At 35.5% G+C, this 144,179-nt stretch overlaps 1 protein-coding gene across 1 annotated transcript; it reads left to right on the forward strand.

The window, feature by feature from the left end:
• Window positions 1-25,479: 25,479 nt before the first annotated feature.
• On the forward strand, window positions 25,480-97,648 carry LOC150097998 (xibalbin-1-like). Its single transcript, XM_090406297.1, has 4 exons — window positions 25,480-25,660; window positions 84,277-84,368; window positions 85,936-85,993; window positions 95,884-97,648. Exons 2-4 carry the CDS (start codon window positions 84,296-84,298, stop codon window positions 96,020-96,022), a joined length of 270 nt encoding a protein of 89 aa, XP_090262423.1. The 5' UTR covers window positions 25,480-25,660; window positions 84,277-84,295; the 3' UTR covers window positions 96,023-97,648.
• The last annotated feature ends 46,531 nt before the right edge of the window (window positions 97,649-144,179 follow it).

Here is a 144,179-nt window from a genome sequence, read left to right on the forward strand (position 1 = left end):
ATAGTCTGATACCTTCTTAGTTTTCAGATTTCCCTTAAATACGCGGGAAAAAGTGTTACAGATACTTTAAACACTGAAACTAAATCTCCATCTCAGAGTCAAAAATACACCCATAAGCCAAAAAGGCTATATTATGACTACCTATCTAAGTGTATTAGCGTATTGGCAGCCTTTAGAGAAGATAACCGCTTGTACCAGTCTTGCATTAACCACTAGACCAGGGAAGCATCCTTCAGTATTCTGGAACAAACTTTAGTTGGGAGATGGATTTTATCACCTGGCGTGAGACCACCGTCCTGCTTATTGGAGGCCTGACGTGGCTTGAGCAAGTTTCATGTTTGGTTTAGAGCAGGATTTCACGACTATGTAAGTATTAAATTACAAAAATATATAAAAAATGATAACAAAATAGAAAAAAATATCCTTTACCCACAGATTTGCAATAACTTTCGTGGGCGTGAGCATCATAAAAAACAAAACAAAACAGAATAACATCATGGAGGTCATCGCCCAAGTAAGGCGATGGAATCGATAGCGTATGCTGTGTTGCACATGATCACAAAAATGTTCGATGAATTCAAATGAGAACAATTAGGTGACCAGGGGAACAGAGAATGTTTGGATGGTCTTCAAGTCGTGCTTTCACAAAGTTAGCTTTGTGACTATGGGCGTTGTTTACCTGGAAGAATCCAGACCCATCGAGCCACATTGTTACGTGGAGGATAATACCTGGTCCTAAGCGATAAGATCCACACGTAAGATTTAATGATCAAGATGTGTTCCATGGGGATGAGAGGACTCAGGATAATGCCACCATTACCGGCCCGTTTCTTGCCAACCGTGTGGCCTGGTAGGCCGGAAACACCCTGAGTGGTCACTTTAGCTGATAAGTGCATTCGGAGAAGAAAAAATAATCAAAAATAATAATTCTATACACAAGTTGTAGATTTATTTTCCGATTTATATTACAGTGACTAGTCTTCTCTATTTTAGCGAATCTTACCTGAAACGGTGTAAAAGACATCTATTCCGCATTTAGTATGTGTATGAACCATCTAATGTTAGCCCGTAGCTCTTATACCAAATGTGGAAGAGGTGTTTTTACAGGCCTGAACGACTTTCTTAACTAACTGAAACTAGACTGTCGTTCTCATTAACTAGGCCACCAAACAACTACCCAAATTCATTGTTAGATGTAAAAAAAAAACCTAAACTACTCTGTAATATATGATGAGGATATTAATTATCTGTTATAATTTTAAAACCAAAAAATTAATCATAGACGTTTCAAATTTTACTAGAGGGTTTATATGAATTAGCCTTCTGCATAGGAGTTGCTTTGGTTTGCTCAACTTATTCTGCCTAAAAATCTGTATATTCGCCTTCATTATTAGGGCACTGACGCAGTTTCAATGGCTTGACAGCTATTTCCAACTATTAGTTCTCATGAGAGATCAGGCAATTCATTCAGTTTGTTGGGAAAACATCATAGGTCTATAACCGACAAGCGACGTAGGTTCATTGCAGCCTCTTGGTATCTGATTTACCACGTGCTGCAGTGCTGCTCCTGAAACCTGAAAGAAAGAGTGAAAGGGTAGGCAGTCCATATTTGGGTTTGAGCTCCCTAGAGGCTAGCCCCACTTAAGTTTTTTTCTTCTCTATCCAGGGTTTCATAGGATTTTCGACCCCCCACCCTCTAGGGACATTACATTATTCACTGGATTACTCTGGTTCTGAAGTAACTTCAAGTGAAAAAAAAAAACAGCAGCATTAGACAAATTTCAATTGTGTAAGCGCTTAGTCTGCACAGTACTGATGACATGCACCAATAATTTCTGAAGCGAGATTTCCCCAAAAGCTGTTCTAACGCAGAAATTTCGAGATAAACTTGCAGAAGACTCTGATTATTGTGAAGTTTAAAGTATCTGCTGGGTTTTGTGCATTTCCTTTTCGAATTTTCCATAAATGCTACTTCAATTTTGTAATATTTTGTAATTAGAAAGATGGTGATTTTGGTTTTGCTAGTGACTGAAGGAGAAAACTGAAGGAATACACCTGTGAACATGAAAAAACGTAGGACCATAATAATATAAAACTGGATACATCTTATTATAGGACAGTAGTAAAAGAAGTGATTAACTGTTTCAAACTATCTACGTATGGAGCAAGTTGGGTTGTCTGTCTGAAATGTACTGTTTTTTTTTTAATCCCCATTCACTGGGAAATTCCTGTGTGCTACCCTTCAGGGCATGTCTTACCAGTAGCGGACTTAGGATTTAATCTTGGGGGGGCGAGTTGAGTAGACGATTTAGGAATGCACACTACGCATTGCATACGACCTATGACTGAGCATCTGCAATCATCGCTAATTCATGAGTAGTATAGAAATAGAAGACACAACATAAATTAAAAAAAAAATATTTTTAATTAGGAAAAGATTTTAGAAAATTTTCTAGTGTTCTTTTCCTTTTTCTTTGGGGCCCATCGGCCCTACTCTCTGGGTGCGCCACTGTGTCTTACCTGGAGAGATAGCAGCAAAGTTGGTGGAGAATACTTGAAAAAATTCCAACATCCATATTGAAATTCGGTTTCGAACTGTTGGTTCGCATGAGAGCTCAGGCACTTGGCAAATAGATGGTATTTCCGCTTTAGAATCAACTAGTTGTGAGTTTAATCTCTTTATGGCATCGACGCTAAAATATATAGTATAGGCTAAATGTTATCATGTGGATAAAATTCAAGTTTTATTAGTCTGCTTTTGTAATTTTTTTATTTTTAAATAGGAATCGTCATTGTGATAACACAAAGTTGATTGGCTGATTAAAAGTTTTAAGCAAACTCATCTCTGGCATTATGTTACATCTTCACTATTATGTCTACAAATGGCTCGTTTCCTAAAATGAATCAATTTGATTATTGACTGTGATTGACGTGTTGACGTTTAAAATGGTTCCTTGTAATACTTTGTCTCAAGGAGTGCTCGAGTAATGCTTGCTATTTAAGGAGATAAAGATTCCAGGCATCCCGCTATTCAATCAGGACACATCTATAGTGACGCATGCATACGTCAGACGCTGTTCGCTCGTATTCGTTATTTTTAGTTCGTAGTATCGCATAGCAACAGCAACTCTCTTTGATGTGGTGTTCGTTTGTCTGAAAGGACAATCACGTGATCTTCGACGTAAAAAGAAATTCACATAAAGATGTCATCGAAAACAGGTGCTTGTCACTGAATGAAGAAATAAATCGCAATAGAAGATGCGTGCCGTGAAACTTTGCTGTTCGGACACAAGAAAGAAGGAACGCTTTAAGGGAACAAAGATCTCGAAATGCCTGCTGTCATCACGCCCACGTGTTATTCGGTGATACAAATAAAAGAAAAAGAGACTTAGGGATATAAATTGCGAAACTACCTTCTAATACGAAGATCAGAGAGAGAGAGAGAGAGTTAGAACACGTTATAGGAATAAGTTTATATAAGGAAATCCTATCGCACGTATACATCCCTATATAACAGATACATCGGTAGCAGAATATGTGCAATTAGCAGGCATAACATCCGAGTCGGGCATTATCCAGCCAGATAACATCAGCCACTATCCAATCTGTGGTCCTTTCCCAATTGTCGAAGCTGTTTACCTTTGATGACATTCGTTCTGAATGTTCTCATTAATCTAATCAAAATACTATAATACTCTAAACTTACGCGAATCTTGGATATAAATATACAATTCATTTCAACTTGAGGTATGAATTTAGTTCAATGGCCGTCTATACTTTGGGGGAATGGATTCGTAATCCATGCGATAATCTGACAAACTTCCTGCTTGGCAAATAGATATTATTTCCGCTTTATAATCAACTAGCAGTGAGTTTGAATCCCTTTATGGCATGAATGTTTGAAAGTCTTTAGTTAGTGAACAGTTTTTGTTGTCTGATGGGAGGCATTTAAGTTACATAATGGAGGTATGAAGTGGCTTGAAAAGTGCAATTTTTTGGTTATTATAGCAGAGGAGCGGGATTGTCTGACTCTTAATCTTACCCACGGTAGTATATGCGTGATACGTTTACAACCTTTCGTAAGTGGAACTCACATTAAGATGAAACAAACAAACTACGATCTAAATTCTAATACATAAACTAATTGCTGATGCTGTGAATATTAAAATAGCAGATTAAAATGCTTATACTCAGATCCACTCATTCGACTTGAACTGATCATATAAAGTTATCGTAACAGAAAAAGTCCAGCTATCCAACGAGCATAATACCAATTTAAAAAAATAAAAAAGAAATAACTTTAAAAATGACGAATTTCTTGTTTTTATCATTTAATAGATTCAAAATGCTTACAAAAACATTTTCTACTTTATAGCTAAATAAAATGCATTACAGAACGTTGTCATGAAAAGCACTTTTTATGTCCAAAATTCTCAAAATATGCGTGCAAAATTAAAAAAAAAAATAAGAAAGAATGAAAACCGATACATTTAAGATGTGCGCACAGAAACATATACACATATATGGATACCGACTCACTTATCGCTAAAGTTAAAGAGGAGTGGTATATAATCAGCGTATCTAGATTGCCGCTTCAGCTTATCCTAATTTCTATTTTAGTCTCATTCAGTGGGACACTCATGGCGTCTTCTGCATGGATGAGGAACATGGATGAGGAAGCCAATCATTTAATCTAACACGTGATCTTACTTCTGTCTCTTGTTTAGTTACAAATTAGTTAATAATGTGTAGAGAAAAACTTATTTTCATTACTTCACCTGATTAACACAGTCAAAAGGCTTTTCAGTGTCCATAAAGGTACATTACCAATGAAAGTTTAAACTTCTCATGCTTCTCAGTGATCTACTTAAGCACAGAATTTGATCTCTGGTACTCTTGCATTTCCCGAAACCTTCCTGAAGAAGAAGCAGATTACAGCAAGAAAAACAAGTCAAGAAAAACCTTGACTTTTTAAAAAAACCTCATTCCTATTTAGAATAATCTCTTATAGAATTTGCTTGCATGAGAGATCTCTCTTTCTGAACAACTGCAGTCATCCATTTTGCACAATAAGAGAGAGAAGGGATAAGCAGGACTGTAATAGAGCTATTGGTTTCGAGCGTCTATGACACACGCCACTGTCTTCCGTCTCATTACATTCGATAAATTGAATATAACGATAATTACATTACATCCAGATGCAGATGGAATTCTTCTGCTTGAATTCCATCTGCATTTAGGGTCCTACTGATATCAAGCTCCTCAACTGGTCTCTCAACTTCGTGTCTAAATGGAGGTAGTTTTCAATCAAGATTCTCTGGGAAGCGGTGCTTCAAAATTTTTCCCTCTCTCTCTCTCTCTCTCTCTCTCTCTCCCTCTCCCCCTATATACAATTCCTCATGGTACGATTTCTATCTTTTATGGTTATTATCTGTTCTTACGTTAGTACTGCTGCATTCCTCTCTTTGATAACATTCAATTTGGGCTTAAACATGTGCTCATGCTCATGAAGTAGCCCAACACATTCATTCTGTTGTAGTTGTGCCTCATCATCTGATCCCTATATTTGTATTTATGCTGTCTGATGTGTTTCGTGAGTTCACTATACATTTTATTATATTCTTTGGTTCAAGTGTCTCTTGGTTGCTTTTTCCTATCTTTCTCGTGGTTACATTTCATGTTGGCTTTGAGATTCAAAATTTTTTATATTTCTTGAAGCCTATATATTTCTTGGGTTTGCATCCTGTTGTGTTTTGGACCATCCTTCTCATCACCCTCCAAAAGAGCATCCAATAGTTTTGTTGTTTCTTCTGCGAACCCTCTGGAGGTCACTATGATTATTCCTGGATAGGATTATCTTGGGCGGTTATGGAGTCTTACTTCAACTGTTGCTAGATGATGTTTGAGCCACAGCTGCTACCTGCATGCTGTGGCTCAACTGCTACCGTTGCATGTAACAAGTATGGTGCCTTGATCTACTTTTGATGTCCAAGCATAGGTACATCATGAGTGCTTCTGGAAGTAAGTATTAGTAATAAGTAATCTTGTTTAACAAGATTAATTATTAGTAATTAGTAATTTAGTAAATTAGTAATAACACTTTAACAAAATGTTAAAGCTGTTAAACAAATTTCTGCAGTATCGTTTATAAGAATTAACGAATATGAGAAATAATAGTCTAAGTAAAGGAGTTAAGAAAAGATTTAAATATATTTTCAATTATATTCTCTCCCTCTTCTTCTCTCTCTCTCTCTCACACACACACACACACACACACACACACACACACACACACACACACACACACACACACACACACACACACACACACACACACACACACACACACACACACACACACACACACACACACACACACACACACACACACACACACACACACGCACGCACGCACACACACACACACACACAAATGTTTCAAAGTCCGTTAACGAGAAATGGTTTTAGAAAAGAGCATCCACATATTACGAAGTTGGAACACTCATCTCTCACTGCATCTGTCCTGCACAACTATATTGTAGAGGTAGGAAATACGATGTAATACTGAGTACCCCGTTATCCTACCACACACTGATTCTTTCTGGATCGAGAAAGTTTTGTTCATTTGCCAGGTTATTTCTAGATGCGTTGTGCGCATTTGGGTTTGCTTTCCGGAATCACATTTGATTTCGTTCTGCGATGAAATTCGCCCCAAGATGCCCAAGAGTGAACAGAAATTGAATCCTGTGCTTTCCAATTTCCTCAAAACTTTATGTGAGATGCAACCGGAAAGCCCTCTGGGTAAGACAGAGAGCCGTGCGGTCACATCACTTTAATGTCAAACGCGTGTCTACTCTGTCTTGAAGATGCTTTGCTGTCGTTGGTTTCTTGTTGACTTGACAGAGATGATATCGCAAATGAGAAAGATATCCTGTTTCCAACGAGCATATCGCGAAGCTGTTGTCCTTTTCCAAGAATGTTTTGCTCTTCGATAAATTAAGAGTTACATTTTTACATATTACTTAACGAATTTCGTTAAGTAGGAAGTCGAGGGAAAGCCTTTAATTTTTAACTGAAATGACAAAGAAAATACGCTTATCTTTGATTTAGTGATCGCTAGAAGAGGATGTGAGTTAAGGAGATTAACGGATTGAAGAGATTCCATTCACGATTGACATCCGTTCTTGATTCCGGATGTCAATCGTGAATGGAAGTGCATTTCTATTCAGGCTTGCTCGTACGTACGTTAACATATTAATGTGCTGCGACATCTTAGACGGCTAAGCATGCCATTAATGTATTGATGCAAGACTGGTTAAGAAACAAGTGGCTTTGCTCCAGCTTAATATTATTATTATCTTAGATGCAAAATGATTAACGTCCCCAACACATACTGTCAGCAGAAAGAATCTACCGACGGTCCTGAACTATTCGGCTATCCTTCTTAAGTGAGTAAATATGCTTATCTTGTTTTCTTTTCTTACACAGATCTTCTTGTCAGAGCCGTCTACTACCATTGGAGCTTTAAAATGACGTCATTATATGATGAAAATTACAGGATTACTTTAATAATGAATTTATCACAAGGAAGCCGTTATGCTGACAACCGTTATCAGATATTGTAAATGCTTATCGTATATGGTTTCGACCGCACACCTGTCGGTTTAAAAGATAATAACCTATCTGCTTTCAAACATATTGACTCGAAACTACACTAGAAGACCGAAGTAATTAATAATTTTGTTGTGCTTTGGAAATTAATAATCATGTTGTTAATTTCCAAAGCGTTCCATTATTTGTTTCTAATTACAACTGAGTGGTATGAGAAATGATGAATTATTATCTGCTTGATGAGCGAAGCATCTCTGGCGCTCCTGTAACTTATCTAGAAAATATTTTCCACCTGATGGTTACAGCAGTTTAACATTCAGAAGTGATCGTAATTACGTTTTTACTATCGATGAAGAGGATACAACAAAAATATTTTAAATTCATTTATAAGCAGTTGTGGTATTTTTGGAAGAGAATAATTATATTATATAATCTATTCTATATATATATATATAAAGATAAGCCGAAATTCGAAACGTTTTTATGTCACGTTGTTTGTCTCTTCATTGTTTTGAAACGTCCAACAATGTGTTTGCCTCCATGAGACAAACACATTGTTGTCTCAAAACAATGAAGGAGAACCGGCTTACCAGCCCGGAACTCGGGGGATTGGGCGCCGTAGGCACCAGGGAGGAAGAGCCCCCCCCCTAATTATAATAGTTAATCCTCTTTTTCAACTGTGTGCATAACCAACCATATTTCTTCTGGTATATGTTTAAGAGAATATTCTAGCTTTTGAAATAAAATTGATCCTTTAACAGCGTTCTATAAACCAGTACACTAAAATATAGTTTACTTAAGATTAATATCTTAATCTTCTGTTTATGTCTCATTTATGCAACGAAGAAGGTGCATTAAGTACCCACTTGGATAAAACTTCATTGATACTACGCCAGAATTTAAGATAATGCAGCACAGAACTGAAATGCTCTATTCAGTTTCCCAACAGCATGTTTAAGAGATAGCTTAGACATAAAAAAGAGGAAGTATTACTTTAAAATCGGAATGAGAACAAGAAGTAAAAATAAAATGTAAAATTCTGCGCCAGTGAAGTTATTTGCAAAAATCCATGCCCCAGTCTGTTGGTTGGAAAGCGAGTATGCTGCCCATTCGGCTAACCAGGCTGATTATCGTTGTTGTTGTAGCTGTTGTTTGCGATTGAATATTTCTTGTCGACCTTCCTACAGAAACAAAGATCGTATTTGATGCTTATGCATAAATTTCATGAGTATTAATAACATAATATGTGTTATAAGTTGAAGAAGTAACGGGTTTATTAACATGTGGTACATTTCTATACATCTACGCTCATGAATCAAAACGTTAAGGTCGCTTACTTAGTAGCGTTTTGAATCTTTTTGGCTGAGATAACCGCTTACATTGTCTTGGCATTGACTATATTAGACCATGGAAGGTGTCATGAGGTATTATGAACCAACTAGACAGAACAGCATTAGGAGGTCAGCTACAGAGGGAAGCATGGCGTTGATCGGCGTATATATACTGTGTTTCACATGATTGCAGATATGTTCATCAGTGTTTCAACCATGCCTGCATAATGCGAGCCTTGTGACACGAGGAGTTCGTCGTCTGGATAGAATAGCCCATATTTATTATTATTACTACATTTATTATTGTTATTGCTCTTAGCATTTGGAGCAATACTTGGTCCAAAACAATTACGTAATCAAGGTATATTCAATGGAGAGTTAGGAGCCGATGATGCTCATGAGAACAATCCTCATACCACGGAATCTCGACAAGCGACTTGTTTCTGATCAACCGTACAGTCTGATTGCAGCAGTGGTTATAATGTTTTGGGTTACGTTATAGTGTACTACTAGAAATACTCGTATAATAGTAGTATTAGCAGTAGTAATAGTAATAATAATACTAAAGTAATATAATTTTACTATTTATTATAGTACTGATGGCACACTAATTTCATTTATAGAGACATTAAAAGCGTCAGTAAAAAATTGCATTCATGGTAAATGAAATTTTTTAACATTGTGATATTAAGTGTAATTTGTAAAAGAAAATCTCTTAATACATGCATTACTATGTATGTGTGGTTTCCAGCCAAGTCTCTACCAATTTTATTTTAGATAAGTAAAGGCATAAATATTTTCAATCTCTATGAACTACGCAAACTTCCAGAATTTAGTAATTTAGTTAACGTCATCGCACACAATTTTAGTGCAAGTTATCGAATTAAAATATGGACAATTGCAAGCATATTATAAACACCATAAATTAAATTACTCGTACAACTGAGTTGCAAGAAACTAATAATTTGAATTTATTCTGCATTTATGTTCAGGCTGCAAAGAGTCCTCTATGAATGCATTCTTAAAAGACAACTAATGATTACTTCTGACTATATTACATAGTAATTAAATGTATCTAAACGTATTGTTTTGTAACCAAGCACTTAACAACGGTTGAGTTCTTTCACCTGCACCTACTGGATGAAGATGCAGTCATCATCCATGATTTGAGTGCTCGCAGAAATTATGAAAGACGTTTGGTTAATCCAAATTGCATGACATTCTTCTTTCATCCATTCATTCCAAATTCATCATTCTTCAGTCAAAATTGCATGATATAGTGCTCAGTACATTCTGCGTATGTCAACTATAATTTACATGACCTGGACGTGCAACTAAGATAACAACACAATAACAATACTATACATCGCATTCTCTGCGGATACCTTTTGCACGTTATATGTAGATCAGAGCCACGTTAACTCTTCATGTGATGTATACCCTTACTTTCTTTACTTCACTGTTTGCTTAATGCTCTTGAATGTAGTTCCTGGAGTATACGTGAGCCAACTGCATTGCTTCCTGTGTTCCGGTTTATATCACCTTTGAGAGAGTTCCACGAGGCACATTCGTTTGTGTTTAATTTCCGAACTTTGAAGTTCATGCCTAACACGCTCCAGTTATCATGACCTTTTTTAAAAAGTCTCTTGCAGCAAGTAGCGATCATTAAACACTAGGCTCAATCCTCGTCTACAAGACTGAGATTGCAAATGCATAACTTATACAATGACGCACTATTTCCATGCTCACGAGATACAAGTCCGTAGAATCCATGATTGAAATAAAGTACATTCTAATACCCCTTCATGAAAAATTGAACGTGGTCTCATTTTTCGATTTTTTATGGGTTGCTTCTCTTTTTCTCAAAATATATACTTTCATATTCGTTTCTTATTTTCTTTCCACAATAGTTTTTGTTATTCTTTCAATCTTATTAGATACCCATCTGATTACTCGAATTACAATTAAATGATTTTAAGTGAAGCACGTGAGAGAAGGCATTTAAAACTCGTTTGAAATGTTTCGGATCGAGTTTGCACTTTTCGCCCAACTATGAGGTTTCATCCAGTTAATGTGTTAAGAAATGATTAGTCATCCCCTTCAAGTATTACACCCGATCCATCCAAGCAGTGAACCGCTGACTACGTTCATTCCTTATGATAAATAGTTTTAACGTAAGCACTGCAAAGCCGACTCTCCATTTCATATATCGTACAGCATGAACAGCATGGACACTTATTAATAATTCTGAGAAACCATTGCAGGAGACAGTTTTGTTATTTGTATCTAAATTTCAGATCAAGAAAACAAAGAAAGTTAAGCAATACCTTTAGTTTTGCATCTAGGACGATAGACTAAACTAGAGAATGACATCATTCTTTTTTTAGTTAAAAATTCGTATGTGGGAAGAATTTGTCGATCTAAGCACGTAAAGCCTCCGCGTAAAAGTAGGAAAAACTTTAACGTGTAAGAGCCGCAGTGACGGCAAGAAGTCTTCCCTCGCCTTTTAGTAGAAAGACGTGTTGGCAAATAAATGTCAAATGTATCCCACGAGGATTTTCACATGTGGTCACACACAAAATCAGATTGTTTCGAAAATGTTAGGAGTGGTGAACATTTAACATTATTATTGAAATGCATCGTTAAGCCTTATCTTGATGTAATGGTAATATTTGAAATTAATTTCAAGAATTTTTTTAGTAGTAGTTATACATCATAATGTTTCAAAACAGACAAAAAAACACCCGAAATATGTCACACTTTGAGAATTATTGCACGGTTTCTAAGCAGCACGAATTCAATGAAGGGATAATCTCTCATTTCGGCAACATACTATGACCAACCCGATTCCGAAATCTGTCCCTACTAGAATTTTTTAAAAGCAAGGAAGATGGTTAAATGAAATCCTGAAGATAGTTTTTTAAGGTAGATATTAATAAAGAATAGGCCTTAATGAAGCCATGATGTCTTCAAAGCCATTATGTCTACTAAAGCAACCAGGTATCTTGTGATATTTTGCAAAAAATGCATCAGATGTAGAAGACAACATTTTGAAGTATACAACTTTTAGTTGGTGGATCCGATGTCATTCTCCTGTTTGTACTTTAATATAATACATGCATTTTTGTTCATATCTGCTTGTTTCACACAGAATGTAATCAAAATATGGTTCACGCATGTTTATTACAAAACGTGCGTGATTGAAGCCACCCATTTATATCTGATACAGTGATATAAAGATTTTGTTTGCATTATAAATATTTTGTCTAACAATGCACGGTGGTCAAAGTTTAAATTGTGTTTTGTTCAATATGATATCGCAAGTTCCCCGCTTTTTAATGAATACGACAAGAAGTTATGGTATACAGAACGTGATGAAAAAGAATTCACGAAGCACGCGTGAAGAAATATAAATAAAACGCGTTGTTTTCTCCTTTTTATGAGTTGCTATGAATTGAGTAACCGTGTCTCTTAATCAAAATTAGTTAAATGACTTTTGAATAAAAACTCATTCTAGAGTGAATTCTAACAGTAATGTATTGCAATGTAATATTTACGGACTACATGGTTCACCAGTAAAATAACAATAATAATGATAATAATAATAATAATAATAATTATTATTATTATTATTATCTGAGACCTCCAGGGAGTCAAGGACTGATCGAAGGAGGCTGTAAATTACCCAACACAGCTATCATACCTCTCCTTAAATTCATTTACACTAGATGAACTCACTACCCCTAAGGGCAAATTATTCCACTCACTCACTCACTGCTCTCTGAGAGAAAAACCTAGCTCTTACCCCTTTCTTGGATGAGAACAACCTTAACTTCCATGGATGCCCCCGTGTTCTCTCCCCGCCTTCCATATAACGAAACATTTTATCATTTGAAATGCTATAACACCCATTCAAAAGTCTATAGACCTCTATCATATCACCTCTCTTTCTACTGTTAACCAAAGTCTGTAATCCACATACTAGCAATCTGTCCTCATAATCTAAATCCCATAATCCGGATATAATCTTTGTAACTCTTCTTTGCACCCTTTCCACAGCTTCTTTATCCCCTTGGAACCCGGGAGACCAAATCTGCGCACAGTAATCCAAGTGGTCTTATCAAAGCCTTATAAAGAGGCAAAATTACTTCCTTATCCTTACATGTCAAGGTTTGCTTCAGTATAGAAATTATCCTCTGAGTTGTATTTGTAACTTTTGCTATGTGACCTTTGAAATTAAATTCTTATCCACCAATACACCAAGATCCCTTGCCTCTTCAGTTTCTTGTAGCATAACCCCGCTAATATAATATGCCATTGGATCTCTAATCACGTCAAAGTGCATAACTTTACACTTACTAACATTATACTGAGAGCCATTTTCGCTTGCCCAGATTTCCAGTCTATTTAAATAATTTTGTAATTGCTGAATATCAATAGCATCCCTGATTGCCCTGTCTCTCTTCAAATCATCAGCAAACAATTGCAAATCTGATGGTAAACCCTGCGAAATCATTAATGTATAGATTGAACAATAATGGCCCAAGGACTGAACCCTGAGGTACACCACTGGTTACCTTAAATCTGGTAGATTCACACCCACTGTATACCACTTTTTGATATCTGTCTGTTAACCATCCCCTGATCCAAGTCAATAGATTATGTTCCAATCCCATATTCTCTAGTTTACACAACAACCTATCTTGTGGTATCCTATCAAATGCCTTAGAAAAATCCAACATTATCATAGTGTATCCATTTCCTTTATCCAACTCGGCCGTAACAATTGCTAAAACATGACCTTCCTTTAGTAAACCCATGCTGTTCCCTGCAAAGTATAGAATGATTGTCTACCCATTTTTGTATGCGAGTTCTTACTAACTTCTTTAAAATCGTCTCTAAGAAACTAAGTCGGTAGTTAGACACATCAGTTTTTGTACCACACTTGTGCAATGGAACTATCATACATTCCTTCCATTCCTGTAGTATCATTCCTGAGCTGAGACTCAAGTTATACAAATGTGTGAAAGGCCTAGCTAATTCAGCTGAACATTCCTTTAACAAATGGGTAGATATTCCATCTGTCCCTATTGACAAATTCTTATCCAGGATATGCAAGAGCTCTTCAACCTAATTTTCATGAACCTCTAACTCTTCATCCAACATAGCAGTAGCACTGTGCATCATAACACATACACCTGGTTGATATATCTTAGAAAAGTGAGCACTCATTAACTGAACAATCTCCTTAGCTTCCGACACTCGTGTACCATCTGCATTCAATAAAGTTATTCTTCCACATTCATTCTTTCTTTCTTTTGCTTGCGGCATAACGATAAAATTCTTATGGATTGCCTTTAGATTGCATGGCCAATTTCTTTCATACTCCGTTTTAGCTTTTCTCACAATACTCGTTACATTTCTGGACTGAGCTTTATATATTTCATAACACCTCTCGCTCTTATTCTCACGATATTCTTTCCACATCTTCTTCTTCTTGTGGATTTCTAGCTTAATAAGGCTGCACATCCATTTCACACCCAACCTATTTACTCTTCGAACACTAGGGATATACTCAGATACCGCCTTATTCAAGCACTTTTTCAAAGGTTCCCATCCATTGCTGACATTTTGTCCATTCAGTAACTGATACCATTAGACCAAAGTTAATATTCTTCTAAGTTGATCATAATTTCCAGCTTTGTAATTCTGCATGTAGCCTGATTTAATCGGAGTTTCAATACAAGTAGATATTTCCCAAGAAAAAACAGCATGATCACTGTCACCAATTGGTGGTAAAATAGCTATATTCTTGACAGAGATCCCTTCTGACGCTATGAGCAAATCCAAGACTCTTTGACCTCGAGTTCCTTCTTTCACATGCTTCTTGAGAAAGTTATCATGCAACAATTCAATAAATTCCTGTTCTTTCTGATCATGAGATTTCTCTTCTACCCAATCGATGTTTGGAAAATTAAAGTCACCCATGATGATCATTCGCTTGGTACCCATAAGGCTAAATTGGCGATGCATTTCTTTGTCCCCTACAACTAAGCTGCTAGGTCTGTAGCAACACCTCATCATATATTTCATTCTATTAACCTCCACTTCACACCAAATAGACTCAAACTCATCGCTACATGAGACATTGTTACCATCATTGTTTTCTTGTATTCCTACCCTAACCGGACTTAGGTCATCTGATATCATTAGCAACACTCCTCCTCCTCCTCTCCTATCTCTTCAGTCATTTCTAAAAATAGTATATCCGTTACACTCGATCCAACTTACCATATCTGATTCTGATAGCCAGATTTCACTAATGCCAACAATCTTAGGCCACATCGTATTCAATAAAGCAACAAACGCAACCTCTTTGTTTCTAATGCTCCTGGCATTTGTGTATAGACATAACAAATTACGACCTAGCCTATTCTTATAATTAGATATGCAATGTATTTGGTCTTGTTCTAGAATTTTCTATTTTCCCTCCCCAGACATACTTAAAAGGTCCGAACCCAAAGCATATTTTTCCACTCCTACGCCACATACATAACCATGTTTAAAGGCATTTATATCTTAATCACGTTTGTATACCATAGCTAAACTTTCACACACATTTTTTCCATTCCTCCCTTGATGTTCTAGTTTCCCTGACTCTCTGCATTAAGTCTCATACCAAGAAGTAATTTCTCCAGGCTTCCGATGCCAAATGAATTCAAATGCAGGCCATAATTCTTATACAAATCTTTTCTGCCATCAAACACACCCACACACGTCTAAAAACTCACATCTATATCTTCTACATAGCCTGCACGTGAAATCATTTGCTATCATCGCCCTCCTTCTTAACTCAGTACTATCATATCTAGGTAGTAATCCTACAATTTTTACTCTCTCACATTTCTTTCTCGCTTCTTCCATCAGACCTTTCATATCTTCTCTCATACTATGTTTGTCATCACTTAAATTATTAGTACCTACCAGCACTACCATTTCTTTTATATTTCTTTTTTAGTTTCAATTACGTTTGTCATATTTTTAATTTTCGCTCCAGGGAAACTAGAAATGGCGACTCCCTCGGCAAGCGCAAAATTTAAAATCGAGTTACCATACTATATTATCTCTTTTTTCTTAGATATTAACTGACTTGCCTTGTTGTTATTAATGTTTTGATTACCAAGTTCAGTATTTTCCCACCTGTTCTTGTTCTCATCCTCTCGAAGTTTAAACAAACGTTTTTCCACGTTTTCCAATTCCCTGGTGGATTTCCTAATAACTTCTTTTAACTGAGCTATTTCTAATGTCAGCGTATCCTCAGATAAATTATTATCATCACTGCAGCAGTGTTTTTGTTCAAGACAAACGCTCTCCTCAGTAGCAACTTTAGCTTTAGTCACTGCCTTGTTTCGACGAGTTTTTGGCGCCGTTTTTAAGTAGTAAAAACTAATAATATTTCTGAAATTATGTTACAAAACACTTTAGTATAATAACTACACTAATAAAACTACAATAATATACTAAAACACACAATTAAATATAAGAAAACACTGGTGTCGAGGCTCTCATCTAGCCTCGACACCAGTCCATAATTTATTAAATTAAATTAAATTAAAATATTTATTAAATGGTAATTCAAATAGGAAAGATTATTCAGCCTGTACTAACCTACTACCACGACGGACTGGAAGTTGATGAGAAAGAATAAGACTTGTAGAGTGTACGATTTAGGAAATAGATAAGACATAAAACACTTCAAAAGGACACGCAGCAGAAAGCATGCAGTCAAACTGTGTGTGTGTGTGTGAACGGAGTGAAGAAATGAGTCATTACTCAACCTAATTGGTTTCTTCTGTATCAAATCAAGCTTTTAGGGAATACAATCTAAATGTAAGAATGGTATTCAATGATAATTGGGTGGATTTATGATTTCAGTAGAGTTAACGGCTAAAAATAAACGTAAAAAATCTAATTTATTTATTGTTGAGGAAGAAATATTTAGAATATGTTTATGAAAAGAAAGAATGGAGGTTGGAGTTACCTCAAGAAGAGAAATCTCATCTTTTTCTGAGATTTGGGTGTTTTCAAAAGCAATACTGAAAGAAAATGGTTATTTTTGTGATAAATAGAAGGTAATATCCGAGTTTCTTCTCACACGCAAAATAAAAATTAATTTTTATTACAGGGCAAGACAGGTTCGATAACGGCTGTTCGGAAAGTTCGACTATGTTTTAATTCTTTTCAACACACTGATGTCGATTGGAAGTACTTCGAAGTTTAACCAAAGCCACTGAATGTTAATTGAGTTTATTCTCTTCCTCGTTTGCCTCTTTTGTGGAGATGACGCAACGACAAGTCCTTTTATATACAGCTGACGTTTGAATGGGTAAATAGCTATTCATAGGATGGAAAAAGATATTAATGGTTACAGGCGATCCAAGCATATATTATCACACCTCCGTGAAAATGTTGACAAAGTGAAGTGTTTACTTCGATTGCCTAGAATTAATCCGATGGCTACGAGGCGAGCTCCGCGTCATTTTCGTGTGCCCACTAACAGGTTTTGCCGAGGGAAATACTCGAGTTTCCGAGAGAATGACAAATTTCAGCTATCTTTAGGCAGTAATGGTTTCCATCGCACATTGTGATGCTATCATCTCGTTTAGACTTAAATTGGCTTGAAAAAAAAGTCCAAATTCGGCCTTTACAACAAGGTTTACCGATAATCATATCCTATCCATCTTAGCAATGTACTAAATTTTTATAACCGACACAACTTCACTCGCTCAAACTGAATTCCCTGTAAAGGCGGTTTAACGAACATTAGAAATGATAGTTTAATGATACATTAGAAGTGACAAAAAGGAACATCAATAGAAAGGAAAATTAATATCAATTGTGGAAAGAACAAAATTTCATGAAAAAAAGGATAAAATCTCTCTCCTAGGACATTCATCATCATCTGACCTTTCTGTTTTCAAAACGTTTACATTTACTTCGATTTATGAAAACACTTTATTTAAATCGTATCATCTGTCTTGAAGGATGTGATTGAATTCACTTAGTACACGCTAATGCTTTGAAAACAAAAGGATGTATGCAATTAGTAGAGAGCCATAACAAATTAATTTCTCACTGCATTGATGAAATCAATGTTTTAAGGATCACATTTTCAGCTCTTCAATATAAAAAAAAAAGTAAACATGAGATATCTTTTAATATCCATATTTTCAAAAATTGGAAGTAAAAGACAACAGAAGTAATGCATAAGCTGCAGAAGGGGATCTGAAATTAACATATCAGATTACGAACAATTTATAGGATTTTATCTTAATATTTCATTGTTGGATTTTTTTACAAGTAGAGTGAAATAGCAATAAATAAATAAACTACATGAAAATAATTAATTCGTGGATTTATGGTGATGTGAAACAGTCGCACGATATTTGATGTGGAAGGTGGACAAGTATTTCTAAACTATAGTTGATTGTCGTCTGTCTTGAAGCAAGTGATGAGTTCAAACATATCTCCTTCAATTAAGCGAATATGTGTGTAATGAGTATGGACATATAACAAATTAATTTCACACCGAAGCGATGAAATTAATTCCGTTTACTGGTGTTTATAGAAGTCGTTACATCCATTAAGACTATACTAATAATTAAAATGAGAAAATTAATTGTAATTATTTAAATTAACTATACATAGTTGACTCCTACCAAACGCGTACCGCATGGAAATTATATATTGATATAATTAATAATATTTAACTAATAAGCAGTTTCTGGACTCTGATTAATCAAGACATGCTTCGGAGTTATGCAGTTGTGCACTCTTTACAGGAGCAATGGAAAGCTACTAATTTAATGCATCGCCAATTTCTTAGTCAAAGGAAAAAGAATTGAAGTCCAATTATCTTGGTAACCAAAACTTAATATTATATTTCAATGCATTTAGCTTTCCGTTTATCATTAATATTAATAACTTCGACTCAGGGACAAATATTCATATATTTGAGGTCACCCACACACAATTACTTGATTAAAAGTGGTAGTGAATTCTCATAATTATGTCAGTTATGATATATGCATAAATATCATAAGTCATAAAGTTCTAAGTAACAGTCACAACTCTTCTAATTTTTCCTTATGATATCTCTACATAAATCAAAATAAAGCGACTTTAAAAATGCCAAATAAAATAACCATCTTTCCTCTGTAAAATATTCATTGGCTTTGCAAATCAGACGCCACTGATCTTCACATAATCTAACGAAGAACCATAACTTCCTGATTATCAGTAATCAGAGAAAGCAATGAGTACATGGATAACCTAAACAATATATTGAACTATTTAACTTTTTTCTCATTCCAGAGCAGTTACACCTATCCTTAACAATCCATAAATGCACTGCTATTCAGTAAATGCCTTGAATTCGCCCTTTATTTCGAGCACTTCCTTAAAGTAGTTTGCTTTTTCAAACTGCGAATTCGCTGGTGTTTAAAGACTTTCCCAAATATAGCTTTTCAAACGACTTTTTGACGACTTTCTCCCTAAAACTTCTACACAGCAGTCACCTGTACCAGGTGAATAAGTCTTTATTTTTCACGATCTGTTGCGCGGCGTTTTGGTCCATTTATCTGTGCTAGCAAGTTTGCCGGCCGCCTTACTTCTTTCATATTTTTAACCCATTTTCACATTTTTTTTCATAATGGTTAAAAACGATTAGAGGAACGATAATGTTTTCGACTTCACCTGCGTATTCATAAGCAGATAACTAGAAAACCGGTAAACCATCTAGAAAAAATATAAAATTAATTAATTTTAAATAGAAAAACTTCTTTATTGTTTATATATATTTCTTTCTTTCCCAAGTTACAAAAACGTCTGCTAACTGATATTTACAAATTACTTTTTATCATTGAGAAAGCATTTGACAAAGTTAAAAGAAGCATTTTATTTAACATATAAAATGAAAGACAAACACCAAATAATAATATCCTAAAAGCTATCATAAGTATATATGAAGATAATCAAATACAAATAAGATTAAATCATGAGTTATCATATACAAGAGAGATAAACCAAGGGCTCCGACAGGGATGCTCCCTCTCAGCAACACTTTTTAATATTTACCTAAATGAAATATTAATAAAATGGAATAAAAATTTACATCAAGGTATTAAACTTTCTCCTACTGTGAACTTAAACACCCTCCTTTTTGCCGACGACCAAATAATAATTACAAATTCTGAAGATAACTTACAGAAAGCTATTTTAGATCTAAATGAGATAGCTGCCAAAGATTATGGTATATGATAATATCAACAGAAAAATCAAAAACTATGGCCTTTAAAGGACAAGATCCAACAAGAACTAAGATAGTCATAGATAACAAGATCTTAGAACAGGTGAATTCATTTAACTGCCTAGATGTATGATCACACATGAAAATGAAAAAGATATAAATGTAAAAATTGCAAAATATTTAAAAATAACAGGTGTAATTAACTCTATATTTAAACCAAACGTAGTTCAAAAACAAGCCAGACTAAAAGTATACAATACATTAGCCCTACCAGTCTTAATGTATGGAAGCGAAATCTGGACAATAAAACAAAAAGACAAACAAAGATTTACAACAGCAGAAATGAAGTTTATGAGACAAACTGCAAAGTATACTCTATTTGATCACAAAAGAAACGAAGAAATTATGAAAGAATTAAACCAAGAACCATTAATAGAAAAATTAAAAGATATAAACATAAATGGATGGAACACGTTCAAAGAATGAAAACAGAAAGATTACCAAAACAAGACTTAAAATACAAGTACAAGCCATTAGGAAAAAGAAAACCAGGACCTCCTCTTAAATGATTCAACGATGACTTCTAAGGCTGGAACAGGCCATGCTAGGCCTAAATCCTTGATACGCATGATGATGATGACTTTTTATCATACCGATATGTAAGCAAAAGAACAGCTCTATTTTCAGAAAATCAACAACATGAAACAAAAATTCAAAAGAACGTTTTGTACAAAAAAATTGTAGGATATAAAAAATAGGGAAAAAATGAGCGCGTAAATGTTTAAAAATAGAAATACTAAACAAAACTACTCTCTCTCTCTCTCTCTCTCTCTCTCTCTTTTGAAATTTTCAGTTACATTTCAAAGAAATCTTAAGCTGTTCCTGCTATTTGATGATATACTCGATAATCGTCTGTACTCTCAGTTTTCATCATACGTTTTCGATTGTTTCAATAATTCTGCAGTATCACGATACCACACACACACACACACACACACACACACACACACACACACACACACACACACACACACACACACACACACACACACACACACACACACACACACACACACACACACACACACAACATTTTATTTAAAATCATGTGAAACTAGTACCATTTTGTCGCTTCGTTAACTGAATTCATGGGGGGGGGGGAATTCCCTTGTAACATTTGTAACCTACAAATCAATAAAAGCAACTCGCTTCAGAGACGTTTTGTCCTCCTGCTATACTAGCACCCTCAACCTTATAACCATTTGTCTTCGAAAGCGAATTTATCTTCTGTTTGCTGTATTGGGAGGTGTTCTCATTTATGGACTCTATAAGTTCTTGTTTGTAACTAAAGAAGAGTCTGAAATGATTTTTTATGGCTCCCTAGTAATGTTTATTATTTAGTTTTAAGAAGTCCACCTTCATTTCAGGAATTGCACTTTTTGCTTTTGTTTAAAAGGAAACTGCTAATATTAAATGCTCTCTTAGTTTCCAAACATAACACAATTATAGAAGTTGAATACAAAAGAATCCAAGATATCAAAGGATACACACCGAATACCGAAATAGCATTCTTATAATCGTATGTTAGATCATTACATATTATTTTATAAAATAAAAGATACATTTTCAAACTCGTTTCTATTCCTTCAAAGGAAATAGTTAGAGCCCTGTTAGCCCTACTTCTGGAAATCGGTCGAACTTACCTTAACCTTACACTAACCTTGATCTCTTACCTTAGCCTTCAACGATAGCTGATCACAGGCCTATCGATTGTTTTGCAGGCATCGAGAGAGTAAAGTAGAAAACTGCTGCCATTTTATGATCTTTTAATGTAAGTTATAACGGTCTAGAGGTTCAAGCATTCAGGCCACTTGGCCTATAAGCCTGGAAAGGAAGAAGAAGAAGAAGAAGAATTTATAGATAATAAAGCAGGATAGTAATAATTGGATCTGGATTGAACTCGACTGGATTGCATTGGATTGGTTCATTAGAACAAACCTCTTACCTAAGAGGTTGGTTCCTGAGGTCAGTGTACATGTCTGCCAACCACGTGTGCTCTCCTGATGTTTCTGTTTTGTGGGGTGAAAACGAAACCTTCAGAGGAAAGTCAGCAGCCATTTCCATGTGAGACAAGTGACTTTCATTTCGGAAGTACACATAAATGCTCGTTACTCCTAAAGTGGATTCTCAGTTTTTGTAACACCAGTTGCTAAGGTGGATTTCTCAGTCTTTCCAACCAAAGGGACGTCTTCTTTACAGATACCAACTATGAAGTTCTTAGCAAGCACTTCCAATGAGACTAAAATGGGGGAGTATATATCCTGAATGACGAATGCTTGCGTGTGTTCTATCCGATTCGACCCTTTTTAGGAAGGAGAAAAAAATCTGTCTTGGACGCGAAGAAAAAAGGTTTTCTTCGCGTCCAAGACAGATTCGAATAAAAGCCATATGTTGCTCTTCTGAATACACCATGGAGGCGCTAAAATAGGGGACCAGCTGTTGCAGATCTTTTAATATCGCATCTTTAATTTATCTTTTCTGTCTTATACACGCAGATTTACGAGTAGATGGTTCGCTGAAATTTGCATGTTAACACTTTTTATTAAGAAAATTCTCGACCTGACTTTTATAAATGAAATGTCACGTAAGCACTACGGAATAAATACTAGTCCTCTGGAAGGAATCGTTTTCGTATTGATAGTTGGACTTTTTTGTATCTTCTAACTATCCGAATGATGATTAATTTACTATTAGAAAGTTCAAATTGAAATTAAAAATTGAAACGCTAAAGACTCTGCAGATCAAAAGATGTTTTCTTTTTGTTGAAAAATTTAACAGATGAATTAAGCACAGAACGATAATTTTAAACGATACGAGTGCGTTTTGCATGACTAAATGAAGCAAAGTTACGTTAAGCTAACTAAAGAAAGAAACTTTGGAAATCAACTGAACTTTGCACGTTGATTAAACATTTTTGAAGCTCTTTCTAATACTCTGGCTTAAATTCATACTCGTAACTCTAATTTTTATTTTTTTAAACTACATGTACCTTTTATTAGAAAACTTTTCATAATATTACTTTGAATTTTCTAAATGCTTAATAGAAATTGGGAAATAGGATTAAAACCAAGTTTATAAAAATTGCAATCATCTAGGAGATGCAATCATCTTGGAATCATCTAGGAGAATCTTCGTTTTTTTTAGAGGTCGTAGGTTTGATGAACAATTTCGAGAAGTAGCTTAAGAGATCAATAGATATTCGCTCAAAGGCGCGAACTTCGATAAATTCACTCCAAATCACGGAGAGTGAAGTTTAGAAAGAACTATGAACCGCAAATATAGAAAAACAGTAACATCACAGTATTAAGTATTAGGGGAAAATATTAAGGAAAGTGATCGGAACTTACCCCACCTTTACCACGAGTTGCCTCAGACTTGAACTATGTTCAGGAACAAACTTGACTTATTGTCTGTTTGCTTACTTAGGAAAAAGGATTAAAACCAAGTTTATAAAATTGCTTGGTATATTTAACACACACACACATATATATAATTGGATGCATAATGAAATATGTGAAGAACAACTATTTCTCGTCCCATTTGTTAAGTCCATCGTTTCCATTTTGATTCGGTGTCGATGTAGCAGGGTCTCACAACTCTCTTTGTATAAACGTTCCAATAGATTATTATTTTTATGAAGACCCTTAATTTTCTTCCAAAGAATTCGGTGTCTGGTGGTGACAGCTGCTCCTAACCCTGCAGATCTACCTGTTTCGCCAAATTAAGACAATCTGCACTGGCAAGGAATTTGATAAACTCCAGGGGTGAGGGAGGGGCAAAAGGCAGACGTTTATCTTTAGCTGAGCCTAGAAAAGTATATATCATGTTGATAGGACGGAGGGACACTTGTGAGCCAATGATTATACACATTGTTTAAAAAATATTCTTCAGAAGACTCACCAGAAGTAGAGATTACATGCCATTTCAAATTTCAAGTACGTCGTGTCATGACCCATAAAATCTCTACGAACCGGAAGCCTGGAAGCAAAGCTAGCTATTTAACGGATGGCTTTTCAAAATACTTCAATAGGAAAAGGGAGGAGATTCCTATTCAAAAAGTTAGCTGTTACTGATTCATTGCTCACTCGGTATAGATGAAGTCGTTTGGATGGAAAGAACTAGGTTCGAATTCTGTCTATGAAGGAAGAACCTTATCAGGGCTTTTTAACTGAGGGCGAGTTAGCAGTCTCATATAAAGTGGGAAAGTTTTTCTCCCAGGAGTTCTGTTTTTTAAATAAGAAAAACAGACTCCGTGAACAGACAAGAGCATACTTTTTAGCAAAGAAGGAACTGAAAACTACTTGTTCTGTTATAGTAAAGCAGTATTACTACCCATCAATGCAGGCTGTGGAAAGAAGAAGGAAACTGATCAACAGAAAAGTTTCTAGGGAGTGTGAACTAAAAGAAATGGAATGGTAAACGCCAAAAGTTTTAAGTTGGCAGACCAAGTTAAAGAATCATTTTGGTGTATCAGAAGCATTCGAGCGAATCCAGTTTAGATTGTTGCTCCTCTTTTCAGCAGTTTTCACTTGCCATCGGCAATATGTCCATGCCACGTTCTGTTTTAAGATGCGTCTGTGCTTAGAGATGGAGTTCTTGTATAAGTTTCCAAGAAGACCCTTATTTCTTCCAGAAAAGCGATGAAGTGACCGTTCAAAGTAAATTCCCAGGTAGTCTTTTAATATATGAATTATGCTCAAGTCTAGAAGAAAGGAATCTGATTTTCAAAATGAAATGTTTTATTTTTTACAATGATAATTTGCAGTTTTATTCAAAGTGTCCTACTTTGTGTGTGTGTGTGTGTGTGTGTGTGTGTGTGTGTGTGTGTGTGTGTGTGTGTGTGCGTGCGTGCGTGCGTGCGTGCGTGCGTGCGTGCGTGCGTGCGTGTGTGTGTGTGTGTGTGTGTGTGTGTGTGTGTGTGTGTGTGTGTGTGTGTGTGTGTGTGTGTGTGTGTGTGTGTGTGTTGCCTTCAACAGATGGTTACAGATGTTTCTGCATTATAAGACTCTGGGAGGCGACTGAAAGGGCAGTACCGCATTAAATACCTACACCTTGGTTAAGACACTGACCTATGTCATATGTTTGTTAAACGACTAAGAAAGGAGTCATAAACTTGAGCTTCCTTAATTTAAGAACATAAAGTTGCATTTGGTCAAAAGCAGAGTAAACGTACCGTAAAGCAAGATATCTGGAGGTCTATCGATTCCGCGGAGTACGCATGAGCAGATAGATAGAAACTGTAACGGAGATCTATAAGAGGACATCCAGTGGTCTGCCTTTTGGACTGTTCACACGGCCTCCTTAAGAAATACTGCTTATCCAGCCAGCTTTACGTCCTCTTTCCCATCTGGTAAGTGTTTTAAGATGTATACGCTCATTCCAATCCTCTAACCCGCAATGAAAAGGCTTTTACAGGTGTACAGTTTATTATATTGCGAACAGCATAAAGAAATCATTCCTGGCTCTGCAGAAAGAGCTTTCCATAGTGTCACTATATTAAAACGTGACTATGTCATTACGAGCGTTCTGTTTACTAAGATATAGATGTTTGTCTATTTGCATGTTTACTGTCTATATGTTAAAGGCTGTCTTTGTATCTCAGATGTTTTTATGTTAAAGGTTATCATTATGTCGCTTTGTTTAGTCGTAATGTTTTCAGTTGCAAGATTGTACTGTTCATATCGTCCTTTTACTTTCCTTTTAAGTTTAAAGAAAGCTGGATATGTTTATAGAAGATCTTTGGATCTCAAATGGATTCCATGTCCTGTTAATTACACATTTACTCTACAAGCGTTCAGAAGGCAGACTATATCTGGGTTAACGTTATAGACATTTAATGTTTAATTATTTTATGCAAACGATAAGGTGGTTAATGGTTAGATATTCTACTCTCTACACCAAAAGTCGATTTTGAACCAACGTCATGCCTTCGATAAAAATCATGAAAGTATCATGGAATATGAAATCCATAAAATCATTCAAAATCAAGTGAACGCAGAATACTATTTGCGGAATATTAACATAAAACAACTAATATTCGACTTATTAATAATAAGAAAGAAAAGAGACTACTGTTATCTTCTTACAATATTGTTCATTGTTTCTCCGTAAGTGGTGTCAGACATACGGCCTACTGCCACACATCACCATACTGATGGTTTTAACTGATGATCAGATTATGTTAATTAATGTTTGGTATACTCCACCAGGCATTAGTTAATGTTCCGTGATAACAGCTAATAAGAAAAAAATAAACAGACAGTAATTAATAAGAAATTTGAAATATACTAGTAGTCGCATATTTTAAGCAATTAAAAATGAATTCTTTCTTTAGTCAAATTATCTAAAAATACTGAAAGTTGAGCATCTACAGATGATTTCACTAAAAAAATAATTAATTTTTAATTGCTTAAAATATGCGACTACTAGTACCGTATTTCAAATTTCTTATTAATTTTGAATAAAAGGAATATCATTTATTACCATCACTGCATCGCGTGTCTGTAATATCGAGCATTTTTAACGTTTGGCTTGCCATTATATGATTATGTAGCTTTTTATTGTTGATATTGTTTAGGATCATAATCAGACAGAAAGAATTGAGGCACTGAAGTGAGTGCATCTTGTTTGAAAAATGCATGTGATGTTCCGCAAGTTAGTCCGTTTCTTAGAAGAAACAACCATCTTGTCAAGGAGTGGGGAAATCTGTTACCCTCTGCTAAATCACCTTCATTTGTCCCACACGTAGTCTTTATATGGTGAGTTTTTAACGTGTAGTATCGATTAGTTTCCGTAAGAATCGTGGCATAGTTGGTCGGGCTTCACAATCTAATATTTTGTTCCTCAATGCTTTGGATCAAAACTGACGGAAGCAAGGGTATTTGTAATGACCTCAACAACGTAGTGACTTCTACTATAGGGCTGTTTATTTCGTGCGACATTATATAGTCTCTGTTGTTAAATGAATTGTTAGCCTATCTCAAGAAAGTTTCAGTCAGGAAACCTGACACGAGAATAGCTAATGATATGAAAAAATAACATCGCACCTGAATGTAAACTGTAAAACAATTTCTGAGTAAGTTTAATCACATAATCGTAATCAATAATCATAGTGTGTTCAAGAATGAATAGGGGCATGTGAACACTAACACGCATATAACAAAAATCAATGATATAGTAAATGAAGGTGAATCAAGTTGCTCAGCTATTTGTTATCTGTTAAATGACACGTGGTTCATGAGTCTCATCTTCTAAAAGAATTTTATTTATACATTGACACAATTGTTTTTTTTTCCTTCCTTTTCTTCTTCTGGTTGCATTAGCCAGCCTGTAGGAAGCAACAGCACAAAAATGAAGATATTTAAGTGGGGTCACACCCACCTCAGCTGGCTTTTATTATTATTATTATTATTATTATTATTATTATTATTATTATTCGTGACACCTTCAAGGAGTCTGAAGACTCATTGCGGGAGGACACTTACTGTGCGACTTTCCTCTCCACTACTCCAACAAACCTCTACTACCAATCACCTATATCAACGCCATCTACTGCCCACAGCACCCACCACCACCACAACAGCGAGTAGTTTTTTGTCTGTAAATTGCATGTGTTCTGAAGGAACACATGCAATTTACAGACAAAAAACTACTCGCTGAAGGGCTGATTTGTCTGTACGCAGGATGTAAATTTATTTCTGTAAAAAACTACTGAAGGGCCGATTTGTCTGTACGCAGGATGAAAAACACGAGTTTCTGGGAGAAAAAACCCTGCTAATTACGTTTGAGATCGACTAACTCACCTTCAGTTGAAAAAGTCCATGAACTGTTTCTATTACAAGGTTTTTGAAGAAAGCCAGCAAAGAAACCTAATACAAATAATTAGGTTTCTTTTCTAAACATAATTTTCCTTAAGACTAATACATTTATTCCAGCGATGCTCCAGCGCCATTATCCCGTCTCTGTAGTGGTTCTGAGTAAGATCTGCAAAATACCCCTCTACAGCTGCAATCGCCGCGAGGAAGAGTTTTAGTTTTGAGAAGAGATAGAAGTCAGAGGGAGCCAAATCTGAGGAATGGGGTGGATGTTCCAACAATTCATATTGCAGATCCCTTAATTTTCCCATTGACAAAACACTTGTGGGCAGGTACATTGTCCTGATGAAAGATGATTTTTTTCTTCTGCAAACCGGGTCTTTTCTCACGAATGTTTTCATCTAGTCTGGTTACAAGATCGGAATAATATTCCCCGGTTATTTTTTAATCCTTGTCAAGATAATTAATAAACAAAATGCCTTTAGCATCCCAAAACACCAATGCCATGACCTTTCTTGCTGATGGAACCGATTTTGTCTTCTTTGGCGCTGAACAACTGGCTTCTGTCCACTGTTTTGACTGCTGTTTGGATTCTGGAGTATAATGGTGAATCCAAGTCTCATCCATAGTAATAAATCGACGCACAAAATCAGTTTTATTCTTGTTAAAACGCTCGAAGCACTGTTCAGAGATTTTCATGCGAGGGCGTTTTTGATCTGTGTTTTTGTCGAGGCCGAGAACTTTTCAGACCACCCTCGTAGATATCCATCCTCACCTTTGTTCAGTGCTCCTGCTTTCTCCAGACGAACTAATGGATAAAGGAGGATTAACGAAAAGAAAACAGTTTTGGCAACGTATAAGTAAAATTATTTTCAAGATGGTACTCACACACATTTGATATTTACCAGTTGGCGCATAACGGATAAAGCTGGCTTCGCTTCATTACTAGTTTAACTACACGAGTTGTTGTTATATTCATGTTTCTGGAATCTCTTGTATTACAAATGAAGGTGTTCTTCTTACTACAATTAAGAGCAATGAAAGACTCCGTTTAAAACTTAATGTTCCTCTCCTTGCTTGTAATTACACTGGTCAAAAAATTAAACTTTTTTTTTTTAAAGTGAAATTAATGTAAGTGATTTCAGTCCTCTTTCAGCTGCTGAATTCAAATCGAGAATGAACAGATGAAGGTTATGACCCTTGGAGATTATGTAATAAGGAAAGCTGTTCCAAGAGGGGGGGGGGGGAACAACGAAGCATATATTCTCCCAATTGTCTTCTTCTTGAACTACGTCAAGAATTTCTAGGGAGGTGTTTGGTGCATAACCCAAATGTTAGCAAGAAATTGCTACTGTTATGTAAACACCAAATGAAAAAGAAAGAAATTAACATTTTAAGAAATACAAAAGCTAAGTTGACATACGGACTGTTACTTCCGTTTAATTTCTATGAGAAGCGTACATTTAATTTCGTAGTTAGAATCAGGCTTAAGACTAGTACCTCACTCTTTTAGATCTTCCAGCACCAGCTTCACATCACCACCACCACCATGAGATATTGCAATCCTCACGGCGATGAACCTTCTGCTTCCAGTGTGAATAAGGTGTCGTTATCATAATAAGAAAACATTTATGAAGGTGTCGACAAATTCCATCTGACGGAACAGAAAGAATTTAACCATTTCTTTTTAAAGATTCAATGGATGGAAACAGCACATAATATCACTGGATGATTTCGTCTTTAACAATGGAATTTATTAACTCCTGCAATAAAAATTCCAGTTTTTAGGAGGAAAAACCATCAGAAGTCCAGTTTGTTCCATATGTTGAGACAAAATATGGAACTCGTTATGATGTGACATAAATGGTACGTTTAACGAAATGAATGAAGTTGTGAGCTGTAAGATCGGGCTCTTCTAAAACAAGCTTAAAACAATGTTGTTGCGTAATACTTTACTATGAAATTCTTGCCACTTTTCTCACACCTGCAGTAAGTATGAAGAAGACTTTTGAAATATGCCAAAGTCGATGAAGTAATTGAGTACAAAGGAGTAGGAGTACAAGGACTGCGTTTTCGAATATTTCTGGCGGTTTAAAAAAAAGTAGTAATTGCATATCCACTATATGAGTAAAGAAGATTTAGAAAACGTAACACCGTCGCGTTTGTACATATTGGAAAGCAGGTCATTGACTGAACACATATGTTTCAATATGAAATATGAATCGACCATATTTTTACAATACACATACTGGGTGAAAAATACATAGAACATAACAAAATAATCTGTCAACTGTTTAGACCTTTAAAAAGCGTTTGGCTCAATATGGCACGAGGCATTATGGAAAATTTTAGAAAATTATGGTATTGACAACAAAATCATTAGGATTATTAAATCTATTTAATAATTTCAAGAAAATGTCTCCTTCTCGAAAGTATTTTACAACAATTAGAGAGAATATGAAACCCAATTATCGTTCACCGGACAATATTTATACCGGCATTGCTTATGAAAAACATGAAAATCGATGGCAAAAGAGTGTCTTCATTTCAGTATATAACTTCTATATTTCCAAAATTTCAAAAGCTTAATTTAGGGAGAGCATATTTCTTAGAGATCATATTAAGGAAGTATAAAAAGATGCAGAATTCGTAATGTGTATCACTAAAACGGTCCCTTCATTCTCAACTGAACTTCCTTGCTGAAAATCCTGGTGTAGCGAACGGCAGCCAAAGCAAAATGCTCCACTAGAAGATCAGGTTGGTATCATGTTCTAGTGGAGTAATGATGCTAAGGACAACTAAACGCTGGTATGAACTTGGAGACTGTTGTTCGTTTCTTCTGAGAGACTTAAAGTTTCTAACGAAAGAAAACAGAAACACGTGAGAAGTATTTCTAAAATAATGAAACAAGCGCTTTTATGTGAAGATCATTATGTTTCCACATATTTGTTCACGATGACACCAATCTGTTACCGTGCAACACAATGAAACAACGAGCAGTGGGCTGAACAATGTGATGCCACCTCGTGGTTGTATGAGAAAACAAATATTGCAACACTCCCTCCTTACTTATATCCCTCGACTCCCCTGCGAAATGCACATTTTCTATCTACTACTTTATTTTCACCCTATTTACCATGCTTTTCTAAGACACCCTCGTACAACCACAAGCGATTAGTAAGGGGGGAGCATGATACCAATGTAGATACATTTCCTTTTCCATTCCTTTATCGGCGAAAGGTGAAATAAGCTTTGAATGTTTTAATAACAGATGTTTTGTCTTCACACGAGTACATGATTCTTGGTCATGTGTGTTATGTTCAAAATAGAGAGAAGTAATATTATAGATATACTGTAACATTTCTGTATAATATATTTAGTATTTTAAATTAGATTATTCAATGGAATTGTTCTCAGATTTCCGTGATAAGCACATGTTACCTCTCCCCGTTAACTATTAAAAATGTTGTCATCAATTTCCTATGTATCCCCAAGGGGTGTTCAAGTTACTATGACAACACTACATCATTAAATTTACATTATTATCAATTTCCTATCTACAATTTTCCTTCAAATTAGTCTATTACTTGTAAGCACGCGAATATGATCGTACCTAACACTTGTTCTTCTAAGGCGGTTCTGAATGAATCAATACACCTAGACTTTGGTCTTCCTCTAGATCTATTTCCTGCCATCTTGGCATCAAACACCTCTTTTGTTAACCTACCTTTCTTCCCCCCATTGTATTTAAGTGGCCATGCCACCTGAGATTAGCTCGCCTCGCTCTGCTGACACATTCTTGAATGCTAACAATATCAAGTTTCTTTCTAATATCTTCATTTTTAATCTGATTCTGCCATTGATACCATTTAGTACCCATACACGTACTAAAGGTTGATTAACCAACACACACACACACACACACACACACATGGCATAAAAAACCAAAACAACCATATAGATTTCTCGTGGTTTAACCACGCTACTAACGGGACATTGAAAATTAAGACACTACTTACACAGACTCCATATATCCTGGAATCGCCATCATGCACTTGTAGTCCATACCTTCAAAAGACTGTTGACCACATACTCTACGACTGTCAGCTACTGGACTCCATCCGGATGCCCCTAATACAACACGTCATCACTTTCGGAGACAAGTGGCCAGTATCAAAACAGAGACTTATCGAAAAGTATCACTCAGAATTAATAAAATTTGCCTATAAGATCAACTTCCAGTGCTTGTAATCAAACATAAATTACTGATATTGTGTAAATTATATGGTGTTAATATATGGATGTCAAGAATCGAAAACAAAATAGAAAGCAGACTATCAGATGAACAAGCAGGTTTCCGGAAGTCGAGAAGTCAATCGACCATATTTTTACAATACACATGCGTTTGACTCAATATGGAAAATTTTAGAACATTATGGTATTCACAACAAGATCATTAGGGTTATTAAATCTCTTTATTCCTCATCTGATATAAGAATTTCAATTCTCACATCAGATGAGATCAAATTAAAAAGAACAAGATGCATCCCTCGTCCCCTCTTCTTTTTAATTGTTTTCTGGAACATGACGTAGATGAAGCTCTTCATGAATATGACACTGGAATAGTAGTTGACGGACTAAGAAAATAACTTGCGTTTTGCAGACATTATCGATTTTCTGGCAGAAGGTGAAAAAGAATTACAAGAGATAACCAGCCGCGTTTTTGGAACATTAAAAAAATATGGATTATACATAAACCTACAGAAAACAAAAACAATGATAACCTCAAAATCAGACATCGAACTCTTAAAGATATAAATTAGCAATGAACAAATTGAGAATGTAAACAAGTTCACTTATCTAGGAAGCACGTTGAGTCAAGATGGTCGCTCAAAAACGACATTAAATACCGAATTGCTATGGCAACAGTGGCCCTACAGAAGTTAAAACCATTCTGGGGAAATAGAATATCAACCGCAACCAGACTAAGACTAATTAACACCTTGGTGAATTATATCCTCTTGTATGGTTGTGAGGCCTGGAATTTATTGAGGGAAGATGAGAGGAGACTCCTGTCTTTTGAAATTAAAACTTACAGAAGACTTTTGAGAATTCCCTATACTGCTCACGATACCAATGAAAATGTCCGAAACCTGATTGATTTAATAGACTGGAGAAAAATTGAAAATATTCTGAGTCATCAGAAGAAGACAGATGAAATGGTTCGGACATGTGGAGAGGGCTAATAGCATTCAAAGCAAGCACCAGAAGGAATCGTTCCGGGATCAAGGGTTAGGGGCCGACCTCGATTAAAATGGATTGATAACATAAAAAAACTGACAAATTCTTCCCTTTCTCAACTGACATCAAGAACAAGAGACCGAGATGATTGGAGGAGACTAACAGAGAATATCACCTAACCAGCAATGAGTGACCCAACGGTCCATTTAGGACTAAGGGAGAGAAGAATAAGAATAAGAATATGTGGATATATAAAAATATAAATGTAAATATGAATATTGATACAAAAATATAAATGTTAATCAGTACTTGTAAGATACATGTAATATAAGCATTGTGCAATGAAGCATGTAGGAATAAATTACCTCCTGGTAGAGTTACAACACACACACACACACACACACACACACACACACACACACACACACACACACACACACACACACACACACACACACACACACACACACACACACACACACACACACACACACGGATTTATATCCAAGCATAGGTACTCAAAGGGAATTTTGCTTAAAATTCCTTGAGTTTCTTATTTCAGTTTCTATTTCTAAAATAGATATCCTTGTATCTTTAACATTTTTGACATATTTCGATCACATATATTTGTCATTAAGCGAAAGTTGTTAAATTAGGTATGGTTCTTGGTTACCCTGTAGAATTTAACTTGGATCAGAAGATGAGGATGGATTTTGAATTGTGTGCTCACTTTTTTCTCTTTATTATTCGGAAGAACAGAAAGTTCCACTAACTGAATTAGCGGAACAGGAGCAGGAAGATCTCCCTGTTTTATTTTTCTTAAGAAATGGGGAAATTACCACAAGATCTTCGTATGTTACTTTCCTTATTGCACAAGGAATACTTAGATAAAATATTTATATGCAATGAGTACAAACCTGATAAACCTTCGATTTTTAAAAGTCTTGAGAGAGGTGAATAGGTGGTGGATTAAGGATCATACGATTAGAAAATTGCATGCGCTTCTTATGTTTCTTTCATTTTATCTTTCATATTTATGTAACCGGTGATGTCGCATGTATGAAATACACATACAATCCACTGAATTAGAAATCCTTATGCAAATATACTTAAATATAACTAACGCAGCGCATATATGAAAAATACTTGGTCACGTGCGCCAACAAATGCTCTAAGCATCTATTCAAGAATGCTGCTGGTCAGTATTCGTTAATAGTGTTGATCACAATGGGAAAACAAAGGTTCCTTCGGAGTTTGATAAAGGACTTACTATTGGTGCCCGTCTGGTAGGAGCCACAATTTTGAAGACAGCAGAACTGACTAGTTTCTCAAAAGGAGAGTTATCATAAGTGTTTATTCAGTGGAAAAATAACCCACATTATTTGTCTAAGTGGCGTAGCTGAGGTCCTAAGATAGCATGTCAGGAACAAGATCGTTGCAATCTGAGGTGGTTTATACGGACAAACAGAATTTACTGTGCGCAGCAGTTGACTGAAGCATCTAATGATGGTAGCTCCCGACCCACATCTCACCTAACTATGCGCAGGGAATTGAACCGGATCGGTACTGGCAGTCCCATACATATACTGAAACCACTGATTTCTGTAGATGAACTCGAGAAGTCTAGTGAACACCGAGACTGGACACTGGAAGACTGAAAAAAAGTCATGTTGTGCTACGAGTCACAGTAGATCTCGTTTTGTATCGACAGAACAAGGGAGGTAGAGAGTTTGGCGAGCGCTTCACGAAGCAATGAGTCCAGTTTGCTTTTTAAATACAACTGAAGATTCTGGAGGTGGTATCATGGTGTAGGGCATGTTCTCTTGGCACAGAACCGGTCCCTTGATATCGCTGGAAGGTGAGGTGTCCTTCAAGGAATATCTGAACATTGTTGCTTATCATGTTCATCCTACAATGTTGACATTTTATCCAGCAGGTGACGGTTGTTTCATGGACGACAATGCCATTGTCCTTCTCGCAATAATTATTCAGTAGTGGTTCAGCGGGCATGACAGCTACTTCCATCATCTTCCCTGGCCACCACAAATCCCGGATCTGAACTGCGTTGAGAATGCATGAGAAATGCTAGAAAAACAAATCCGGAAGCAAAGTCCTTTTCCCTCAAATCTGAGCCAGTTAAAGGATGTCTAGTGAACGCCTAGTATGTTGTAGATACGATATGCAATCTCACACCACGTGGGATTGCATATTTAGGCTAAAATATGTCCAACATAGTATTAAATTAAAGTTTCTAATTTTAATGGCCGCTATGTGTAGTCAAATGTTACTTTGATCGTAGAAATGACAGCTAAAATCCAAGTGATCGTTTTTTATCGACTAATTTTTAGAGATTGCAGTTCCGTTTTTTTCTTTCGTTAAATTGATGTTTTTTTCAACCCGTTTTTTTCAACCGTCAGTGGTCATTGTCATTTTTACATTATTATTATTATTATTATTATTATTATTATTATTATTATTATTATTATTATTATTATTATTATTATTGTGTCTATATTCAGAAGAAGAAAAAGACATAGACACTAAAATATCAAACTTTGTCAAAGTAAATGGCATAATAAATAATATATTTAAGCCATCCCTAGTACAAAAACACACTAGAATCGGACTATATAATGTCTTGTCAAAACCAACTCTACTATACGGAAGCGAAACATGGACCATGAAAAGGAAAGATGAAAAACGAATTCAAACAACAGAAATGAAGTTCCTCAGAAAAACAGCTGGATATACCAAGTATCACCACAAAACAAATGAAGAAATCTTACAATCCCTGAAAATAAAACCAATTCATTACTACATAAGACAGTATAAACAAAAATGGCTAGAACATTTAAATCGAATGGACAACAGCAGACTACCAAAAATATTATACAGATACAAAATAAGTGGAAAAAAGAAGAATCGGAAGACCAAGAAAGAGATGGCATGAGACCGGAAGAGGCCACTTGGCCTAAATTCCATGTTAGGAAGAAGAAGAGGAAGAAGAAGAAGAAGAAGAAGAAGAAGAAGAAGAAGAAGAAGTGTCTATATTCAGAGTTGAAAGAGTTGATACTCATATACAAGAAACCTGTAACCACAAAATTACATATTTGACTGTCAGATGTGTTCAATTTCTAGCCTTTTCCAAAGTTTTTTTCGTCGACTATCCTCTAGGATTCGACTAGATTCCTGGGCAAGTGCGTAACAGTGCTGGAGATGAGATTGTTTTATATCCAGGAAGCTCAGTTTTGCAGGTGTTTCATGAATTGTCTTGGTATTGCGACTAGCGCTCTTATGCCAATTGAAATTTTTTTCTCTTTCTTCCAAATTCGTTGAATTTCAATCCCCAGATCTCTGCACTGTATGTAGTTGTTCATACACATGACGTCCGACATATTGTGTTCCAAATATCAATCTGTTTGAATTTTAAAGTCCCATAATATCTTCTTATTTTCATATTACATAAGTTTTGCAACTGTACTCCAACGGGTGTAAAAATTTGAGAAACCACATTCTCTATAGGAGTTTAGTGTATAGTTTTGCAATTTGATCAGCCTTTCTTTATAGTCTGTTTGAGCAATCATGCCGGAAGAATTAATGATATTAATCAGATGGTTAACTGTTTCTTCTCTTTCCAGTCGGCGTTTACTGTACTTACCGATATCTTTTAAATGGTCGCCATTTCAGTAATCGTCAATAATGATTGTTGTTGAACAGCAAATATCAGCAAGTATCTGTTTTGACAGTGTCTTGTTGAAGTCATTGCAATCAAGAGACTGTCAATCAACTTTATTTATTCCTTCAAACACTGACCTTGGAATACTTTATTTTTCATATTCTGATCGTTTTGCCATTTCCCCATTCATAATGCTTTTTTGAACTACTACATTTACTACTTTTATATGTCAGTTTCAGTTAGAATCTTTTCTGTACTTATCTTGATGTAATCACTCATCAGTCTCTTCTCTTCTTCTTTTACTGTTTGCTTGGTTGTAAAAGTTCACCTCCTCCACTTTACTTGAACAGGTACAATGGATTTATGTCTGTGTGAATGCAAAGCACGATTCACTGTTATTATTTGTTGAGTTTTGCGATCAGGTGCATTCGAATCGGCTTGGGTCCATTCAGTAATCTCCGCTGTGTATCTGATTACTGGGATGGTTAATATATTCAGTGCTATTAAAATGGTACTGTCATTGAGTTTGGAGTTTATAGCTTTTCCAACATTCAGAGGATGTTTTCTTTTCCACTACAAAATATTGTCTGTCTCAAGAATTCCAAGGTGTTTGTGATTAGTCCTGGACAAAATTTTAATTCTCAAATTCCATTCAAATGACTTCATTAAAAATTCGGACTGCGTTGAATGGAGTCTCTATTTCTCTGGATGATATTTGGTATAGTTTACGATCATTCACGTATAACAAATGGAATATTTTTTTTCTGTTTCCTTTAATATTTTATATTCAATACTAGTTTTCTTTAGAATTAATGCTAGCGGAATCAGTTCCAGGATGGACAACAGAGGTGATAATGAATCACCTTGAAAATTTCGTATCTTAGTATTCAGTGTACTCAGATTACTTCCATCGTCTATTAATTGGTTTGGCCGCGTGATCATAACTGTTTCTAGAAATATCATGTTATTTTTATTCATTCAAAAATTTCTACACTTTTTCTAATCCTAGACTGTGGCAAGTAGAGAAATTGTTCTTATAATCAATCCATGCAAAATATAATAAGATTGATTTTCATCTCTTCGAATTTTTCAAAATCATTTAGTCCGTTAACAATTGGTCATTTGTTCCTCTGGAGGTTTGAAACAGCACTTTTGTTCAACAGGCAGAAGCCGATGTCGTGATAAATGCTGTCTTATCAAAGATGCGACAAGTCTAGTGAACAACTTAAATGTTGATGGCATGTTAGTTACCGGATGGTAATTCCTTTAATAGCCCCTTCTTCTTTACATTTCAAAATCAGAAATGTATTTTCTATTGTGATCTACTATTCTACCGAGCCTGTTCGCAACAGTTTGTTAAATTGTCAAGCCCAACGTGAGGACTGCTGGTCAGGTATTTTAACTAAAAGCCATGCAATTAATTTTCTTTTGCCAGGTGAATTTCAATTTCTTGACATTTATTATTATTATTATTATTATTATTATTATTATTATTATTATTATTATTATTATTATTAATAATAATTTATAATTATATTAATTTAATAATTTATAATTATTTATAATTATAATTAATAATTTCTATTAAAAAGACATAGTTCCCATACACCTAAAAACACTAATATACACAGCACTATGCCAAAATATACTAAGATACGCTATAACAACGTATGCTTTCATGTGCACCTACAAATTAAATAGATTAATGTCGCTACAGTACAAAATGATAAAACTGATCTTTTGGGAACCAAGAGAAACTAACGACCTTATACACGTTGCAATGTCAGAACACAAAATACTGACAGCAAAACATTTATGTCACTATGCAGCTTTACTAAAACATTATTTCGATGCCAACTACAGGACACAGGACATTACACAGGGTATTCTACAGGACAGTTAGAAATACAGCATAACAAGACCTCAGACTACTAATTATATCACATATAAATACAATAATCACTACGGAAAGGCCACGTGAAACTTCTACATCCCAGAAATGATAAACAATTACCTTTTGAACAGAAACCTTACAAACTACAATATCCTGAAAAGAGCTCTAAGGAATACTATGTCAGGCTTCCAGTTCAGCGACGCATCAATACATTCCAAGTTATTGTGTGTGTGTGTGTGTGTGTGTGTGCGTGTGTGTGTGTGTGCGTGTGCGCGTGCGTGCGTGCGTGTGTATGTGTGCGTGCGTGCGTGCGTGCGCTCGCGCGCTCGCTCGCGAATTTCTCAATCATAGATTTCGTAGATTCCCAACACAGCAAAAAAACAATAAATAATAATCAACTGGTGTCATCCTCAGATAAGCTTTTATATATTAACTTCAAGAATGAAAGCAGAGAAATTAGTTCTCATCCAACATGTATCATATGTAACCAAATGCATGTAATGTACGTATCACATGTAAACCAAAGTATGTAATGTATGTATTATATGTAAAAAAATGTATATAATATATCATATGTAATCAAATGTATGTAATAACTGTAACAAAAGTATGCAATATAGAGTGATTATATCCATTGATATTGTATATATAGAATGATTATATCCATTGATATTGTATATATAGAGTGTAAAATTCCACAGAAACATCTGTAATAATCATCATTATGAATATTATAATAATATACGTTGTAAACAGTTATTGTTATTATTATTATTATCTAAAAAATCTTTATGTACGAGAAAGTATTTGTTATGCATAATTGTGTTCATATAATGTATGTAATTTATCCGAGAAATAAAATAATTCCTGAGAAAAAAATTATTATTATTGTTATTGTTGAGAAGAAAGTTGTTGATAGGAACTAATAATAATGCAAACATAATTATTTTATGCTATCATTAGTACACCACTTGAGGATTCGTATGATCACATGACATTGATGATGATGATTAGGTGGGTATTTCCTCGAAGTCCAAAGGCTAATCGCATAAGGACCACACTTTACTATTATTCACACAATGCCGCTACTTACAGTTATTCTCTGACAAAGCATCTATCCCATGAAACCTCCTTAGTAACTTATGTGTTTCTATCACACACCTCATCGGTCGAATTCCGTAATGCACAAACCTCTAATTTATCCTTCAAGGGAACATTTCACAGATGAGTCACCATCCTGCTCCTTATCCCAACACTCTTTCCTCCACTTCCTCATCCCTAAGACATCTAGGTAACTAATCTGTTCAACTCCAAATGAGATAGTATGAAGGCCATTATGAAGAAAGATAACTTATTATTATCATTACAAAGCAAAAAATGGCAAAAAAATCCACTATTGCCGTATGAGACAGCCTGAGTCACAATTGAAAAGCCCCTATAAAAATCTCTCTCTCTCTCTCGTGTTTGATGAGAACCGTTTCTTTTTTCCTTCAAATAGCAAAATTACTGTCTTTCTGCTGAGGCGTATTATCCATAACAGTTTGCAAAATGCAGCTGGAATGGACTTTGGAAGAAATCTCCATTAGAAAGTAAGTGAAAATCAATAACTTCTGGTAAATTTCTTTTTACCAGTTGATACCTGAAGGAATTCACTGGAAGCTACTGACTTAGGATTTGAAATAAAACTTTCGTTGCAATATGAAAGGAACAGCTACCTTCACACCATGAGATATGCATAACAGTTATCTGCAATCTTCTTCCTTCTCCCTCTAAAATATGTATTTTCTCTCTCTCTCTCTCTCTCTCTCTCTCTCTCTCTCTCTCTCTCTCTCTCTCTCTGTGTGTGTGTGTGTGTGTGTGTGTGTGTGTGTGTGTGTGTGTGTGTGCGCGCTAGTAATAACGATCGCTGCAATCAAAATATTGATTCCTTTTCTTATCGACTTTCATCTCCTTCTGTGTAGACGTCAGGATATTTTTTTCTCATATCAGGAAATTTTAATAACTTTCAAATTTCTAACATTTCTGCGTCTTGAAAACAAGACGTAGAAATGCTAGATAAATTATCAGAGGAGAGTTACATCGTGCAAATATGCGCATCGTTTATCTATCACTAATAAGATGCAAAAACGTTTCTAATGTTTTTTTTTCCATCTTATTATTGATGCGTTTCTTTAAAAATATATGGCTCAATAATTTAAATGCACTTTTTGAATTACAAGGACGATCTGTAATTTCCTTGTAGCATGTTCACAAAAATAATCAGCTACTATTTCTTTGTCTGATAATTTTTTGTGACGATGTTTCTAAGTCAAAGTACAAGGCGCATTAGGCTGATATCATTTCAGTATTAAATTATTAACGGGATTAATAACCACACGACCAGATAGTTTGGGAACTTGAAATGTTTGGTCACTATTTTTGTCCTAATCTCGATACGCCATGGTGATAATCACTAAGATATTAATTCATCAGTAGTAGATCTTCCACATCAGGAGAGTTAAGCAAACACCTGCCATTATACTATTCCAAAGTAATTAAGATAAACACTACTATTAGAGCGATAAAACGAGACAAAACACGTATGTTTGCGTAGATAAAACACTCATAGCTTAAATAGCCATTCCATGGGTGCTAATGCACTGGACTGATGTAGTAGCTCTTTAGAGTTACTTTGGCGCTACTGTTAGGATAACCCCCTTTTTCTGGCATATGCTTATTATTATAAGCATTTTACTTGCTACTTGTTTAACCCTGTTCGTTTTATTTTAGACGTTTATGAAAATTTTATTTCGAATATAAATGCAGTCACTGTAATGAATGGAAATCAGCCATTCTGAAAATCTGGCACTCTCAGTGAATAAAAATTTATTTTTGATCTGACCAGGATAGTTGTATATTTTAATATATGTAATCGTATGATTTTTCTTTGGATGATACATTTCACACATCTCATGTATGTCGAATGGTTATCAGAATTAAGAATATAATCGCAGAAGTAATATTTGAATAGTAATTTGTTACCTGTAGAGTTGAACGAATGATTTAGATTTATACAACTGCCGACATAAACATGTCGATCTCTGATTTCCTTTGTTTGATCTGAGTATATCCGTTTAAATGTATTAATAAAGGAAGATACCACAAGGTTAGGGAACTTCATAGAATTGAGTTCATAAGATGGGAACGTTGGAAATTTTCCAAAAATATTAAATACTTTTTGTATTAATCAGATAATGAGAAGCAAGTAGAATGCAATTATGAGAAGGAATAAACTGAATTGTTTTGCTATGGCGAAAGATGTTTGGATGAAAGATCATCGAATCATTCCTGCTTCTAAAGAAGAAACCTTTATTTCCAGAACGTTTGGATCGCTTAAAATTATTGATGTCTTCTCTATTTTAGGTCGCAAGTTGAGGGTCGAGAAGCAGGAGCTCACTCGTGGACTGGAAGGCTTCTCGTATGTGCACTCTGTCAACAGTGACTGATTTAGATTCGTCTGTCACGCTTTCCCGGTCTCCTAGCTACTGTGTAATAGAGGCGAAAGAAGCGACGCATTAAGCACACCGGTTATCAGTATTCGCCCACACTTGCAATGTAATGGCGTCCATTCAAAACACACCTGTGAGAGTCGGAGAACGACGCCGCCCACACAGTACGGCTAAATGACTTCGTAGCATCCATTCTCTGAAACGTGCGATCAATATTGAACTACCGAACTTGATATCCTTCCCATGAGGAAATCTATTGCACAAGGAAGAACTATTTATTTATTTTTTTTTTTAAATATTAACATGCATTTGAGAGGTAGAAAAACTTGTAGCAAATTATTTGGAGAACAATGGATTCGTGTGTGTTTTTGTATGCAAAAAAAGACCGAAAAAAAAGGTCCATTAAACATTCCCTTGTTTTACTTTTTGTAATTTTTAGGCGTGTTCCACTGATAAAAGCCTTTAGTGCATCAGGATCGTGGGCTAAGGGTTAAATAATCCAGAAACGCTGCTCTGAAGACCTACCATGAAATCGTTTAACCTTTCTATGCAACTTCAGACATCCAATAAGCAGGATAGCGAGTCGCACTTCGAGTGATCCCATTCATTTGCGACCTATATGTCTAAGGAAATGGAACCTACTGAAATATTTATTATTACACTTCTTGGAGAAACAAAGCTTTGATAAGGAAGAGAATTTGAAGTTAAATGGAAAAATAAATCTTTCCATGCCTATAAGAATTGCTTCAGCGTCTTTCCGTGATGCATTTAGCCAATGTCAAGCAACAAAAATATTGAAATTTGAGAACTCACTGGAACAGATATCTTCAGCATAAAGAAGCCATCTTATGAACTTTTCTTCGTAAGTATTCCTCATAGATATTTAGAAGCATCGCCATGTTAACGAAATATTTAGGGAACAATACAAATGGCGCGTTTGATAGACGATTCTAAAAGCTTTATTACAACTAATTATTATGCCAGTAAACAGGATTGTCAATTAGAATCCATTTCTGGCTTGGAAGCTTGTGAAAAAATTTTTATATTTATTTTATTTTTTTCTCTTCTGTTTTATTTTTTATGAACAGAGTACTCTAATTTTATACGCAATTTTTTGTGGAATTTTTGCATGACATTCACTTAGAAGTATCAGTTTCAAGAAGGGTCAGAGAGAAATAACAGTCGGTTGCAATACTCATTGAATTCATTGTGATGATGGACATTTGAGCCTAAAAGTTGTCGAAATTTAGCCATAGCGAAACTATTTGAGATAAAGAAGGTTTGTACCACAGATTATCCGCTATGTCAATGACGTCATAATTCAATTGTGGAAACAAATACTCACGAGATGATGTTTATTTAGAAGGTGAATGTTACCATGTTTCAGTGGTCAATGCGACCAATCGTCAACTTTTCTGACAGAAAATTTGACGATTTTTAAGGAGGATTTTTATTAAGCATCTCCAGTTCTGCAACAGGTTATTTTTCACGCTTTTCTGATGCAAAAATAAACAGAAAAAGTTGTTTATGAGAGAGAGAGAGAAAAGTTATGGTGCTTGCTATCAGATTCAAATAAAGGTTAGGAAAAAAGAAGTGAACTGTTTCTGTGCAACAAGTCATGAACCACTATCTTTATTAAAGCATTACGAAAGTTTTTTTAAACATTTTTTCTTTCATATGCACACTGTGCTATCGACTATACTAAAAGGTTGCACGTTTTGACCTTTCATTTGCAGCAGTGCCATTCAAACCAAAATAAAAAAGTTTCAAATTAGCTTAATGCTAGAGAAAACATGTTTACAACTCTGCACCGAATGAGAGTAATATCGCTGTTTAATAATTTAAAAAATTTTTTCTCCGTAAATGAAGTAGACAGAAGTATGAAGGAAATAAACCAAGCGAAAGGTAAATTACTCGCGGCACAGACAATGCTGAGCTAGATATTTTGTTGTTTGTTTTTATTTTTTATGGTTATTTTCCGAGTTTCAATTAGAGAAGGAGCACTTCCTCTAATTGAAAATCAATTGAAAAAAGAAAGTTCATATGAATCAATAGCCACATTAACAGACCAAACAATAATTTTGAATACTTCTCTTGAAGCATAGTTGAGAATCCTTTAGCAAGTTTTGCGATATCAGATATAATGCCCGTTTGGAGGATTCGGCATCGAACACATAATATTAATATGAGAGTTAGACATTTCTCTTTATTTACTCTATTGAACTATTCGAGAATGCATACGATAAACATTCTGCTCATTGATTTCACAGTTATTATAAATTCTTTCGTTCATTACAAAGATCATCTATACAGTCTTTGCGAAAAGGATATGGCTCCTCATTCATCTGCATCCTGAATGAGAAGCCTATGATCAAGTAAAACGTTTCAGCAATTCAGGGCGCAATTTTAAGTGAAAATGGCATAAATATGGAAATAGACAACAGAATTATTAATAGTGATGGTAGGATGCAAACGTATATGAAAATAAGAGAAAATTTAGTCAGAATACTACGTTAGCAGTACACAAGAGAATGTTGGAGCAAATTTTAATTTATGGATCTAAGAGATGGGTTAGAAAAAAACAGTTGATCAAAGACTGGAGACCACAGATAGATATGACGGTTCCGTTCCGAGGAAAAATTACGCAAGTGAATATGGCATAAATGCATAATCATATTAAGATGAAGGAACTAGATATTATTAACATTTAGGAATAAGAAAGCAGATGTTCGAGGGCAGTTAAACTGGATGGTAATTAAAAAGATCGATAAGAAGACAGTTCACTTCTTTTTTCCTAACCCTTTATTTGAGTCTGATAGCAAGCACCATAACCTCTCTCTCTCTCTCTCTCTCTCTCTCTCTCTCTCTCTCTCTCTCTCTCTCTCATAAACAACTCTTTCTGTTTATTTTTGCATCAGAAGAGCGTGCAAAATGACCACTTGCAGAACTGGAGATGCTTATTAAAAATCCTCCTTATAAATCTAGTCGGATTGATGCAGTAAGAACTACCTTAGAACAGCGCTTCCAACTGTGGGCTGCGGCCCCCTTGGGGGCCGTAGGTTTTGTTGAGGGAGGCCGTGAAATAATGAAAACAAATTGAAAATGTTTTAAGACTAAGTAGATTTTTTTTATCTTAAAATAAACGTATTTAATTTTTTATTATTTCTTTTTTCTTATTTTTTATATTTTAATGGAAAAAATCACACATTGGTGCGGGTTCACAAATTTTGCTTCTGCGTGTTTTGGCGCTTAATGAATATTAGTAAATGTATGCTTATTCATATAAGTTTCATTTCAAAGCAGAAATCTAAGAATTGCAGTTTCAAATATTTCACCTGATATTGACTTTTTGTGTAGCAGTATTGAAACACATCCATCACATTAAATTGTTATTAAACTACTTTTATGTTTTTAGTTCTTTCTTTTTTTATTACTAATCGTTTTACGTTTCATGTGCTTGTAATGCAAATACACAATAACAATACAGTATATCTATTTATATAAAAATAGGAGATAATGTGCCATGTCAAATGGGTATGTAAGATGCGAAAAATGTAATATTTGCATTTGATTTTTTGCAATATTCGCTGCGTATGTTTTGTATTGAATATTAACACAATAAATATTATAATAATATATGTCTATATTACGATTTTTTTTCGAGGGGGACAGTGAAATATTTTAATTTTTCCAAAGGGGGGGGGGGGCTTGGGAAGCACTGCCTTAGAATACCGAAATGTAAGAACTGACACTTTTAGACTCTTACGAGTAATTAGAAGGAAAATTTTCGATAAGAAGTTAATAATGAAGTACACTTCTCGTGCAGTATGTCATAATATCCTATACACCCCCTGAGGGTATATATTAGGAATTTAATTATGACGATGGTGACTATTAATATGACAATTTGCATGGCTTTATTTATCATAGATGACTTTTTTTTATGGAGAACCCACCCAACAGAGATTGGTCACACTACACTACACTAGTACCACGGACAGCTATAAGGAACTTGTTCACATTTGACTTGAAAGGCTGTGGATTATATTCCTTGGCGAAACACAAGTGGTGGGAGACTGTCCCAGAGGGAAGCACTGGAAGGGATGAATGAAAACGAGAAGAAATTCGTTCTGTGGGTTTTGAGTTGAACTGTGAGAGGATGTTGACTGGCTGCTGCACGCGTTTGGATACATTTGACAGATGCTGAGGGGGGGGGGGGAGATTTGTGATTTCAATTCTGATGAACAGTGGACATAGAAGTATTTATAGAAGATGCAGGCTGCGGAAACTGAAAAATAGTATGAAAGTGAGTGCAATGTATTAGTGAAACAGGGATCATCATTCAATCTAACTTTTCTGTATAGAATTAGGGGCTCCAACCAATTTATGAGAGTAGTATTCAACGGTCTAGTGAATTTGTGATTGATATAAGGTTAGGAGCTGTTTGAAGTTAACGTAATGTCTCGAACGAAAGAAAAAAAACCTACTTTCTTGGATGTAGCAGAGGAAGTATTTGTGCCAAGAAATTGAGGTTACATTTATCCCAAGAAGGTAAATCATATCTTGCATAGAGATTTGGGTATTGTCAAGAGTAGGACTGGAATAAATTGCAAAAATGTTATACATATGGCATTTATGAATGTAATAACAAAATTTAAGGTTGTTGAGGTTAAAGTTCTGCAGGTTGTAGTGATTTGTGTTTTTCTAGGTGTGCCAACTAAAAAGAGGAATGCAGTATGCTGTCATCAGCAAAACTGTACTGGACTGGCAGTCAACCGGAATAGACTACTGCTCGGAAAGAAGTCGATAGAAATAAACATAAAGACATAAAGTAGACATGAAGTCAATAGACGTAATGAACATAAAATATCCGAGTCTCAAGGAGTCTTAGGAAATGACAGTAGCATCTAGGAAAAACAGGCGGACATAAAACCAAAATGAATAAGAAAGCGACAGTGTTAAGGTGCTAGATTAAATCCGAAAAGAAGAGAATTCTCAAGGCTCCTTCTGTCCTATAACTTAGGAACTCAGGACTTACCAGGACGACGCACATCGGAATTCAGATTGCAGCAACTGTCATCTAGTTAAACCAGTTACCCTAGTGACGAGATATGTCACATTAAGCTTGACGAAAACATCCAGGCAAGTTGGTTAAGGGAGATTACGTAACGCTACCTAGAGTAAACTCATCAGTCAAGAGCTCTGCTAAAAATAGTTCGGAAACATAGCTGAGAAAAATGGTACAGATTGATGCACAATGTTCATCCTGCTTTTTCATTTGGGTCTACTTAAAGGCTATTCTTCATTATTAAATGGCCATTCATTGTTATTTTATAGTTAAGTAAAATAAAATAGATCTAGATGATCAAACTGCGATCATAGAATTTTCAGAATATTTTGAGAATAAAATTTTTAGAATTTTTAGAATAAAAACAAAACGTAGTTGAATTTTTGACAAACGTTTAACAGTTTGTAATAAAAATATGTAAACATGAACAATTTTTCAAGCAAACAGAAATCATCGCGTCCTGAAAAAAAAGTTGCTTTGTGCTATTCATTTATCCGACCTCAGCAAGCAAACGAGTTCTTGAGAGATGACAAGAGAACTTTGCTAATTCCCAATTCAGCATCTAAAAAGACAGCATACGGCTCAGAATTATTGACCTAGAAAAACTAACTTGAACCTTTTAAAGCTATTACAGTAAACCTTCGATTTAACTGACTTCGGATTTAACGGACAAAATTTCCAGTCCGTATGGCACATGTGAAAATTAACACCCTGTTAATTTTAAAATGCTTTTAACCAAGATTTGCTTATAATTAAATTAACAGGTTAATTTTTTAAATTAATTTCCTGTTATTTTTAACACACGTTGGCGAATAGGCCATCATATATTGAAAAAACACTGTAGTGTTTTTTCAATATATGATGGCCTATTCGCCAACTATTTCCCCTCGAATAGCTGCACAAACCCTGTTCTGAAGGAAGAAAGAATAAAAAAAAAGAAAAGAAACATTTAGCCAACATAAATGAGTCACCGCTCATAAAACATGTTCGGCGAATGATTAGGACGTGATCACACCAATCGCAATGTAATTGGTTCTTTTGTCGCGTGGCGTGACTTTTTGCTGCAGTTTTATTACACACATTTTCTTAATTTTAGGGAGGTAATTATAAAAAGACAGCAGAGTTCAAAACTTCAAAAAAAAAAAAACTTGATAGTTTTTTCAAAGCAGGATTACCTAAACGAAGTCCTTCAACATCGAACATTAACTTCACATTAATTTATCGAAGTGTGAAAATTGTGTTAAAAATTGTTTGGAAAACAATTTTTTTTTTTATTACAGTGGTAATATTAATCACAATGCAGTATAATGTTAGGTATTTTTATTTAAAAAAAATTGCGATTTTACGGACACCCCTTAGTCCTATTAGTCCTTTAAATAGAGGGTTTACTCTATTTTTAACACTACTCGTCCTTTGCGCAGCACGCACTGACAACAGAACCCAAGCCGAAGACACTGAACAGCAAACGTAATACTTCCTCCAATTATATCACACTACATACCTGCACCCTACTGTTCCCTGAGCCGCGAACAAATAACAATCTCCAAGAAGTTCTTCAAATCGGCCTAAATTTTGAGAAACCCGAAATTTTATTTTAGGTTCTGTTAAAATAGATATTGCTTATGATATTCCGAATAATTTGAATAAAAAATGGTGAATGTACTCATCCATTCTTCGGTAGTCATTATTTGGACAACAACGGTAAGAATTTCTCCAGTTCTTAAATGTTTCTACAATTTTTTCGATGATATATTTTCCCTCGAATAGCTGCACGAACCCTGTTCTGAAGGAAGAAAGAATAAAAAAAAAAAAGAAAAAAAACCATCTGTGATTTTAGTGACGTACGGAAGTCTACACGTCTAGTTTAGTTTTATGCAAATAACCGTATTGAAATTCAAACATTGTGTTCGTTAATTGAAGCTAAAGCCTCCCATTTCACTGCTCTGTTGCGACAATTTTCTTCTTTCTTCTTGTAACAACCTCCCCTGTAGCTTGGCAACACTGTGTGCTTCCTACTGGCTGGGGGATTTTCAATCTCCCCCGTTCCTTTAGTTATCGGCTTAAAACTTGACACTCTCTGTGCTTACACATTCGAGCATTAGGAGAGACCTTCAAAAAGTGAAGGTCACAGATAACCAGGTAAAGTTATCTGCGACCACAGATTACAGACGGTCAGAGATAACATGGATAATCCGCTGATAATTCAAAATATAAATATTTTGTGATTTATTTTTTAAAGGGCCCAGGACATGCATAATTCGAGAAAATACACTAAATACGATCCATTTAGCAAATAATTAAGATCGTTAAAGTTATTTTTTGTGTAAAGTTGTTGCTTTTATACCAGGGAATAACCCGATTATGGGGCAGTGATCTCATTATTTTATAAGAAACAGCAAAGGAGTAAAAACAAAACGATTAACTTCGTGAATATTTTTGATAACCAAATTCTTATGTGCTTAGGAAAGAAGTTCTTTACGTTTTTTATTTTTCTTTTCATTATAAGATAAAACTCTTCTAAACTTTAGAATTATTAGCCCAGAATTACTAAATACCTAATTCTTTGGTAAATTCAAACCATTTATTGGTTTTCGTGAGAGAGAGCGTAACTGTATACGAGTACATATTCTATTGTTCTGGTGTAGCCGAGTGGCAAACTGAAAGGTCACCTCGGTGTCTTGTGTGCCCTAAGCGAAAAGCAAAAAATCAAATAAAATGTTAATTAAAAGCAATACACATTCTTTATTTCAGTAAACACATATTTTATTTATAATCATACAAACTATTAAATGAAATTTGGGTATATTAAATATTTAAATATTAATGTGTACTTTTCTTGAAGTTTTCTAAGGCAAACAATTTCGGTATAATCTCCACTTATCGTTCTATAGCATAATAAAAAAAAGATCCACCTAATTTGAAAAGATATTTACTTTTAATTTTCTTTGATCTTCGTTCCGAAGAGATAACATCCATGATTCGAGAAAATAATAATAGCAAAGAATTCTGCAGTTGGTTACATACACTACCTACCAATAATTGTCCGGACACCATTACTGTTTGAAGTTATGGAATAATTCAGGTTTGTTGATAACCTAAAAACTGCCGTGCAGATTATTAGGAAGCAATATTACATCGTGGAAGTTTAACACAGGTAGCGACACGACGTGAACTCTTTCACTTCGAGAGAGGTGTCATCACATTGGTGGCATGTCCATACATGCCATTGCCGCTCAACTGGAGCATCCAAAATCAATGGTTGGCAATTTTTTCAACAAATGGAGACGTTTTGGCATCACCAGTGCAGGAAAACACCCAGGGCGACCGACGAAAATGACTGACAGGGACAGACGAGTGTTAAAATCGGTGGCACGCAAAACTCGGCTATAATCGGCACAGAACATCTGTGAAGAGTTCCAGAGCGCCAGAACACCACGGAGAGCAGTAATGCTGTACGAAAAGAACTCCATTTACTGGGTTTGCACGGAAGAGCAGCAGCAAAGCTGCTGACCAGTGGAAAACGATACTCTGGAGCGATGAATCAAGGTTCACCTGTTTCCAGTTTGATGGCAGGGTGTGGGTGTGGTCGCAGCCAGGTGAACGCTTGTTATCACAATGTGTTGTCCTCACAGTAAAGTTTGGTGGTGTGAGCAGTAATGATGTGGGGTGCATTCAGCTGGGTTGGAGTGGAACCACTGGTCGTTGTTTGCGTTTTCATGAAGGCAGCTCAATACCTTGATATTCTAGATATTCAGATGCTGCCTACATTGTTGAGTTTTTGTGGAACAGACGCGCGATACTATCAAGGCGACAGTTCCCCATGCCACAAAGCTGCAGATGTTATAGAATGGTATGAAGAGATGGGTGTTAAATTACTGCCCTGGCCAGCGCAGAATCCTGACCTCAACCCTATCCTACACATGTGGGAAGAATTAGAGCGACGATTAAGGTCCAGAGCAGCATGTCTTCGATCTGTCACAGAACTCATTGCTCCTTTGATGGAGGAATGGAGACATATTCCACCTAATATCTTTCGCACAATGGTGGAAAGCATCATAATCGAAAGAAACTTAATCGAGCCTGATGCTTCTTCTAATAGGAGGACCAACGTCCCATCTTCCTTCCAACGGTGCTACTGAGGCGCTGAAGAGTTATTTTAAGAATTCTTTAAAAACGAAATAATAGTGACACAATAATAATAATAATGCAATGATAGTAATAAAGCCAGTAATGCTGCATGAGCAAGCTTATTCAGCTTGGTATAAAAATACAACGTCCACGTGCAAGGCAGGATTCGAATCCATATCATATTGGAAGAGTTGAGATGCTATCCACTACCCATATCAGCCCGAATTCTTTGGGCACGAGAATACACACTTGTAGAATGAGAATCGTCATAAAATCTGCTAGGCGATGCTTGCTCGGTTATAATGCCGAAGGCATTATAACCGAGGCCTCTTAAGACTTCTTACAGTTCATTCTAAACTGTCAGAATCACAGGTTTATTGCCCACATTTGAAAACCTTGACAAACCTTTCTCAAGGTTTTGTAAACCTCACATTTATTACATCGTGCATTCAGTCACCAAGTATGCCAAGAAAGACGACTTTCAGGGCGTAGCACAAAACGAGTGCTGTTTTACGATTGCTCTGAGTTCAAATTTCTATTTTTTTGTGCAAAGGAATTCAGACAGTAATTCACTTGAATGACATAGTACAGTTGCGTGCCATAAACGCTTGTCGGAAACTGTATCATGAGACAAAGGATACGATAAGCACATATTAGATGAGAATTAGAATCCTTTCCGGAAGCTTTTCATTGTAACAATTAAATCCGTTTGTCCACAGCTGCGAATGCATGCGAACTACATGTTGTATCGCACACAATCGCTAGCGTAAACGACTGTGTTTCATAAGCTAAAAAGATTCAACTGGAAGTTTCAGGCAAATCCAACTGGAACACGTTCACACTGGCAAATTTTATCGTGGATGGGATGATTAAAATACACTACTTAACCCCTTTATATTCTGAGATGAAAAGAACACAATCTTACTCGACTTCTTTCAACAACTTTATAAGTTTCTGGTTAAGTTATATTCATGTAATTGTCTAACATAGGTTAGACAATTACATGAGAAATTTGCACGTTCTATTGCAATGGACGTGCATATTAACTAAACGTGATTCAAAATTATTTACTCCTTTGTAAACTACAAATACGTCTTTCAGAATGCTATGTGTAATAAACAAATGAAGATTAATCTTAGTTTTTTTGCAAACAGGAAGTGAAGATTCTCAAATTAACAGGCCTAGAAGGTTTTATAAAAACTGATTATGCAAACTCGTTTCAATGAAAGTCTTTTTGAATGAGTACTTAGGAGAACGGTCCTGTCGCTTGCCTACTTGATCACTAGATTTGACTCTTTGCATTTCTTTTTTTGCAGGATACATAACGGAGGATAATCAGCTAAACGAAGTTGAAAGGCATTGTTTAACTTATGTCTAAGGCATAATTGATGATTGCGTATTCGTATTACTGGACATGCTAAGATAATACACCTGGCGAGAGAATGTCTTGATATTTTTTAAGGTACCAGGAGAGAACATGTGGACATTTGCTGAAAATCCGATACATTTAAGCAAATCACTTTACCTGTGAGAGACTATTATGTGATTTTCTCTTCTCTGAGTTTAAAATATATCATTTTTTGTTGCCATACTTCCAAAGGACGCCATTTAATGGTGCATTTATAAAGAAAACTCTCTCTATTATTTTAGTTTACGAGCAACATTTTGCTCTCTGTTTAAGTATGCCCTTTCCACAGTGTGCTAAGTTTTCAGACGTTTTCGTAAATCTAATAAGTTTAATGATATATTTAGGGAATATCAAACTAGGAAGTTCTATTTTCGAGATAATAAACGATGATGTTGGTGACTACTCAGTTAAAGAAAGACAATGCCTCAGAATAAGTCCCACTCTGGAAGTATCATATATATTTATGTTGAAAGTGCATTCTCAATAGAATGAAGCTTATTTTACCTAAGTCAGTCAAGTTTCATTTCAGCATTGGAAAATAGGATATTTCTTTGTATAAGAAGATTATTTCTTTAACACTCCCAGAGGCACAGTACGAAAGTATTAAGTATTTCAATGTTAGTGGTATTACTACATAAACAGATGGAAGGACGATTTCATTCAAAGAACTGTATTTTATTCTAAAACAGAACATAAGATGAAAACATTCCAAATTCAGTAATCTTTTCTGTCAAACGTTTTTACAGACAGGATGATTTCGTTTTTTAAAGAAACTATTTCTTCGCTGTGCATACGTTTTGTTCTTTAACTCATTACAAACTAAGTTAGAAACTCAGTAGTTTGCTATTAATGAAGGAAAAACTCTTCAACTTGGGAATATAGATGAAATTTATTTAAAATATAATCATCGCTGAACATTATTTGATAATAAGCAGCAAAATGTATTTGCCTTTGAAATTTAATTCAAAAAGTTGAGAAAGTGATTGAGAACTTACCAGAATACAAATTTTAATGACTTGACTGGCGAGATAGCTGATAAATCTAAGTTTAATAATCTAATTAAATCTACGGCAATAGTATTGTCTACTGTTGTTGATGTAATATGCGTATATGAGCAAATTAAAAGAAGAAGAGAAGAAAATCTTGACAGAAAATGTATGACGTTTGAAGTATGACGTTAACAAAACGAAAACAGTAAGCCACCTGGGAAATCCTCTAAGAAAACATCACAGAGACGCTGTGGTGTTCCACTGAGATGTCTAATCTACCCATTCAACGACTCTATGGCCAAAACCAACAAGATCTTCAATATTTCACTCCCACAGAGGGAACCCTGTCCCTGGTGATTCATGATGATGGAATTGGGCTTGACAACTGAACATCCTCCCTAACCAGAGCTCTGCAATCAAAGTTCCTCACTCCGAATTCTTTTTTTCATTACCGCCTTTCTCTGGAAGGCTGCAAACCCAATAATATCGGGATATAGACGGATACGAAACGGTACATCTTGAAATAATTATTTCGTATCCAGCTAGAATGTTACAATGAGCTTCCAGGAGAATCTCCCCTTTCTGAACAGTATTGGCTACTTCGGATGAAGATTCAATTTCCATAAGTAGTTGGATTTTTATTGCAACATTCACATCCGTATAGTATATAGGCCTAAATTAGGAGAACTAACCATGCTTCATTTCTTTATAAAAAAAGACCTAAGGCCACTATTTTAAAACGGGTGTACATATACAATAAAGGGTGTAAGAGACTAAAAGAGCCAGACTTTAGATCACCTTAGCCCCCCCCCCCCCACACACACTTGTGAGACTTTTTTAACATTAAAGAAAGAAAAAGACAAACTGTTTACTTCGATTGTTTTGTAACGTTTTATTTTTGTAGTTTATATTTTTATTATTTTACATTTTAAAATGTAATTATTTTTAAATTATTATCTTTTAATTTTATTTACACACTGACTGAGTATTCACTTACGAGAACCAGATGGTTCAACTACTGTGGTATTCTCCATTTCATCCTGGCCTGTAATGAGAACAACCAGTTCAAAACATCTCGGTCACTCAACTTATTAATCAAAGGCACCAATAACAGACGAATATAGAGGCTTCTGGGCAGAGTTAATTTCTTTGAAGTTATGTAATACCAGGGTAACTCATGTCAAGGTTCGCATTCTCGAAAGATATCGAAAACATTTTCGAAACTTTTCGTTTTAAATGACTTTTTTCTTTCCTAACTAGTATTCCTTTAAATAAAATATTTAAATGAAAAACTCAAACTTATTAATTTTTTGTTTAATCATTTAAACGGACTTTTGTAATCGATAACCGTCATTTTGTAGCTCCCTCTATCTCAATGGTTTATTGAGTGAATTTCCACGGCCTGTTTGTTTGTTAGTTACGAGCCGATGTTTCAAAATATTGACTGGTATTTATTTCTATATATCGATGTGTGTGTGTGTGTGTGTGTGTGTGTGTGTGTGTGTGTGTGTGTGTGTGTGTGCGTGCGTGCGTGTCAAGGGCTTCGAGTTATTGCTGTCAGCACCGGCATAATGTATATGTGACTGAAGGTTCTAATAATAGTAATATAATGATGATGATTAATGATGATGATGAGGAGGAGGATGATGATAATGATGATCTTGCTGTTGGCGAATAATGTTTATCCTCGGTTCATGGAGAGTTTTTTTTTCCTGCACACGCAAAAACGATAATAAAAATAAAACAGAATATGTGAACATGGATAATTACAAGCTTTTGCATGACATACACTTGAAATACATCGAAAGAAATTCTGATAATTTTAAACCGCTAAATGAAGGATAAAAAAGACGTTATGTAGTGTTTTCTAGAACTGAAAGGTTGTGCCGCAGGTGTCGTTTTCAACAGCGTTGTCTGTTTGTGAGGTTTTCTTTTTACGATTCAGAAATGGTATACTAAGAATGGCAAAGGTTAAAAACCTTGAGAGGAAAACATGAGAAAACTTAACATGACAGCCAAACATTCACTCACGCTTTAAAAAAAAGTAAATGCGTAATTCTAGCTTTGAATGAGAAGGAATAAGAAAACACAGAGAGGAGATAAGGGGATGAAATGTAGGATAGAGGTAAAGAGCGTTAAACAATGATTACAAAGTCGAGATTGGGAAGCGAAAGTGTAATCGGTCAAAGAAATACAATATACTTGTATGGAAACTGTTATTTTAAATTGCAAAATGAAAGATAAAAAAACTTATCGCTTTGCAGTTAATGTTCAGGTTTTCCATGTATATCAGTATAAGGAGAACAGATGTGTTTAAAGATTTTCTTTTTGTGCATAGTAGCAATTAGCTTTTGAATGTCGACTGCAACTTTGAAAACGTTTCCAGCTAAGTTTCTCGTGCCCGTTGTCCTAATGAATTTGTTCATTTTCGCAATCGTTGATTTTTATTATTTCTTATTGCACTTTAGTAGTGAACTTAACTTCGGTGTTTTTTTTTTTTTTTTTTTTTTTACTTTTACCGTTAAGACAGCTGCTGTTTTGCTGGCAATTCAGTATTCGCAGATACGAATTCGTCATTCATTCATTCAGACTTAGTAAAGATAACTGTGTCATCTTCGAAGCGTAAATGGCTTAAATATCTCAGGTTTTTCTTCATACGTTTTCTTCCCAATTCAAGAGGTTTGAATATTTCTTATATAGTCTGTGAATAGAAATGTGTCATCTTGTTTATATATCTCTGTATTTCCACAGTGAAGATATTTTCTTAAAACGAATCATTGCTGCTGAATTAGTGTATGTTGATGTAAACCTTAAATATGGCTGATTTCTTAGTACCTTAAGAATTTTCGAAGTTTTTACCGAATTAAAGGCTTCCATATGGTCCACTGTGTGCTGAAGTCACCTCCTCTGCAGCATTCTTATTTCGAATACAGACTTAAGGCTGTACCATGCCTAGAGTTATGAGCCTATGAGTAATACAGGCAAAGACAAAGCCTAGGAGCCAATACTTTGCATATCACCGACAGCAGAGCGATGGGTCGATAGCTATACGTATACGACTACACGTTGGTCTGTGGGGAACTTACTCCAAAAAGCCCTTCCGTTCTCCTAAGTTCCTTATTGAAATCTTTTTCCTTTATTACATATTTTTGCTGGAGTTTCATTTATAATGTGAAGATAATAGATAAATATTATTACTATTATTATTACTATTATTACGGGCAACTCCAGGGAGTCATTAGACTCATCGAGGGAGGCCCCAAATCATATTCATCACAACTATCTGACATTCATACAGTATCTATCATACCTCGCCTTAAACTCATTCACTGTCACAGCATCCACTACAGACTCAGGGAGCGCATTCCACTCATTCACCACTCTAAAAGTAAAGAACCCAGCTCTAACACCTTTACTAACCACACTTTTGCCCAGTTTCCATGGATGTCCCCTAGTCCTCCCACAACCAGCCCTGTTCACAAAAATATCTTCTGAATTAATTTTATAGAAACCCTTCAGTAATTTGAATGTCTCAATCATATCTCCCCTCCTCCGCCTATCAACCAATTTTTGCAACCCACAAATCCTCAACCTGTTCTCATATGGTTCATTCCACAGACCTGCTATCATCTTGGTCACTCGCCTCTGGATCCTCTCCACCTCCTCCCCATCAAGAAGAAACCTAGGTGACCAGATCTGAGCACAGTAGTCTAGATGGGGTCTTATCAAGGCTCGATAGAGAGGAACAATAACCTGCTTGTCTCTGCTTGTCTACGTATTCTTCAGCAACCAAGTGATTTGATGAGCTGTTTTGGTCACTTTTGCAATGTGTCCCCTAAATTTCAATTCCTTATCCACCAACACTCCTAAATCTCGTGCCTCATCAATTTCCTGGAGCAGGGTTCCACCAATGCAGTAAACTGCCGCCAATCTTTTCACCCCAAAATGCATAACCTTACATTTTGCCACATTAAACTGACATCCATTCTCCTTAGCCCAGACCTCCAATCTATCCAAATCATCCTGCAAAATTTTGACGTCATCTGCATTCACTATTGCCCTACCCAACTTCGCATCATCCGCAAACAAATGAACTGTTCCTCTCAGATCATTTCCTATATCATTTATGAACAAATTAAACAGCAGTGGTCCAAGAACAGATCCTTGTGGCACACCACTAGTCACAGGCCGTCTTGTGGACTCTACTCCCGAGTAAACCACTCTCTGATATCTCTCCGTCAACCACCCTCCTATCCATCTCACCAACCCTATGTCCATTCCCATATGCTGCAATTTACTGATTAGAATTCCATGTGGAATCCTGTCAAAGGCTTTGGCAAGGTCCAGTAGAATCACCGTAAACCCATTACCCTTATCCAGTTCAGCCGTCATCACTGTGTTATAATACGTGAGCAAGTTACTGAGGCATGACCTACCCTTCACAAAACCATGCTGTCCCCGATACAGTATCCCATTTTCTTCAATCCAATCTTGTATTTTCCTTTTGACTATTTTCTCTAAGACCTTGACAATGATTCCTGATATGCTGATCGGTCGGTAATTTACAACAGCAGTCTTGGAACCACCTTTATGCAGTGGAACTATTTTCCCCTCTTTCCACCCGCTCGGGACTAACCCAGACCCGAGACTCAAATTAAACAAAATGGTCAAGGGTACTGACAATTCTTTAGCTGCTTCTCGTACAACACGAGCTGGTATACCATCCAATCCCACAGATGTATTGACATTGAGGTTATGCAATAGACTACTCACCTCCACTTCATTAACCACAATTCCCGTATAATCTACTGGTTTATTCGTTTCTGCAATGTCACCACCTGGATGATATACTTTTGCAAAGTGCTCACTCAGTAACTCAACTATCTCAACTGATTCAGTTACCTCCCTACCATCGGCATTCTTTAAAATCAATCTGCCATGTACATTTTTCCTTTTACTTGCTACATATCTAAAAAACTGTTTAGGATTCTCTTTAGCCTGCTTGGCCAATGTTCTTTCGTAATCCTTTTTTGCTTTTCTTACCACACTCGTCACCCTTCTGGCCTGCGCTTTATACCGGTCACCCTTCTCCTTAAATTCCCTCCATAGTTGTTTCTTATTTTGCAACTCAAGCTTAATGGTGTTATTCATCCATTTAACCCCTACTTGATTTATTATTCGGACTCTAGGTATACAGTCAGCCATTGCTTCATGCAAGCACTTCTTAACTACCTCCCATGCACTATCAACTTCTAGTCCTTGCAGTTGTACATGCCATGGCACTGAAGAAATCAAACTCCTAAGCTTGTCATACTTTCCCGCCCGATAATTCCACATGTACCCTGTCTTAATTGAAAATTCTACACCTTTAGCCACCTCCCAAGTTAAGACCCTATGATCACTCTCACCGATTGGTGGCAATGTGGTCATATTTGTTACAGCCAAATCCTCAGATGTAATTACTAGGTCAAGCACTCTCTGACCCCTAGTATTTTCCATTACATGCTGTCGCAGATAGTTATCCCTTAATAACCGCATAAAATCCAGGTCCTTCCTCCCGTGTGTCCTCTCCTCACTCCAATCAATGCGACCATAGTTGAAATCTCCCATAATAATCACCCTCCTTCCACCCATTTCTTCTATTTGCTTGTGCATACTGTCACCACCATCTTTTCCATCACCTGGTCTATAGCAGCACCCAATTGTATATTTAGTTCTGCTAGCCACAATCTCACACCAAATGGCCTCAAATGTGCTCTTTTCTGTATCCTGCAATTCAACTTCTATTCTCCTTGGCTGGAGCTCATCAGCTATCATCAACAATACTCCTCCCCCCATTTTATTCTCTCTGTCATTCCTGAATACACTATACCCATCACATTCAATCCCACTAGTTATATCATCTACAGTCAGCCATGTTTCACTAATACCTATAACCTGTGGTCTGGAAGTGCCAACCATGGCCAAAAACTCTTCCAAAAACTCTTCCAAAATTATGGAAGTGTTTTAATCACAGTTTAGTACGACGGTGCTGGATATGAGTGAGCACAGTTTGAAACAAATCACTCACCACCCAACACATCAGTACAGGCTTCAAACCAACTTGCAAGTGCTGAAAGTGATGTAAACATTTAGTTTTCCTTTCTCCTAAAAGCAGCTCATTTTAGGAAATTGAAAAATAATTTATTTTATAAGATATACGTGTCAGATAAAAGAGAAACACTAGCCAAACTAACTTTTAATTTTCTAGATCAACACATATAATTTAATTGTATAACAAAGTGGAAAATACAAAGTACAGTAGTCGTCCCTATCTGCTGGGGATACGTTTTACTTGAACACAAGCACTGCGATACCACGACAATCGATCTAATAACCGAGAACTATTCAGAACGGCGCGCAATTTCAAACTTATAAATTGTTTATTTCTGGAATTTTCCATTTAATATTTTCGGAGCTGGGTTGACCGCGGAAAGCGAACCCACCGACAAGAGGGAAACTACGGTATTTCTATCTAAATGAGTATAAAAAATCAGATATTTTAATAAAAAAGTCACAGAACAAATAAAATGAATTGTTAAACAAAAAATACTTCACTTTTCACACCAAAAGGGAAAGAAAATGAATAAACAAAACGACAAAAATCTTTTTTCTTTTTTTACACAATACATATTATTAAATCGAGAATCATTATACGAAAACAACCCTCAGATTCTATATAAAAGGTTGCATTAGTGTGGACCGGTTTTTGATCCGTAACTATAGTTACTGAAAGCACGGACAGAACGAAGTCCAAACAGAAGTTTTAAATTTGTTATTTAGCTTAGATGACATAGTCACAAAAAAGGCTGTATGAAATTGAGGAAGCCAAAAAAGAAAATTCGAAATCCTAGTTTCAAAAACGCATAGTTGACAAACAATATTGAAATCAATCTCCATAAATATTGTAAAATATTTTCTTGCTAACCCACAGTCATTAATGACAAAAATAACAGAAAACCACAGACTACTCGGAATCCTTAACAATACTTACAAAGAGACTGCTCTTTTTTTTTACCGACGAACGACAATTTAATGATGTATATTTATATGGCTTCAACATTTCCGTGTTACAAGGCTTCCATTTTCATGAAGTATAATTGAGAAGAGATGGGATGACATCAGGAACAAATTTTCTCTCTTATCTGCCAGAAAGTCAATACTTTGTCTACAAGTGACCTATAAAGCCGATGATGATAATGAAAGTTTTTCAGACAGAAAAACTAATAAAAAATCAATGACGCATAAACGATATACAGCGCTAATATTAAGCATTGATAGCGATCGCTGAGATCAATAAACATTGCCCTTATTTAGAGCAGCGTCGAAACGAAATGCTTTGTATTTTCAGATAAGTTAGCCAAAAATTATCAAATGACACTTATTGAAAGGATTATTTCCGACACAGAATAGTAAATAGAAGTTTCCAGAGTAGCAGCTATGATAACTTTTAATTATTTCATTATTAACATAAATTTCACCCGATTAATGCCTTATATTGACTCCGATTTCATTAAGCTTTTACCTAACTGTAACCAGAAATTAATGTTTTAAATAGGTATATTAGCTAATTTTCTTAGTTCTATTGTTTTCTAGTTTATTTTTATTAATTTATTTTATTAGTTATATTTTTTTATTATTTCTTTCACGCTTCGAAACTTTAGATTTAACTCGCCCTATTAAAATCTCACTGACAAAATTTTTCCTACCACTAGTCATTCTATTAATTCACTTGGAAAGATCACACACACACACACACACACACACACACACACACACACACACACACACACACACACACACACACACACACACACACACACACACACACACACACACACACACACACACACACACACACACACACACACACACACACACACACACAAATTTTGCTACATATATTTTGACGGTATTTTACTGATAAATTTCACACACGCATGCACGCATACACTCCCCCCCACCTAAACACATTCATATATCGTTACCACTGAACAAGAAAAGTTTACTGTGATTCTGTATAATGAAAAGTGATGGGAAAATCTATCTAATGCAAAAATATTGCTTTCGAGAGAACCAAAGATGTTTTTCTTGCCACTTAAAGGCTCCAAATAAGCAGGGTGATACGGCGATAACATTGAGCTCCAATTGCTACTTTGCGGGCAGTTGTCTATTGGTTCATTTATTTGACACATTTGCGACAAAGATAGTGGACTGACAAAGTAAAAATGAAATGGAATTGATGTTATTTGGAGTTGTACATGAAGCAGCTTAGACCACGAGGCCAATGCGTTAGATGCGTTCATTTTGTTTTCGTGGAATGAAACTCCTTCTTTCCCGGAGGCAAAGTTTTACCACATCCTTAAGAAACCGGTTCGTTTGAAAAGCGTAAGACCCCTATATAAAAATTCTCACTCGATGTAATTTACTGCTCGTAAGGGAAAGCAAACGAAGCCACGTGATTTTCGCTTATTCTCCTCGCTCTACGCAAGCAGTGCCTTTTCTCATGCGATGTTTTGTTAAAACATCGTTTGTTAAAACAGCCTCTGAAAATAAATATTTCGCCTAATATGTGAGCGAAACTAGAAAGTACGATAGACGAGAGTACGATAGTAAAACTTGATAACATAAGTGACCTATTACTAAGATTCCAAATGTTTGCTTACTGAACAGTTAAAGGAACTTCTGATAATAAGGAAGACCATTTCGTGTGTAAAATGGTATTCCGTATTACCCGAAGTCCCTCTAGTTTTATATTTCTGCTTAGTTTTTATTACGGACTAATCTGACATAAAAAAGGTAAGACTAAATACGGATGACCTTCGCAGTTTGTATCCGAGTGGTACACCTAACGTAAACAGATTTTTAGAAACAACGGTTTTCCATTGTTCATATTAATTAGATATTTTCTGTTTTGTCAAAGTTACACTAGCAACCTTAAAATGTATCAATTCAACGAACACCTATACATAAACAGTTGAATCATCAGGATAACAACAACACACAGTTTAGATCCTATACTCAACTTATTCCTTTTGGTATAAGAGTGCATATGACTACTACCGAAGTGATATTTCTGTTCACTTTCCACTATTTCCTTTTGTATTTTAAGACAAGCCAACTTCAAGTGAAACGCATTTTTTAAAAATATTCTTATGACTTAGATGATATTTCGCCACATAGCGAAAAGTGCATATCATTTGCACGTGTTTTAGGTCGTTAAGCTTCAAACGAACTAAGTTAAATGCACAAAACAAAAACTTGCTCTTTTAGGTTTACTCTCAGACTCGATTCGAATTTTTTTGATTCAATTGATAGCTACATAGCTTGAATCCTTAATTAGATATTTCCCCAATTAAATATGTCCCTTAACAGTAGCAAGTGAACACCAAGCGCTTCTGGTCACGCCAAGGGACAACCCAATTCATTAAAAATATTAAAAACAAATGAAAAATATCACATGAATTCGCTTTTTTCATACAGAGTATGATATCCAATTTCCAACAAATAAATCCTATTTCTTACAGTGATCTTAATTTACAGCGCAGGTACACAAATCCTCATTTTCTGAGGTTATGCACTAATCAATGCATCAAGCACTTCTTAGGGTAATAAGCTTAACTAAGAGGCATAACCCTGTGGTTCATAGGATTACATTTCTCTCTCTCACACACACACACACCCTCTTCCTTCCTCAACCTAGAAACCATTTATTAAGACAATTCATCCTCCTATTTCTTCGTCACTTTCAAAAAAAAAAGAAAAAGAAATTCCTATCGCATATTAGATACTTAGCCATCACTTCGTTTTCTGATTAATTTAATATTAAAATCAATCCTAGCTTCCTTGCATTTTTCCTTGTCTCAAGGCAACAGAAGAATGTTGTTATTTCGGTGGCATTTCTTTTTCTTTTTTTTTATTTTTCCAACATTACTACTTTCACTGTTGATTTAATATTTTCAAACTTTTATCAGTGAAAGTTTGATATTTTTAAAACTTTCAGGGACTACACCTGCACAAACAGTTTTTAAAGGCATTAATGAATTGTCCAGTTCCCGTTATCCGCATCCTCCCACATCAATAAGAAGCCCACGCTGATCACTAAATCACTGCGAACATCAACTGACGATTGCAGCAACTAAAAATAAACCATACAACGCCAATCGTCCTTCAGCAGTGTAAGTGGTAATGCTCAAAAGATATCTTCGCTTCACTATCCTGCCTGAACTGAAGTTGTAAATCACAGCACCCACGGATTAATCAATACCCTTGTGATCCTTGATGCTGTAAAAGTAACGTGTTCTTTATTTTTAAATTCATGAATGGACCAATCCCAGAATAGCAAAGACAAAAACGAACATACTAAACGCATCACTGGACAAATATCCTTTGAAAGTCAGAATGGCGCCGGGGATTTGTTGCGATGGCAGCGTGAATTCTCCCATCAATCACTCAAGTTCACGTTTTTATTTTTGTTTGTTGGAGTTTTTGTTACAAATACCACGATCAGTGCTTGAGTGTAGTCAATGCTGCAGTTGCTTTTTCTAGATTTCTTTTCTTTGATAAGTTTTCTGAATTTAAAGCAGGCACTCTTAGAAGAAAGATTTATACGGTTTCTTCGAAGAACTACAGAAAGCTTCTCTGTTGATGTGCATGGCGACATGTAATGTTCATAACTCGATATCAGAAATTATTTTTCTTTTACAGAGAGAAATGTAAGAGTTTTACTGAAACACGGAAAGCATATTTCCTTTTAAGAAACAACCAAAAATTATAAATATTATTTGAATCATTTAAATAGTAGCAACAAAATAGCAATCATTTTGAATTAATTATTCAAATACTCCTTCACCAGTAACTTTATCATCCCTTTTTTTCTTTTGCTTTTTCACAACTGTTGTGAAAGGACTGTTCGTAATAGTGCTGTCTTTCCAGACAGTACAATTACAAACTATTGATTCGCTTTAGAAGTAAGCACGAACTTGTTAAATGTTGCGAATTACAAGTAATGGGTTAAACAATACAGCCAACTGCAAGACAAGAAAGTGGTATCAGTAGAAAAATGCACTGCAGTCCTTTTATGCTGAGATGCTCATGCTGGAATGCAAAGCATAAATTATTATTTTTGAGAGTTATGAGGTTGTAGAGCTAATAGGATTGTCTTTTTCATTCTACGCATCACGTTTAAAGTAAAATGTGTGTTTTTATAGGCGGTTCACAAGATTCAATCAAAAGCAATATTTATCTGTAAACGATAGTCTGACGTTGCTGACATCATCAGGCTTTCGAACTCCGAATAGCAAAAACTTGGATTCCAAGATTAACGAAATTGGTATCCGGAGGGTTCATCGAAAAATAGTTAATCGAAAGACAATTCATCGAAATGGCAATTAATCGAATGAACAATTCGTCGAAAATGCAATTCATAGAAAAACCAATTCACCGAAAATTTTAACTTTTCGAAAATGTTATGATAAAAGTGATCCATTTAGAACAAATACTGAACCGCACAGAGTGAGAAAGCAATGCTACTTTAATAGGGAATAATTAGAGAACAATATGGTTTCTTATTTTCTTTCTTGTCCGATAACTGTTTCATGTCTGTTCATGGGACTGATTTGCCTGTTACCCAGAGCCTACGCAGACTCCATTATTATTATTGTTACTAGTACTAATATGTGACTTCAATACAGCAATTATTATGGGATGAATTTTACCGTTCCAGTTTTCAGTTCAGCTACATTTGGGACAACAAAGAAATCACGTGTCCAAATTAAGTATTACAATAATTCTCTTACTTAGCGGAATTAGTTGAAGTTGTCGGTACAGGAAGTACCGACAACTTCTGCTAATTCAACTACAAAAACTGAACCGTGCAGACAGCAAGAATCTGTCTGCACGGTTCAGTTTTTGTTATAAATGGATCACTTTTATCATAACATTTGCGAAAAAATGTTTCGAAATGATAATAGCAATTCCGCTTTGGCTGGATCAATTTAATGAAATTTTAGTTAAAATTTTCGGTGAATTGTTTTTTCGATGAATTGCATTTTCGACGAATTGTTCATTCGATGAATTGTCTTTGGATTAACTGTCTTTCGATGAATTTTCATGGAACCGTTATAGTATTAACTTCGGATACTATTTACCGTTATACTATTGCGGTTATAGTATCAACTTAAGGTAAGCCACGTTCAACTTTTTTTACAAAAAAAAAACAACTAAGAATTTAACTGAAAATAATTTGTGATTTTATGAACGTCCTTCGATCCTTCTGGTGAAAAGCTCCCTTGTCTTATTGTACGCTTAAGTGACTTTCCATTTGATTTCTTTCTTGCCAGGAAGAGGTTTAGCATTCATTTAAAGAATACGAAACAACTAACGTTAGGTATGGCTTACTGATTTTCATCTTGCTACGACTCTTTATGTTAGAATGTTTTCACTATAACACTACAAAGACTATCACTATTCAAGTACAAAGATTCCTCTCAAAATGGAAGATTATGTGCCGCTGTCATAAGAATCTGCCTCTTAATGGCGACTACGCGCAGTGCCTTGGCTGCAATGACAACTTGAACTTTGATTGCTTGCTCCGGGTATCTGAGAATGCATATGGAAAGTTAAATCCCTATAATTTAAGTCTCAGTAGTGCTGCAGCTCCTGCTGAGAACGAACAAAACCAGTAAAGCAGAATGAAGCCCAAACCAGCGCTCATAAAGCACTGAATAAAAGCTACTCTGCCGAAACACCTGATATAACAGAAATATCTAATGAAGGATTAAGCATAATAAGATCCTTTCTTATAGATTTCAGGCAGTCAATAGCAAAAGAAATCGAAATACTGAAAGAAATGCCGACAAGCACAAACAAGAAATAAAAGATCAATTAGTGGCTTACGAAAAATTTTTAAAATTTAATAACGAAAGCGTGTAAGAAGTCCTAAATCGTGAAAGAAACGAAAGAAAATATAAAATGATTCACGGAAACACAAACACAGCTAAAGAAAGAAAATAACGAACTAAGATCACAACTAGCAAAACTGAGGATAAAAGTTGAAGAGGCTCAACAACCAAACTATACTGGAAGACAACACAGAGAACTTAAACCGCTGTGGTGCAAAATTTAAGCGAGGTGTACGAAAACAGAACTTACGAATGAAGAAATAAAATCTAGTCAACAGATTATAAACAGAAGAAAAGATCCCTCCGTACACGTTATAGTCCATGTCTCATCACAACAGACTAAATGAAGATTAAAGACAGCAAAAATAAGACCAACAACATGGAATATAAACTGTTCTTGGAAAGAAAGTCCAGGGTATGCGAACGAATATCCAACACCATACTACAGAAATTTTCTGCATTATTCCAAGAAAGAAAAACATGACCAGAACTACAAATACCTATGGCTCAAAAACTCAAAAATATACACGAAGAAAACAGATGCGTCACGAATAGTGACCATCCCTAACGAACGTAATCTGGAAAAATTTTAAAAATATTTTGTTGCTTGTCAGTACAAAAATCCTTCAAACCTGTCAATGGAGGACGAGATTGATCATAATCACAGAAGACCCAGTAAAGCACATGCAGACCGATGAATGCAAGAAATTTATGTATTCAAATAGATATACCGTGCTATATATTATTATCTAATCTAATCTAATACTGTGGCCTCCTCTTTAAGAGGGTTGCAGCTGATGAACGGTCCGCTTCCATGCCTCTCTATCTCTTGCTTCTGTAAGATTCTTGCCCGTCCAATCTTTGATGTTGTCTTTCCATTGCAGTCGGGGTCTTCCTCTTCCTCTCTTTTCCTCCACCATCCCCTGCAATACTATTCTGGGAAGCTCTCCAGAAGCACCCCTCATCAAATGTCCTACAAATGCTATTTTTCTGCTTTGGATACTAGCCATATAGTCTCTTTTCATTTTGAATTTTTTTAAGAACCTCTTCATTGCTCACTCTTTCAGTCCAGCTGATACGATCCATTTTTCTCAAGCATCACATTTCAAATGCATTCATCGCTCACTCATCTCCTTATTGATCGTCCAGGACTCACATCCATACGTCCCCACGCTCCAGATCATTGTCTTGAGGATTCTTGCTTTTAACTGTTTGTTCAGATTTCTGTTTCCTAATATGTGGTATATTTGTAAAAATGCTGCTTTTGCTTTTTTAATTCTGTTCTTAATTTCATAATTAGATCTACTGTCTTCTGTTATCCAACTCCCAAGGTATTCAAAACATTTTACATTTTCTATTCTTTGTCCATTCAAAGTGATTTCCATCCCATTATTTCCTTTTCTTGAAATCTTCATCACTTTTGTCTTATGAATGTTTATTTTCATTTTATATCTTTAATTTCAAACCCTGTTCAGTCTGTTCAAAATTCTTTGCAAGCCTTCCTCTGTTTAGCTCATACGTACGATGTTATCTGCTTATCTTATATTATTTATAAGGTGTCCGTTTATCTTTATTCCATCCTTCAGATCTTCCAAGGCCTCCTTCATCATCCATTCACTAGAGACATTAGAAAGGAGTGTGGACATCCCACACCCTTGTCTCACACTCTTTCTTATGGGGATCCATTCAGTATCCTCTCTTTCAAATCTGAACTCGGCTTCTTGAGTTTTGTATATTCTGAACAAAATTCTCATAAAATTTTTATCCATTCCTATTTTATGCAAAATATCAAATAAAACAGAGTGATTAATGTTATCGAAAGTTTTATTTTCATGGTTTACAAAGCATAGATATAAATCTTTATTGCACTCGATCATTCTTTCCCCCAATATCTGTAGTGTTGTGATAGCTTCCGTGGTTCCCCTGTTTATCCTGAAACTAAACTGTGTTTCATATAATTCCCTGTCTATCATCTGTTCCATTCTTCGATACATTATGTTGAGTAGGACTTTTGCAACGTGGCTAATCAAGCTGATAGTTCTGTGCTTGTTGCAATCCATTGTTCCTGTAGGCTTGGGAATAGGAATAAAAATAGATCTTACAAAGTCTTTAGGTATTATATCCTCCTCCAGATTTCTATTAAAGATGATGGATAGAAGTTTTATTCCTTCCTTTCCCAATGCCCTCAGTAATTCTCCTTGAATATCATCCACTCCTGGAACTTTCCTGTCCTTTATTCTTTTAATGGCTGCTTCGGTTTCCCATTCCTTAATTTATGGGGCATCAACATTTTCTATCTGATCACATTCCAGATTATCTTCATCTCCATAAAGTTCTGTAACATACTTCTTCCATCTTATCATTTTTAATTTTTTCCAACAAAATGTTTCCTCTTTCATCCTGCAGAGCACTGCTTTTTATCCTTCTCTTCTTCCCTGAAATCAAGTTCAAGCCTTCATAGACCTTTCTTATATCCTTTACTGTATCATTTTCCTCTATTTCCTTGCAGAACTGATTGAGCCAGTCTTCCTTTGCCTTTTTAGGCAGGAGTTTTACTTGTTTATTGATCTCTTTATACCTGATTTGAGCTTCATCTTTGTTCTTATTCTTCCATTTTCTTCTTTCGTCCATTTTTTCTATCACCTTCTCAGTAATCCAGGGCTTCCTTCCCCTCCTCTCTGCCTCACCCAGATTTTACACTACATATATTACCATATGTAGTGTAAAAATATTGACTATTATTTTAGGCATATCACAGTGAATAAATTTAGACCCTATAATATTGACAGAAACTTTCATAACCACCGAGCGGCTTCCACCGTACAACATAAACAACTTCCAAATGTTCGGTTACTGTCGTGGAAAAAGAAAAGGTGGTGGTTTAATGTTTACATTAAACAAAAATACAGAGTAAGTTACCAAAAAATGATATTTCCGACAGTCCAAAACAGCTGGAAAATTGTATTTATTATTATTATTATTATCATTATTATTATTATTATTCGTGACACCTCCAAGGAGTCCGAAGACTCATCGCGGGAGGACACCTACTATACAACTGTCTCCACCACTTCACCGAATCTCTACTACCAATCATCTCCATCAACGTCATCCACTGTCCATCACTACTACAACTAGTATTTTTTGTCTGTAAATTGCGTGTGTTCTGAAGTGCCGATTGTCTGTATGCGGTATGAAAAACCCGAGTTTCTGGGAGAAAATACCTTGTTACGTCCCGTATGAGATCGGCTAACTCACCTTCGATTGAAAAAGTCCACATAAAGATTCCTAACGTCGCGACGAGAATCGAACTTCGACCTATTCAGTCGAAGGGCGCGATGTACCGTCGTTCTTCCAATTGCGTTATGGAAGCGCTTTAATGGACATAATTTAATACCGAACTCCATTTATATACTAGAGAGGAAATGATAAATGAAAACATAGCGCAATCCTGTATAGATCATATTAACGATCGTGTCAGAGATAACCAGACGTTTATCCGGAACTATTAAAGCAAAACTAACAGACTAATACTTCGCACCATAACACATCTGAGCACTGGAAAAGCAAAATTCCAATTTTTTACTCACGTGAAATCATTTAAAAAAAAAAGTAACAGACTACCGCATCGTTGACGAAGAAATTAGGAAACCTCATGGCGTCATATAGTGCAATCCTATAATCCTGAAGAACTCCATGACTCTATCGTTACATCGATGCGTCGTATATTCAAAAAAGTTACTCGGAAATTAAAGATTCGAAGCAGTTAAGCTTCATCTTCATGGCTAAACGACAATACGCTACTTAAAATACAGATGCGCCACTTTAATGGCTTGAGTCCATTAAAGTGGCGCATCGTTCATTAAAGTGAAGTTTGGATAGTTCCAATTCTAGTTATATGTGAAGACCGCATCTTCTCTTTCTGAATCAAATAATCTTCAGATTTTGTTTTTTTGCTGGGTCACTAAGTTCTTTCATTTTATTTCCAAAATATTCGTATATTTTAGGTTACAGTAATTCACCTGCGAAAGCTGCCAACTTCGATTTTAAAAACTCTCTCTCTCTCTCTCCCTCTCTCTCTCTCTCTCTCTCTCTCTCTCACACACACACACACACACACACACACACACACACACACACACACACACACACACACACACACACACACACACACACACACACACACACGCTTTTATTTATTTGTTTATTTATTATAAATTACTCCTGTGGTCCAGAGCATCAAAAGTCAAGGAAAAACAATTTTTCTCACTTCCTATGGATTCCCTTGTAGTCATAAGATCTGAAAGAAAGTAGGAAATGTGCTAAGATGAAACACTTTAGAATGCGCAGAAATCCGCACTCTTGCATCAAACTACAGTCGGCTCGATTCTCCAGAGACACTAACTGTCGAGATAACTCATTTCTGTGTGATAAGATTTCCAAGGCCGAATTTATATACTTTCGGCAGCGGATACAATTTCTTTCTTTCTGTAGTGCCACTCTCTTTTCTAGAACTAATGAACAGAAAATGATGTTGAAATAATAGGCGTATTTTTTTTTTAATTCGATGCTCATAAGAACATCTCTTGAATTAGCAAGTTATAAAAGTACTGAGTACAGAAACAGAATAGAACCTTAAACGAAATTTAAAAGAGTAATGTAATAAAGTAGTCTCACACTCTGTTAACACTTTTAATAAAGGATTTTCATAGTGATTTGCTTTTTTTTCTGACCTCACTCTGGATAACCTGACAAACGGTGATGTGACAAAAACATAAAATAGCTCCATACAAATATTAGTTCCCATGCATAGTCGCACTAATATAGTGTTATAATACAGTTATTCATACGAGTGCGAGCTTTTAGGTGGTTCGGAGAGCCCTTTATAAACTTTATGCTCGTTTCTGATGGCTCTGGGTCTTGCATTTGGAGCTTTTATATCCGACGTTTCGTGAGGTAGTCTATGTGCATGTGTTGGTTGTTTTATAATTTTCACGTGGTAAAACACACACACACACACACACACACAAAGAAGGAAAGTAACACCTTTACAAAATAATACTGTATTATTAAATTCTTTTTTAATTTTAATTTGTGGGACATCTAAATTTTAATACAGACATCCAAAAGTACACTACCTAATTCAGTAACCGGGTCGCCATGTTTGGCAGCAACTAAGTAAGTTTACAGCATGCAATTTCAGAGTGTTCCGGTTTTTTTCGAAAGTTTATTGAAAGCATTTCAGCGAAAAACAAGAATTCATCAAAATAGGCAATCGAGAACATTTTGGCGAAAGATAGTTTTATAGAAAAGGCAATGCAATAAAAATTACAATAGTTTGTTGAAAACCGATTAATCTAATAAAGATAAACAAAGCAGAAAAAAATTTAACCAAACTTTTCCATCAGTTACAAAAAGAAAATGAATTGAACCCGACATTTCCATTAAATATTATTTTTACATTTTGTGGCGACTCCTCTCTGAGGAAACACGCACTGTGGTATAAGTGATTGCTTTTTTCATTAAAATAATTTCATTTATTTGATCCATTTCAGAATAATATTCTGAAATGGATCATATTCAGAATATATTTCAGAATATATATTATCTCTTTTGATTTTTTTCATAAGTAATATGAATAAATGAGCGAAAATATGCACACATCTATAAAGAAAAAAGGATTGTTGTTACCATCCGTGGGAAAACAATTCGGATCATTAAAAGAAAAAATAACTTAGATATTTATTTTAATTTCAAGAAGGATTTTTATTTCGGAAATTTATAAATTTGAGAAGCATCCAAATTTCGACTAAAAAACATTAAGTTTAAGACACTATGAAGAGCTTCAGTTTCACTGCTGAGATTGATTTTGCACTATCTTTATACCAATGCTTCCTGTCAGTGAATATGATTTGGTATGACTGTTTTTACAAACGACGACTTGCAGTCGCCCCATTTGTCTTCGTCAGCAACAACAAACGTAGACAGCTGCGGCACTATTTACACACAATATCCAATATCAGCAATTCAAAAACATTGAAATACTTCCATGCGAATTATTATGATCATGTCATTCCTTCCGATGATAAGCAACACGATTTTGAATTTCGCATCTGAAAACATTTAATGTGCAGATTTTTTTTTAAGATTATTCATTATTTATGACCCATTTCCATGCATAACACTGTTATTATTATTATTTGTATTGCGTGATCCACTGAAAAGTGTTGTTTGTTGTACGTCTTAATCAATGAAATTTAAATTTGAATTGTGTAACAAAGAATGGTTTGGAGTATTTAATTACATTTCGTTCTACGTAACTGTGTAAAACTGTATATTTATAATCAATAAATAGGATTTACATTTAAATGAACAAATTTACTCTTATTTAAATATATTGAAATTTTAACCATATTAAAATAATTAAAATTAAACAAATTTTAAAGTAACAATTTACTTTATAAGATTTGCCTACAGTTACTTTCTTTGATTTAAAATAAATTATAAAGTTACTAAATGAGATTTGTTTTAATCAGCTTATTTTTTTTTCAATGAAGAAATGTAAACAAAATTATTTCTTTATTGTAAAGATTATTTTGAAAAAAACGGCTGATGATTCGATTTGTTGATTTTCTGCGTAGATGACTGGGATTTTTGATCAACTGTTTGCGATGACTTACTTTTTTCAGTTGTTTATCGATTAACGGTTGTTCTTACTTGTCATTCGACGAACTATTCTTCGGTCGATTTGGAGTTTGTTAAACTGTCTTACGATGATTTGTTTTAAGCGAATTTTTGAAAACTATGACTGGTAGTTACAATCGCTGTTTAAATTAATAAAATTGCATTAATAACAGTGATATTGATAAGAGAGATATAGGAAATCAGAGTATAGTTAAAATATTATTATTATTAATATTATTATTATTATTGAATAATAATATTTAATATTAAGGGATTCTTTGAGGGCTTGCGTCCATCACCACAAGTCATATCTTTTCTTGAATTCATTCACGAATATCCGCACTCTCAACCCAAAAGCCATTCAATTACGCACCGCTCTGAGAGTAAAATCTATCTTGCATCGTTTTTGGACAGAATTCATTCTCAGTTTCCATGGATACTTCCTCGTTCTCTATCAGCCTATATAAAATGAAAAATTACGTCTATTTATATCCTGCATGACCCTTTCGAAAGTTTCTGGTTCTCTATATCATATCATCCCTCTTTTCCTGTCTGCAGACTAATAGATAGGAGAAAGAGTGATGATATGACAGTTGATCTCAATCTTTAATTATAATATACGCTCCTCTCCTCATAATCTGCATTTATCATCTTTAACACTCTTCCTCCTCTCCCCCTCTCCACTGTATTTTTTCCACTTCGAAAACCAGGAGACTAGATCTGCGCACAATAGTAAAGAGGCAAATGATTCCTTATTATTTTCAATCAGCGTCTGTTTCAGCATTGCAATTATACTCTGAGTTGTATTCGCAATTTTTGGTATAATAACTCCTGAATTTCAACTTTCTATCTACTAAAACTCCAAGATCCTTAGCCTGGTCAGTATGTGGTAGCATAATCCGCCACTATTATACGTCATCTTATTACACCAAAGTGCATAACTTTATTACTAACACAGTAGTGATTACCATTTTCAGATGTCCACAGTTGCAGCTTATCAAATCATTCTGCAAGTAAATTGATGTCAGTTGTATTCCTCATATCTTTGCATCATCAGCAAATAGCTGTTTGTCTCCTGCTAAATCCTACTCCTTGATATCTGTTAGACAGCCATCCTCTTATCCAAACTAGTAATTTATAATCCAATCTCATATCCTCCAACTTATGCAACAGCTTTTTATACTGAAGTTTGTCAAAAGCTTTAGCAAAGTCCAAACGTATCATGTTATATGCATTTCTCTCAACTGTGACATTATTATAAAATGTAAGGAAGTCACTTAAACATTGCCTTTCCTCAGTAAATCAGTGCTGATCATTGCAAAGTATAGATATCTGTCAACTATTTCCGTATGCGATCTCCTTTTCCAGAATCTTTCGTATATAATATTTGTAACTATTCTCGCCTGTACCTTATGACTTTCATGTGACATCATCGCCGTGCACACGATATTCCTTGCGCATAATTTTTTTCTTAAGAATCTCTTGCTTAATAAGACTGCACATCCATTTCACTCGCATTCCTGTTTATTCTTCGAACTTTAGGAACATATTTATTCCAACATTACATTATTGATGTATTTTAATTACTTCCCATGCCCAGCTATCCTTTTCATCTGGCAACCAATTCCACGGGAAACAACCTAGTGCACTCCTCAGTTGGTCAAAACGTTCTGCTTTGAAGTTCAGTATATAACTTTTTTTTAACGGAATATTCATACACTTAGCCACTTCCTTATCATTAACCAGGGACATAACAGTCACGACGTTTAGTTAAAATTTCCTCTGACTATAACCATGTCTAATGCTCTTTGATCTCGACTTCCTTATGACACAAGCTGCTTTAGGAAGGTGTTATGCAACAGTACAATAAATTTTCACCCTTAGTCCCACTTATGACAATCAGTGATTCAAAGTTTTACAAAAATACAATGAAAGAGTCACGATGCACATTTATAAGTATAAATAGTTAAAGTAATAAACCACTGTAAATTAGTTAAATAATATTATTTATCTGGCTAATATTTATTTAGTTTATCGATTTGTAATGAATGATTCTGGGATGAACCATGCGTAATGTTTTTTTCTGGCGGTGATTTTCCTTATATGCTGAGAGAGAGAGAGAGAGAGAGAGAGAGAGAGAGAGAGAGAGAGAGAGAGAGAGAGAGAGAGAGAGAGAGAGAGAGAGAGATTCTCTTTCAAAGTCACACAACTAGTTATGATCAGGGCGGACGATTTCGTTTTGTAGGAAATTCTCGCTTTTTCTTCATCTTATTTACAAGCGTTATCTATAAAACTAACGAGAGTTAAGACAACAATAACGTTCAAGCAAAGCAAAACCTCATCAGCAGTCACTTGTTTGTTCGCAGCAGAAGTACAGAAAAGCCAAAGTTTTGCTTACTTTGCAATTGTAAAAGCATTTGTCGATTTGCTTAAGGAATGAGACGAAATGCTGCGAAATGATCATCAGCCGTGCGCATACTTCAACTCAAATTGAGTGTACGCTCTGCTTTAAATGTAATACGCAAGTCTGTTACTCTGCTCGTTTCTTTGCACAATTCGTATTTACTTTGGTACAAAGTAAGGCAAACAAAACTGTGGTTTCCGATTGCAAAAAAAAAAAAAAACATCAAATAAAATAAATAAACCTTTCAAGTTTAATCCATACAAATCCATTTCATTGGTTGCGATGAAAAATCAGTTTGGAAAAATCTGAACTCCCATACCTCATATTTGGCAAATAAAACGAGGCTTGTTATTAACAGAATACATAATGTTAAAATGATTACCGGATGTTGTTTAAGATTTATAATAAATACCATTCACGAGTAAATCCTTCAGTACAATAATGGGTCACTTGTTTGGATAGAGATTATTGCCAACATCTGCTGACACGATAAGCGCCCAAACCCAGAATGAAAAGAATTATAGTAATTTATGCACATACTCCAATAATGATCTGAATAGTATTCCCGATGCTTTGTCATTACGAAATCTGTTTTTGTACCTGTAAGAAATAACATTGTAATATTTTCTGTTTATAAATCATCGAGTTGAGCTCGAGGCTAAAACGGGAAGGATCGACGTGATTGTCAATCGTTTAAAATACGCGATTTTAGTGGTTTTGTGATAATGATAGGAACGTGCTGAGAAAAGGAGTAAGTGCGATGAAAGGACGATGTTTTTACTTGGCGGGTTCGGACTTATTAGGAATGTACAAAGAATATCCGCATAAGAGAGTTTTTTATATCGAAGAAAGATTTGCAAGTTGTCTAACTGAACCAAGCGGGTAACAGAAGTGAGTATACAAACAAGACCGAAGGTAACTTGTTATGTCTGTACAAAAGTGTCAGGAGTATCAGGAACAAAGGAGTTGAATATCACAACCACGGTGGGGGGGGATGTAATTGTTCTGTAGGCGGTTAATGAGAGATTGGTATTTAGATATCGCGCTCAGAAAAAAGTTGCACGTTGAATTACACGACAGGAAACTCTGCACAACCGACAATACTGTGCTCGGTCCCATGTCATCAGTTTGTGGTTAAGAAGGATATCATCGCTGCTTAGAAAGTATTAAAATGCTTTAAAGCTTCAAGTGAAAGAAATAATGAAATAACAACTCTGATGAATATCGAGGATATGCAGGTCGTATATTCAGAAGAGATTGCCAGCTAATGAGTAATCACTTTGCTAAGAGCGAAGTTTATGAAACTAGAACCGGTTCATAAACTAAATTCTAATTCGGTGCTGATGAGATTTCAGAACGCAGGAAGGCAGTGTTCATCAGAATTGGCTGAGCTGACTATAAAACGCAGTCTGAATGCCGTGGAAGATTCCACAGGATTAGAATGAATATATGATAATCCAGTTGTGCATGGGTGGTGCAAAGACGGATGTATCTATCAGCCTCTCAGTATCTCCGGAGTAGCTGTGAAGTTACTGAAAAATCTGGTGAGAGTTAGCATTCATTCACAGAGTGGGCAGAGAATCTATACTTTGCAATGAATAGCTTGGATTTACTAAAATGTCATGTTGGAGTATCTTAGAGGTTTGTAATAATATTATGGTTAGATAGACAAGGGATATTTTTTAATGAGGAACTCATCCACGAGAGGTTGGTCAGCCTATAGTATGTTTGTACCGTGGAGAGGAAATAAGGCACTTATTCACGCTTGATTTCATTTGAATTTTGTTTTTATCTAAGGCAGTGCTGATTCGATCTACGAATCTTCCAAGATACATGTTGTTCCTTTACTGTTCTGGAAACCGTATGTGTTTTAGGAATGATATCAAATTTTCTGCATATGTAGCAATTTGATAAGAACGATCCTCTTCATAATTTGGTTGATAACTGGTAGTGTAGCTATTGGTCTGTAGTTGTAGATTGAAGTTCTTTTCTTCGTTTGTATATATGGGTGTGATTAGCGATCTATTAAAAGAGTTGGATATATATCCAGGTCAAAAATTTTAATTATTATTTTAGTATAATTGGGCCCAGGATAAGTGCATGTTGTTTAATATCCTTGGGTTTTATATCATCGATTCTTGTCCCGTTGCTTGAACTGACTGCAGAGAGCACTTCTGTTTCTCTTATGGTTGGAATACACAATGCTCATCTGCTTGTGATACTAGTGTAGGATCGGATCACGTTTTGTGAAAAGGAGGATCTGTTTTTTACCGTTCTAGGAAGAAGCCTACAAAATACTGATTGAAGTCATTTGCTAACTTTTGGTTTGGCCTCTTTCACGAAGCTGTTTTTTCATGGTTTCGAAGGTAGTGACTTTAGAATCACAATCCATCATCTCGTTAATCAAACCAGGTATGTCTCATATCATTTTGTGTAGAAGCTAATTTGTCTGTATAGCAGTTTCATTAGCGTTTCTCATCTGAGTTATAAGGTAGTTTCTTATTCTTTTGAATTCTTCCAAAACTGAGTTACTTGGGTATCGCATACTTGTTTCCTCAAAGTATCTTTCTTCGTACATTTAAAATTATGTTTTGTGTTATCCAAGAATTTTGGATTGTTTTTATGCGTATTTTGAATTTCTTTATAGTTTTCTTATATATTTTCTCTTTATCCATTTTCTTATATTTTTTCCACGTTTAGAACGTCGCATGGATTGTTCTTTCAATATTAATTTTTGTTTTGCTAATATTACTATTCAACCACCTTGCCTTGTTTGTCTGAGTGTGTATTTGAAGTTTGAAATTTGGTAACTTGTTACTTCATCAATAGGTAGCGGGTACTTCAGTTAGGAATAATATATCAACACCGTCAATGTGCTTCAGATAAGCTTGTAGCATAAGCCAATATTTTCGAATACTTCTGATATTTACTGTGTAGAATAGAGAGCCCCTTCAATCTGTCAGTACGTTGCATAAACTCGATGAACGAGTTTAAGGACATGACAGCTGCCGTGCTTTGGTGTTATTAAGAATGCTCTTAATTGGACATTCTAACAGACAATTACAATTGAAAGTAGCAGTGTCTTTTTGCCCCGAATTTTTGTTGTTAGTTGATTTCTTGTGTTTATGTATAAAGTTTGTAGATGAGTGTTGCTGGGTGACTTTTTTTTTTTTTAGTCTTTTCTGTAGATTTTCTTTTACTGTAATATTGTTTAGAATGTCGTCGTTTTTTCATTGGTTCGTGTGGGTGTTGTTGTTGCTTTTTTTTTACATTTCTCTGAACACGAGTTAGAAGTCCTAGTATAAAGTTATAGGATCATTTATTTTGAGTAGGCAATTCCAGTCTGCATTTTTATAAGATTGTTGGCAATGCTATTTACTATGGTTTCGGAGTTGGAATTGTCTGTTAGAGTTTTGCGGAGTTGGGGGAGGGGAGGTGGCATAATGGAACGAAGCTGAGACAAAGTAGTGATCGCCGATTTTGGTGTTAATTACTGATGAAATATATATGTTGATGGGAGACCGTATGTTGATATGGCCGAAGCATGATTGTGTTAGTAAAATGTTGAGTATTTCTTCTCTTGTTTTAGACTTTATGGTAGGGTTTATGTTGTACTGACTTAGTATATCAAGGTATGTGTCAGAGGTTGAAGGAAAATGGTCAAGAGTATTTATGTTAATATCTCTTGATTTTCAAAATTAGCGTTTCAGCATGTTCGAAACGAGTTTGTTTTTCCATCACGTTGTATTTTTCTTTGATAAATGCAACAATGTTGTTGAGCACTGTTATCAATATAAGCCAGTGTTTCTTTATGCTTCTGATGTTTGTGCGTAAGATGGTGAAGTCGGTATTTGTGAAAGCGTTGTCTGTCCACTTCTTCAAAGACTTTGAAAATTTAATTTTCCGCCTGGATACCTCGCCCAGATTTGAGATCTCCATGCTACATCTTTTAAATATAATTTTAAAGCTGGCTTTTATGGATGGGGAGAGTTAATGCACTATATTGATAGAATGCTTATGTCAAATTCTCTTGCAGTTTCATAAACTCTAGTATTATCATCTTATTTCATAAATACCTATGAATTCCTAGTCCTCAGAAACTTGCAGTTTTTTTTTTTTTTTGGTTTTTATTTTCGTTGTCTGATATAGCATATTTTTAAAATATGGGGGTCCAGTGTTTATATACGTAGATTGGTTGCCCGTCAGGATCGATGTTGTCGGCTTTGTTTTCTTGCTTGCTGCTAAAATGCGGTCTCTCAGAGATTTGCTGGTGACAAGTGCGGTGATTGGTAGTGGTTTCCTTTTATTGTGGTCCTCCATTAACAGAGGCGATTTCTGTGGTTGTGACTGGAATGCTGTGCAAATTAACTGCATTATTGTGCTTAAATCTTCTGCCTTTTCTTTTGGTATACCCTCTATTTGTAGTTATTTTTTTGCCGTTCTTTTCGCAGTATATGCTCGATTTCACACTGCGAAAAGAACGGAAAATGTTTATCTCTTTTCGCAGGCAGTTCTTCATTTTCGCTTTTGGGGTTTTCCTGCGCTTCTGTTGCTACCGTTAGTTTCGATTTTATATCTCGCACCGTTCCAAGCACTTCTTTCATAATGCATTATTTTACAATATGTAATGCTCGTAGACCTGGAAAATTTTTTGCTAATTTGTTCCATGTGGGTATATTAAGCAAGTCTTTAATCATGAGTTTGAATGAATCTAAGTGGTTGATAATTGTAGAATCAGGAAGGGACTTACCTTGCTGTATATCACTGCTTTTGCATGGTTTTGTTCTTCATTTTCATATTGTGGACAGCGCCATTCGGTGCGGTTGGCTGCTTCCTCGTTTTCCGAGATCCTGGAACACTGGTAGTGTAGTCGCCGCCAGCATCAATAGCAGCTGTGGCCTGTCCCCTTCGTCGTTTAAAGGCTCACTCACCTGTTACAGACATTGTGCTTAGTGACCTTCGATGTCTCGGTGACCTTTGGATTGTTGCACAGTCAGCAGGAGGATCATGTTCGCGTTGAATGAATATGGCAGTATTTTGGTAACCTAGCCTTCTCTGTGCATGATACTTAAACGTAAATATTTTACTTAATATTTTTATACAAATATATAATTAAAGAAAAAGTTGCGGGCTTCCTTTTTCTAACGAGTATATTTGTTCGACCTTAATCAATACATATTTAATTGAAAGCTTGACCACTTGTCGGCTTACTGCTATTCTGATCACAGCGCTGCTTCTTATCAGACTACTACTTCTACTAATAATATAACGTATAGTCTGCGTTGTGCCAGAAACTCGCTGGTAGTGATTAAAGCAAATAAAGAAATCTTTCATAAATTGTTTAAATATTTACTCAGAAATAGCTACAAATATACTGCCTAATAAAGTCAGTAGTTTCAGATGTTCAATTTAGAAATAGTGTGAGTACTACCTCACGAGACTAATATTTATATTTTAAAGGAACTGTGCGGTATGTATATCTTCTTTATAATATATCTTCTTTATTATAGATTTTGTGAGCTTCCATATAAAGCGATTTAGATGCAGTTATTTTTAGTGTGACTATATTGCATTTTTTTATATTTTTTTGCTAACCAGTATTACCATTGGTTACACACATCGTCCACTATTTTATCGTGGGCAATACTTTTTCACTTCTTTATTCTATCTTTTTTTTTACCTTATTAGGCTTTATATAATCACATGTATGGTGCTCACTACTAAATACTATTACAGGGTGTTCGGGATAAATTTGACATATTTATAATTAATTATATTTTTCCGTAAGTTACATGTATTAACACACACTTCTCTTCATTTAAAAGTTTGGACCCTTCTTCATTCATATACAAGATGTCAGAAAGGATGGATAGCTGGAACCCACCTGAATCATGGAAGAGAATAACTTGTATCATGATGATTCGTGCCCGCCATCAAAATAAGGATATTACGACTGCTGCCCAATGCTCCCTGAATACAGTAAAAACAATCAGGCATGAACTAGAGACTTGCAATGGTGACTACGAGGATGTAGCAAGAAGAAAGATCCCTAGCAGACGATCTGATTGCGTTCGTACAGCAGAATTCCTCGCAAATCTGCAGGAACAGGTGTTGAAGAACCCTGGCATTGGAATTCGGGCTTTGTTCGTGGAGTTGCTAACTGTAGTCAAGCCCTGGATAACAAGGGTAGCCAATGGTAGGCCGTATGTATGGCAGCAGGATTCGGCCCCTTGCCACACCTCTGGGAAAAGTCAAAAATGGTTGTCTGAAAATTTCTACGACTTCACCAGTCCAAATGTTTGGCCTCCAAACTCCCCAGACCTTAACCCCATGGATTATTTTGTATGGGACGCAGTTGAAAAAGACACCAATCGCACTTCCAGTAATACAAAAGCCCAGTTAATGGATAAAATTAAAACAGTTTTTGCGGCCCTTCCCAGGGAGACTGTAGCATCAGCTTGTTCGAGGTTCCGAAGCAGAATTGAAGCTGTGATCGATGCTAATGGTGGTTATTTTGAGTAAATCTTGTTGATAGTATTGTAATTAACTCTGCCTGTAATGTTTTTTTGTCAATTCATTAAATTTAATAGATACAAAGAAGATTTTCTTTTTCCTTACGAAACTGTCAAATTTATCCCGAACACCCTGTACTTGTATTGCATCACTATTGCATTTTATATATAATATGACTTGTATTATTTCTTCTTCGGTTTTAATACATTCTAATTAAACACATTAATGAGATTACTTTCATTGTAGTCTGCTGTCTCGAACAGGTTACTCTGTGCTATACTGTATTCGTTTTGGCTGTGAAAGTTAAGCGCATTTGTCTGTATAAAATATGCCCCGCGCTTAAGCCTAGAGAGCTAATCAGTAACCATCCCATGTTTATATCTGAACAAGTAGCAGAATAAAATTAAAATCCCCCTTTATTTTGCGATGTTATTTTGTATTGTTGAAATGGAGAACTGCGCAAAATATTTATAATGATGGAGTATACGAAGGATAGTTTTCAACACTTTGTACAACAAGCATATCTTGGAAAATGTTTCATAGCACAGTTATCTGTAATATTTATAGGAATAATGCAATAACATCGCACTAGTCGAAGAAATAATATACAATTAAAATACCGTTTTAATAGATGTCAAAATACAACTCTCAACAACAAGACATGGAATAATGTAACTTAAAATTATAAGCGATTCTATGTTTCTCTAATAACTTTAAATATTTATTATTGAACTATTTAAGTTAAACAGTTTAACTTAAACCTTTTTTATTATGTTCAGTTTCAGCACTCGCCATTCGCCGGTGTAGTTCCAACATGCTGCCAGTGCTGAATGTTTTATTTTTTGACAGCACAACAAGGCAGTTTCGTGTAAGTGAGCTGATAAAATGCAGGCATATTTTTCGCGCTGTGGAATGAATGATTTCAAGAAGCAACGGCTGTACATCAACCTCTGCTGCTAAATTCGTAAGACCGCCACGGAAACAAATGTATGAAGAATTTCAATAGGCATTACGAGCAAGAACGACAGAAGGCAATTTGAGCGACATTTCAGTTTTAAAATGCCAGGATTCGTTTTCCTGAGGACTATTGGATCAAGAATTTCTTCTTCAAGGGCGCACCACAAATCGGTCTGTCTACAGATTATCCTGGGTCTTCGAAAAGCAACCGTTTCACCAATAACCTTCCATTACTTGCTGTCCGTACCACAACAATGTGCAACACTAAGACTGTCCTTGAACACCTAAGAATTCTTAATGAAACATTACGTATTCTTTGTTTTACTTGCATATAATCAGTATGCAGAGAAAACAAAAATCGGTCTTTCTACAGTTCTGCATTCAATTATGAACACAACAACTCAAATTAATTTGCATGCTCTTCAGTTCGTCTACAAAATTCAAGCATCGTCTTCACCATGGCTTTGAAGAAACATAGAATCGTTTATAATTTTAAGTTAAATGATTCCATGTCTTGTTGTTGAGAGAAGTCTACAAAAATATCCAATGTTTTGGATATTTTTGTAGACTTCTTATGTAGAAATATTTTATGGAGAAATATAGTTTTCATTTTAAAGAGGTTTTTAATACCAAAATTAGGTTAAAAGCACGAGGATACGTAAATGAAAATTTAATTTCATCGCGATCGAAACAATGTAGTTTATGGATTTCATATATAAAATTTTGTGTGAATAAACGACCAATTTCTTTTTTTCTAACAGGTTCTTTATATTTCAAGAAATGAACTGCATTCCAGTTGTTATCCTCAGTTTTGTTCTTCTGACTGGTGCACTGGCATCTCCATATTTCAATGGTAAATATGCATTTCTTTAAGTTTATGTTTTGAATGATAGTGAGCATTTACATATTTTGATATATCTAGTGAAATCACGACACGTTTTCAAAATTCGTTTCTGTTGTAATTCCTAAAATGCGCAAATAAAACACAGAACTCTTAATTTAGCTGTTCATGTGCTTTTCCTGTACTCCATTTCCGTCTGAATCTAGTCGAAATCACATGAGTCAAGTACAACATTTATTATTCTTAAAAACTGTTCATTCAAGATTAAGGAGATCAACTTGTAAATGATTTTCATAGATTATTGCATTAATCTAGAATAATGTGCGACATGTGGAAAAACAGTTACAGAAGTAATGCAATCGTGTCATTCACCAAAGGCTGTTTTAGCACTTCAGGCGCCGCAAAAATTGTTCACTTGTCGTACTAGTAATAATATTTCTTATTATTTGCTCAGAACGTTTGAATGGATCAGAACTATTTATTTACTATTTATTTGGGAGAAAAGGGAAGTCTTCCTCTCAAACTCTGACGTCACCAAAGACTTTTAAATGTATAAGGTATGTTTTCAGGATCTATAAATTCAGGAATGTTCTTAAGTTTACAAAGGGATCTTTTTGATATAATAAAAAGTATAGTATATACATATAATATATAAATACACACGTGGTATAGTTAAAATTTAACAGAAATGTAATCTAAAAAATAAATCAGAAATATTCATGTATACGTTAAAATTTTTAACAACGAAGGTAATGTTCAAATAGATTCTGAAAGACAGCATTCTAAATTAAAAGGCCTTGTGCGTTGCGCAATTTATCAGTTATGAAATCAATGAATTTGTTAATGATATTAACAAGATGACTTTTACAAAACTGTCAGGCATCATTCACTTCGTTTCAGCTATAAACAAATCGCTAAAGTTAAAGGATTCGTATTCGAGAAACATGCGCATTATCTGGTATGCTTCTTCACAACAAATGCATAGTTCCTACCACTGTTTAATACTGAATACAGTTGGTCTGAGCAATCACTTATAGTAGATGATGTGTACATTTCTCGCAAACTCTTCTGTTATGATTTATAAACACTTCTGTTATATGAATAAAAACAATTATACACCGAGGGGGTGGAAAGTACATCACTTTCTCGTGGAAATTTTTACAGTTGATGCTTAAAAGTTTCTGGTAACTAACCAGAATATTCTAATAATAATATCACCCGCGTAATGTAATTCTTTTAAAAAACATTTTGTGAATATCATCCACGAAATATTGCAATTTTGTCTTACATTTAGTTACGTGGGGGGATTAATGACATTTAGTCCTACATGGTTTTGTCGGAGAAACTGAAATATTTCACGTCTGTCAAAACCTTATAAAACTATATTACTTGTAGATGCGGAGGAACAGACAACTGATTATCAGTTATCTGTTCTTCCGCAACTACAATCTCGTATGTGAGACTACAATTACTTTTAACTTGTCGAATAATACTCTACAAATAACTGTTTTCTAAGGTATATGTTATCCATCTGAAGTATCCCACAGCGTTATTCTGATTACTGATTTTCCTTTTCCAGATGGAGAAATGATGAATGATTACGGAGACAAACTAGAAAACCTTCTCGGGCCATACAAGTAAGTTAGAAATTCTTCCTCGAAGTGAATTTGAGTATCAGACGACACAAGTTACACTTCAGAATTTACAAATTGGTAGTGTGGATATATAACTACTTTTTAAACGAGTGTATTAACACAAATAATTAATACATATCAGTCCTGGTATGTTTATAAACTCGCGAAAGAGCAGTTGAAGGACTCTAGCTGCTTTGTCGTAAGGTTGGACATTTTCTCTTCATGATGGAATAAAGTGTGTTGCAATCCCGTCTAGGAGGCAAGAAACCTTTATGAAATTAATAAAAATTAGCTTTTCAGCGATTTATTCGGAGGAAAGACGTTTCCTTAAGGAAGCTGAGGTTTTTGTTTTGTTTCATTTCGAATTTTGCTGTATCGACAAAGCAAGCAACCACTCGGAGAATACATTTGAGGTGCAATACCTCATACTGTTATTTGAGGTGCAATACCTCATAGTGTTAATTCCTTCGCCCAAAATGTCAGTCAATCCAATCCAATAAATATGCTATACATGAATTCAGTCGCTCGTAATTGATCATTTACAGACCTAAATGCAATTACGATTTATCTCCAAAGGAACAATCGTATTTTGGACTCTTCGTGATACTTCTCCTTCATCTTCTTCATGGTACCTTTTCTTCATCTTCTTCATGATACTTCTTCTTCATCATTTTCTTCATCTTGATCTCCTTCATCATACTTGATTTCATGTGTAACTCTCATTTATATGAACTTTCTAATACATATTTTTGAAATGCACAAAATGTCTCTTTCCTCACTGAAATAATAAGTGCACATATGTTGTTGTGAATGAAGCACTGAAAACAAGCAAAGTTATCACGTAACGAATATTCACATGATGAGACGTTTCATGCATCGCGTTTAGAAATTATTCAGAAAAAAGTTTACTAGGTGAGCTTGGATGGCAAATTATGTCGTTTCAGTTACTGCCGTTTTTTTTATTATTATTAAAAAGGCGAAGAAAACGTTGTCATTATTAACAAACATTTTTGTCGTTTCGAGTGGTCGAAATATTTTTCTTTCCTTTTGAGACACGTTCTTCTGATTTCATTAACGCAAATCCCAAGTGTGAAAACTGAATGTACAAACTTTTTTTTTTACGAAGTCGTTTCCCATGTTTTAAGAAGTCTTAAATAGAATTCGGAGAAAAGGAGTTTAAAATCGTATTACGATCTTTGTGTAACTTCTGAATGTATTCTGAACTGCAACTATCGACGAAGTCTCGTCACGTTAAAGTCAAAGAGCTTATTCAGCTAATCGAAATGTCTGTGATAAAATGATCTCGTAGAGAGAGAGAGAGACAGAGAGAGAGAGAGAGAGAGAGAGAGAGAGAGAGAGAGAGAGTTAAAATACGTGTTGTCGTAAAGAAGGTCTTATAAAACTGAAGTTGAATTTTTCATGTGAAGAGGGACTTTTGCGAACCGAAGAAAATTAAATAAAAATATCGACTTTAAGAAACGCTTTCTTTCTTTTTTGTTTTTTTTTACTACTCTGGAAATGCAGCTGTTCCAGTCATATTTGATATAATATGATGGCAGAACACTTCAAATGACTTCTCGGTTGTTACTTCCGTGTACGCCCGAAATTTGCAATATATGCCGCTGACTGTTGCAATATATGCACGAGTGGTGTTAAAACAATTGTTTCAATAGTATGAACACAATGCATTCACCAATTTGTTCTTTCTATCATTTCACATGGTTTTATGCTCTGCCAACGTTTACGTTGGCTACAGGTTAGCCGCACTTCTTCTTCTTCTTCTTTGGTGCATCAATCCGAAAATTGGTAAATATAGTAAATATAGTTAAAAATTGCTCAGTAACGCTAACACATCTTGAAATTTCTTATTGGTAGGAAGACATACTAAAAATCAATACCTTTTAATTTTTTTTCCAGTAATGGAGAATAGACATTTTCAAACTTTATTCTAGAATTTTTAATTTATTTCGGAAAAAAGTTGAAGGAAATTTGTATTTCTTTGTTAATGGCGATCACATCTGCGGGACACACACACTTCCCCCAACATTCATGAAAGCGTTGCGATAGAGGGGAGTGTGTTGTTGGTATAACCATATCTTAGCCACTGTCTTCATGTGATCGGATGTAAGGAAGTGATGTCCTTAAAAATGTTCTTTCATTTTCTGAATGAAGATGGCAGTCACGTGAAAGGCTGCTCAAGAAAATAAACCCAAAATGCGAACCGCTGTAGTCATTTATACCTTGTATTGAAGCCGCACATTGACGAGTTGAACAAATTCATTCGCCACACCATTCTTTTATTTATGCAGCATTCTGAAATAGTTCACAGAGTTGTCGTCAGTATGAATTTTGCGCCAATCACAGGCCCGAGTGCAGTGAATACGGCTTTTCTGAACTTCGGGTCACTCTTAAAATTCTTGATGATGACAAACCGTTTGAACATAGTCCATGGACTGTCTGTCTCATTTCCGGTTTAATGGGTACGTTTTCGGTGTCCAGAAACTCACTGATAGCGTACTTTTCCTGCGCTGTTTTCATAGATGTGATTCAGACACCTTTAGCACAACATCCAAGAAGAAAAATTTGAAATGGCAATCCATTCCAATTACGCACCACTCTATGAGAGAAAAACATCTTCATCTCACCTCCTTCTTGCTGGCATTAATTCTTATTTTCCAAGGATGCCCTCTTGTCCTTTGCCCACCTTCCATAAATTGAAAAATTCCATTAGTTGAAATACTGTAAATACTGTATGAACCTTTCAGAAGTTTGTAAGTCACAATCATATCACCCCCCTTTCTCATGTTTGCTAGTATCTGCAGTCCACACATTCTCAGTCTGTTTTCATAATCAGTATTCCACAATTCTGATATCATTTCTAACACTCTCCTTTACACTCACTCCACTGTATCAGAATCACAACGGAAACCAGACCTGCGCACAATAGTCCAAGTGAGATCTTATCAAGGCCTTGTAAAGAGGCAAAATGATATCTTTATCTTTACATGTGAACGTTCGTTTCAGCATTGCAATTATCTTTTGAATTGTATTTGCAATCTTTGTTAGATGGCCCCTGAACTTCAACTTCCTATCTATCAACACTCCCATATCCCTAGCCTCATCAATTTCTTCAAGCATAATCCCACCAATATAATACGACATTGGATATCTAATCACGCCGAAGTGCATGACTCTGCATTTGCTGACATTGAACTGATATCCATTTTCCCATGCCCACAATTTCAGCCTGTTCAAATCATTCTTCAAGTACTGCATATCAGCAGAATTCCTGATTAATCCTACTATCTTTGCATCGTCAGCAAATAGCTCTATGGCGCTTATCAAATCCTTTCCAATATCATTAATGTACAGAATGAATAACAGTGGACCAATCACTGATCTTTGTGGTACACCACTGGTTATTTTCATTTATTTAAGTTCGTACTGAGTGAGCAGTACTAGTCTTACATTAGTCCTAAACAGGACTCTGAAGAAGGCCGAAGCCTGTACAAAAGAGTTTTCAAGAGTATTACCCGACACCAGTTCGTGTTATCATATTAGTCATACGTTGGTGGTAACACCACCCGACCAGTGTGCCTTGCAGGGCCCTCAAGGAAACACCTGAAAGTCTTTCTTGGATAAGCCTAATGATATAAATCCTTGTAACTAACGGCACTCCATACGCTGCATAGAGAGATGGTGGTGTTGGGAAAGCAGGAAGCTGCCCCAAGCTCCTCTTTTATCTGCCTTACAAGGTCTGAATTCCGCTCATGGTATTGGACCTTGTTTTTATGGCAATAAGTAAGTGAGCGTCCAGTACCCACTACCTGAGCATCAATTACCCAAATGTTATCATCTTTTATCATTATAATATCTGGCTTTCTAACGCCAGTATTGGTTCTGTAATGAGGTTCAACCATGGTCTCCCAACCGTTGTTCTTAAAATGATTATTCAATATGGAGACCACAGCATTATATCTCTGCACTCGAACACCACGAGTCCGAAAGCACATTGTGATATATGAGACAAAATCTGGCTGTAGGCAGCCAGCTCTACAGCTAATGTCATCTCTGCCACATCTAGCCCAAATTCTCCAATTTATGCAACAGTCTACCATGTTGTACTCTGTCAAAAGCCTTAGCGAAATCCAAAAGTATCCTGGTGTATTCCCCTTGTCTAGTTCAATGGTAACATTGTTATAGAATGTGAGCAAGTTGCTAAAACATGACCTTCCCTTAATAAACCCATGTTGTTCATTGCAATGTAGAGATTCACTGTCAACCCATTTCCGACTGTGAGCCATGACCAACTTTTCCAAAATGTTCACCACCACTCCTGAGATACTAATTGATCGATAGTTGGGTACATCGGTCTTTGCACTAACCTTAATGGAATTACCATACATTCTTTCGAATCCGGCAGAATTATCCCTGTTCTGAGACTCAAATTACTCGTATATATCCTGGTCAAAGGAACAGCCAATTCATTGCAACACACGTGTGCATCCTTGCTGATATCCCGTAGTCCGTATCGCTGAATTTTTATTGTTTTTGCAACAGCTCTAATACCTCCTCTTCATACACCTGAGTTTCTTCATCTAGTGAAGTATATATATATATATATATATATATATATATATATATATATATATATATATATATATATATATATATATATATATATATATATATATATATATATATATATATATATATATATATATATATATATATATATAAATCCTGAGAATAATATAAATGAGAAATCATCTGAAACATTTTTTGCATCAAAGGTAATAATCGAGACCTTTTAGTAAATAATAAATAATAAACTAATGCCTTTTATTCCCTTAGAGGGAGTAGGTGAAGCCTTTATGGGACTGAGTGGGCAGTTCAATCTCCACTAATTATAGGTGCAGATGAAGAGACGAGGAAACAAGTGCTGCCATCTCTTGGTACCTAACCCTAACATGATATGTCACTATCTGAAATAATGTGGGTACTACGGTCGATTTTCTTGAGTTTATGGGATGAAAATCCCGAGTTTCCAGGAGAACAAAAATCAGCTTGTCCGTGCTAGAGATCGATTAACTCGTGAACGGGTCGAAGAAAGGCTTAGAAAAAGTTCCTCCAGTCGGCGACTAGACTCGAACGTATAAGTCTATCTTCGTGAGTCCAAGCGCAGAGGATGCAAGCGCAACTTCCGCTATGCTGCACAGGCCTTTTAGTTCTATTTTAAGATTGAGAGATCGTTAGTCTCCACATTTAGCCATCACTGATAATTGTCTCAACGCCATTAATAATTTCATAGGAATCCGGAAAGAGAGTAAAAGAGTTCAACAGACAACTTCCACTCTCTCGTGGTCGCTAACTGTATTACTATATTATTTCCGGAAATAGTGTGAGGGCTACGGTCGAGATTCTTGAGTTACATGACAGTGTGTATTGTCGAACGGTCGGTCGCACGATATTCATGCCGTACGCGACGAATTCTCGCTATCAACTGCTTCAAAACTTCGAGATAAAACTCACCATTGACCGTTTGGCCAGGCGGAACGAATTTTTGTGGATAATTCCCTTGGAATCGTATCGTAGAAACAAATCAGCACTGTCTTTACCTTTGACTTCTCCAAGCGACTTTTTTTCGGATGCTCCTCCTCTGGTGGTCTCCACTCAGCACTCTGGAGCTTTTTGTCGGGCTCATACTCAAAACACGTTTCGTCACCAGTAACGATCGTTTCAGGGACGTATGAGTCCTTACAAGCGGTTTTAATGAGGTCCTTGCAGTGTTCAATTCTATACATGTTTTGGTCGTCAGTCAACTTGTGGGGAACAAATCGCGAATTCAATTTACGAAAGCTCAAGCTCTCGGTGAAAATGTTGTGCACAGTTGATTTTGGAATCCCCAATTCATCTTCAATCAATCTCACGGACGATTTCTGGTTTTATTTGACGACATCACGCACTTTTTGGATATTAACTTCGCTTAGTCCAGTTTTTGGACGACTCGGCTTTTCATCGTCCTCAAGCGTCTCACGACCACTTTGAAATCGCTTAAACCACTCGTGGATTTGATTACGGGATGAGCATTCATCACTGTATGCTTTTTCAAGCTGATGCGTTTCTGTAAAACGTTTAACACAAAAGTCAATCGCAGCTCTCAGTTTGAAACTCATTTTCTGCACGTTCGTCAAAACACACTGTCACTCTTGGCACTATAACTCGGCTTCTAATGAAACAAATGTCATAAACAGTTGACACAACACTAACAAAGGTTGCCGCTTTCGAGAACAAAAAAGATACAACAGGTGGCGCCAATAGTTTCTTCTATTTTCGAAAAGTTCGGTTTCTTTTTGGACAGAGGGTGTGTATAGGCGATTACGATATTAACGATGATAGCCTTTAACTTAAATCCCATCAGGATATTAAGTTAAAGGCTATCATTTCCTCCTATCTTAAAAATTCTTATTTTACACTGACGTTATTTGTTTATTTCAAATTCATGACGATTGTGTATGCTTAACGGTTATTCGAATGTAGTGTGAATTGGTTATTTCACACTCTGTTGACAACTGCACATATACGGTGGAGCCAATGTGCTCTCTCTCTCTCTCACTCTTTGCGAGAGAACGAATAACCCGAAGTTCAGCTTTTGTGTTCATCACCATCATAGACCCTCTTGAGAAAGCAGGTTTATATGTTTGACATGTCTACTACAGCAATTTAACAAGCTCGTAATTAAGGCGAGCGACAACCTAGCATGCGAGACCGAACTGATTACGCACGTTCGGTGTACCGAACGTGCATAATCAACAGCCTACTCATCAAAGGCGAAGATCGATTCGATAAATGGTGTTTGTCGATGTATTAGTCGCCCTGAAATTATCACAGCCCCACTCATTTTTAATGGCACTCGAAGCCGGCGGCAGCGGAGACGAGGGCGTTTAATGACGGTGTTGCTATTTTTGTCAATTTGTTTGTCTAGGAAAACGTGGCCTTTCAGTTGAGAAAATGGTTTGATATATAAACATTATTGCTATAAGAAAGGAGTATCAGCAAATTAAGAAGAACAGAGACCGTCATTTTTACTACCAACTCGAGCTTCATTATAAAATTAAATCAATTGCCAAACACGAAAACCGATAAGGAGAATAGGTTGAAAACAGCCTGATTAAAATGGATTCAAAATCTTTCTGAGTAATGAATTATTATAACTAGAATCCTCAACATTAAGTCCTTAACTTTCTAACTTAAGTCTTAAGTGTTATGTTTTTAGCGATATATTGGTTGAAAGCGGTAGCGATTAGCTATTTACTAGTCCTAGTGAGTTCCTTTCTTTGATGTGCGATCTTTCTCCATTTCCTATCGTGTGCGAAATTAGTTTTAACAATCGAAATTACGTATACCTGAAACAGCGATTTAATTTTTTTTTAATATGTAATGGCGAGAAGAGGAAATCATAATTATTTTAATTTCCAGCCGAAGATAGCCGCTAGTTAGTTATATATTAGAAATGCCATCAAAATATTTACGAATTTTCTAAAAATATTTTACTTAGAATTTAAAAGGTTTTCTTTTCTAATTAATTTTATTATTATTTGACACCTTCAGGGAGTCCAAAGACTCATCGAGGGAGGGCACCTGCTCTACAGTGGTGGAAAGAGCGGTGATTTGGAGTGATGAATCACGCTTTACCATGTGGCAGTCCGAAGGGAAGGTCTAGATGTCGCAAATGCCTGGAGAACGATTCCTGCAAGCGTGTGTAGTGGCAACAGTGAAATTTGGAGGATGTGGCGTTAGAGTGTGAGGGTGTTTTTCATGAATGGACTTGGCCCTCTCGTAATACTACACGGAAATCTAAATGCGGAAGTGTACACGGACATTTTGACCCGTTGCGTACTGTCTACGGTAGAAGATCAATTCAGTGATGACTATGTCTGCATCAGCATGACAATGCTACCTGCCATAAAGCAAGGTCTGTGAGGGAATGGTTTGTGGATAATAACGTTCCAGAAACGGACTGGCCGGACCACAGCCCTGACCTGAATCATATAGAACACCTTTGGGATGAATTAGAACGCCGACTTCGCTCCAGACCCCCAACCACCCACATCACGAACTGCTCTGGCTACAGCTCTTCAGGAAGAATGAGCTGCCAATCCTCCGGAGACGGTCTGACACCTAGTAGAATGTCTCCCGGAAGAGTTAGAGTTGTCATAGAAGCAAAGGGTGGACCCACTCCGTATTAATGTCCACTACTGGAAAGTGTTTCACAGAGAAAATCTGATTACAGTTTCGAGTAGTTGTCCGGATACTTTTGATCAGACAGTGTAGTTCCTGTGTATAATTTACACTCTGCAGTTCAGTGTTCTGAGTTTTCCTTTACCACTATTACCATTATCTAGAGATCATTACATTTCCATAATTCCTTGGAAATGTGCCGTGAAATAAACATATTTGAGAGTAAGGGAATTCAGTATAAGAGTTCTTTTCTCCACATTTTCCCACAAGATCTTGGGACTCATTCCTTACTCTGTTATCTAGGTCTCTAACAAGAACACAGTTTTCCTTTTCAAGTCCTTTATAGTGATAAAGTTTAATCTTCGAAGTTTCAAATTTTCCTGCACCACTCTACTTGAAATAGACTCCTACTGAAGTAGTTTAACAAGCTTTTAGCGTTGAATAATTTCGTAATTTTCACCTTGCCCAGAAAACAGAAAGAGTTTAGCGAAGTTCGAGCGAAGGTCGTGAACCGATATCTTCAAGAAGAGCCCATGCACATATGGACTGACCAGCGAGGTGTATTAAGCTTAATCCTGTTGAGTATGTCTAGGATATTCTAGGTTGATGTGTTGCTGTTCTCAACAGCTTCCCCAAAACTTTGAGGGAGTTAGAAGAGCTTTGCAGGAGGAATGGTTGTAATTACCAACTGAAAAATTGGACACTGTTATAATTGGAACATCGTTGTGTACGCTGTGTTTTTGTGAGGGGTGACCACATCCCTTATGGATGCAGTTTAACAAATCATTTTTACCCCTTGGTTTTGTGTTCCTTAATTTATGGAAACCAGTGTACTTGTCATTGTTCAGAAACCACACTCATAACATACGATGAATACTTCTACCTTTATATATGTTAGGTAAATGCACATAATACTTGAATAAACGTCCCATCATTACCGCAAAAGTCTTCCAGTAAAATATCTGATACCGAGTTGTACTTCGAAAACATTAATTATCACGGCATTAGTTAGACAACACCAACATAACAGTTCTACCCAACGTTTAATACGAGCACATCATGTGCTCATATTAAACGTTGACTACCTTGAATGACGTTTATGGCACCACCAACAACAACAACAAAAAGCGGATAAAGCAACAACGTCGAGTACTGTGTAGTCGTGAGAAACATCTAATAGCAAACTAAAATATCTTAACAGTACTGAATACTCAAGCACGAATTGCGGTTCTACCAAGACAGTACATCCCACAAAACTGAGGGGTTATTAAACAAAGTCAACTACGCAAGAAATTAAAAGGAAAACATTGCTAAGATAAATTACGCTAAGGAAGATAAATTTTATCTTCCTTAGCTTTTGCATTTTTCTTGGTTGTAGCATGAATTTCATCCGTGGTTTCGCGTATTTCATTTCAATGTTTTATATTTTTATTTCACTTACTATAAATTTATTATACAGACGCGGCACTTGTACGTGCTTGTAACAAACTATATTAAGATTGCTTCACTCTTTTATGCAGAAGAAAGTTAATAGATTATTAATATAATAGAATATAAAGAATACACATTTTCAGTTGTAAACCATTTGTCATCGTTTATCCATATATTTTTTTTAATGCACGTAATCTATTTTCATATTTTGCCTTTCATAGACGGAGCTGCATACGAAGAGGAGCAAGTTGCGACCATCGACCTAACGACTGCTGTTATAATTCTTCTTGCCGTTGTAATCTTTGGGGTACAAATTGCCGATGCCAACGAGTGGGTCTTTTCCAACGATGGGGAAAATAAACGTCCCATTGAAATCAACGGAAATATTTCTTGACGTCAGCAAAGTACAAATGTTTTAAAATGCTTTTCTCTGTGCCCTACTTTGAGCTTCGAGTAATCGCGGCTCATCGTAAAAATATGTGATATTTTGCGCAAGTCATTTCACAGCGTATAAGCCTTCATAAGCTTTATTTTGGATACTGCTATTCTTCCAGCGACAACGCGAGAGATTTATTTTCATGGCAACTATTTCATTGCCAAGAACTTTTAATAGATGGTACACCACTAGTTATTTAATCGTAGAAAAAATATCAAAGTAACAACAGGTGTCATTCGTCGCTTTCTGACGAAAGAGCTTAACATGGCAATTTACAAGGCTGTAGGATAAAAACTGTCCTTTGTTTCTGTTTATTTTTTTATTTCTTTTACGAATAATATGGAATTTTCTCATGTAGAAGTTCCCAAACTGTCTTATGCCGAACTCAGAAAAGGAAGACACGCGAATATTTTGAACTGGTAAAATTAATTAGATGTTTGAGTAATTCAAGATTTTTCTTGCTTATAAAATGAAGAAATGTTCATTAAAAGTTACGATATATAACACGTAAAATGAGTAAGATATTTGAACTACTTAATTCTAGTTCATATATTTGCTAAAGTTGAACGGCAACAATCACTTAAAACGCATGCACAAATATTAGCAAAGTACAAACGTATGATAAAAAGCATGATCACATGATACAGGAAATTCAGTTACCTCTAATTTTTTATTTTAAAGGTTTCATCATAAACTATGTTTCATGTATTCTACAGTTCTTGTCTTTCTCATTGTTAACAAATTCAAGTCCATATTACTGCACTTGCGTTTATGTTTATTTTTTAATGTGAATAACTACAGTTATTATATTTCCCATCGAATTGAAAGTCACAGTAATTAGTGGAACAATCAATATTCGAGAAAATTCGATGAACCATACTTGTGGCTGATTTCACAATCTAACTCTCGGTCAGTGAAACACTGACCAAAAAAGAGTGCTTAGTAGGTTGAAAAGGCGCTTGTTGAGATCTATAGGTGCATACTCTTCAAAACGAAAGAGGTCCCTCTATAGTTCTCAAGAAGCCAAGTTAAATTTTGTTTGCAAGGAATTAAAACAAAAAGCGTGCCACCACAACTAACAACATGAAAATTATCAAAATAACACAATTTCCATACCAAACATTTGGAAACTGAAGACAAATCTTGCGAATTTTTTGAGAGAAAACTCAAAGAGAGGTTTCATAGCATTGTACAAATCATATTAACATTTTAACTTTAACAACTAATATTTTATCTTCATTAAAATTGAATTATTAGTTATAAATATATATTGCTATGATAATTTTCATAACTAAAGGGATATTTAAGTGCGATATGAAGATGACTGTCTGCAATTGGAAAACTTTGGGAACTTCTCTTGTGTCTTTTTCTGTTTTAACTGCTATTCGTTGTGCCGGAAATGGGAAATACTGCATTACAGATTTTGAAAAAAAAAAAAGACTTTGATTACTTTGTGCTGCAATATTTATGTCATCACTTGTATGAACTGTAGTCCACGTGGCATATTCTGTTTCTGCGTCAGATATTAATAAAATATCAGTGTGCTTCCAGATTCTTTATTTCAATTTATTTTTCAAATCACAATCATTACATACTGGCTGAGAATATTTAGACCACCTTGTATTCATTTATTTACAATTAACATAGATAACATACTGAATTTTGCTAGAAACAGGCAGAGAGAGAGAGAGAGAGAGAGAGATGAGCATAGAGCCCCATTATACAGGGTGTTCGGGATAAATTTGACAGTTTCGTAAGGAAAAAGAAAATCTTCTTTGTATCTATTAAATTTAATGAATTGACAAAACAGGCAGAGTTAATTACAATACTATCAACAAAATTTACTCAAAATAACCACCATTAGCATCGATCACAGCTTCAATTCTGCTTCGGAACCTCGAACAAGCTGATGCTACAGTCTCCCTGGGAAGGGCCGCAAAAACTGTTTTAATTTTATCCATTAACTGGGCTTTTGTATTACTGGAAGTGCGATTGGTGTCTTTTTCAACTGCGCCCCATACAAAATAATCCATGGGGTTAAGGTCTGGGGAGTTTGGAGGCCAAACATTTGGACTGGTGAAGTCGTAGAAATTTTCAGACAACCATTTTTGACTTTTCCCAGAGGTGTGGCAAGGGGCCGAATCCTGCTGCCATACATACGGCCTACCATTGGCTACCCTTGTTATCCAGGGCTTGACTACAGTTAGCAACTCCACGAACAAAGCCCGAATTCCAATGCCAGGGTTCTTCAACACCTGTTCCTGCAGATTTGCGAGGAATTCTGCTGTACGAACGCAATCAGATCGTCTGCTAGGGATCTTTCTTCTTGCTACATCCTCGTAGTCACCATTGCAAGTCTCTAGTTCATGCCTGATTGTTTTTACTGTATTCAGGGAGCATTGGGCAGCAGTCGTAATATCCTTATTTTGATGGCGGGCACGAATCATCATGATACAAGTTATTCTCTTCCATGATTCAGGTGGGTTCCAGCTATCCATCCTTTCTGACATCTTGTATATGAATGAAGAAGGGTCCAAACTTTTAAATGAAGAGAAGTGTGTGTTAATACATGTAACTTACGGAAAAATATAATTAATTATAAATATGTCAAATTTATCCCGAACACCCTGTATAGTCCGCAGGAAATCACAGTTCCCTTCTCTTTACAAGGAAGTATTGCTTTTGTTAGCCAAGTGTCAACTGCTTACACGTGAAAATTCCGAATTCTTTCTGATCATATTTCAGGAGATTTGTACATATTGCATTACTCGAGTATATCTAGCGTTTCCCTAGCAATTCATATCTGATTTAAACAAATCTTCTCTGTTAGTGCTTACGGAGTAAGATGTTTTTCCGCTTCGTTAAGGAGAACTCAATGATTGTGTTGTACACAACTTCCATTAAATTCATCATAAAGTATAAAGGAGGAAATAATCGATTAGTTGAAGATCCCTGCTTGTATATATCACGCAGCATACGATTACTCTGGAGTAGATCCATCATCTGATATAATAACATGAATCGCATGAATTCTCATGGACGAAAGTCATACATAGTCTGCCTTTCATTTTTTGATGCATATTTCGAACTAAAAAAGTACTGACATACATCTTCAATTAACAAATTATTTATTAGCAGGAGAGAATGGTTTATAAACGCAACATAATGAACAAAAGCATATGAAAAAGTTAAACGATGTGATTTTTAGTTTATCTCTCCATTGCCTTATTTACCAATTGAAGACAAATATGTTTTTCTATTAAAGAGACGTAAAATTCATCAAAACTGGTGGTGGTGATGGTGATAGTGCCATCTATTGTTTAAGCAGCGAAGTATAGCCCAATTGGAGGCCTAACGTGGATATAAATTCTGTCTGATTTAAGCAGTGGATTATATAACCTTAGCCAACACTAGTATACTAATGCAGTAGAATTTTCAAGTATGATTTATGTAAAAATATGTATGTCTGTATAATACGAAACATACAAATCATGTTCTCGATGAGACAGTTGCCGAGCATTAATACATTCTCCCACTTGGCAAGTTTAGATAGTTGGGTATTTAGTAGGCGAGAAAATGTAAAAGCCTTGTTCAAAAAAGGAAACCATATAAACAATATAATAATGTGTTGGCAATTCTGAGAGTCTCATCCAGTTTCCAGCACACTGTTTTATGCAAAACGTACAATAATATTGTTGAATATAACAAGCTTGATGTATAATACATCAAATAAAAAATAAATGACTCAATTACTTCCTTTTTGCAATTCGTTACTTTTACAAAAATGACACCTTTTTCTTTGTGTAAAATGTCTCAATGACAATAGATATTTTAAACAGTTTTTTAATATGATTTAATAAATCCTCCTGCATATAGAATGCGCTTGAAGTTTAACCATACAACCAAAATAGATTTCTTAAAAAAAAAAAAAGAATGAAAGATTGCCAAACATTTTCTTGGTATCAAGAAGAAAAATATACAGGATCGTAAACAAAATTATACACAATTCTCAGAATCATCTGCTTTCATTGGTTATTCGGAAATTCAGGTTGCTCACGAACAAATTTAGTTGTTATTAAAACAAAAACAAAAAAAAAATAGAAGAAAACTTCAGTAATCCGATGCCATTCGCCATCAGTGGCGAAGCCAAAAATTCATATTGATGACTTAATAAGCAATAGATAGTTTATTACTCATTAACTAATTCAATGGAAAAGTTATTATTTATATTTGGAAAATATCGGTGCATTACGCACATTTCCACTTTATGTTCAAATAATCTACCCTATATATATAAAATGCTAAGCCTTTTTATGTTACGTTTTTTGAAACGTTTTGACAGGGGCTACCCTGAGTGTCGAGTCTTCAAAATTTGAGTCATCAGAATTCAAGGAGAATCGGCCTACCAGTCCGGAACACGGGGGGGGGGGTAGCCCCCTTAGTATTTGCTATAAAATAATCATAGAAGAGGATCATTTCAAAATGTTCGCACAGAGCACGTAGGGTCAGTCAGACAGAAAACGTTATCGGTGCTCGTGCTGTTTTTGTTCCGCAAAATACGAATTCAAAATGAATTTGATCCACGTCGCAATTCGCGCCTAAAAGGAGGCCGTAGGTTTTTACGTAAAGTATCTAATTATTTGATAAAAAAGGTGATGGAAAATGCTTTCTCAAATCTCCCTATCTCATAATCCTTCTATGATCCTTCCAGACTTCGACCTCTTCCCTAAGTTGAAAGAACCATTCTGTGGGAATCGCTGAACCTGAAGAATTAACGAGATTTTTGCTGAAGTGACTCGACTTATCAAACAAATGCAAAAAAAAAAAAAAGGGAAGAAAGAAAAAGAGTTTCCTGATAGGAAAACACAAAGACTTATCCATTTGTTGAATAACTGTTTTGACAAATAAATTACAATTACACTTGTCGTTATTTATTTAGTTTTGATATAAATTTTTTTTTTTCATGGAATACGAATACAAATATATAATGACACACACATGACGAATTTACCTAAATGATAAGAGATAGGACTAGTAAAGTTGATATAGAACAGCTAACCATAATAGGATAGCGTAAACCATTGCTTTTTTATGAATAGTAAGAGCTGGACTACAAGATTTGTTCGTGCATTGTTTGCTCATGTCATATGTTCCTCATGTTCCAGAAATAACAGTGGGCATTGCAGATGAATCGTGCTGCTAGATATCGTTTTATGTAAATATGCACAAATAATTAGTCGCTTACCGGATAAAACCACCACCCAATTCAATACCCCGTTTCTTTCTTAATAAAACAAAGCAACACAAAGACTGAGAATGTTGAGCTTGCTGTGCTCGGCACTGTAAAGATGTTGACCCATCTATAAGAGCTACGATTCGCAAATTCAACAAACATAAGTTCATATTATTGTAATTTCGGTTCCTTAAGTTCTGAAAAGCTTTGACAGAACCCTTTAAATCCTCGCTTTTCATGATTATGGATTCTACTAATTTTGACAGCTTCGAGATAATGAGAAATAAAAAAAAAACTTTCTTAGAAAAGACAGAAGAATAACAGATATGGAAATTGCAGTCTTATATCTTGATCAATGAATTAATATTAGAATATTAATTCATTGTGCACAGTGTTTTTCTCAAATTCAGGATTAAAGATCTGAGTTGGCTGAAAGAGAAAGGCGTTACTTGCTCTGAAGATCGACTGAATCGACTTAGTAAAAAAAAAAAAAAAAGAGGAGATAAAGTTTCTTTCCTCTACTCAACGACCACAATAGATCCCGTAATGATCTTTCTTTTGTCGGTTTAGCATTGTGGAACCATAAGCATTGCCGCAAGTCTACTCAGTTCTTTAAGTGTTCTTGCAAAATTATTCAAAATAATAATAATTATACTAGATGATGAATTTAATAAAATGTTTATGTTTTAAGAATCATTATTAAAATTCGTTGCAGTTTTCATGGAACTATTAATTTCGAGTTGATTCAGTTGAATTAGCAAAATGTAGAAAAAAATTACGTCTACAGTACATATTTTAAAACACTTTTAGATTCAACTGTTGTCAGCACCATTTTATAGAAATCCACGTCATTAACTTGTTTGTTGGTATATGCACAGTACACGCAATTTCGTATTGTCTAATTTTGTCTCTATAGAACAGTCACGAGAGAAAACTTGAGTCGAATCCTTTCCTAGGATGGAAGGCACTATTTTAAGGACTTTTCAATTGTAGATGAGTCAGCGAGTCTGCTACAGAAGAAGCAAATTTTTTATTCCTGAAATTCGTTTTTTTATTTCATCCGGCAAGAACATCAGCCGAATATCAATTAACAGACATTAATCAATAGACAAAACATACTGATTTTAATTACTTCTATTGTCAGTCCACCTCCCACACCCCCACTCCCACTCCCGCTCTCCTATCTTCAAGATGTCGAAGTCCTCTATAGCATCGATGAGTATGCGAGACTTCAGTTAGTAGAAAATTTCCATAACATGCTGTTGACCAACATCACACTTATTGGAGAGGCTTTTTTGTGAGACCTTTCATGGTCTCACAAAATTGGTTCGTCTCTCCTAATAAAGAAAAAAGTACAAAATATCATTAAAATCCATAAAGCTAGTGAAATTTTTTTTTTTTAAAGTTCAGTTGTAACTAGAAATATTTACAAAAACAATTCATCATTTCGAATCGTTCCGCTACTCCAAATAGAATTTAAAAAAATACTATAGCAAAGTGATGTTAAACATTGCACTAGTTTAACAACAAAAACTTTTAAGTTTTAAGTTTTAAACTTTTAACGCGGTACTTTTAAGGTATTGCAGCCCTTTTTAAATCCACGATCTGCCCATATTGTCTTTTCTAAGAGATTCATTATTGGATAATATCGTTAGTCTTAGGACTCAATTTATATTGTTCTGTTTAAATTGCAGGATGAAAAATATTTTGCGGCCTTCATCATCCATGCACCTTCGTCAGTTGTAAATTGATAAACGTTTTTCACATCCTAGACGGAATTAGAGTCGAGCTCTTTCCCGTCCAAAGGACTTTGTCAAAACTGACTAAGATACGGAGGCTCTTGTTTAGTTATAAGAGAGTGCGCAGTTGAATTGTTTATTTTCAGTTTTTCTGTTATTTTCATGACTATCATGATATTTGATGTGAATTTACTTTACTCAAAATACTCTGTAAGGTGGGCGGCTTTTTTTGCAAAACCGACACGTGTATATAAAGCAACGTTTTTATGATGATAGCAGTAATCGTTAATATACGCTGGACATATTTGATCGGCCTTAATTTGCTGTTGAAAAGTCTAGATTAAAACCAAAATTGAAATTATTACATAAGTAAGTTAATATTTATGAAATAGTGATCATAAATATTACATTTTAGTATTACACTTTCATTCATCGAGTATTTTTTTGCAAATTCTTAATAAATGAGCAAAAAAAAAACATCCAAAAAATTTAATTTCAGAAATTTGAAATAAATATCGGAAATGATAGATACATTTTCATAAGGATTTCAAATACCGAATTTCACTAAAATCTGTCCATCTAAAGTCAAAAGATAATTTGAATATGGAATGACATATGATATGAATATATTAAGATATTTCGGGAAATGCATTAAAAGGAGTACGCTGTCTAAAACTTAGTAATTAGTTGTGATCATATGGGTTAAACAAGCCTTTGAACTGATGGGCCTATAACTACTACTAACTATTATTAATATCGTATCTTCCAAGAAAACACAAAACAGCAAAAAGTTTGGATTATCTGAGCTACGTAAGTAATAGAGGCAGCAGCGAATCTCATAGAATGACTTTAAGGAGGTTTACGGCCAGAAACTGCGAAATAAAAAATGAAATTCAACGTTACGCCTTCTCTGATATTTGATGTAAGAGCGCATAATAAATATGAAAAAATTATGAGGGAAGTAGGTGGGAAGGGTGAGTAAGTTGAAAGTTGGATTTTTAGAAAAGAAAACATGTACATTTTTTAAGGTTTGTGCTTTTGTTTGGTTAATTTTTAAATCACAAATTTAGTTTTGTTTTAGATGTTCATGGAATGCGGTGTCGACAGGCCCGCATGTCGAGACCAGTCTTTTTCATACCATCGTTAATGCGAATGCTCCTATTTCCACAATGCGGTGGAAATAGGTAGGTAGAGAGAGAGAGAGAGAGAGAGAGAGAGAGAGAGAATTTAAATTCTATATCCACCAACCTCTAGCATATTGGTACCGTGGTTGAACTGAGAGTTCAATGTGGAGTCTTCATAACACTTTCAAACTATTTTAGGCTTCTTCCAGTAAGCATGATAGCGACAGAACGTGAAAAACCGGGTGAATAAAATTCGTCGACTAACTAAAGACGGTTACACATCAATGGGATTCGAACTTGCAGCATGTCTCTTTCAAATCGGCCACGCGATCAGCGTCATTCACTAGTTAGCTCCAAAGCCTGAGGATTCATTACCGCGAGGAAGGGTTCAGTTTATTATCTGGTAATGAACTTCTTTGTCATCTGACGCTGCTTAAAACTTTTTTTTTCGTATTTATATATATGTAGAACAGAGAACCAGAGAACCTTGTCCCCTCTCCCTCTTCTCCAGCAGGCGAATGCATATTTACTGGACATAATTCATATTCGCTAACGGAGAGCAGAGTCGGCCTGGTTGGCCGAGTGGTTAGTGTATCTGCTCTCCAGCCAGGTTCTAACCATTCCAGGGGCATGCATGTTTGTGATTGTCCTACTAATTCTTTGTGAAAAGGGCATCTGTGACCCTGCCACTTCTAGCACAAATGACGTCACATGTGAATAACTAACTACGGAGAGAAAAAAAAAAAAAAGATGCTTCCAGTACTGGTTTTTTAATAAGCGAAGATACGTGTTGCACAAGTTAACGAAAATCATTTGCCATATGTTGGTCTAAATAATAATTTTTAAACTAAATTAAGACAGATATCTTATGTTCAAATTAGTAACCGTAAAGGCGCCCCAGCCTTTTGTCAACGATTGGATAAAGCAAGGAGAAGACGAGGTTGATCATTGTAGGAAAGCTTTATCTTGCGCATTAGAAATAAAAAAGCAACAACATCAAAATAAATAAATAAAACAGGACTTGGTTTCTTGTGCACAGTTGCTTTTATAAGGTTGGTATCATCTCAAAGAAACAAGACTTTAGGAAACATGCTAGCAGTAATTAGAACAGTTTCATTATATTACATACATACTGTACATATTTCGATTCTAACCACATAAAGAAAATTCATATTATCAAGACCTTTCTTTACAAGGTCTTGATACTTAAACGTGTGCATTTAATTTTGTAGATGTGACGTGTAACATCAGGATTCATAACTTAGAATTATTCATTACACAAGTTCTTCTTCTTCTTCTTTCTAGTGCTTTTAACCAGCTAAGTGCAGGGTCCGCTATGATTATGCGATTGTGGGAAACTCTAACCGTCTTGTCGCAGATTCTGGCGTTGGAGGAGGGGACAATTTTAATGACTGTAGATGTGTGTTCACTGGGCCGATTTGTCTGTTCTAGGGAACGAAAAACCAGAGTTTCCTGTTTAAAAAAAAACCCTCTCTGCATATGAGACCGGCTAACTCACCTTTAGTCAAAAAGGACCAGTTTAGCAGTTTTTCGTGTAATACTTATCAGAAATATTAAGAAAAATAATTTAAAAATATGTAATGTAAAATGTAAATAAAATTATTTCAAACGAATTTCATTAAGTTGACTGTAAGGTAATTCTAATTTCTGAATTATTTCATAAGATTAACAGAAAACATTTCCTATTCTGTGTTTAGATAGAAATATTCCATTTAAACATTTCTTCCTATTTTTATTTAGAGAATTTCTTCCTATCTTTAGATTAAAAAAAAATATTTTTTTTTTCTATCTAAAGATAACCTCATCATCATTATTTCCTCATAGACATGTATGTACCTTTAAGGGATATACCATAACCCCTCACGAATATAATGGTATAAATGCACCATAATTCGAAGACTAAACACAAAAACAGCGTAGCAAATTGAACGTGATGTTCCAACTTTGATATTTGGATTTTAAAATATTAAGAATGCCAATAATAATAAAACTGTCCTAGACATTTTCTCCAGAATTAATGCGGGTTTGATTTAGAATGGTGTTGGTTGCACCGAGGAGTATTTTTTTAAAGAATAAGATCCAGATATTTAAAACACGTCAATGTTATCAAGTGCACAAATGTATCTTGTAAAACACGCGATTTAGGTAGAAGGAGGCATTGTATTTATCCACGCGTTTCTCTTAGTAAAATAACAAAAAACAAATCAGGTGTGGCATAATATATTATAATGTGGTGCAAAATGTCACGCGAAGTACTCAGCTGTAGCCCACAACGAAATGTATGAATAATGTTGAAATTGGCTTTATATAAGTTGGACTGAATCACGACTTTTTGTTTTACTTTACAGTATTAAGGACAAAATGGAATTCGAGAAATGTGCAGATGATTTCTTGTATAACGGTGAAATACGTGATTAAAGTTGCATATTTCGTAATTGAGTCCGACAAAGTACTGATTGGCAACAAAAAGGCAATACACCATCAGCGGGTTATGTAAAACAATGCGTTCTATCAATGAATCCTCAAAAATATGAGAAAAAAACTCGTTCAAATAAGCCCAAATTTATTTGGGCAAATTTTCAAATATTTCCCTTGAAACCATGGCCGATTATGTATATAGCAAGATTTTGCATCAGAATTGTTAAGTATGAGAAACAAGTGAAAATTCACACGATTTGTGCTGAATTACTGGATTTTAATTGTAGACAAGAACCTTTCAAATCTTTGAGCTCTCTTTGTTCGATGTATGTATAGATAAGAGAGTGCAAATTAACGTGTTCTATATTTTTAATCTGAGGCTTGTATACACACGACAATAGAATGCAGTCGAATTATGGTTGCAATATTTACTATGCAAACAAGCCGAATGTGTTTCTCCTTTTCCTCTTCTATTTCATCTGCAGTAATCCCTCGATTAATGCGCTCTCGATTAGTGCGTCATTTTTTTTCGACACTCAAATTCGATTAGTGCGACCATATACATCTTAAAAATAAATGTTACGGTTTTAAAATTTTTCTATTTATACATTTTTATGGCTAACTATTTTAAAAAATCCCTCACTAGAATGAAATAATTTAGTTACCGATTTAAAACATTTTACAAAGTTATTTTTAATGGCATACTACACTACTTCCATGTACACTATGTTACAAATTTTTACCGCCAAAATTTATGTTGTCTGCTATAGTACATCCACAGATTCGAGACCCTTCGACACACTTTTTCTGCGCATGTCACACAAAGGAGAATCCATTCCGATAATAGGGTAATCAATCCGTTTTTTGGGATGAGTTGTTTATTATTACACTTCGGAAAATTAACTTCTCTTTTATGATCATTGTAGTTTTTAAAGTGGTAACTATTTTGCTTGTATAACAGTTGGGAAATTTTATCTATAAAACACGTGATTTCGAGTGTTGGTGACCAATTCACCCCTTCAATGATAACGTCCAAGAGTTAATTAAATCTCGGGAATTCTTCATATTCTTCGGGATCTTCCCGAAGAATATGAAGAAAATTTAACCACTGATAGTCAGCCAAAAGAGATTTCACAGAAATAATTTGAAAATATTTTTCATACAATCGAAGTTTTTAAGCAGCAATGCTTGGAGGCTGACCTTGATGAAGAGAGAAGCAGTAAAATTTGCAGAAGAGGCAATACGGCCATACCGTCGGTTGAATGCCCGCCAAACAACGTTAGCTCAATTCTTTGTTAAGAAGTAGAATAATAAATTTATATTCTGAATATGTTTTATTGTCTTTCGGTTTCATGGTTTTTCTTTAACTAGTCCCTGAGACATACCCTAATTCTTTGATAAAAAAAATTAAGGGTCAAAAAAGAAATCTGAGGAACGAATTATACATTTTCCCATAGGTTATTACATTCGATTAGTGCGTTTTCGATTAATGCTCTTGTTTTAAAGAACGCATTAGGTGCGCTAATCGAGCGATTGCTGTACTTCTGTCCTCTGGAAGAGCCTTCCGCAAAATTTCCAAATTACAATGTATAACTCTCAAAAAAAGAAAATAAAGAAAAAGTCGATAAACTTTTATCTGCACCCCAGGCACGGTACTGATATATTTATAAGTCCAACGACGGGTGTATATATACAGTAGCGAAATAATTAATCTGAACAAGCCGAATTTTCAAGTGTTTGGTTTCGGTTTGGTTTTTGTTTTAGTTCACAATAATTTTTCTTATGGTTTTGGTTTACCCATTTTCGGTTTTGGTTTTAATTCACTATTTCGGTTGAGTGCTGTGTGTTTTAACTGTCTCTACGATGTTTATTAATAGTGCTGTGCCTTTTCTATTGTTTAAACAAGTTGACATCCGCAGTGTTTTATTCATTTTGTGTAGCTATAAAATAGAAACATCTCTAAGAAAGCGTTCAAAAATATGTAATCTTTCTCAGCACACATGCATGACTCAAAGGCCAATTGCTAATGAGTGTGGTGTTGGGTTTGGGTACTGTTAATGGGATTTTAAAGAAGTTTAGGAAGACAGGTACGTTTTCTCCTGACAGAAAAGATAATATTGCGAAAAAGGAAAACTACACTTACTCCGAAGTTGTTGTAAGTAAGGAGGACTGTCCGCAGACCAAAAAAGAAACTGTTGATGAAGGCTATGCAGAAAAAGAGGCTCCAGTGGGCAAACGTGTGCAAAGATTGGGCTGTTGAGAAGTGGAAGAAGACACGTCTCAGATTTAAGCCATTTCTTTGTCCAAGCAGTGCAAGCTGATAAGACTTCTCTCGTCCATCTTCAACAAACACCCTAAACATCCAGCTAAAAAGATGTTCTGAGGTTGTTTTACACATGACGGTCCAGGATCACTTATATCTGTTGATGGTACGATAAAACATAACAATATTGGAGAAAACAGTTGTTCCACAGATCCAGAAAGACAAAGAACTCATCTTCCAACAGGATCCCGCTCCATGCCACACTTCAAAAAAAAAGTGAAAGAGTCCCTCAAAAAAAATCACAACATCCAGTTGCTTTAGTGGCCAGGTAAATTCTCTTGACATTAACCCAAAAGAAAACATGTTGACTATAGTGACAAAGAGATTTTGAAAATTAAATTGTGATACGAAGGATAAATAACCCAATACAATCCATTATAAAAGTATGGTTACGAGATGTAGAAATAAGATAAATGCGGTCGACGTTGTTAGAGTCGATGGCTAAGCGAATTAAAGAACTTATTAGGACCAGAGGAGCTCATGTAAATTATAAGGTAAAGTTGGAATTTAATTTTTGTACTTATTTTCTTGCGAAATTAAAATTTTCTTAATTTTCTTTAAAATGTGAGTGTTCGAATTAATTTGTTCTCTACTGTTATATAATTAACGTCGATGTAAAAACCACAAATTCTTATTACGCAACTCTCTAATGTCGAGCCCCTGAATCAACACTTCACCGCCCAACAAACTACGAAACCGATCAATTTTACAGGAATTTTGATATTTTGATCCTTGAAGCTTATGGTGGTGCTGTGAATCCTTTCTTGACTCTGCAAAATCGCTCATGTGGGCTTCATCAAGAAACACAAAATAGGAAAACCTTTTCGATTATCGGTTTAAAGTTTGAGAATCGATGAAGGAAAACGAGGTTTTAGATTTTATTTTGCTGTAAAATTACTTATAACAATTCTGCTGCTTACTTTATTTCGGTAAAAGGATCGGATGAACGGGGAATGTTTTCCTACGGGATCGACATGTCTGCCTAGATATAACCGTGGAAATGTTTCCACTTTCTCCATGGGATTAAAGAGACGCAATAAGTGAGGTCATTGATTACATGGATAATGATGGAGATACTGACCGCAAACTTTCCCTTCGTATTTGATCCACCTGAGTAATGATGCTGTTTTATTTCTATAATATTTATTATCACCCTATATGGCATTCATTTTTTTAAATGTTTCATCTAAACTGTGACTTTTTTCTGTAGGCAGTTTAACGGTGCTAATCAATTATATGACATTTCGTATCTCACCTCTATAGATGCATTGTTACACAACCATTTTTTAATTTTCATTGTTACTTATCAAATAGTCAATTGTTTGACATTTGTGTTGACTTGTGAGGCGTAATATTTGTTGTTTCAGTTTTTGCTTGGACGAGGAGGAATCAATGCATGCTGAGCATCTACTATTTGTATTATCACTCACAAAGCGGAAAATAAAGGAATCGTGATCCATGAAATAGTACCCATGGTAGCACTGATGTACTTACTAGCAGTTAGGGTGAGCATGTGAGAAGGCATCAACGATCTCTCTCTCTCTCTCTGCTGGGTTTGCGCAGAGTCGGTAAAAAGGTAAAAAGGTAAAAAGAAACGTCTTGAGCATAAAAAACACTAATAAGACGTGGAAGGTATGGAGTTGTGTATTCGTGTTGGGAAAGACCAGAGGGATATGTTAGCTGAAGAAGGAAAAAACATATGAGTATTATCAAGGTAAGATGCCATACTCATTTCTTTCAGTAACATTAAGGTTAAGCGTTTCTTTAATTCTCTTAGATTTCCAAATGAGATCTTTAATTTTTTACACGAATTCAAAAGATAACAAGTGTACGTTTTGAATGTTTCTAGTACAAAAAAAATTCTTATTTTAAACGGAGTATGTGTGTGTGTGTGGAACTGTTTTTCTTTTTTTTGTCTATATTTGGTCTTAGTCATGAAAATTGTTTCATATACCGTAAAAATACAGTCGTTCTTAGTTTTCGGACACCAGTATAGCTGCAGTTTCTGCTGTTTTTAGTGGAAGGGCCATCTGTTTTATTAGTACTTGATAGCATAGGTGTTGACTTTTTTCGTGCTTGCATAATTGTATATGCAGATCCAAGGATTCTACGCCCTCGAAACAGTACAGAATTTTTTCGATGATTCTGTTTTGGCGTTTTGTAATTTTGGACTGATGGCTGTATTTGGCTTTATAGCAATTCTACCGTCTACCCTGTCTTAAATCTTGATTTTTGTAGATTCTTTAATATAATTATCTGAGTGCATTTACAAGGTTGCTTAAGACTGTTACTTCGCCATTCCACCAAGGTACTGATTTTCTACCATCGATGTTTAGCTTCTTGGATATTTTGAGTGTTTGGTCCCAGGATTTTTTCAGACAAAGCGCAAAAGCAAGGAAGTCTATATTGGCTTGTGCCGATGCCCAGATGGCTAAGTTCTTGTACAGTTTAAGCTGTTGTTTATTGGTAACAGTGAGGTGATGCTATGAAATTAGGTAGCAAATTCTCTTTTCAATGCGTTTCCAAATGTATCTAGATTGGTTTTCTGCGTGAAGTTGTTAAATTACTGAAGTGGTTTGTCTCGTGTATTCCGTTAAAATTTTGTTACTGATGTCACATATCAGATGCGACGATCAGTACAACGCTCTTCTTCCTCGCATCTGCATTCGAAATCCTGAGTAAAATGGCGTCGTTTACTATTGTCAGATCAATGAAATTGCTTCCTCTGGTATTCTTAAATGATGGAATATTACAGTCTTCGTCTAGTATGTGTGTAGGGAATTTGATGCTAAAAACTCTTCCTGATTTATATTTCTCTAGTTTGTGCTCTCGTTAAACCATAAAATAGAATGGACGTTGCTATCCATTCCAAGAATTATAAATTCTAAGTACGACTTAGAAAACATTTTTTTCTAAGTCGTATTTTGTCTAGATACATGCTCGCAGCAAAAGTTTTGATTCCGGGTACGTAACTTCAATAAGTAGCGAGTCCTCATTGCTGTAATAAGAAATGAATATCATCTCGACTTCAGGATTGACCATGAGTACTGCAGCTTTCTTTCTGATACACCGGAAAATAAGCCCTCCCTGGCATACCAGGGAAGTAGTGCTGTTTCTGCTAATTTTATTGTTGTTTTCCATAGTCTATGTTTTGAACTTTGAGCTGTCTGTAGCAGTTGTATGTCGGGCAGTGTTTGCTTAGTACCATGTGTTTGTAGTAATGTTTGGTTTTTTGGTATGCTTGTTATGATTTTGACAGTTTATACAATTCATTTCGTGGGCACTTGCTGAGCTTGTGTTCCTTCGAGCAGGAAAGACGGGTGATTTCCCCCCTACAGTATCGTGTATCGTGTATAGTTGTGGAACTTATTGTAGTTAAAATACCCAGAACGCTTGTGTAATTTTTTTTTATTTTTCTTTGTGAATTTTTGTATAATCCTTGTATCCCCACTGAAGAGTCCTTCATTCTGCAAGCGTGTTGAGCCAGTTGCATTGTCCGTATTGATTTCGTTAGGAGGTGTATAATTAGCCTTGGAAGATATTTCTTACTGGGATTTGCTGCTAACGTGTGTTTGCATAGCTGACATTTCGTTTATGTAGTAAGTCGATGTCAGTCTTTTCTTTGGATTCAATCAAGACTCCTCAGTTATTAATACTTTCATTTTTGTGTTTCTGATTTTTATTTTATTTGGATCTATTTTATCTTTTACGATATTTTTGGTCTTCTTCGCTGTTTAGTTGAGCTATCGGTTTCACTATTAATTTATAGCAAGGATTGTTTTCAGATTCGTCTTTGTTTTTAGCATTGTTTTTAACGACATTTTAGTATAGCTGAGTAGGCTGACCTAAATTAGCATGAACCCGCTTGGTTGTAGTGGGCTGTAGTTCTTTGGATACCTTTGTTTTATTTTTCATTTTATTAAAGACTTTCGTTACTTCTCTCACTTCATTTACTATGTACTTTTTAAAATCATTTCTTAAATTACCAGTTACGTTAGCAACATTATGCAGCAAATCGAGGAACTCGAATTCGTCCCGTGCCGCCATCTTAGTGTTAATCAAAGTTGTAATACTCTATTATAATTTCCTACTTGAGCTACTAAGTTTCTGTAAGCTACAAAGTGTCAAATAATAATAACAATAATAATTATACTTACAGTTTTGCTGCTTGTTCCTAGAAGTGACACTTCCATTCAATTGAACTTCAGAGGGTGGTTCCTTGTGACCTTTGTCATTCCAGAGGCAGTTGATTAAGGGAAAGGAGAAGGTGCTGGCCGTTGCTATAGCAGTTAATCCTATTGTGAGAGGGACATTGTTTTTAAGGCTTGAGTCTCCTCTGTCGTATTTCGGCCCCAAAGAATCGAATCAAAAATCACTCATATGAGCTTAGAATTATGTTAATATGGAGTAAATTACTCACTCTTAGAAAAAACACTGCACAAGCCATCAGTCAGTACTAGATTCATTATTATTATTTTTTAATACGGCAAAAAATCAGGCTGAAAAGAGGAGGGATCAGAGACACATCCGTTCGCGTCCAAGCTGTGTAGTGTTGTTCTGGCTTGTTTTTGTGTTTTTCAGACTGAAAAATCCATGTTCCGTATCATGATAATCAATTTTGCTAGGTTTATAAAGGACATTGCGGTAGTGAGATATAATTAGCTTCTCATCATTATTGACTTCCAAGCAACAATTTTCTTCCAACTTACCCAATTTTTTTTCAAGTTTTCAGTAAGTATTGTCAAATCTTATATTTTGGTTTTCTAAGGCAGTGCTTCCCAAACTCCTGGATGTCAAGGCCGCCTTTGGAAAAATTAAAATGTTTCGTGTCCCCCCCCCTGGAAAAAAATCGTAATATAGACATATATTATTATAATATTTATTGTATTTAGATTCAATACAAAACATACGCAGCGAATATTGCAAAAATCAAATGCAAATATTACATTTTTAGTATCTTACATACCCATTTGACATGGCACATTATCTCATATTTTTATATAAATAGATATACTGTATTGTTATTGTACATTTGCATTACAAGCACATGAAACGTAAAACGATTAGTAATAAAAAAAGAAAGAACTAAAAACATAAAAGAAGTTTAATAACAATTTAATGTGATGGATGTGTTTCAATACTGCTACACAAAAATTCAATATCAGGTGAAATATTTGAGACTTCAATTCTTAGATTTCTGCTTTGAAATGAAACTTATATAAATAAGCATATATTTATTAATATTCATTAAGCGCCGAAATACGCAGGAAGCAAAATTTGTGAACCCGCACCAATGTGTGATTTTTTCCATTAAAATATAAAAAATAACAAAAAAGAAATAATAAATAATAAAAATTAAATACATTTCTTTTAAGATAGAAAAATCTAATTAGTCTTAAAAGATTTTAAATTTGTTTTCATAATTTCACCCCTCCCCCTCAACAAAACCTACGGCCCCAAAGGGGACCGCGACCCACAGTTTGGGAAGCGCTGTTCTAAGGCATTGTTAACAATCAGTCTCGATCTAGTTTTTATTCTGGGCCATTTCCTCGCCATCGTTTCCGCTCCGGTCTGTTTAAGAGACCATGAAGATTCTCTCTGCCCACGCTTCCACATTCTTTAATGCCAACCTGTCCCGTTTTTTTTTTTTTACATCTTTGTTATTGCTATGATCATGTGATTTATGCCATTATTTCTGTACTCTTCTTAGACCTCATATCTGTGACGATATAAATTGTCGGACCTGCATAATATGGTTAAGACTTTTGGATAATTCCACACACATTTATTCAGCTGGCTCTTCATCACACTAGTTTTGCTTATTGTATTATCAATTTTCATATTCAATATTCTATCCCCACTACAGCTCAAGCACAATTTTTAGTGCGGATACATTTCTTTTTTTTTTATTTTTTATTTTTATCCCGATGTCGTAGTTCAGTTCCCCTTTGAGAACGTTGATGTTTTACATCAACGTTCTCAAAGGACAAAAACTCTGAAAATAGGTAGGAAGGAACATGTTCTACATGTTCCTTCCTACCTATTTTCAGAGTTTTCGTCTTTTTATTCCACATATGTCTTCGATTTAATTACAGAATCCTGAAGATTTGTATTGAATTCATTTAAAATGATAAGATTATCTTCATAAATTAGAGATCTGGACTAAATATTTCATATTTTATTATCGTCTGATACCTTCGTATAATGCGACCCATGTAGATGACCAGTAACAGTAGAAATAGGATCACCCTTGTTTCATACCTCGTTTTATAACAAACAGGTTTCCTGTACCTCTATCAATTCTAGCTTATACGACTTATATTCATTCCATTTACACGATTACAGTAGCGTTTTGAAAGGTTTTCACAACCATGTCGTATGCTTTTTAAAGATCTACAAAACTGAATTACAGTTTATTGTTATATTCTTATGATTCCTTAACCATTTTTCTCTTTTTATAATGTGGACATTATTTATAGGGGTCTGTGTACATTCCAAAAACACTTGATTGCTAATATTTTATATCTTTTTATGTTTTATTTTATATCTTTATTGTTAATATTTTATATCCTTTATTGTTAAATAAACGAAACTGCAGTAATTTCTTTTTCAACCAAACAAATCTCAATTTCTCAAACCATCTCACAGGCCAGTAAAGAACAAATACAAATATTTTTTTTAGATCAGCGATATCAACAATCAAAACACGCGGACAAAAATGATAAACGTTTAGTCAAAGTAACGGTGACAGTAGCGCCATCAGCTTACAATGGTTATAAATGACTGAAAATTAAGCTACGAAAAAAAAAATTACCGCGTAAAAGATAATGAGAGAAAAAAACAGAAATAACCCACGAATACACACAAAACTCGTGCATCGGATCTAAGAGAAAGAAAAACAGACCACCTAACTCAGATAAATGATCAAACCAGAAGGTTCTGAATGAAACAAGTGCGATCAATGGGAAAACTTACGTCTCTAGGCTGCAATGCAATCATATCGAGTGGAGTCTGCAATTATTGATATATTTGTGCTGCTGCTCTTCAAACAGTACATTAAGGTCAGGATTAATTTACTGAAAACTAAGGAGAAAGATTTTTATTGTTTCGTTTCTTTCTTTCTTTCTTTCTTTCTCTCGTCTTCTTTTAAATATATGAGTGAAGGAGAGTACAACAAATGGCGTGATAGTAAAACATTGACAGTCTCACAATCAGAGAATTTCAAAACATTCAAGTGAAGATGCGGAATCGATTCTCGTAAGTTGTTGCTCAGTGGTTATTATGCCAGTCTACGTGGTAAAGTATTTTGCAACCCCACACTCTGCGTTCTTTTCTGTTTACTCTTTCCTTAGCAATTAGCTCTCAGTGAAGTAATTATTAGTGTCACTGTTCTCCAGTGTAATCGTAGCAGGCGCATGCGTAGCTGTACTTTGTAAACCATTAGCAGTTAATTGTTGTAAATGAGCAGGACAAACCTGAGACTTTTGATAGCACATTAGTATAAAAAGTCATAAAATTAAATCATTTATAAAAAGAAATTCTTATGTCAAATGTCGGTAAAGGGAATAAAAAGATTATTATTATTATTATTATTATTATTATTATTATTATTATTATTATTATTATTATTATTATTATTTAAAAGGAACGATTCCTTGTCACAACACATAAGAGCGCTTTTGGTGTTATCTAACGCACGTACACAACTGCTCGGATTGCATTTTGGTGTAAATAACCAAATTATGAATTGGCACAAAATAATGACTGTTTAAATATTCTCTCACAGATTTAGTTTTAATGTTTGTGGAGGAGAATATCACGGGATAAATAAATGCTTCATATGATACTGGAAGATGTGCAACACTTTTCTTTTTAAACCCAATCCTACCCACCCAAAACGTTGTAAATACACAGTAAGTTAATATCAACTGAGACAGGGAATTTATCGCCTATTTTTTAATTAATTCTTTTAATTAAAATTCTCGTATAACGTCTAAACAGGAAGCTTTTTCAAGTCAACTCAGGCCTCCAATAAGCAGGTGGTTATCTCATATCGGGCGATAAAATTCCTCTCCTACCTAATAATCACAAACGTTTTTGCCTACGACTGGATTCGAACCAGCAGTATCTTGGTTGGGGAACAGATATGCTAACCACTCGACCAATTTGGACCATTCTTCATGTAGGCAGTGTAACGAGGTCCTAAACTATTGTAGGGCGGATGTTCCGTGACCTCACCCGATGCTTCAGTTCATTCCACAGATGTGGGTTGAGATCAGGGCTCTGTAGAGGTCAATAAAGCGTGGTGACGTTTATATGCACAAACCACGCAGTTACAACAGCCTTATGAAATCGATGCATTGTTTTGCTGAAAGAGACAGTGACCAGCTCTGTAGAAACGTCACAAAGTAGGAAGCATCGCATTATCCAGAATGTTCAGATACCTCTCGGAGTTCAATGTTCGTGGCACCACAAACAGAGGTCCGAGACCAACCAGGAAAAACAGGACCACACCATCGCATCGCCGCCTCCGAAATTCATTATTGGGGTTACGCACTCTGGTAAGAGAGGTTCACCAGGTATCTACCACACCCACATCTGTTCATCTGCTCAGTAGAGTTTTGCTGCATGATTCGCCGCTGCATAATTGGTTAAATGGGATAAGATGGTACGACTCTGCTTGGAGAGCTCCGAAAGCTAAGTTGTTTAGTTTTCAAAAAAATACAGTTATTAGTTAAAATTGTGTTATAATCAGACTGCATTGTGGAGTTAATTAGTCTTAAGTTAAAAGTTTTTGTTTTAAATATTGTCAACATAGTCTTTTGCACAGTAAATTACGTAGAATAGCAATAGTACCTAATTGAAAATAATCACTGCAGAACAATGGTGTCCAAGGCATCATTATTTAAAGAATTGAACCAAAGCGACTTAGTGTAATGCAACGTCTGCGAGATGTATGCTTTAACAAAGGCAAATGGAATTTGGTTTGAAACCATACATGATGGAAAAGTGTGCTGAAAATGCCATGAGAGCGAGGGTCAAAAGTGTGTCTCAGGTCGCAAGATTAAAGTAGAGGACGGAACTGTGAATACGTTTGAAAATGTATGTGATGTAACGGCAGATAGGATTGAAAGAGAAATTAATTGTGACACGAGAGAGAGAGAGAGAGAGAGTAAAATTTTTGATCAAGAAAATAGTATGGTAGATGTAAAGAATGAAGAGTTGTCAGTAATGAGGGAGATAGCTCGGTTACGCGGAACGATACACAGAGCGAAGCGTGAGCTGCAAGCGTGTTTCAGGTATGTGCCCAGTTTCGGAGATTTTATTTAACAGTTTTAGTATAACTGGACATATAGATTAGTTGAGTATTTTTGTTGTCTTTTGATCTGATGATTCCGTCCCTTCCTGGTCCTTTGTTTAATTGCAACTGACAGCTCTTCTTTTGTTACTGTGGGGAACCGCATTGACTGAGTTGCTCATGGTCATTGTGGAGAATATTTCTTTTGGTTGAGGAGAGAACGTTTCTTCAGTTTTTGGACAGAGTTCGCGAAGTGCTGATTAAAGTTGTTTGCCAACTGTTTGAGGGATTTGGGCACGCAAGCAAAGTCGTGTTTTATTGTTTCTGAGGCACTGGTTTTGTGTGTATTGTCCAGCATTTCATTGATCAGATCCCAGTTTACTTTATTTCATTCTGAGCTATTGTTAATTTGTTTCTATAATAGTTTCGTTTTGCAGTTCTAATCTGTGTTGTTAAGAGATTCCGTTTTCGTTTGTATTCAGCAGGTTAAACTGCATTATTAGGTGACCTCTTAAGTCGTTTCCATAGGGCATCTTTTCTTTGTGTCTATTAATATGTTGTCTGTTATCGACAGATTTCGTCTGGTTTGGGAGCACATTTCTATTTTTGTTAATGCTTTGTTATATATTTTATTAAATGTAAGTTTAAGATTAGTATATACAGTATCAGCAGAGTCTAAAGATGCTATCTGCAATCAGTCTGTTTTTCTAATTTCGTTGTTTACTATAGCAGTGTCAGTGAGTTTTAAGGGTTCTGGTTCAGTATGTAGCTGTAGTGCAGTGACATAATGGTCTACCATTTTGCACGCTATGCTATGACGGCTGCTGTATAGCTGTTTGAAGGGCCAAATATATTTATATGGTCAGTACAGGATGAGATGATTGTATTTTCGACCATCTTTTCTCGTGTATACGACTGTATGGATGGGGTTATGTGCTGATAAGAGCTCTAGGTATTGTACTGTGTGGTTATTTATGTTCCTAATGTTTATATTCATGGCACCTATTATTATCAAGTATTCAGAAGCGCCCTCTTCCGTGATAGTAAACCATCTGTTTAATTTCATCTAGACATTTTTTGGTGCTTAAATTGGGTGGTCTGTATATTGCGTTTAATATCAAGGAGTCCTGTTGTTTGATATTTTTAACTTGGATGCATATATTTTCTGCAAATTCCAATTTATAGTTTATTTCTATTACTTCTAATTTTTGTTTTATAAATATTAGTATACCACCGCCTCGTTTAGTTTATCCATCCCGAACATAAAAAATATATATTTCTCTGGCATGTTATGTGGTTTCCTTTGCCCATTAAGTGTTCATGGCATTTGTAGCACTTGATATTTCTGGTTTTGGCGATCCTGGTGTGACTACTAAAATGGCGACTTCCTTTATTCTCCTATCGCGTAGTTGACTACCCTACACTTCGAACTTTGAAAACGTATAACTTACTTATTACTTAACAGACACTTGCAGTTTTTAAATCAATATGTTCGGCTTGAGGAACAGAATTCATTGACTATCGTGCTGCTAAATAAATTAAATAAATGCTAAATAATTTTTTTTTACTGCTAATAATAATTTTTTTTATTGTTCTTTCAAATATTTACATATGTACAATGATCATCTATTCAGTATATTATTTTACACGGTTCAGCACTTTGTGCTACATATAATGAGATTTAAATTGTAATGATGAAAACAGTTTTTTTTTTATAACAATCATAATAATAATTTACAATTATATTGTTCAGAGTTACATAAGTTGTATAATATTACATGTTGTGGTTTACTTTTTTTTTTCCAAGTTTGAAAAGGTGTGATTATACAACAGTATTTACACATATGCAATCTGAATATTATGTGTCATTATTTTCACAAACATACGGTGTAAACTCATGATTTACTTTTAAGATAATTTTTTTTTTACATTGCATACATTTGTTACAGTTATTATATACATTACATACATTTGTTACAATTATTATATACATTACATTCATTTGTTTACATATGATACATTACTTTACATTTGTTTACATGTGATATTTACATTACGTACATTGGTTTACATATAATACATACATTGGTTTACATATAATACATACATTGGTTTTCTTGTGATACGTACATTACATGTATTTCGTTACATATGATACATCTTGGATGAGAACTAATTTTTTTTTCCTTTCATCCTCGAAGCTTAAATGTCAGCTTATCTGAGGATGACACCAGTTGGTTATTATGTATTTTTTTTTTTTTTTTGCTGTGTTAGGATGCTACAGAATCTATGATTGAGAAATTCGCGCGCGCGCACTCACACGCACACGCACACGCGCGCGCGTACCCCCCCCCCCCCCACAATAAATTGGAATGTACTGATGCGTCGCTGAACTGGAAGCCTGAGCGAATATATTGTGTTTCATTAAGTTTGTATGGTATTTTGGGTGCGTGTTTCTTGTTCGTAGTATGTCCTTAGAGCTCTTTTCAGGCTATTGTAGTTTGTAAGGTTTCTGTATTCAAAAGGTAATTTGTTTATCATGTCTGGGATGTAGAAGTTTCGCGTGGCCTTTCCGTAGTGATTATTGTATTTATATGTGATATAATTAGTAGTCTGAGGTCTTGTTATACGGTATGTATTTCTAACTGTCCTGTAGTTGGCATCGAAATAATGTTTCAGCAAGGCTGCATAGTAACATAAATGTTTTGCTGTCAGTATTTTGTGTTCTACCATTGCAATGTTTATAAGGTCGTGATTTTCTCTTTGTTCCCAAAAGATCAGTTTTGTCATTTTGTACTGTAGCGACAATAATCTATTTAATTTGTAGGGTGCACAGAAAGCATATGTTGTTATAGCGTATCTTAGTATATTTTGGCATAGTGCTTTGTATATTAGTGTTTTTAGGCGTATGGGAACTATGTCTTTTAATCTGTAGAGTTTGCCACTTATTGTTCGGAGTTTGTTGTGTAGATGTTTTATATGGCTATTCCAGTTCATATCTGCATCGAGGTAAATTCCAAGGTATCGTATTATTTCAACCTGAGTGATTGTAGTGGTTTTGCTGTTCTGTGTGTTTTTTGTGTTGGAAAGTGGATGTTGGATGGTTATATATTTGTTATCAACTGGTCGAGTCAGTGGATTTCTGAATATCATTAATTTTGTCTTTTCTGAGTTTAGGTGTATGGAGTTTTTCGTGAGCCAGTCTATGATCAGATTTATATCATGTTGCATATTTGTTTGGGATATGCTTGCGTTATTATGGATGGATATTATTGCTGTATCGTCTGCGTACTGGAATATCTTACCTTTGAGTGGTAACTGATTAATATCGTGCGTGTAAATGTTGAATAGAGTTGGGGAGAGTACAGCTCCCTGTGGCACTCCACAGGTTACTGGTAGCTCTCTGCTTCGGTTTGATCCGATACGTGTGATATGCTTTCTATTTTGGAGGTAGTTTGTAAACCACCTGTGAAGAGGCCCGTCTATTCCAACATGCCTCAGCTTTTCTAACAAGGTTTGATGTGTAAGTGGATCGAATGCTTTTGGTTAGATCTATAAAGACTACCATGGCTATTTTGTTTTTGTCTAAGGCGGTATTAATTACGTCTGTAAAGTCTTCCAAGAGAGATGTTGTTCCCTTATTTTTCTGAAAACCATATTGTGTTTTGGGGATAATATTAAAGATCTCAGTGTATGCTGTGAGTTTCTTCAGTATGATCCGCTCCATAATTTGATTGATAATTGGTAATGTTGCTATGGGTCTGTATTGCTGATTAAATTTCTTTTTCCTTGTTTGTATATGGGTGTAATTATGGCGGTCTTTAGCATACTTGGTATCTGTCCTGTTTTAAATATTTTATTTATTAGTTTTAGTAGGATAGGACTTAAACTAATAATAATAATAATAATAATAATAATAATAATAATAATAATAATAATAATAATAATAAACTCCATAAATGACAGCATAAGACTGCCACCAGTAAAAGCTTTACATAAATCTAGGATAAAACAGCTCCTCTTAGACGCAAATACTGTGATTAAAACCATCACAACCAACAGCATAAAGGAAACAAATCAACTCCTATACAGTACAGCCTATATCATTACAGTGAAACTTGGTTGCAAACCGCAAGAACAAAAGCCGAGTATGAAAAACTTCGAGGTGATTTGAGCAACTTAAAGAATTTTAAAGAAGGGCGGCTGAAAAATAATTACACCAAAAATAAACTGATTAACAGATATAATTTGGCTAACAAAATAATTGCTGAAGTTACTGAAGAGCTAAAACAAAGAATTATAGCAATTGCACAGAAAATTAAAAGATATGAAGCAAGAATAAACCAATACGTGCAAAATATGCAATTTCGACAGAACCAACGTGAGTTCTTTCAGTCCCTCCAGAGAAATAAAAATGCTAACAATCATTCACCAGAAAAAGAGAACCACTTACATTTTGGAAGCCAATCTGGGATAATCCTATTGAACACAATAAAGATGCCTCATGGATTAAGGAAATAGAATCAGAAATGAAACAAAAACAAATACAACATATAATTATCACTAAAGAAATGATCACTGCACAAGATAGAAAATTAAAATACTGGAGTACACCTGGAAAAGACGAACTACATGGATTTTGGTTAAAACGTCTAACCAGTCTACATGATCGAATGGCAGAACAATTTAATTATTTGTTGCAATCAGGCTCAGTGGAAGACTGGATGATATCTGGGCGCACTTTCCTCTTCACGAAAGATAAGGATAAGGGTGCAAATCCAAGTAATTATCATCCAATAACATGCCTACCAACTATGCTTAAGCCTGTTCACTGCAATCATAGCAGAGCAAATTCCATATACCACTACTTATCAGATTTATCCAATTTATCCAAACATCTAGAGGAACAAAAGACGAGATCCTTATTAATAAAATGATTCTCAGAAATTCAAAAAGACGAAAAACTAACTTTAATTTGGCATGTATGGACTCTAAGAAAGCATTCGATTCTTTCCCACACTCCTGGATCCTAAAGTAACTACACATATTTGGAATTAGCAAAAACATATGTTCATTTCTGGCCTGCTGCTATGAACTCATGGAAAACACCTTTAATAGTGAATAATAAACGATTCGGAGATATCAGCATTAAATGTGGAATTTTTCAAGGTGATTCCTTGTCACCATTGCACTTCGACGTTTCTTTGATACCTTTGTCTATGATTCCGAAGAAAACAAAACTTGGATGTAAAATTCTTAAATGTAATATTAAAATTTCCCATCTGTTGTATATGGATGACTTGAAGCTATATGGAAAATCGGCCCAGAATAGATTCTTTATTGAACACAGTTCGTATTTTCAGTCAGGACATCAAAATGGAATTTGGTTTAGATAAATGCGCAATTATATCTATTAAACGACGAAAAATTAATGACACTTAATTTTAATTTTGATCATGAGAAATATATAAAAGCAATTGCAGCTGACGAACACTATAAATACCTAGGAATATTAGAAGCCAGTGATATTCTCTACTCGAAAGTTAAAAAACAGGTAGCATCGCAGTACACAAAAGAGTTAGAAATATTCTAAAACCAAAATTAAATGGATTAATGGATTAAACAATTTGAGCAATGAATTCTTGGACTAGTCAGTGATCCGATACATAGCTGGCATAATAGATTGGACAAAAGAAGACCTGGACAAACTGGACTGCAAAACTAGAAACTCAATGACTATGCATCATGCATTATATCCGCGAAGTGATGTTGACCGGTTGTACCTACCAAGGAGAATAGGTGGAAAGGGTCTGCTTGCAAGTGAGACAGACTGTGGAAGAAGAAATCAATTAGTTTAAGAAGTTACATCGACAGTAGCTCTGAGCAATGCTTCAAGCAGTTACACAAGAGGACCTTCTAAAAGCAACAGGAAACAATCCGATTACAAAAAGGAACAACAAAATAACCGATATGTGCGCTGGAAAAATAAACCCTTGCATGTTCAATTTCTTCAAGATACTGAGGACAAAATTGACGTGAACAAGACATGGCAATGGATACAATATGGATATATTAAAAAAGAAACAGAAGGATTTATTCTAGCAGCTCAAGAACAGGCATTACAAACTAATGCAATGAAAACAAAAATTTTGAATATCGATAATAACAGCAAATGCAGATTATGCGATCAGAAAGATGAGACATCTAATCAGTGCCTGCAGCAACATAGCTCAAACTGACTATAAATACCGCCATGATCAATGGCCAAAATAATTCATTTTCATGTATGCAAAAAAATTTGGATTTCCCACTTCTTATAACTGGTGGCAGCATAAAATAGAGACTGTATTGGAAAACGAAACAGCAAAAATTCTCTGGGAGACTTTAGAACATTTGGAACACAATAGACCTGACATAATTATTGAACATCGACAGGTTTGGAATATCGATATCGCAGTACCCAGGGATAAAAACATTAACAACAAAGAACTGGAAAAAAAGATTAAATATCGCGATCTGGCAATCGAAGTTGGCCAGCTATGGCTTAAATACACCAAAATCATCCCAATAGTTATCGATGCACTTGGAGCAACTTCAAAAAAAGAAGCTATCCAACTATTTACAACAATTAAACATCAACGAAGTGACCCCATATGACCTACAAAAGCAGAATTACATGGAACAGTGCATTTTACAACGCTACCTGATGGACTCTTCTTAGATTCTTGGATAGAATCTGAATTGTTCTGTATCACCAGTCAAATTGTTGTTTAAATGATATCTTGTTTTGACTGTGTATCAATTATGAATATAATAATAGTAATAAAAATAATAATAATAATAAAAAAATATTTTCCAAGCGTCCACGTCCACTGTACACGATCTTTGCACCACTGAAGACGACTGGTTCGGGTAATGTCGGGCTTGCATAATGCAGTCCTATGTTGGTAGAGAAATGCTTTCAATCATTCGTGAGCACAGAAATGGTTTCAATAGGGAGTTGGCACAAAACGCTTTCATTGAATAGGTAGCATAGAAATTATTAAAAACGATAATGGACAGAGAAATCCCTTCAATTAACAGTGGGTACAAAAATGGCTTCGATAAATAGGTGCACAAAAATGGTTTCGATAAATAGGTGCACAAAAATGGTTTCGATAAACAGATGCGCAGAAATATTCTGAATGAGTGGTTGGCACAAAAATGCTTTCAAATAGTAGTTCGCACAAAAATGCATTCACATAGTAGTCGGCTTTCATTGAATAGGTGGCACAAAATGTTTCCATTGAATAGGTGGCACAAAATAGTTTCATTGAATGGATTGCACAGAAATGATTAAAAATGATAATGGGAAGATAAATTTCTTCAATTAATCGTGGGTACAAAAATGGATCTATAAATAGATGCACAAACATGGTTTTAATAAATAAATTCACAAAAATGGTTTCAATAAATAGATGCACAAAAATGTTTCGATAAATAGATGTACAAAAAGGTTTCAATAAATAGATGCACAAAAATGGTTTTGATAAATAAATGCATAAAAATGCTTTTGATAAATAGATGCACAAAAATGGTTTCAATAAATAGATGCACAAAAATGGTTTCAATAAATAGATGCACAAAAATGGTTTTGATAAATAAATGCATAAAAATGCTTTTGATAAATAGATGCACAAAAACGTTTCGATAAATAGATGCACAAAAATGGTTTCAATAAATAGATGCACAAAAATGGTTTCAATAAATAGATGCACAAAAAGGTTTCAATAAATAGATGCACAAAAATGGTTTCGATAAGTAAATGCACAAAAATTGTTTTGATAAATAGATGCACAAAGAGGTTTCAATAAATATATGTACAAAAATGGTTTTGATAAATAAATGTAGAAAAATCGTTTTGATAAATAGATGCACAAAACCGTTTCGATAAATAGATGCACAAAAATGGTTTTCATAAATAAATGCATAAAAATGGTTTTGATAAATAGATGCACAAAAATGGTTTTGATAATTAAATGTTCAAAATGCACAAGATGTACTGGACAATCAAACCCATGCGAGGTGCCTAGCCACAAGCGGCAACCATAAGAGATGAGAGTGGAAATCTATTAACAAACTCAAAAGATGCTCTCGCTCGGTGGCGTAGATATTTTTCGAACTTGCTGAATGTCAATGTTGGAACGTCAATATCGGAGGATTATACTCCTTATCAAACTGCTGAACCATTTATTGAAGAGCCAACATTTAGTGAGATTACTCGTGCTATCCGCATGCTGAAAAATAATAAGGCTCCAGGAGTGGACTGTATACCGGCGGAGCTCCTGAAGAATGGTGGGGACGTCCTGCTGGAGCAGCTGCACCGGCTCATCTTGATGATCTGGGCGAGAAGAACGGCTACCGGACGAGTGGAAGGAGTCGCTGATCATCCCAGTATATAAGAAAGGAGATAAGGCTCAATGCGGCAACTATAGGGGCATCTCACTTCTGTCGACTGGCTATAAGGTGCTGTCTAACATCATGCTAATACGCCTCACAACATATGCAGAAGAGTGCCTTGGTGACTACCATACGGGCTTCAGGAAGAACCGTTTCTACAATAGACCAACTTTTCACGCTGCGCCAAGCTTTTGAAAAGCGCTGGGAATATAACCGGGAAGTTCATAATATTTTCATAGACTTTTCTAAAGCATATGACTCAATGATACGCCCAAAAATTTGGCAGGTGTTAGAAGAGCTGGGAATTCCTCGAAAACTCCGAAAAATGGCGCAAGTGTGCGTAGCTGGTTCGAGAGCAAGAGTGAAAGCAGAAGGTGACCTTTCGGACCCGTTTCAAGAACAGACCGGTGTGAAGCAGGGTGATGGGCTTTCTCCGATTCTCTTTAATCTAGTGTTGGAAAAAGTAATTAGAAACACACAGCAAGTGGCAGGTGGAGTCGACATGGGGGTGCAAGTTAGGATTCTTGGCTACGCTGAGGACCTGAACGTTATGGCGCATCAAGGCGGTGGCATTGATTACTGTTATTGAAGAAGCTGCAGAAGAAGTTGGCCTGAAAATAAATGCAGAGAAGACAAAATACCTTTTTATGAGTCGCCATACTGCTCAAGATCCAGAGGTAGCTGCACAGTTTGAGAGGGTGAAGATATTTAGGTACTTGGCTTCTTTTGTGACTGAAGACAACAAAGTTGAGGCTGATGTCCAGAGTCGGGTAAATGCTGCGAATGTGGCCTATTATCAGGTGCTTCCTCTTTTCGCCTCGCGCTTGCTGTGTTGGATTACAAAGGTGGGACTATACAAGACTTTGATCAGGCCTGTTCTCCTCTACGGTGCTGAAGCGTGGATTCTCACGGCGAGACAAGCCGATCACCTGAGAGTATTCGAGAACAAGATGCCACGACGTATCTATGGAGGGATCATGGCAGACGGAGTCTGGAGGAGGCGGTCCAATGCTGCCATACACGCTTTATACAACTCGGCAGACGTCTTGATGGAGCTGCGAGCCCGGCGTCTTCAGTGGCTGGGGCACCTGTACCGTATTGATCCCGAAAGGACTGTGGGAGGCCCGACCCTGATCAGGGAGTGCATTTACGTTCCCTTATTAATTGAAATATCTGTGCTCCAGTAGTTAAAACAATTGTGCCAAATTTATTTAGAAAGCATTTCTTTGCTCTACTAATTGAAATATTTTTGGTGCCCCACTAATCAATGACAGAATTCTTTTACATGTATTCAATGCAAGCATTTTTCTGCCAAGTACTCATAGAAAGAATTTCTGTGCCTCACACACACGCATTACAATCTTTGTGCCAAACTCATTGAAATCGTTTCTGGTCCTCATTTATCTTTTCTCTGCCCAAACTAATTGAAAGCATTTGTGTCTACATGCATTGATATCATTTGTGTTCCTCACACATTTCTTTGTAACTCTGCATTGAATGCATTTCTGTGTCCCACTTTTTGAAAGCGTGCATTGCCTTCACTATTTGAAATAATTGCACCTCCTGAAAAGCATTTCTGTGTGCCCTATATAAAGCATTTCTGTGCTCAACTAACCGAAATAATTTTTGTATCCCACTCCAGTAATTGAAAGCATTCTTGTGGCCCCACTCATTGAAAACCTTTCTTTATCCAGTACGTATTGTTATCATTTATATTCATTAAATATTGAAATCCTTTCTATATCCACGCAATATTGAAAGAATTTCGGTGCACCAATCACCGAAAGAATTTGTGGCCAAATTTCTTCAAGCATTTATGTCCCTATTCATTGATATCATTTCTGCGCACCAGCTGTTAAAAGCATTTTTGTGGCCGGTCATTAAAAGCATTTCTGTGTGGCACTCTAAAGTATTTCCACGACTCACTCGTTAAACAGATTTCTGTGCTGTACTCATTGAAAGCATTTCAATGCGCCATCAATTGAATGCATTTCTGGGCCTCACTCATTTTCTGTATGTGCCTAATAGAAAGAAATTTACTGTTCTACTCCTCAAAAGCCTTTGTTTGCTCTTATCATTGAAACATTTGGATAGCATACTCAATGAAGGCGTTTCTGTACTTCCATTAATTGAAAGCATCTAAGGACTTCACTTGTTAAAAGAATTTCTGTGGGTTCACTATTGAATTACTTTGCATTTGCACTATTAAAAAAATTCCTGTTCTCCACTAATTGAAAATATTATTGTGGCCCCACTCACTATAAAAATGCTTGAATCAATAATCGTACCTGATGAGTGATATTTCACTCGAAATCATTACGTTAGTATATTCCTATTTCGCAGATCTCTGCTGTATGTGAACTTCCACATTCTTCGATATTTTTACCACCTCATGCAGTACTCGACTCTCCTAAGCAGAAAAAGAGGTGGTGGCCAGACGATTTTTCGTTATGCGGTTATGCACATTTGAACTCATATCTTTATACTGCGATTTGTTCATATGTCATATTACCTTGCAAATCATTCTTGGTGTAGGAATGTTACAGCTATGTTGTGCTTGCTCGCCTAGAAATTCTCACAACATTAGTGAGCACAGAAATGATTTCACCAAGCAGTTGAGAACAGAAACCTCCAAAAGATAGTTGATATAGAAATGCTTTCATTGAGAAGTGGGCACCTGGATTCAGAAAATATAGAAACAAAATAAAAAAACATTGCATAAGTTGTAAAGGAATGCGTCGAAGTAAGGATTGTTGTATGTTTATCTACCAAAAGAATAGCATACAACAGAACATGTAACTCTGTAATAGTTTGCATTACAATATTTCTTCGTATCTTCTCATTCACGGCAGCATGCACTCGGGAAACGTGAGGCCAATTATCTGAAACCGACAGTTGCTCCGATTTGAGATATTTATAACACAATAATAATGAGGGGATGCTTTCAACGAGTGGAGAGCATTGAAGCTTTCAACGAATGGGCGTGCAGGAATGCTTTCAAAGCTTTCAACTAGCTGAAGCACAGAATTGCTTTCAACTAGCTGAAGCACAGAATTGCTTTCAACTAGTTGAAGCACAAATGTTTTCAACTAATGTGGGGAGAGAAATACTTACAACGAGTGGGGGCACAGTAATGCTCCAATAAAACTCCAATTTTCTGTACAATAATGTCGAAAGGAGACTGTATAGTGATACGTATTCGAACTACGACATATTCCTGTGCATTCTAGTAAAACACGAGAGCTGTTCTGAATTCAGCTTTTTCTGCTTAGAGAACTGATTTTGTAGACGAACTTAGCTCTTTTTCATTTCTGTAAATCACGTTATCAGACAAACATTGTGACCAGACCCTGCGCTTTGCTTTTACCCACATCGCGCTGTAAAGCATTATAAAGGGTCCAAAGCAGAGCAATTGAGTTCATTTTAGTTATTTGGTTTAATGTTTCTTGAATGCATGCTGCAGTGAATGAAAATATACAAAGAACTACTGAATTCATATAAACTATCAGAGCTCAATGCTATGAGGTATATTGTTCTTTTAGTACACAAACGTAAAATATTCCGTACATCGACACCGTCGTTAACTGTATGCGCATGATTTCTTTTGTTTATGGGGTTAATTTCTTAATCCCGGAATTTTTGCTTCTACATGTAAAATTCCAAACTTTTAATGTCCGACACGTAGCCCGATCGAATCAATGTCGACTATGGGGATCCGTTGCTAAAAATGCAGGCGAGCGTTTGATTTTCTCACCAACAACAGAGTGATTTTCTCGGAAACTAAATTTTCGTGTGTAAAGAGAAAAATTCCATAAAGAGGAAATATCCTGCTTATTTATTTCCAACTTTCTTTAATTATCCCTTGGAAATATAAAAAAACCATTCTATTCAAATAAACAGCATTGTCAATAGATAACGGATTTTAAACTTTACATCATGCAATTCTTCTCCTCAAGGATTAGGCATTTGCCTGTTCCATCTTGTCGCTGGTCTTCCCCCCTCTCTCTCTCTTTCCCTTTGGGCTATGTCGACCACCTCTTTGGTAGCCGATATCTTTCCATCTTTGATGTTCTTTCCATGTCTGTCTGTATTCCTTGATCAGATAAGGTAAATGAAAAGATCCTTGATCTTTTCATTTACCTTATAAATATCTAGTTGTTTTCTGTCTTTATTAATTATGTGGTAAAATTTTGTGCATCCTTTAATTGTTCTTAAACTTTCATCTCTGCAGCTTATATTTTACTTTTATCTTCCTTTTTTAACCGTTAATGTTTTTGAACCATATAACAGAGTGGGAATGGCCATTCCAAAATTTGAGTTGAATTTCTCGTCTTGTGTGTTTGTTATTCAGTGTCCTTTAATTGATTCCACTGATTCTATGAAATTTATTTATGCTTTCATCTATGTTTTTATCCCTTAGATATGTTATTATGCAGCTTATATTATTTGTGTCATCTGTTCTATTTTATTTTCTATAACTATTTTTGATCTAACATGATTCCAACCTTTAAAGGCCATGACTTTTGTTTTCTTTTGTGAAATTTTTAAATTGTATTGTTAGTTTATTTTGTTTAATTTGTAAACTGATTTTGAAGGTCATCTTCATTGTCTTGTAATATAATCTGATCATCTGCATAGGACATTCTTTTGATAACAGTTGATCTGGTTAACTGAATACGTTGTTTTATTGTTGTTTTCCATATATTAATAATCCGATGAATATATATGAATAGAGTTGGAGATAAGCTACATCCTTGTCTGACATCCTGATTTAAATCAATCACTTCTGTTAATTTATTACCTAACTGTAAATGTATTTTTGTATCTTTGTATAAACTTTGTCAGTGATGCTTTTCTTACCCGTTTGCTCCCCGTTTCATTCTGAAGCAGGGATCGTTGATGCGCCCAGTTAACCTCGTCGTTTTTTTCAGCCTCAGCGCTCAGTGAGCGGCAACTGGGTTTACTTTATTAAAGGTTTGCTGAATGTGAGACCGGTCGCTAATCGCATAACCAACTTTAACATGGCAGGAGCTAACTGTTATGGGTAATGGACAGGTAGTAGAAAATCACTCGACAGGTTACAGTCATTTTCTAGTCAAATCACCTTTTTTGCTGAGAAAATGAAATATTCACCTTCATTTTTAGCAGCGGATTCCGATACTCGACAATAGATTCCATCGGGCTACAAATCGGAAGATAAAAATATAGAAATGTATCATTACACAGTCTCCTGACGTAAGTATTGTAAAAATTGTTAACCATACAGAAATTGAGGTAATTTTGACATATTTCACAGACAGGAAGAGATGTCTCACTTAAAAAATAAACCTTGAAGCAAGATGTGTGTTACGGCTGCTCTGTTTAGATTTACTTTCTCACAGAACTGCGTATCTGTAAGCACCCGCTCTTCCAGGATTATATTGAGGTAATGAATGTTATATGAGGGGATTTCTTCAGAGAATAAATTTTCGTGCATAAAGAGAAAACTCCCAAAAAAACCCAAAAATACTTTAAAAGACTAGTGAGGAGAGAAATGTTTTCATTGATTAGGCACAGACGTTTGCAGATGCTGCACACAAAAATAATTTCAATAAACAGTGGACCGGGAAAGCTTGGTCCTGGGCACACAATTGCTTTCAGCGAAAGGATCGCCTTCTAGTAATTTGAAGCATTTTTCTGCTTACAGTCATTCGAAGGAGTACCTTGCGGTAGCCTGTGGGAAAGCATTTTTGTCCCTTCACATTTTGAAAGAACCGTGCCTCGCTCGTTGAAACAATTTCTGTGCCCGAGCAGGAAGAAACCAATTTGTGTGACCACTCAATGTTTCGCGCTTTCACAAGATGTAAGTATGTCTGTGCTTCCAATAATTGAAACATTTATGTACTTCCCCTAGCTGAAAACTTTTTGTGCTTCGACTAAAAGCATTTCGGTGCTGCTAACTAGATGAAAGCATTTCTGTGCTTCCACTGATTAGAATTTTTGTACTTCCACTAAATGAAGCATTTCTGTGTTTAGACTAATTGAATGTATTTCTGTGTTTTCAAGAATTGAAGCTTTTTTTTGTGCTTCCACCAGATGAAAGCATTTTGTGCTTCCACTAGTTGAATGCATTTCTGTGCTTCCAATAACTGAAAAGATTTCTGTACTTCCTCTATTTGAAAACACTTTGTTCTGCCACTAATTCAAAGCATTTCTCTGTGCCCCACTCGCAGAAAGCATTTCTGTGGCCCCAATCGCAGTAATCACTTATCTGTCGTCACGCATTGAAAAATATATGGAAAAGTCATTCATTGTTTGAGAGGTTTGTGAGAAATTTTTCACGAGCAGTACGTTTAGAATTGTTTGTATTCAAAGCTGATTTGCTAAGAATTGCGAAAAATAACGACCCCAGCAAGATTAAATATAAATTTTTAATCATAAAAACGAAAAGAGGTACAGATATATTCTTACATAAAAAGAAACAGCATTTCTGTGCTCCAAAAGAACTTTCAAAGCGCAAAAATGTTCTTCGTTAAGAATCAACATTCCTTACGATTTTCAATGAACAGGAGCGTCTTGTTCAGTACCCAATTACTACACCATAGAAATGTCCAATTTCAATAGAAGAATAGGAATGTAATATCTATCCTGTGTGAATACAAAAATTTATTACTAACTAACGTTTCCAATACGATTGTATTATGACTTGAATTCTTTCGACTACAATCGTTTCACTTATTTTTCTGAAACCCTTACCTATTTTGTCACAACTCTTAATTAAAGCCAACATATTTTTCTGTATGAGAGGAATATCAATGTTCCATTATGAATTGCAAGTAAATCAGAAACTCCATTCCGTTAAAAGATCTAGAACCTATCCGTTCCCGATAACAGTTTGCGAATACCAGAGTAGAGTTCGTTATGCAGTCATCTCTCGGTCTCACATTCATCAAACCTTTACTGTAGTAACGTATGAAGATGTACAGAACGAAAAGGTTAGCTGTGCAGATCAAGGGACATTTCTTGAGAACGAAACGGAGAGCAAATGGGAAAGCAGAACATCACTGTAGAGTCGAATAGTCTAGCCACATCGCTGCGATTGTCAGAGCTGCATGTGCTACCCTTCAGCTGGGTTTCCATTCCAAAGCTAATTGCAGGTAGGTGCATGTCATGATCTTAAATGCAACAATTCGATCCAAGCAACGATGTTTGGTGTCTTTAGCTCCCATCCGATCCCACAAATAGCTCACAATCTCTGTATTTCCGTAGTCGACGGTTCGATCGGGCTACGTATCGGATGTTAAAAATATAGATGTGTAAACATGAGAAGCAAATAGCCCGGGATTAAGAAATTAAAGATAAACAAAATGTGAAACTATCTCGTACGGCTTACAACACAGTCGATGTGAGGAATGTTTGACTTTTGTGTACCGAAAGAACGGCATAGGACAAAACTCTGTGATACTTCGTTTCAATTCAGTATTTGTTTGTACATTTTCTTCGCAGTATGCACCAAAGAACAGTTAAGTCAAATAACTGAAACCAACTCAGTGAATCCGAATTCGGTCATTTATAATGCTTTACAGCGCGATGTGGGTAAAAGCGAAACGCGCGCTCTAGTCACGCTGTGCTCAGATAACGCGATTCGTGGATACAGAATGAATGAAAAACTCAAATAGCCCAAATTTACCTAACTGAAATCGAGTCAATTTGGACACATATTTCGGAGATCAAGAGATATCTCACGTGAAAATAAATCTTGCAGTACGATGTGTGTTACGGCTGTTCTGCGTTTAGTTTCACTTTCTCACAGAACTTCGAATCTGTAAGCATTCACCACTCTTTCATATTTATACGATTGAGGTAATCACCATTATAGAAGGGTATTTCTTCAGCGAATAATTTTTCGTGTAAAAAGAGAAAAATTGCATAAAACAGGAATACATCGAAAGAGTGGTGATGATAAAAATGCTTTTATTGAGAACTAGGGCATAGACGGTTCAGACTGTTACAAAGAAAATGATTTCAATAAAGAGTGAATAGAAAAATCCTTCAATAAACACTGGGAAGAGAAATGATTTCAAAGGTTGCAGATAAATGCTTTCATTGTAAGGACCGCATTCTTATTGAAAGCATTCTGTGCTTCCAAACATTCTAAGGATCACACTCCGTCAATTGGGGAAAATCATTTCTGTGCCCTCACTCTTTAAAAGCACATTTGTGTCCCACTTGTTAAAAGTATTTCTATGCCCGAAAATATTGAAAGCATTTCTGTGCTTCGATTAATTGAAAGCATTTCTGTGCTTTCGGGACTTCTGCATTCACTAATTGAAAGCATTTCTATGCTGCCACTGATGGGAAGCATTTCGCTACACCCAACTCGCCGAAAGCTTTTCCCACAATCGTTGAAAGCATTTATATTCCTCCAATCTCTGAATGCATTTCTATCCCCCCCCACTGGTAGAAATCATCTGCCCTCTCACTCATTAAAAGCATTTTTGTTGCCTACACATTGAATACATACATATGCCATAATTATTTGTTGATTTTTCCCTATAGAAAGATATTAGCAGTATAAACTACGAAGAAATATAAAAATAATATAAAAATTCATATGGAATTCAGCCAATGTTGAAGAAACAGGTTTATGAGAAATATTTTGGATCAATTCTTTTGTAATTTTTTGTATTCAAAATATTTTGCTGCGCATTTCGAGAAGATCGATCCCAGCAAGATTGAATCTAATTTTGAATGTTAAACGAAGAGAGGCACAGAAATGCTTTTATATAAAAAGAAAGGATTTCGGTGCTCCCAAACTACGTTTCAGGCACCCACAAGGAATTATTTCTGATGATTTTCAATGAACCAAAGCATTCTTGTTCAGTAAAATTAGATTCAATCTTGCTGGTGTCGGTCTTTTCGAAATGTGCAGCAAAATATTTTGAATACAAACAATTATAAACCTATTGCCCATGGATCACATTCTTATTAAAAGCATTTCTTTGCGCCAATGATTGAAAGCATTTCTGTGCATCCACACATCCAAAGGATTACACTGCCGTCATCCGTAATACGCATTTCTGTCCTCTCACTAGATGAAAGTCATACTAGGGTAGAGGATTTTTTCACCAGGCTATTCGGGTTTTTCAGAATAGGCAAACGAGCCCATGAACACACATGGATCTACAGCCAAAAAACACATCCTTAAAATCTCTCAATAGGAGGGCTCAACCAGTTCTGAGGAACGAATGAGGAAAATTGAAGGAATCCCACACGACACGACAAAAACAACAAAAGCTAGAGAAAGCATTGCTGCCCTTCACTGGATGAAAACATTTCGTCCCTTCACTGCTTGACAACATTTCTCTGCCCGGACATTTTGAAAGTATTTCTGTGTTTCCATTCGTTAGCATTTTTGTGCATCCACAAAATGACAGCATTGACGGGCTTCCACTATTCATGACTTATTTGACTTATTTTTCACGGTATTAACAACACCACAAACACTTTTAACAACAAGGATGTTTTATTAACGCTTATATTTCGCTGTAAACGCGACAGTCGCGTTTACATGTGTGTTGTGCTCTGATGATGCTGAGTTGAAAATCAGCGAAATATAAGCGTTAATAAAACATCCTTGTTGTTAAAAGTGTTTGTGGTGTTGTTAATACCGTGAAAAATAAGTCATGAATAACCATGAACACCTAAGCTTATCTGTTAGTGGGCTTCCACTAATTGAAAGCATTAGTGGGCTTCCACTAACAGAATGAGTTTTTGTGCTGCCACTTGATTGAAAGGATTTCTGTAGCCAGTCAAAACGTATTGTTCTTAAAAAAATTATCCCAAACCTGACTCTTAAAGAATGACTTCCACATGTGATGTTTTCTATATAGTTTTTAATATTTCTACGTATTCAGTACTGATGATATCTCTCTGTAGGGAGAAATAGCAAACATACAGTATATGGCATAATGTATTCAAATGACGGACAAGAGAAATTCAACCCATCAGTGGCAGCACAGAAATCTTTTATTATAATTATATTTAGAAGTACAGAAATGGTTTCAATTAGTGGAAGCACATAAATAGATTGCATTAGTTGAATCACAGTAATGTTTTCAATTAGTGGACGTGCATGAGTTTGATCATTTAGTGGAAGATCAGAATACTAACGAATGGAAGCACAGATTGTCTTTGAACTTCTTCGGGCACAGAAATGCTTTCATCAAGTGAGGGGACAGAAACGTTTGTCCATAAATGACGTGGAAACTACACATGACAGCTATGTTCAACTTTTTCAGTAGGAATATCAGGAATGTCTTGCAAGTAATGGTCGATGAGGATCAACTAAGAACGCAAGTGCTCGCGAACGATCTTCGGGTTCAACCTTTTCGTAAATTACCGCTTAGGAAGCATCTTGAGGAATAGTCTAAATACGACAGAATAACACGGGATATACATTTCAGAGCTAACTGTGCACAATTGCGTTGATTCATCACATAGATCAGATCAACGTCTACAACTGGAAAGTGATGCTAATGCAGATATTAAACCCTATTCTTTCACAAATACTTTAGTGCTGAAGGATAGCACATGCTATCCCATAAAAAAATCTTAAACCTGTCTCTTGAACAATGACTTTCACATGTAAAATTTTCTATATTTTTTTTTTTTTTTTTTTTTTTTTTACATTTCTACGTATTCGGTACTGCTGATAGCTCTTTGTAGGGAAAAGAGCAAACAAATATGGCATAGTTTATTCAAATGATGGACAACACAAATGCTTTTCATCAGTGGCAGCAAAGAAATGCTTGCAATTAGTAGATGTGCAGAAATACTTTAAATTAGTGTAAGCCTAGAAACACATTCAATTATAGGAAGAAGCCCAATAAAGTTTTCAATTAGCCGAAGCTCACAAATGCATTTTAATGAAAGCACAAAAATCCTAACGATTGGAAGTAAAGAAATGCTTTTTATTCGGGCACAGGAATGCATTCAACTAGTGAGGGGACAGCTTTTGTTCTATATGAGTTTGTTTCGTTCTAGCTGTGCAAATACTTTTTTTAAATTAACGAATGTATATTATTTCGAGGAGTAAATTGTCTAAATACGAAACAAAAACTTGGAAATTGTATTTGAATGATAACCGTGCACAATTATGTTTATTAGGAATATTAGGAATATATTACAAGCAGTAGTGAGCCAAAAGTATGAATGTTCAAGCTCGCGAAACGTTGTTGAGTCTCATCGTCTTTTGGTAAATTGATGATTGGTAAGTAGCTCAAAGACAACGTCTAAACACGAAAGAACAATATAGAAAATACATTTTAAAGCTAACCATGTGCACCTACGTTTATTATACATACCAGGAATGTATTCTTGAAAGCGATGATCTTTGAGCCTCCAGTAAGAACACTAGAGCTTACGAAAATGTTCTTGAGACTCATCGATTTTTGGTAACGTGATGATTGGTAAGTAGCTCAAGGAAGACAACGTCTAAACATTTTAAAGCTAACCAATCAGAACATTGCTGAAGGATATCGCATGGTAGCCCATCAACCGCAGCATTGCGGCTAGACTAGTCGACTTTATGGTGTTGCCTTTCCGTTTGTTCTCTGTATCGTGCTCGAGCAGTGTCCGTTGATCTGCACAGCTAACCCTGTCGTTATGTTCAGCTTCGGCGCTGAGTGAGCGGCACCTGGGTTTACGTTCCTACAGTAAATGTTTGCTGAATGTGAGACTTAGCGATTATCCCATAACAAACTCTACATTGGCAGTCGGCAACTGTATAGGTGAACGAACAGGATTTAAATAAACCTGTTAATGGTTGCTGAGTTACAACTTGTAATGGTGTATTGGTATTCATGCCACAAAAAAGAGTGTCTTTAATCAAGATTTGTGGTAAATAGGCAGAAATGTTAGAAATAAATGGAGTGTAGTCAAAGAAATTCTTGAAAAAGCTGTCGTATTATACACGTTGAAAGTTTGCGTTTTATGTAAGAGCATTTCTGTGTCCCTCTTCGTTTTTCAGTTTCAAAATGATACAATCTTGAGAGTCACGGTCGTTTCAAAATTGAGAGTAAATCAACTTTGAATACAAACAACTTAAAACGTACTGTTCGTAAAATTGTATCTCAAACAATGACTTCCATTACGTGAAGTTTTTTATATTGTTTTTGATATTTCTACGTATTCAGTACTGCTGATAGCTATCTGTTGGGAAAAACAGCAAAAAAGCATGGCATAGTTTTTTGATGGCCCACTGAAATGTTTTGCATTATTGGCAGCAGAGAAATACTATCAATTAGTAGAAGTATAGAAATACTTTCAAAGAGTGAAAGCTCACAAATAAATTTAATTAACGGAAGCAGAGTAATGCTTTCAATTAGTGGAAACTCATAAATGCTGTCACGGTGGAAGCACAATGGTAACGACTGAAAACACAGAAATGTTTTCAACGTGTTCGAGAGTGGAAATAATAATTAAAGAGTCGGGCACAGAAGTTCAGAAAGGAGTTCAAAATTCAGGGGACACAAGTGTGTCCCCTGAATTTTGAACTCCTTTCTGAACTTCTGAATTTTGAATTTTGAACTAGTGATAGCAGTGCAAAGGATTGCACTGCTATCACTAGTTTCCACTAGTGATAGCAGTGCAATCCTTTGCAGTGGTTGTTGAGCCTCAAGTAAGAAAGATCCAGCAAGCCAACATCCATGACGGCTGACTTTTCGTAAATTATCGACTGATAATATCTGAACGAAAGTATGCCAGAGAAGGACACTACAACATGAAAATACATTTCAAACATAAACATGTGCAATTGCGTCGAATTGATATACATCACAAATAGCTTTCAAGCAAAGGTCATTGAGCTTCAAGTAAGATCACTCGTAATAGAGAAACGATTTTCAGTTTCAACGTCTTTGCATAAATTAACGATTGGGCATTATTGCGAGGAGGAAATTGTCCGCAAACTACATTTGAAATTTGAATGCTAAGTATAATCAAGCACGTTCAGTAGGAATATCAGGAATATCTTGCTTGCAATGGTCGTTGAGGGTCAAGTAAGTACTCGCGAAACGTCCTTCAGGTAAAACGACTTTTCGAAAATTATTAATTGGGAAGCATCTTGAGGAAGGAATCGTTAAATACGACAGAATAACATAGAGTATACATTTCAGAGCTAACTGAGCACAAATGGGTCGATTCATCATTGACATCAGAATCCACGTTTACAACGAGAAAGCGATAAACAATGCATATGGTAGTCATTATTCTTTCATGAATACTTTAGTGAATATTTTAGTAAGGCGAACAGAAAGTTGGTTACGTTCCTTAGAAATGCTGAACGTTTACGAAAATAAAGCTAAATAAAAATGTGGCACGTTCATCGGACCAATCTACGTCGGGCGCAGAAATGTTGTGATATCAATGCGTGATTATTGTATGTGGGCGTAAACGAAACACTGCCTGACATAAGTACGGCTATTTAGTTGCTTCTTAACACGTTCATTGCCAATCACGCGATATCACGCGATGTGAGTTCTCACCAGACGGCCGATCACGCGTTATCGCGTTGACGTCGCTAACTAAATAAAAAAATAAAAAAAATAAAAAATAAAGAAATTGATGTTTTCTATATAATTGTTTATATTTCTACGTATTCAGTAATATTTTCTGTCTTTAGAGAAAAAACAGCAAACAAATATGACATAATTATTAAATTGGAACAGAAAGGCTTTCCATTAGTGGCAGCACAGAAATGCTTGCAATTAGTGAAAGCGTACAATTTCATCTATAGTTAAATGCATATAATTAACGGAAGAACAGAAATGCATTCAATTAGTGAAAGCACAGAAATGTTTTCAACGTGTTCGGGATTAGAAATTCTAATCAACGAGGGGAGCACAAAAATGCTTTCAAAAAGTTAGGGGACAGTAATGCTTTCAAAAATTCAGGAGACACAAATGCTTTCCACGCGTGATAGCTGTGCAATCCTTGGAGCACTGAACTTGCAATAAGAATGGGATCGTTGCACTAAAAGTTTCTCTGCAACATTTTGAAAGCGTTTCTCAGCCCAGGAATCATTCAAGCTTTTCTCTATATATTTAAGGCATTTTTGTTTGCAGCAGTCTGCAATCGTCTGTGCCTGGTTCTTTTTCTCCTGTTCTCGCTCGAGGTATTCATGTTTTATGCAATTTTTCTGTTTATACACGAAAATTTATTCGCGTAACGTTGTTTACTTCAATAAATGCGTGAAAGATGCCCTGAAATTATAAATGACCCAATTCGGAGCTGCTGAGTTGCTTTCAGGTGTTTGGCTTAACTGTTCTTGAGTGCGTGCTGCAGTGAAGGAGAAGTTACTAACAAAGACTGAAGTGACAAACTATCACATAGTTCAATGCTATGATGTGTGCTATTCTTTCGGTGCACAGACGTGAAAAATCCCTTACATCGACTGCGACGATAATCGAATGCACAATTTCTTGTTTTGTGTCAGTTTAAATTCTTAATCCCGGGGCTTTAGTCTCTGTATTCACATCTATATTTTTAAGTCCGATACTTAGCTCGATAATTCGTCGACTATGGGGATTCGCTGCTAAAAATACTTGCGTGCTTTTCATTTGCTCGGCAACAAAAGTGATTTTGCAGAGATTATTCCGTTTATCGAGAGAAATATATCATAAATAAATAGGAAGCATATTGCTTATTTTTTTCCAACGTTCTTTAATTATTCCTGCGAAATATCAAAGTCCCATTCTACTCAATTAAACAGAATTGTTAATAGATAACGTATTTTGCATTTTTAAATATTTGCATGATGCAATTGCAAATTTAAAAATCACGGATTCGTAAGAATCTTACTTCAAATGCACAGTCTTTATAATTCTTGTGTACCGAAGAATCATGAATTTGCCATGATGATCCAAATAAACGTTTGCGGATTTCTAGCGACATTAATAATTATCTCCTGTGAGAGTGACACACACGAACAACACAGTCGTAATATGGTATCCATAGTACTTTGAGAAGTCACGAGAAAGGCAGTTTTTAATCGGAAGTATGCGGCTACTGCTTTGAGTTACTGCCGTAGTGTACTGTACCGGGAATTCAGCTGAGTATACTAAAATTCTTTGCACACTCCTACTAGGAGGGGAACAGTTCTCTTAGGAGAACAGCGGAGATTGTGAAATATTTGTGGTGTCAGATGCGAGCTAAGTAATCCACACATCGTTGCATGGAGCCATTTGTTGAATTCAAGATCACGCAATGCAGCGATCAGTAATTAGCTTTAAATCAAAAAGCTGCTGAAGAATAGCTCATGTGAGACACTCAATCGTAGCGCTGCGGTTAGATTATTCGACACTACGGTGATGTATTGCTTTCCCCGTATGCTCTCCGTATCCTTCTCGAGCAGTGTGGTTGATCTGCACAGCTAACCCCGTCGTTCTGTTCAGCTTCAGCGCTGAGTGAGTGGCCCCTCGGTTTACGTTACTGGAGTAAAGGGTTGCTGAATGTGAAACCTATCGATGATCGTATTACGAACTCTAGTATGCTAGTCGCGAACTGTTATGGGAAACGGACAGGTTTTAGATAAACCTGTTAATGGCAGCGAGTTACTGAGTTGAAATTTAGAATAGTATATTGGTATTCATGTCATCACGGAAGAAACGGTATTTAATCAAGAGTTGTGACAAAATAGGTCGAGATGTTAGAAATAAATGCAAGGAGGTAGTCGAAGGAAATCGTGACAGTAGAATATATATTACGTCCCTATTCTTTAAAGTGAATTTGTGCATTTCTGTGCCATGACTAGCTGGTTACTGAACAAGAATGCCCCACTTCATTGAAAATCGTGAGGAATGTTTTCTTCCCACAGAATATTTCTGTGCCTTTTGCGAGCACAAAACTGTATCTTTTAATATAAGAGCTTTACTGTGCCTCTCGTCGTTTTTCAGTTTGAAAATTAAATTTAGAATTGCTAGTCTCGGTCTTTTGATGTTCGCAGCAAAACAAATTTGAATACATACAATTCAAACTTATTGTTTGCAAAGTTGTTCGTAAAAAATTTCTCTTAAACAATGAATTCCATATGTGATGTTTTGTATATTTTTTTATAATTTTACGCAGTGACTACTGCTGATATCTCTCTGTAGGGAAAACACAGCAAACATACCTACAATAGGTATGTATTCGATTGATGTGCAAAAGTCTCCGCTGTTTCTGCTTTCTAGCAGAGACAGCACAGAAACGCGTTCAATTGATATAAGCACAGAAATGCATTCAATTAGTGGAAGTACAGTAAGACTTGCAATTAGTGGAAACTCACGAATGCTATCATTCAGTAGAAACACAGTGCTAATCAGTAGAAGCACAGAAATGATTTCAATTTGTACGGACAAAGAAACGCTTTGATTCTAGCGAGAGAACAGAAATGTTTTCATTCTAGTAAGGGCAGTATAATCCTTTAAATGATTGAAAGCACAGAAATGCTTTTAAGAATGCAATGCTCAAGCAAGACGTTTGGAATTGTTTGCATTAAAAGTTGTTTGCAGCGAATTTCGAAAAGGCCGAAACCATCAAGAACAAGAATGCCCAAATTCATTGAAAACAGTCCGATTAAAATTAGGCGAATCCATGCAGAGCTTATGAAATCATCGCTAAGTATCACAAGTAGCAAACATTTAGACACGTAAACCCAGGATTTTTTTTTTTTTCTGGGTTTACATTTTTGTTCCCGGTAATACTTTTTCGACTAGTATTCAAAGTTGTGCTGAAAATTTCGAAAAGACCGAGACTAGCAAGATCCTGAAACTGACACACGAAAAGCGGCACATAAATGACCGTACTGTTTTAAGAAACAACTGAATCGCCGGAAATGTCATGCAGCCTTTTATTTACGCACACATAACATAAAAATCATTCATTGATATCAGAACACAGCATTTCTGTGCCTTACTTATGTTGGTCCGATGAACTTGCTTTGTTTTTATTTAGTTTTATATTCATTGACGTACTGCATTTCTAAGGTACATAACCAAATTTCTGTTCTCCTTACATTATCACAAAAGTATTATTGAAAGAACAGTGGCTAATATCTGCATTGTTATCACTTTCTAGTTGCAGAAGTGGATTCTGCAACTAGATCGGTAATTTACGAAAAGTCGTTGTATCTGAAGGGCTTTTCATGATCACTTGCGTTCTTACTTGAGACTCAACGACAATTGCTTGCAAGACATTCCTGATATTCATACTTAGCATTCAAATGTAGTTTCCACGTAATTTGTGGACAATTTCTTCCTGGCAATAGCGTGTAATCGCTAATTTACGCAAAGACGTTGAACCTCAAGAGCGTTTATCTGTTACGAATGATCTTGAGGCTCCATGACCTTTATTTGAAAACCATTTGTGATGCATATATTCAACTCAATTGAACATGGTTAAGTGTGAAATGAATTTTCGTGTTGCAATGTCGTTTTTCGTTTTTTGACATAATTTCGTCCAGATAT

The sequence above is a fragment of the Typopeltis vanoorti genome, chromosome 16, assembly GCF_054136105.1.
Source record: "Typopeltis vanoorti isolate ZY-2024b chromosome 16, IOZ_Tvanoo_1.0, whole genome shotgun sequence".
Lineage (NCBI taxonomy): Eukaryota > Metazoa > Arthropoda > Arachnida > Uropygi > Thelyphonidae > Typopeltis > Typopeltis vanoorti.

Coding starts and splice junctions, on each gene's coding strand:
- LOC150097998 (XM_090406297.1), top strand. CDS start 84,296: ATGAACTGCATTCCAGTTGTTATCCTCAGTTTTGTTCTTCTGACTGGT. Junction 84,369..85,935: donor GGCATCTCCATATTTCAATG/GTAAATATGCAT, acceptor TTCCTTTTCCAG/ATGGAGAAATGATGAATGAT. Junction 85,994..95,883: donor AACCTTCTCGGGCCATACAA/GTAAGTTAGAAA, acceptor TGCCTTTCATAG/ACGGAGCTGCATACGAAGAG.